Genomic DNA, 130,020 nt, shown 5'->3' with positions numbered 1-130,020 from the left:
GCGCTAGAATTACCTTCCGTGTCGTGAGCCAGTTCCGTGTCCAGAAACTTCCTCTTCCTCTCGTTGACGGGTCTCCCACGAGGCCCCTCCACCTGTGACTGCAGGGACGAGCACAGCGTTAGCCAACGGCTCGCAAAAGCGGGCCTGCACCCCACACGACGAAGAGCCCCGTCGGTCAGCCATGACTGAACCCCACTGACGGTTGCCTGGCATGGAGATGTCCACATCCCCGCATCGAAATCAAGCACACATGATAGTGACACAGGTTGTCCTAAAGGGGGCGCTCCAGAGCACGCCTAATGTTTGCTTCTATGCTAAAGCAAAGCTCCCTGCAGCATGCGAACCAAAATGCATCATTGGCCCTAAAGTGAATCGGACCACGGTGTCCCTGCCAGCAAAAGACTTACACTGCCAGGGACCATAAAGGGAACTTGCTGATCGTAGAATCCATCCATGGTTCTGCTGCGACAGGCTGCTGGGGTTCCCGGCTTGGGGCTGCTCGCGTACAGCGACCTGGAGAGAGCTTCTCGTCTTTCTTTTTCTCCTGAAGGGGGGAACAGAAGCTGCAGGTCAAAACACCATCCCGGCACGGCACGGCTTACAGCGCAGCCCTGCGTGTCCCTGGGCGCCAGCAAGGCCGAAACGAGCGCTCTGACTGACCGCAGAGACGCGACGCGAGCAGCGGCGGGCGGCCCGAGAGCTCTTCACGCTCTGCTTCAAGGACGGGGAAAATAAAGGCTTCCATCACGCGTGTTTAGACCTTCAACACGCCCCGAGCGCGACGGCGAAGGGACGGGCGCACCAAGGGCAACACGGAGCGGTGTTTGTAGCCGCGCACAGGACAGCAGGCCCCCCGCTCCCGTCGTGCTGCCACTACAGAGCGGCTCATGAGGGTGACACTCGAGTGGGTGCATGCGTGCGTGTTATTCCCTTTGTTCAAACTAATGTTGGCCGAGGTGGGGGGGGGGTGGCGTTCTGTAGATATACAAGAATGTCCTTTTACAGCCGTCGCGGAACACGCGCGACCGGGACCGAGTTCACGGCCAGGTGTCCGGCTACAGAGCACCCCCCGCGCGGCGCGTCACACCAGACCGCTCGGGGTGTCGAGACCCGTAGCGATCAGCCCGTGCTGTAGCGGGAGCGCGATGTGTCTTCCGACGCGAGTGTGATCGGGCCGCCTCGCCTCGGGGTCTTCACCGCAGCGCTGCGCATGAACCACCGCGGCGCAGGAGCACGGCCTTCTGCGAGCTGCACAGCACCGCTGTGATTAAAGATGGACATGTCCAACCGAACAGCCCGTTCGTCGCCGTGAAGAGACGAACGACTGGTTTCTAAGTCGGCACTGTAACGTCGTTTACTGCGAGCCGAGACGACAGGAGTTAAACGCTCAATAATTCCACAACCACATTAAACAGTTATTGCGTTAAAGAAAAGTGTAAAGAAGTTTCTATTTTGTTGTTTAGTTCACAAACACCCGGACTGACTGATCACCCCCCCCCCCCAAACTACCTGCTGTTTAATTTTAAGTGACCTCTGTGAAGAGGTATCGTTCAGAGCAAAGACGGGTTAGAGAAAAAATGAACTCTTAAAATGACGAGCCTTTTGTAAAACAAGTTACATCTCTATCGTTTCTTCTTCAAAGCGCTTTTTTCTGGAAGCGCGCGTGCACTGCACTACAGGAGAGCGCAGCTTCGTGAACGCGACCGAGCGCAGCGCTTCAGAGCGGAGACCCTTGTAGTGATTTCTTTGGAAACAGTTGGGAGTACAAGCTCCTCGGATCGTTTCCCCTCATGTTACCTCGGTTTTAGGGCATAATCATCATGCAAGAATAAGCAGATCCTACAACACCCGAGAATACAACATCGGTGCCCCCCAACATTGAAGTTATGAGTCCCACAGAACAGTGTAGGCGCTGTGTAATGCAATTCAGCTCAGCTTGTCAGACCTGCTATTTAAGAACTCCGAAACCAGCTGGACGATTCGGAAAGCGGACCGTAAACGGAGGAGACAGGTTAAACATCTAGAGTGGATCTTTCCAGAGTCTGTCTCCTGCTTAAGGTTACTGCCTAGCGCGCTGAATACAGTTACATTTTGCCCAGGGGACTATAGCTACTCGTCCGAGTATACACGAGGACTTCACAAAACCTATAGCTCAACAATTCGCAACACTTCCAAAATCCTGAACGCTACCTCAAGCGCAGAGTTAATTTTAGAAACACTTATGTGATTCTAGCCTTGTATCCGGCATTCCCCCTAGTAATCACAATGTCTAAGATCTCTTTAAAACGTATTCAACAATAAGTAACATCTTTTATGCAGGTTCAGTCCAAAACATTTTGAAATGATCATTTAAAGAGAACTTTCGAGGCTGTTCCAACCCACACAGATGTGGAAGAAAATAAAAACACAAATCCTATCCGAGAGAATGATAAAAATCTCCAGACTAAAAATTTAAGCTCGCGTAAATGCGAAAGAAGTAAACCTGTCAAAAAAAAAAGCTTTAACAAAGAATACCCCCTCCACGGCCTCTTGTTTTTCTCAATGAAGTGAAACTCGATCCGCGAGCGAGACCCCATTCACACTCAGAAGAAAAAAAACAGCCTCCATCCATTCATAAAATCCGACACCCAAAGCTCGCCCCGATACATGCAGTCCGTCTAAAGCAAAAGATTAGATACTAATCAAAGAACACTGATAAAGATAAAATCCCAAAACGGCAATAAATGGTTGTAAAACAGGCTAAAAAAGCATCGCGCAACTTCGTGCAAAGCAGCAGAAAATGGTTGCCAAAGTAAATGTTCACTTGGAGAAAATGGCGTTCGCTTTTCTTCCAAGCACTATTTGCAGTTGCGAGTAACTCGGCTGAACTTCGGCAAAACCACGCTTCTGCACCGCAGGCTGTAAAGAGCTCCGGTGTTGTGAAATATTATTTGCATATTATTAAACTCACCTTACGGTGTTGTATTGTTCCCTCTAAAGTACTGAAACAATGCTTTAAAAATCCCACACAAAACCGCAAAGATATCTGCCCACCGCTTAAGCAATGCACACTCTCCGACTGACAAAACTTGAATGAGCTTTTCTCAATGGACGCGCTAGGTTTTCCCTGGGGCTCGTGCACGTCGCTGCCCGAGCTCATTGGTCAAAAGTGGATGTCGATCTCAGCGAGGGAACCAATGAGCTCGCGAAAACTACTGAATAATTCATAAGGCACCCCGCTGTCCAATCGTAGCGTGGGACTGGCCTACTTTATGAATGACTGGGTTTCATTCACGAAAATATGTTTTTCAAGCGTCGCCACTGCGGTCCTTAAAGGGCCAGCCACGTACGCAAGCACAACAAACCACAAGAAACTTTTGATGAGGTCAAAGAACCAAGAAAGCTCGAAACTCTCCCTTCATCGCGTCTCTCGGTAACAGATTAGTATAAATTAACATGCTGACTACTTTGAATTGAACCTGACTGACAGGTAAACTGTTTAAAAAAATACTAATTAGCCCTGTAATCTCCAGCTCTTTAGGTTCCTGAGCTGGGGGGGGGGGGGGTTCAGAAAGCTGTGAAAGTGCAAATGCACCATAAAGATTAATGATTTGAACTTCACAGTGCTGATTATCACACTTATCACACCAAGAGGACATTTCTTTCAGGAACATTGGCCTGTGTGTTTCAAGTGTGTGTGTTGTGTGTGTTTCATGAACAGCGTTCCCTAAGTGAAGAGGCAAAGCTCTTAACCGCTGGTACTTTTCAAGGGCTCGTTTCCCTAGACTAGCATTCGACAGATTTCCTTACAGAGATCACTCCGAGTGTTTTTAGAACACTTTTACAACTGGCAGAACGGTAAGTAATGAACTACATGTGCTCACAAAAGACTCACAAATCCAGAGAATCCGCACAACCTCACACTGGATTCTCTGGTGTTAAGCGGACTAGAGAGCACGTGACTCTTCCCCTGGGTGGGACACCAGTCCTCACAGTGACCACCATCTCCATTCACACAGCTGGGGGGACTGGAGCAGCCGGGGGGAAGTGCCTTGATCAATAACAACAGCGGTGTCAGCAGCGGGGACCCACACCTACGTTCTGTCAAGTTAAAGTCGAGAGGCTCGCCCGCAGTGCTGTGCCACCAGCAGTGGAATAAAACTAGCAAATAGTTTTCACAAACAGATCTTGTTTAGATGGACGGAGGGGGTCCTCGCCTGCTGAGTCTCCCCCACCCAGCCCTGGAGGGGGTGCAACTGGGCGTGGTCCCAGCTCTATGCCCCCCGACCCCAGACCTCCAGAGGCTCCTTTCTGGGCTCTGGGGGATAGGGGCTTGAGGAAAGTGGGCACTGCGTGAACCGGTCACGTCCGAAAGAGTTCTGATCGCTGGACCCCAGGGGTTGCTTAAAGAACGGGAGATCCAGCAGTCTCCGACGTGCGCAACGCTACCGTTTCAGATTCCCCTGCGCCAGGCGGACTGTGTTCTGACTGCCGCCTCAAACGAAAGCAACAGCAAATGAAAATGACAGCTCCTCTGAGGCACATTGCTTCCCTGGTCATTCTGCAATCGATTTCCTCCAGAAATACTGAAAAACATTCATTGTACCAAAATGATTTTTAACAGTCTGTTTCTATTTGGCCATCCGTACGGACTTAGGTTGGTGGGGGTGGGGTGAGATGTGCTGCTTTTCCTTTCAGCTGCTTTCTCCCCAGAAATGCGACGCTGATGAGCTCGTAACTGAGGGGCCTTTAAACTCCGGCACCGTGCGTGCGTCTGTGCCAGAGAGCGAGAGTGTCCTTGAGCTTGCCGTGCGCCGCGGTGACAGTCACAGGTCTGTGGTGCAGTGCCTTGTGGGATGTGGGGACTGGGTCAGTGTGACATTTAGAGAAAGTGGGAGGCAGTTTTCGCAGGCTGTGTAAAGCCGTTTGAATATTCCCTGCTAGGTAAGTTTTCTAAAAATATCCCAGCCACCAGCAAAAGGCTTTTGAATGATAACATGCAACATTGCTTAAATAAGTCCCAGCATGTTGGGAAGTGCCTGGGGTTATTGGCACAGCTCAGGGAACATGTAGCCTGTGCTGTTCCTTTGGCTTGTTCAGATTCATGGAGGACTGGCTCTCTTCACTGACCCTCCCACTCTCGCTGCCCTCACGTCCCCTCGTTCCCACCCCGTGTGTCTCACCTGGTCACGCTTAGCTCTCCCCTAATTTCTGCGTAATTGCTTATTTTCTTGCAGACAGAATGCCTATTGCCCCTGTCTGAATGTTGCCAGACCTGTCTCAGAAAGTGCCTGCAGTGCGCAAGGCAATAGGTGCATTCCTAATGACAGGCGCGATCTGGCTTGCTGGCTATTAATAGCCCCTTGAAGGATCATTCCTGCCTCATTATATCAACACAGCGGCTGAGGCCTCCGCCACCGAGCCTTTCTCTTCCAACTCCTGCCTTCCTCAAGGAGTGGCTGTCACTCCGGCTGCGCTGACTGCAGCCCTGGCAGACATTTCCACAGCCAGCGTGCCCCTGCGGCAGAAAGACAGAAGAAAGATGGGAAAATGAGCAAGTGTTTCTGATGGGTGGAATGGCCGGCCAACAGAAAAGCAGTTTTAAATCTAGTGTTTCTTTACTTTTACACCTTCATTATTACACATCACCTTAGACCCTGCTCTTGGCCAAGCAAGGCTGGACCTGGTCAGTGCAGAGGATGGGAGACCTCTAAAAAAAAAAGGGTGCTCTTGTAAATGGTGTTGCTGGACCAGTAGGGGGCGATCTCCCACCTGGAACAATATTTCAGATTCCCCAGTATGAGGACTGGGAGTCCCCTTCTGTAAGAGGTGTCATCCTCAGGATAGGACTTTAAACAGAGGTCCTGACTAGTTGGTCATTACAGACCATACTGCACAGTTTGTACAGTATAGCACAGTGTTAACCCTGACATTCTGGCTAAAACTCCCTCTGAATCTGTGCAAACCTATCTAATAATATATCATACAAATTATGGAGCAGGCCAAAGAAAAATGTATTAAATATAATAATATTAATATTATATTAATCCTTTCACATTTCAATAGGTTAACTGGCTTCCAGGAACGTTAACCCTGGAGTGAATGTGTGTGTCTGTGTCCTTATTGTGCCCTAAGAGGGACTGGCGTCCCGTCCTGGGTGTACCCGGCCTTGTTGGGACAAGCAATGGCTCCCTTACAACCCTGCATTGGATGAAGCTGTTAGAAAATGAATGATTGAATTAATCTTATATTAAAATACAGTTCTGGATGTGTTTTATAAAAACATCTCCAAGTGGGTGCTGAACCTGCCCTGCGTGCCAGGGAAACACACTATGGGCTGGAGCCCAGTCACACTGGCCTGGGCTCCAGCATTGAAAACTTAGCTTTCCAACCACGAATGGTGCCACTCTAATAACAGGCCAGGTTAGAGGAACAGGTCGCTTTTATGTTGAGCCGTGTGCCTCTTCTGCAGGGGATCAATATAATGCCATTACATTAGATTAGTGCATTTTCTGTGGATCAGTGCACCAGTCACAGGAATTGTGAGACATGGGGTCCAGTTAGTTTGTCTAAGTGGTCTGGAGGCTTAATCTTAACATACAAGTAGCAGTTGGGGCTCCTGTCGCTGTCCTGCTGGAACCATTGTTTACTGCAAATGTCAAATCCTTGGCCTCATATTTTTCTTGTCAGGAGGGTCTTTGCATGTGACACTGATACATTAGATTAATGTTCATGCACTTGGGCTTCATCTGCAGAGGTGTGGGTTCTGGTTTAAAGGCTAGGGATAGTGTGCTAATGATAATGTTGTGGTTTCTTAAAACACGGCCTTCCCTGCTTATTCGAAGCCAATTCCCTGCTTATCATGGTGGACTAAATCTATAAACCCATTTGCAAGCGTGATAAACTCTCTTTTTCCTTTGACTATTTCTGTAATTTTCTAGAGACAGAAAAAAATGTACATTTACACACACTTGCATATATGTTCCGTACATAATACAATGACCCTAGGCACAAAGAAAAATGCAATACTCAAGTCTTATGGACGTGATCACATATTTTAAGGAGATATGATCAAAAATGCTGATCAAGTAATCACGATTATTACGAAAAAAGCTCATTTGGAAATGAAAGCTGGTATAAGCTAACTCCCCCCTGAGCACTAACACAACCCTGGTCCTGGGCAGACAGCAGGTGGGGGCAATTGGTCACTCCTCCTGAGCAGATGCAAACAGCTGGTGGGTGTTAATGGGCTGCTGTGTGCTGTAGGTGATGACAGTGGCAAGCTGGTCCCACAGATGTTCTGCTGGACTAAGAGCAGGAGAAAACTGCCTTTCCTTGAAGTCTTGCAGATGTTCTGCAGACATCTGAAATGTTGCCTGTCCCACAGCAAGCCTTACCACCTTCAGATCTCAGAAGCTTGACTAGACTGGGCCTGGTCAGTACTGAGGTGGGAGAGCTCTAGGGAAAACCAGGCTGCTGCTGTAGTTTGTGTTAGTGGAGCAGTAGGCGGCCCTCTGGTACACAATTTCCAAACCAAAACCCCAGAATCACGACTGGAGGCACTGTGCTGTAGGAGGTTTCCCATTTTAGATGAGAAGTTAAACCAAAGTCCTGACTTCATGGTTATTGAAAATCTTAGGGCTCGTACTCTTACTGTTTGCAAAGCTAGGGGTCCTAACCTCAGTGTCCTGGCTTAATTCCACTCTGGGCTTGTGCGGCCTCCATAATGTTTCCCCTTGATTCAGCTGGTCAGATAATCTCTCACAATTCCTCCTGACCCACAGAGCAGTGGGGCTGCACATGAGTGGGGGGAGAAGCAGGTCCTTTTCAGTGCACAAAGTGCTTTTGTTATCCCAAGAAGCAACACACGTCAAGAAGTCAGCACACCCTTTAAAGTGTGAAATATTTTATGCATGTGCCCCAAGAGCAGCTAATGAAAACTGTAGACTGTTCTGGCGAAGCAATATATAATGCCACACAAAGATATAGTTTGTAGAAATTAATTCACTAATTTACAAAGTAAACGTGAATTTACTTTGAAAAGTAAATGAAAATACAAGGCTTTTTTATGCAGTGAGGTGGAAGGCAGACTTTCGACATCTGCCTTTTTAAATATGAATTAATCCATGAATAAGTCATTATGAGCGCAGGATAAATCCCTTGGATTCTCCTGGAGCCTACAGCAGGGGAAGATCTTCCAGACACTGGGACAAACAGAGTTCCGTCGCTCTGCGACATCGTGAGTCAGTTCCTTTGTGTGAGAAGACAGGGTGGGGGGCAGGGAAGGGCACGTGTGTGGGTGTGTTGGAGCTTTTCGTGCAGGAGGGGGGCCAAGTGGATGTCAGCTTTCTTCGCCGCTGTCTGGGACGTCTACCGACCGGTGTGATGAGGGTAATGCTTCTTTTCTTTCTGAGTGTGCGTGTGTGTGTATTACACAGACACATTCTCTGTCTGTGGAGCTGCAAAGAACAAGTCAGCACTTGTGCTCCTCCCCACCATTGACCTGTATTGATCGCAGATTGAAACAAGCTCGGCAGAAAACCTGGCTTATTACCATGGGCGTTAATCTTCTCCGTGAAAGCCCACAACTCTGGAGTCAATGGTTTGGAATGAGAAAGAGATTCACATGATTGCAGGAATAGATCCACCAGTTGCCTGCGCGGTTCAGGCTTACAAGTGAACTGTTTTTAGAGTTACTTACTGGTCATCAGAGCGAAAGAGAAGGAACACTTGTATGCACCAATACCTTCAGAAATAAAGTCAGTGGAAAAACCCACAGTGCAGGGCACTAACACACAAACCAGGACAAGAAGCACATGAGCCTGAGGTGATGTTCATCCGTCTTTTTATTTTGTTCTAAAATGAAGTGGATGCCAACAGCTAACATTAGGAGAGGTGTACAGAGTTAAGCAGATCCTATGCATTGTTAAAACCCAATGAGGAAAACTGCCCTCTGTCCCTGTCCCTGACTGCAACACAGGCAAACAGCTATAAACCACACTACCTGAACGGTGGAGGCTGTTTTAACACACATGTACAATATTACATTCTACATTCGGGAATGATATGGACCCAGCTACTCCTCCTATCACTGAATTTGCTTCAAAGTCTCATTCGCCCCATGCTTGAAATTCTTCTGCACCACTGTGGGATAGTAAACCGCACTGCTTCTGCACATATGGAGCACTTACAGGAGCTGTTAGGAGCAAGTTACCCATCTTAGCAGTGTACAAACAACGCAAATTGAGAGTGAATGCCTTTGGGGTTCGCCAGACCTGTGATAAACAGCAAAGGGAGGTCATGCACGGTAGTATGCATAATTGAGCAGGAAGTGCTCCTGGCTTAAAATGCTCAAAACTAGAAGAAAGTATCAAGGGCTGGATTTCAAAGCACTGAACAAAGCGAAAGTCAGTGTTCGGGACCAGCTTTTGCTCTTCAAGGGTCCCTTAGTGTCGTTATCTAGAAACCAGAGCGGGTACAATTGAAAGGAGGCCATCGAGCCCACCTAGCCTGTTTGGTAGTTAGTGAATAATTGATCTGAGGATCCCCTCCAGCTGTTTCTTAAAGGAAGCCAGGGTATCAGGTTTAACAGCATGACTGAGTAGCTTGTTCCACACTCCCACCCCCTCTCTGTCAGAGCATGGGCAATCCAGAAGCAGCACAGTTTAGCACCACTCCAGGAGCTCTTTGTGCAGAGGCCAAGAACGTCCTCATCGGGCTGAACCGGGAAAACGGCGATGGGCTACAGTGGACAGCAGTGGACAGGGGACTCATGACAAGTCATTGAAGGCTACGGAGTGGCAGGACTGCGGTTAACGTCCTGTAGCCTCCTCTGCCCTGTGGATGCGCGGTGCAGGTGTCAGGGTCTGCACAGGAGGAACTGTGTGACGCAGACAGGACTCCACATGAACACCAGGTCCCTGCCTCCCCTGCTCCGACACCAGAGCAGGTAGCGGAACTGCCCAGGCAGCGGGGGTGTGGCTGGGGCGGGGCGGATCTGCCCCGGGCAGCTGGGCCTTATTGCGAAAGAAAAGGGGCAGGACCTCTCGGCAGTGCCACAGCCCTGACAGTGCGGCCCGACGTGACTCCGAGGACCGGCTTGTGCATCTGCTCTCGTGTTGTTTTTTGGTTGAACGTTCAGTGGATTGTATTGCACGTGTTCTGTTGTCTCCAGGCAAGGCTGGAGTATTAAGGCTATTGATAATTCACAACAACGACGGTGACGACCACAGCGTGAACAGTGACACTGACAGGAGCCGGGGGAACACACAGGCACGCGATGGCTGACCGGTCCCACATGGTGAGGGGGCTCAAAGGGGCGTGGAGCCCTTCCCTGTGCTGCGTCAGCCCCCCCCTCCCGTCTCACAACAGAGCCGGGCTCTGTTTTCAGTGCTGCTGTCTACAGTGGGCTGAACATGCACTGATCCGCATGCTGCTGGGAGTCAAATTGCAGGTCCTCAAATGTCAAGCTACAATCTAACATAAAAAGGGTTAAAGAGCAATAAATAAATCCATCAATAAATAAATCACAATGCAGGAGTTATAAGTTGCATAATTGTATACCCATCCAGGGGGGATCTACGTTTAAAACAGGAGTGGTATTAATGCCGCACTTGGGATGCAGTGACTAGGGTGGTCTGCAGATTCATCACGGCCCGTGCAGGGCAGGCATGCTGTGGTATGACTAGACGATGCTGATTATTGTTATGTTGTTAATTAGCAGTAAACTCAAGGCTTTGTAAACATGCACTCTACTCCGCGAGCCACGGCTCCGGCCCAGGTTGGTGTGTCCTCTCTGTTCAGTGCGGTGAAAGGGAATCAGGAGCGAGCTCCCGGCAGCGCGAGGCTGGGGGGCGGTGCCGAGAGGCAGCACGACGTCGGGCGAAGGTGCCCAGTGAGCTGACCGGTTCCCAGGGGCGGGGAGAGTGCTAGAGCAGAGAGAGAAAGAGAGGGCAGGGGCTGGCAGTGGAAACAGGAGGGGTTTGCAGAACCTCAGCAAGTGCTGCTCCCTCCTTTCTAAGGCTATAACTATCCATGCTTCCTCAGACCATGGTACCTTCTAATTGTACCTAATGCTACATGTACTCACAAACACAAGGCGTATACATTTGTACAGCATACATAGATCATCTTGAGCACTTTTTTTAACACTGATCATTATTTCAAACTGATATCATATCTCCTCACTGGTGGCTCTCGGCAGGTCAAAAGCTGCACAATGGCTAATTTTGTAGATTCCTGTGTGACCTTCCAGCTGCCTGTGCCTGCACCTGGTGACTGCATTCGCCACAGTGACAAATACTCTTTGCAACATTGTCTTATCCAGCGTGATCGAGCTACACTGGAGCCACATGGTATCTGAGGTTGCACGGCTTCTCTGAAAGGATTGATAATGCCTTCGGTACAGTTAGTGAATACCCGTTGATTCCAAAGTGTGGTAGTGAAGTAAGAAGAATGTCCCGGCTGCATCAACAATTGCATAACACGTGCACGCTTCATTCGTCATCGTTCTGCTCAGCTGAACACGAAGCTGGACCAGACGAACTCTGGATCACACAGTCCAAGCTGAGATCCTGTTGTAGTAATTGGCCACAGAAGGGGCCTCCTTCTGAAAGAAGTTGGACTGAGGTCCTGCCTATTTTGAGGTCATTTCGTAGGGCAGATTCCTGTTTACAAAAGAGCCAAGTTGTTACGCATGACCAAGCCCAGTGGTTTAGTCAGATATGTTGTACATTAACACCACCTTCAGCTCCCTGTCTCCTCAGCTGATCCTGACAAGCCCACCAAGGCTCGCTCTGTCCTGCCCCGATCTCCTCTTCATCTAGTTCTGGCAATGATCTGCAGTGGGATGTTCTCCCACTGTGCTCCGCTGCAGAGAGGTTCAGCTCAAGGGAAAGACTTTCATTTAACCCTGTGGCTGTTTTGAGTTTCTCTTCACCTGGGGGTGGGGTGGGGGTGGAAAGACCTGCTAACATCCTCTGTGTAAGTAGAACATGAGAAAATAGCAGGCTTATCCTTCGGAGACAGAACTACAGGCCAGTGCCTGTCTGGTTTCACATGCACTCAGTCGTCCTCCAGCAAAAGAACTTTAAAGTGAGAAAGAGATTTTCCAGTCCACTGATGGACTGTGAGTGTAGCTAGGGCTTTGGATAACTGTTTTAAAAGCTGGACTAGCAAAATCAAATGGCGGAAAATGGTAATTCTCTGACACTTTGAGATGTCAATACACTGGGATTAACAGTGCTCTCTATCCAGAGCACGTGAGCCACTAACCTTCCAGATGTTTGCTAGACCTAAGGAGAGGGGAATCTGAGAGCAGGAGTGAGTAACAGGTGTTACTTTAGACTTTTCTCAGCGTGACCCACAATGGGTTAACATCAGACAGGCAACTGATTATGTAAACAAATATTTTAATTAAACCTACTTGCATGCGGCTGTATGTCTCCCCCTCTCCCCCCCCCCCCTACATTAAATAATTGATGTTTGTTTTTCCTCCTGCTGTGTTTTGGTTCTGGAGTTTACAAGGGCTCTGGAGAGGAACGGGAATAAATACAAAGCATCTACTGATTCATTATTTATTGTTTCTTCAAAAAGGCAAGCTTGTTACCCTGTCTCGTTAGACTGGTCAGACCAGCCCTCCACTCACACCCCTCCCTGCGCAAGAATGGCAGATCTCTCCCTCACTTGCTCTTTCTCTCCCCTGTCTCTCCTCCTGATGCTCTGCCCAAACACCTCTGGTGCTCCAACTCCCCCCCACCCTGATGCTGTGCCCCATGGGATCTCCGGGTTCCAGTCCAACAGCGGATCAGACCAGGGCAAGATCGGTTGCGAGTCCAATCCGGACACATTCGCCCCAGCCGGACTGAAGGACGCATGCTCGAGGCGCCTTCCCGGGTTTCCGTTTAGCACAGAGGACGGGGAGAGAGCAAGCACGTGGCGTCACCCAGCTGATGGGGTTTGGCTGGGAGGTGAGGGGGCGGGTTTGAGTGCAAGCAGAGGTCTGGCAGACTGGGAGGGCCTGAGGGCCTGGGACACCGGGAATCCACCAGTGTCGTCTCCTTCATGTGTGTGGGGATCAGGGGTGGCTGGTGAGAGCAGTCTTCATCATGTGTCTGGCAACAGGGCAGCTCTGATAGTCTGGAGGTTGGGGAGGGGAGGGGGGCGCTCGTCTGTCCCCCCAGATGGCTCCGCCTCTGCTGCAACAATATCTTCCTTCCCCCAACCACCCCCTCCCCTCCTCCAGCCTCCACCTTGACCCCCTAGTGACGGGGTGGGGGGGCAGGCGCGGGCGATGTCCTCTTCTCTCCACTAGTCCCGGCTCCTGTTCCTCCTCTTGAAGAAGAAGAAGGGGGTTTTCTGGGGTGGTCCCAGCAACATCGGCACCTGGTTCTTGTGCGTGATCTTGATCTGAGGAGGAAAGCAGGGACTTAGAAATGGCTCCTGGCTCGGATGCAGAAGCCAGGGCTGTATCTAATGGAGCATTCAGATCTGTTTCGGTCCCTCTGTTCGTGGCCACTGCTGCGCTGCTCATAGCTTTGTGGCTCCACAGTGCTGAAATGAGGCACTTGCACAAGACAGAGATTTCTTTCAAAGGCAGAAATAATCATTTTCTTTCTGCCACAGACCAATATAACTGTTTTATAATAATAATAAACTTTATTTTATACAGCGCCTTTAAAGGTGGCATCTCAAAGCGCTTTACAGGATGACAACAACAATAAATAAGAAGACTACACAAGATACAACACAATTACAATATACAGAGGAGACCGTGGATGGTGGTACTAAGAAAAGCAGAGGGGTGAAGAATGGAGCCAGTTCAGTAAAGGCTTTTCTGAAGAAGAGGGTTTTGAGTCTGGATTTGAAGGAGTTTAGAGAAGGTGGCTCTCTGATATCCTTGGGGAGAGAGTTCCAGAGCTTGGGGGCATAACAGGAGAGAGTTTTCTAGGTGTTACGTGAACACGTATCATGTGTAGAGAGAAGGGGGGCGGGGGGGGCTCAGTCATCGCTCACCGTGCAGGGGGGCTGCATCCAGGGCTCTCCGTCGATCTGCATGGGCATCAGTCGGGACGTCCTGTCAGGGAACAGAAGGTCCAGGAGCTCAGAAGCATGCCGCCCTTTGACGAAACTCATAGATCACGAAAGACGCCATTTGAAATACCGATTATTATTAAGACCCGAGTAACAAACTTATTGTCAACTTATTTATTGCTGACCTCTTTTCCCCATTTCAAAATGAAAATTTACTGCATGCTTTTTTAAAGCATTTCACATTGGCTACATAAAATTGCAAAAAATGCACAGAAGTGCAGCAATTTTCCCCCCAATGTTTTGTATACAGTTAATAAAGACAGTGTCACTTGTAACACTGATACCTTCTGTTCTGAGCACTGTCCTACAGTACATACAGCCTGCATGTCCCGTATGCGGGCCTGTGTTTGTTAGGAGGGTATTCCTTAGTCCCTTCTATTACTGAACATGTATGTTTTCCTGTCTCTGTTTGAGTTGGCATCTTATTAATCTGCCAAAACGTTTAAGATTACACATCCGGCACTCTGTCGTCTGGGTACCTGTGTCTGTAAGGCCAGTGCAGATGGCACATGTTTCCCAGAACCCCAGAACAAAACAAGTTACACTCCTCAGCTTGTGGCTCTCGGAGGATATGAAATGATGTCTGGCTGGTCTCACTGCAGCTAAAATAAAGCTGGTGCTGTGCTGGGAATGTCTGCACTCCCTCTCCTGGCACCACTTGCTCCCGAAGTGTTGGGATCTGATTTATCTGCATCTCTCTACGGCTCGGACCCATGATGCCCAGGAACAGCCAGGTGGGGACACATAATCAGCCCCTTAATGTTCTTCTGCTGTAGCCATCTGATATTAGTTTAGTTCCTCGCTGGGGGGGGGAGGAGGGGGGCACGGCTGATAGGGAACGGGGTTTGAAATGGTTTGTTCTTCCCGGTTTCATAAAAAAACAACTTCAAATCACAGAAAGAAAAATTGGTTTCTTCAAACAGAGAACTTTTTGAGATTTTGAAATTTAATTTAGCAACAAAAATTCAAGATATTATAACTTTAAAATCAAACCACACGGGCACACACACACACAGACTTTTTGGAGTACGCCATCCAACCAGCGCATCCAACGAGGCCAAACAGCACAGAGGAAGTCAGACTTTTGTGTAACGAACAGGTCGAGCACAAAACCCCAGTGAAAAACATGACCCAGATTACAGCACCAACATCTGCGGCTGAACAGTGGGCGGGGTCCGGCTCTGAGGCTTCTCCCCAAACAAACCCTGACGTTTAGAGGAAATGAAGAGACTTGTGTCCACTCACTGGACGCCACTGTGGCTCCCACTGACTTCCAGAGAACATCTCGCCCCTGCTGAACACTGGTGGGACCAGGGAAGCTAGCAGCTTCATCACACACAAAACGGCCTTTTCACAATGTCATCTCAAGGCCATCCTAGGGTTGCAAATATTTCCCCACAGAGTATTGGGCTTAATTATAAAACCCATGGGAACACAGGCCACAGCCTGCTCACAGAGGCCCGTCCCAGTATTTGACTGGGGTTCCTAATATGTTGGCCACTGGGTGCACACATACACCTCTGATTATGTGTAGTGAATAGGATATAAAAAGAAATCTTAAAAAAAAATGTCTTTCAGCTGACTGGAGTTGCACTGAGTGAGTTCTTTCCCTGAACACAAATTGCTAACTTGTGTCCCAGTGCACTTCCAGAAGAGCTGTTCCCTCACCAGCGTGAGGAGTGTCAGGTGGGTGGCGACCACGCTGCTGACCTTATCGTGACGCTGGCACACTGGGCTAGCCGCCGGCCCGCGCTCTTCAGCCCCGTGTAGATCTGGCCCATCTCGATTGCGCCCTCCAGACCCACCACCTCCAGCAGCTGGTCGCTCAGGTCTGCAAAGGAAAACCCAAAACACGTTTCGGTTACGACTCTACCGACTGGGGCGATTTTCACTTTTGCAAGGAGCTGTACAGCTATGCGGAGAGAAGTGCAGGAACGGTGTGAGCGACAGAGCAGTACAGAGAAGTGTGAAAGAGGTACAGAGGGGTGCTGGGAAGAGGAGGGAGGACCCGTGAGAGACAGCATGGAAACAGTGAGACGGGAGGGCAGGGGAGAGGAGCAGGAGAGGAGTAGAGGAGGTACAGTAACAGCTGGAGGGAGAGAGAGGAGAGGAGGGGTTGGAGCACTTAGACAGAGAGAGAAGAGGGGCAGGGATGTCAACGGAGAAAGGTTGGAAGCTAGGAGATAGCTGCTAAGGTAACAGGTAAGAAGAAAGAGAAAGAGGGAGAAAGAGGCACACAGGGCACTGGAAAACTCTCTACCCAATCAGGCTTCGGGCAGTAATAATGATGATACAATGTCGTCGGTGAGCACTTTTCAAGAAACCCAGAGGACTGTACAATAGGAAAATAGACTTAGTGAAGTCATGAGAAAGACTAAATCCCACATTATAGGCTTTATTGAAAAAGAGAGGTCTTTCAGTGAGTTTCAAAAATGTCCACAGTCGCAGAGTGTCTATTGGATTTGGGCAGTGAGCTCCACAGACACGGTCCTGCACACAGCAAGACTCTGTCTCCCAGTGTGTGCAGCCTGGTCTACAGCAGACTAAGAACTGAGTCAGCACATCTCAGATTAAGCACTGGGCTATACTCATGTAATAAGCCCTTAAAGTAGTCAGATGTTAGACAGTTACTATGTCTCCTATGTGAGCAGGACAACTGTAAAGTCCACTCTCTAAAATTCATAGGCAGCCTGTACAATTTACAGAGGATGGGAGTTTGGTGCTGGTGCAGATTAATATCAGTCAGCATGAGGGCCACAGATCTCTGGACATACTGAAGAACCTATTTAGAAATGTACAGGTGATACCCCAGGAAGGAAGATGTTAAAGTGTCTAATGTTCATTAAATAAAGACATATAGCAATTTTTCAGCAACAGATAGACAGTGCCAGGGTCTTATCTGAGCCGTGCTACACAGGTAGGAGAAAGATATCCATGTGATGTTCTCTACACAAACCTCAAAAGACGACACATAGTCTAAAGAGGTTTAAAACTTCCAATCAAGGTTTTGACTTCACCTCCATCAACAGCAGCACTGAAGTCATCAGTGCTGCTGACGCTGGAAGCCTGTGAGCCTAACCTCAGTCACAGTTTATCTTAAGAAAGTTCTGTTGCTTCCATATCTGGATATCAGCCAGACACCTGTAAAGTGCAGAAACTGTAGCAGCAAATACATCTTTAGATGTCATCAGCACAGTAGTGACTGTGACCCAGGTCCTTGATGGTGAAAAATCTGACCAAGAGGCAACATCTACATATTAAATAGTTAAGGCCCCAGTATAGATCCCTGTGGAACCCCCTGAGAAAGTGGGACAATATCTGATTGAAAACAGCCAAGAAACTCAAAATCAACTCCTGGCAGCCATATAGGAGCCAAACCAACCAAAATAGATATCCCTAGGTATTTTTCCAAGTGATCGAGTAGTAAGTTGATACTGACAGTATCAAAAGCTGCACTTATATCCAGAAGTAGAAGAAAATTAATTGGCCCAGAGTCAGACACCATCATCAAATCATTAACTCCCTTCATAAGAGCTGTTTCAGTGCCACGTCTCTAACTATACCCTGGCAGAGAAGGTTTGGAGAGCTCATTAGATACATAACACCATTATCCCTCCAAATGCATTCCAGTACAATCTCTTACTTACACATTCACAGACACAATCAGTTCATGGCAGCGAAAACTAAAGCTGACTGCATAGTCAGCAACATTACCATCTCCATAAATAGGTATATTTTTAAAGTGTTTTCAAGTTGCAGGAGATTAAAATCCATCACATCCCAGCTATTAAAATGTGCTGTCACTTTTTGCACAACAAAGCTATTTATTTGAATGTATGACCCATATTCTGTATAATAGAGCACATTAAAATATGCATGTTCAATCAGCCAGCCCTGCCTGCAAGCTAGCTAGCAAGTTCTGCAGTAATCCACACTGTGCTACAGCAGCTGCACGCCTCCACAGCTCAGCTTGTCTTGTTGATTAAAAGTGTTTTTTCCTGTGATAATTAATCATAAAACATAGCTAATTATCACATTGATTTCCTGATAAAATGGCATTTCAACATTCCACTAGCAAAGTGCATGGGGCAAGACTGTTTCAATTTTAGACCTTTTGTCTCATTTTTTGACAATACTGCTTGCGATCTGTTCCTGAAAGAAAAGGGAGACTATAACAGGGAGTCTGGCTGTCTGTTTGTGGGTGTCAGGCTTTCGCCACACACCACATCCCAGTCCATCAGAATTCAAAATGGGTGTCTCACTGTAAACAGCCCATTAGGACTAGTGCCTCTTCACACGTTCTGTCAGCGCTGTTCAATCCGAAAGGCAGATTGGAAAACATTCTGGAATCGTGGAGCTGAACGTGGTTGCTTTAGGGCCAGTGTACACTGGGTATATGCCCTGCTAGTAAACATATACACACAATCATCCCACATAGAGCTGACTGTGAAATTGTGCACGCTCTCATCCGAGTCCGAGTTCATTTCTTCGTGTCTTGGGCTGAAAACTTCCCTGTTGGCCCTTGTGATTGGAACGAAGCCCCACTAGGATGATGTATGCAGGCGGGTAATGAGGGCTGTCTGCAGATCAGTGAGGTGCTCCCACAGTGCCTGACAGCAATGTGTGCAGCACTAATCTGCACCCCTATCCTACAGTGTACAAGCAGACAGGCTGACAGGCACCTCAAGTGGACTTCTTTAGAATCAAGCCAAGCTGAAGCCACAGGGCAGCTGATTAAAAGCTCCTGGGAGTGATCTTGGGCTGGCTTCACGAGCATCAGAGACTGAGATCCAGACCCAAGCTCCTAGCAGCGATGGGCCACCAAGCCCAAGTGTTTTAAAACCCATGAAGAGGAACAAAGGAACGAGCTGATGCTCAAGAAATACACAGGTATTTGTAAAAGGTGGATAAAAATAACACGATTGATGAAACGGACACATCACTGCAGATGAGCACATCTACACTGTCTCTAGAGCGCTCGTCTCAAGACTCAAGACTGCGTCTCAGCCTCAGTTCTTTGAGAGACCCCCCTTTCTCCCCCAGTGCTGTAGTATAAATAGCTGTAGTTTGTCTTTTCTCTTCCAGTGCTGCTGATACTCTGATGGCTGCCATGACTAAGACAGCTCTCACTTTTGGAAACACTCCCCGGTTCTCAATCAGTTCGCTGTGCCGCGCAGTTTGTCTCACTTAAGCAGGACTATTAATAGACTCTAAACCGTTTCTTACATAATCCTACCAGGACACTTTCTGGCACTGATCACAGAGCTTCGCAATGGCTGCTTTATCCCACTGTGCTTCAGGCAGTAAACCTGCTGAAACCAGAAAATGAGGCCGAGACCTGCTCTGTGGTGGTCCTATTCGTAAGGGTTTATTTGCCTGATCAGGGAGGGCGAGGGTCTGTAGCAGGAGATTGTATTGGGAAGTGGAGTGGGCACACTGACAGAGCACAGGGTACACTGGGCACTAGTGAGCGTGAGGTGATTTCTCTGTAGCACACCTGTGGACTGTACAACCTGATGCCTACCTGGTGTGCCTATTTCTATGTAAAGGCAAGTGTCTTTACATAGGGGGGTGGGGGGGGGGGCTGAGTGGGAGAAGTTGAGGAAGGCTAAGATGGGAGGAAGCCATTCCTTCCCAAGGGTAGAGCGCCCCCTTCGGGGGGGGGGGGCTATCAAGCAGCTCGCGGATTTTGAGAGCTCACTGGAGACTCATCCTACTTCTCCTATCTCTGGAGCACCAACGAGAACAGACCCTGTCCCAGTCATGAAAGATTAACCTGTAACATGCCCCCTCATGAAAGATTAGCCTTGTAAGTCTTCATGGTGCAGAGTCATTCTGCCCTGTCTATAGAAGGCAGCAATCTTCCTGTGCTCACAGTTCCTCACTGCCCGGAGGAATGGCAATATCACAATCTACCAGGGCAAATGTGGAAGCTCAGTGTCGCAGAACCCAAAACCTTCATTCCTATGGCTCATCATAGCCTTGTCATAGTTTAGGGAAATAAAGCTCAGTAAATTTGTAGGAGTAATTGTAGCAAGAATTGTATCAGAAACCCTTCATACATTACAGCTTCTTTTTCCATTTCTTGCATGTTTTTAAGAATCCAAAACACTGCGAAAAAGTAGACGCCTTTCTGAGATCAGCCTCCTTCACTTTCGTCCTGTGCCAGAGAGACAGGAGGCCGACACACCACCACGCTGGCACTAGTCCTGCTTCGAGAGTGCTTATACAACACTCTCCGCACCGTCACGCCTGACAGGCTCCGCGTCACCCTTGATACTCACTAACACGAGGCCTGTCCCTACAGTGGCAACACTGTAGTTTGACACAGGAACAGGGCAGATTGATGTCTAAATCAATTTGATCAAAACAGGGGGAGAACTGCGAGGTGTGGATAGGGTTGAATTAATAAAGCTTTCTGTGGGCAGAGGAATGCATTTCAGAGAAAGCATATCGGGGGTGTATGCTTTTCATATACAGTCTTACTGTGTACCTCTCTTCCTTTTGTGGGGTGCCATTTTGCCACTTTCTGCATTTTTCCCAGTTAGGTTTCTGCAGGGATTGAACAATAAAGATGTGATCTCTCACATAATCCACAGCCCCACACTCACAAGGCCCCCAGCCTGAAATAGAACCACAGTGTCTTTATGTGACGCAAATCTATTGTCAGAGGCCAGTTTAATTATTACCAAGGCTTTTCACAGAAAGGCAGATAGTTTGGGAGCTGGCCAAGCGGGCAGCCCTGCTGTCTGCTACTTTCTTAGAAGATGCGGGAGAGGAAGGAGAAGGCCAGGGAGGGCTGGGAGGAACTGTAGTGCCGACATCCTGCAATGATCTCGGAGCTAGAGCTCTTCGTTTTCGGCTGCTTTGAATTTTTGATGTAGATTCCCTGGCAAAACCAAACTCGCACTTTGGCTCCTTATGGGTTTTTTGGGGTAGAAAACCTGCATTAGGTAACAGAATGCACATTCTTACACTGCCAAACGATGTTCAAACGGATCGGACCCTGACAGAATCCTGCCATGACTTCCTCTCCACGATATCTGATATCCGATAGTGCTCTGGAGCCCATTCTGTAAGGTCACTCTTCAACCGGCTGATGAATGACTGTGAAAGTGACTGAAAGAACACTGCTTTTAAAAGGTACAGACAAGTAGTTTTCGTTATAAATGGTTTTTACACAGCTATCTATTTCAGCCCACTTACAATCAGCGAGCGAATGTAGGACGTAGAGCTCTGCGTTTGGTCCGTCTAACAATAGCAACTGGAACAAAGTGTTTGATCTTAATAACTGCAGCAGAAGATGTGCACGATCATGGTAACCATGACAGATAAAAACAACTCAGGCTCACAGCCATGCTCTTTAAAGGGCAAGCCCCAGGGTTTGTTTTTTTAAGGATTCCAGGAAAATAAAGGCATTTGTTTTTAATAAATGATCAGGATCCTGCTTTTTGAAGAAATGACTGTGCTTTGCCTAAGGTTTGCACAGTTTGCTGTGTGGACTGCATGATCTTAACCCTTCTCTCTGTCTCTCCCTTTCTCCCACCCCCCCCCCACCCAACAGTGAAATCAGAGATGCCCTTCCCAGCAATCTGGGTTTCCGAAAGGGATTACAGAGAAGAGCTAATGAAATAAACGCCTCCTCCCTCGGGAGAGAGGCCGCGTTAGACTAGAGCGGGCCTCACAGAGCTCCCTCAGCTCTTTAGATCGCCTCGCACACACACAGGCCGGATGGAGCACAGATCCACGTTGTGTGTGTGCTTTTCACTTATCATGTTCTACACACAAGCACAAGCACATAACGGCACCATTTGGAAGGCTTTGTTTTTTTTTCACAGGGTTCAGAATGTGTTACTGTTACTCTAGTAGGTCCTCAACGTCTATATTTGACATGGTGTTAGTTATGCCAATGCAGAATATTCAGACAGTAAGAACCTCCTTATACATAGACTATAGGTAGGTAAGTAATTGCGTTAGAGTCACACACAACAGATCATTGAGCCAGAGCTCATCCTGTCTTCTAGGTTGAAGTGATCTGTAAGCACATGACTCCACTCATGGCTTTGACAACAGTCCTTCACAGAGTCTTCCCCAGTAGTGCTGGTCCCCATTCAAACAGCTGGGAGGACTGGAGCAGCTGGGGTAAAGTCCACTGAACAAGATACAACAGCACTGTCTGTAGCAGGGACTCGAACCCACAACCTGTTACATATGACTATGATAATGATCAAAATTCGAATTCAGCATCTAGGTGCCATTGTTCCCATTGTTAACCCTGACAGTGGAATACGATCTCTGAATATTTCTGGTAGAGATTTATGGCAGAATTGTTGCTGATTTAAAAATGAAAATAAAGGCCAAACATGCAAGCAGCGCGCCCAAAGAATGGCATGGAGGAAGAGTGGCAACAGCAGAGATCTTGAAGATGAAAGATGACAATCCGAGCTTAGCTGATCACGAGAAAAGTGGACACTTGTGTTTTTTGGATCTGCTACTACTGAAACAGTTGGCTATGCTGAATCAGCGCTGAGTCAGCCTGCTCGTTCCAAGTGACATCATTGCAAAAATCTTACTCTGCAGAGGAACAGTGGCCCGGCTCTTACCTAGTTTAACGGATCAGGGGAGAACCGGGAGAAGAGACTAGAGACAAGAGACCTGAGTCCACAGCCCTGAGTGGATGGGTACCAGAGGGAGAGACAGCCCTGAGTGAATGGGTACCAGAGAGATTCCACAGCGCTGAGTGGATGGGTACCAGAGAGATTCCACAGCCCTGAGTGGATGGGTACCAGAGAGATTCCACAGCGCTGAGTGGATGGGTACCAGAGAGATTCCACAGCGCTGAGTGGATGGGTGGTGTAGTTGACCAAGCAGTGCAGTGAGTAGCGCAGGGAGGTGAACAGGTACAGCCGTGTGGAGTGTGGAGGGGGTTGACTCTCATTACAGTCCCCCAGGGGTGCTCGCCACTCTGCTCTTCAGTCATTCATACCCCTCTGCACTGAAGGAATGTTCTGTGGCAACACGACTCTTTTTGCCACTGTGGCCTAACGTCTCTATAAAACATCGACCGCATGCTTGTCCGACTGATTGATGTCTGGATCACACTGGAAACACGTGCACAGAAATGGGCATCTAGGCCCCCCGGCCTATTGCAGGTCAGTTCTGCAGCAATGCCCGAGGGGAGGGAAAGATTAGCGATATGAGTCAGAACTGGCAGCGGTCTGTCTCTCTCTCCCTCCCTCCCTAGTTCAGTAGGACCCTGGAGTCTCCATGGAAACAAACTCAGCTGAGTTTACGCCTGCAGTTTGAAGAGAAAGGAGAGAGGGACACGGGGGTGGGAGGAGGTGGGGGCTGTGCAGAGAAAGGTGTCAAGGTAAGGGACAGAAACAGGAGAAGGAGGAGAGAGAGAAAGATCGAGAGGAGACAGGAGCAGTTAACGGAAACAGGTCTGCGCGGCGGTCTCCGGTGAGGGGGAGGAGCAGGGGTGAGGGGAACTTGGGGTTCGGACGGGCCGCCTTCTAAAAACCCTCCTACCACTCTCTGCTCTATACTGTTCAGGCAGGAGCCCGGGAAGGAGGATCCGTTCAGCCAGAAAAGGAGCAGAGCACGCAGAGCAGGGGGCTGGTGTGTGTGTGCGCGTGTGTGTGTGTGTGTGTGTGCTGGGGTGACATTGGCTGTCCTGTCCTGTCCTGTGGGAACTGGTTAGAGCCCTACTGTCCCCAGATTTACCATCTCACATCCGTAAACCTTCCCCCCAGCACCATCCTTCCATTCTCTGCAATCCAGAATTCATAGAAGGCTTCAGCTCAGACCTGGCCCAGCTATTTGCGATTGACCTTGATAGCATTCCTGCTAAAGTGGAGCCGTTTATAAGGGAATGTTAGCGGCACGTGTCTTGGGGATTTACTCCCGGGGGGTCCCATCAGTAGTCAGCAGCTAGGGAGATACCGACTCATCGCAGGTAAAGCTCCCACTCCCAGCCACTCTTACTGCCAAACTGTCAGACCAGCACTTACAAATAAAGCAGAACTGCCGGCTGACATCAGGATCGAGCCTGAGTTGACATCACCATCACCACTCCTGCAAGCTGCTAATCGATCCCATCACAGCTAGGGGCTCGGGCTGTTTTGAAGAATCCTAATGAGTCATTAGCCTTGATGTGGTCTGATAACATGATACACATACCCTGCATCATCTCTCACTTACTTACTTCTCATTTTTTTAAACCCTTTACTTTTTTCCTTAATTTTGCCTGACAAGCAATTTCAAACATATTTTCCCGGAGACCATTTACTGTAGTAGTCTCAGCGAACAACCTTGCTGACACGCACAGATACAGTGTGAAATCACCTGGGATTTGAACCTACAGCACTTCGGAGCCCAGAGTTTGGAGCCCCTAACCACTCTTCCACATTGAGATTTAAGGAAATCCGTTCTTAAGCCTTCTTTTTCCGGATGCAGTTCTTCTAAACTTGATGAAGCTGTAGGCCTTTCCACAAGGCAGGACGGCTCCCCATTTACACTTCACACGTCAGCTACAGGAACGCATGCACATACTCACCCTGCACGCAGAATTTGAGCTCCTTGGCATCTGTGACAGTGCTCACTGGCGCCCTCTCTGGCACCTTCTTGCTCATGCGGTTGTAGTTCCGCCTCTTTTTGGTTTCGCCCCACAAGTTGGAGCCGCCGTGCATGCTGGGAATGTTGAGGACAGCGATGCCCTCCAGAGACGTGCTGCTGAGGTCCAGGATAATGCCGTCACACTGCGGACAGAGAGCAGGGGACGAGGGCAACGGGAGAGTGGAGAAAGAGAGGCCAGGGGAGAGAACAAGGGAAGGAAATTGACAGGAAAAAAGAGGGAGGAGAAAGGAAAAAGGGAGGGTCAAGAGAAGGTTAAAATAGAATAAAAAGACAATGTGGAAGTTTCAAAAACCTGAGCTTGACTCTCTTATAAACACCACCCTGACCACAGTATTTTCAACAGCTTATGTAGTCTCTCCTCAACTTGCTGATAACAAATTTGCTCCCTTATTTAATACTAAAACTCTTTTATCTGGCGGCCAGTTTATGATAAACAAACACTGATGGGGATGATAATGTGTCTGATGCTTTCACAGTGAGTGCTTTTCCTTCTGTTTATGTCCAACTGATCACATTGCAGCTCACAGACAGGAATGAGGGCCGTTCTGAAATTCACAATTTGGTACAGGGCTGGTAGCCATCACAGATACCGTTCAACCTTTTAAGAGAGGAAAGCTGAAATCATGTCGTCTGTGGTAAAGAGCTGGACTGGATCAAACACAAAGTCCCCAGGACCAGACTGAGATCCACTGTGCTAGTGTATGGTCTGTCCCCACCCAGAGGCTGTTTAGATCTGCAGAAATGTGTCAGATGCCCTTTCCTGGGCTTTGGCAGGTTAAATAACATTTGAGTGTAGAATGAGAGAGTAGAATAATTCGATTAACTTATTTTACTTCTTGTGTTAGGTTGCTGGTTTATTTCTTCATTCAGCTGGAATGCTATTGAGTGAATTACTCTAGAGATGCTGCCTACCGGGGATAGTTCAGCTCTGTAAAACAGAGGAAGAACAAACAAGAAAGAAAACATTTTTTTTTTGCAGATCCAGGGCTGTCTGACAAACACAGCTGGATGTCTAGTCGCACTGTGTGGGTACCAGGTGCTGTGTGTTAAAGCCTGTGTCAAAGACAGTGTCCCAGTAGCCTGCTACTGCCAGTGGCTGGTGGAAGGAGGCGCAGGGACAGGCGAACAGGAGACTCAGAGAGACACAGAGGCAGAGAGGCAGGGGAACCCGGCTGGCCTCACCTCCACCTCCAGGCTCTCGTTCAGCTTCTTGCAGGTGGCAGAGATGGTCTCCGTCGTGCCGAACTCGAAGTACCACAGCTTGTTCTTCATCCTACAAACACAGACAGCTCTCAGGTATGTGCGTGTGCTGGGGGGAGAGGCTGCACAGTCACAGACAGCAGTGGGTGGAGGGCTGGGCTCTGGCCTCTCATGTGTGGAGGGTTGTGAACTTAAATCCCAGGTGAGGAACTGCTGTACACTTGGGCAAGACTGCTTCAGTAAAATGGCTGGATGTTTAAATGGGTAGACAAAGGAAGCATCTTTGGATACAAGCGTCAGCCAATGAGTTTGATAGTAGAGGAGCTGAGGCAGCAGGTAACCCTCTGCTGTAAAAGGCCTCCGGGAATATTAGGGAAATGGCTAAGATTGTGGAAACACTGAGCTGAGTTTGTTTGAAGCCAACATGATTCCCCTGCAGACTCTAGGAATCTGTAATAAAAGGACAACATAACCCTGCCAATTTACATGGCTAAACCTTCCTAAGGTTGTCCTGTTGCCGATGGCCCCTCTGCAGACTCCTGGCTGTGTCCTGGCACAGCAGCCCCCTCCCCCAGCCTGGCTCGGCCCACAGCGCAGGGGGAGGGGGGGAGGTGAATGAGGCTCAGCTGCTCCCCAGCTCTCTGCTCATGCTATCACATTACAAGCACTTCAGACACATACAGACACTCTGCAGCACCCCAGCCCTCCCCGATGCTGTACTGTTCCCACCAAGCTCAGCCTCTTCAGGCAGGTGCAGGGTACCTTCATGATGATGGTGAACCTGAAAGTGGGTCAGTGACCCAGTTATCAGGGTGAGCATAATAAGAGGGTTGGGGGCTGACTGTCGCGTGATATTCCACAATTTTGGACTGTCTCTCTCCCCAGCTTCTATTGTTCCCATTCAGCTCACAAGCGTGAAGAGTTTTAGGGAACAGAATACAAGAGACAGAAGCAACCGCATGGCTGAAACGTGGCTCCCAGAGAGTGATGGCAACAAACACAACAGTAGCGGACACACAGGTTTTCAAAGAGACAGTGCGAGTCGAATCACTGTGCAGTGAAAACAGCAGTCAGGTACGGAGACAGTGGGTGAATCACGTCCCCAGACCTTTATGGGTCAGACTTCTGATAAAAACATTCAAAAGACATAGCTGTTGGTATGCGAGTGTGCTTCAGACCACCAATCCAGACGTTAGTTAAGATTAAATTTTTTAGAATGAGTTTGGAAACATTTGTGCAAAGCAACACGTCATCATGGACGACTTCAGCTTTCCTCACACAGCCTGGGAAAAACCAATAGGAACGTCAGTGTTCAAGGCTGAAACAGGCATGGCTAAAGACAGCCTCCACGCTCAGTCCGTCAGAGCACCCACAAGAGGCGGTGAGTGTATCGACCCCGTCTTCTCAACTCATCAGGATAGAGAGAGGAGACCCGAGGTGAGAGAGCACCCCCCTTTGCCCCCTTTGGGGTGATGGTGATCATGACTTGTCGCGCTTTGAAACTGTGCAGGTGAGTCCGAGACAAAGGAGCACAGTTTTTTAAAAAAAGGCAGACTGCAGGAACAAGACAGAGCTCAGGAGAAGTAGAATGTGGGACAAGTCAGGTCTGGAGTCGGCACAGGACAGAAGGAAAGAGTCTGAGGATATTTCACCTGAAGCACAGAACACACTTCCCCCAAGACTGAAATCAAAGGCTAGAAAAGCAGTGTCCCCAAGGTTTAATAAACCAATTCTGAAAACATACAAGCGTTCGAAACAGAACAGCATCCAGTTAAAGAAGAGAAATGTAATAAGTGTCAAGCACAGGGAATAAAGAAGGCTGAGAGACACATAGATAGGGATACTGAAACAGAGTCTAAAATAAATAATGAGTTTTTCTCAGTAGCACAACATCAAAAGAGCAGTAATGGATGAAGTAAGTAGTGTCTCAGAGATAATGGGAAAATGTTATATGATGAAAGCTGAAAAAGGCTGATGCACTAAATGCATATTTCACTCAGGTGCTCACTAAGGCAGAAATCAACAACATGCTGCAGGCTGAGGAGAAATAAACTACAGATGTAAGATGGGAAACACTGAGCTTGAGCTGCTTGTGAGAGACATGTAGGCATTCACTTTGACACATCCTTTATATCCTCCAGACAAAAGCAAGTTAAATGCCTAGAATGTGAACAAGAAAGCGCACTGTGCACTACAAAGACCCCGTTTAAAATATTGTGCACCATTTCAGTCACCCCTATACAAAAAAAACATTTTGCTGCTGTGGGTTTAAAGGAATGTCCTACTCTGGCAAGCTAACAGAACCAAAATGTGTTTAGTCATGAAACTTGATCCAAGTATTCGAGAATCCTCAAAGACACCGACAAAGTCATCCCAGATTTCAGCATCGATCCTGAAACTCACACCAGGGTTCACAAGTGGAAACTGTGCACAACTGAGCACAGTAGGCACTTTGTTGCACAAGTATTCAAGGGAGTCTGGGACTAGCTATCCAGCAATGCTGTTGAAGCCAGTTTCCTGGCATCTTTAAAACAAAGATGACATCCTTCACTGGCTCCTAACTACCAAATGGGTTAAATGAGTCAAAAGGACACCTGTCCCTTGAAAATGTGTGTTCTTACAAGAGCACTGTTTTCAGATTATGCCTTGCACCTGTGGCAGTGTGAAAGATGGCAGTGCTACACTGCATCAGCGAAGGCTGAATGTGTTTAAATGGGAGCTTGGTAACCCATGGTGATTGCATTCCTGATTAATAAAATGCATAATGAAAGCAAAGAGTTGAATCACATTTTTGGTGCATGTTTATTTGGACATGACGAACAAGCTGAAAAGAACACGCTGAACCCTCAGGTTTTGATACCTCTGCGCAGGAGACTGACTTTTTTTTCTGATTATCAGGCAGCGGAAAGTCACACTGCTGCAGCAAGAGGCACAGCAACTGAGCTGCTCTGTTTTTGTTTGTCCAGTTGTATCCAGGTGGAAGAGATCGAGGCACCAAGCAGATCAGAGAACAAGAGCTGCAGTGTCTCTTGTTCCCTTACAGCTCCAGTGTGGCACACTGGACTCCAGCCCTGTCCACACTAACAGCCTTATCCAATAGAGAGTCCAGGACCATCACATGAAATGCTTAGAAACTCGGGGCTCAGCTCCCTAAAGAAAGGTTTGGCCACCTATTTCAAGGAGCTAAATTGATCGGGGAGACTTTGCAAAACTTTGAGCAAAAGCCAGGGATCTAGACAGAGAGATTCAGTCTGCATAGAAGGAGTGTGGTGCAAATATTGCTCAGCATGTACTAAAAAAAGAAAGCATGCTTAATGGCAAAGCTGGGGATTGATTACAAAAGTCCCCTTTGGACTGTGTGAGCCAAGGCAGCTCCAGTGAGAGAAATAAAGTCCTTCTTTGACCACAGAGAAAGGAACTGAGCCAGCAGGCGCTGCTGCTCTCAATCGCCTATTGAGAACGGCACAGAGCGAGGACCCAAAGAGGCATCTATCACTAAGCAACTTAAAGTGCTCAGTTCTGAAATGTTAATTTGAATGTCAGTTGACACAGCACGTGAAAAGCAATCTGAGGATCTGAGAGCCAGAATATTCATTCTCTTCTTCAGCAGAAAACAAACTGAGGAAATGAAGAGTATTTTAGAAAACGCTGGAAAATCTCTACAACGCGAGTCAGAGAAGCCAGGAAGCTAAGTCCCACTAGCCTGTCTTATTCTTAATGATACGGAACTACCTGAAGATCCCCATGAAGATGAGATGCTGGTGGGGGCTACACTTCAGTGCTGGGTTCCCTCCAGGATGTGAAGAGCTTTTAGGGTCCTTTGGGAAGAAAGGTACTATTGAAATGCAAGGAATGAATAATAATCAATGTCATGTCAGCCACTGACAGCCTGGCGGAGAGCTATCCCAGAGCAAGTCATAGAGCTCCACCCTGCAGCCATGGTGTCAGTGCTGGGAGCTCTGGGAGCTGGCCTGTCCGTGTCCAGGAAGCTGCTCGCTGGAGTGCAGGGGGGAAACTGAAGGACGTGCAGCATCAGTGGGCTCAGGAACTGCACCCTACTGGGCGCTGTTCTGCTCAGCTGCCCCAGGACATGACTCTAGCCTTTGTTTTTTCCCAGCTGCCTTTATAGATAACAATCTGCCCATTAGGCTGGTTTAACAACTGTGGAGCAGCTCTGTGTTTGGAGTCCGGGGTGTGTTTTAATTGTCCTGCTGATTCTCCCCGAGATACCTGGCTCCAAGCAGAGGCATGTGTGAGGGAGGAGAGGTCTGTACTGACCCCACTCCGCTGACCACACCCAGCCAGTGTCCGCAGCTTGACACTGACTGAAGGAGGAGATCGTATCAGGTAGGCAAAACCGTGGTTTAGATGCTAATTCTTAACACTTTCATCCTTTGGGATGAAAGGTACTTTCTAAAGGCAAGGAATTATTAATTATTAATGTAATCTCAACCACTGACAGTCTGGTTGATAGCTATCCCAGAGCAGGTCAAAGAGCTCAACACTGCAGCCATGCTGGGAACATTGGGAGCCAGCCAGCAAAGGAGAATTTGCAGAGATGTTTAGGCTGGAATGTCTGCAAAGGGTATTACAGTTCTTCCCTGCATTTTGTCAGCTTTTGGTTTCCAAACCCTTTCAGTTAGTCACAGGGAATGCAGTGCTCAGTGTTCCAGCACTGTTACACAGCTATGGCACTGCCTGTCTACGGGCACACTGTCAACAGCAGGCACGGCAGCTCCGCTGCGCGGATCAGGCCTGACTTTCACAGACTGCAGAGATGCAGGCCATCCCGACTGGGATGAAGATGGCGCATTCCTACCTCTCCTGTCTTTGGAACATGATTCCGGAATCGAGCCCTTTCAGCCACTGACTAGTTGCAGGTAGGTTACAAGCTCCACACAGAGGAACAGTCTAACGAATGCATTGTGACGTGTCCTGGGTTGCGGACCGGGGGTGAGCAATACAAAAAATAAAGCTGGTCATCTTGTAATTTTCCATGTCTGCGATGAGTGTCTTTGATGTGCTCTGCAACAGGGAGATTCCATATTAAAATGTTCAGAGCATTTGCTGCACCAGCAATACGACTAGAAAACCAGGCGATTCGTTCCAGGCAATCGCCAGTATCTCAACGGGAGACGTGTTTTGCTGTGACGTGTCGTTGCGGCGGGGTGAGATGCTCTTGCTGATAAGCTTGTGGTATGCTTCATCTGAGAAATTTGTTTTGACAGGCTTATAACAGCGCCCGGAGGATGCAAGCACTAAACAAATCACTCAAGATGCAAATGCTTGTGGAGTTATTTAGCTATTTGTCAGGTAGGTATTGTACTTTAACAGTTGCCTAGATTCGATCAAGCTCATTTCCTAGCTTGCAGCTTCTTGCACTGGAGGGCAGTAACCTAATGGGTTATGAAACAGAACTCCACACAGGCTCAACTCAAATCGATCTTTACCATTCTGCTTCCAGATAGATGTTCTTGTCTAATCTACATAGTACCTTACCATGCGGTTTTTTAGAAAGTATTTAGAAGTTTAAATGCATGACAATAAGCTACATAGTGGCAGTACATGTATGTTTCTTTTATGTGTAGCAATTGTTAAATCCCAATTTAAATGTGTGTTTTTGTTTGAGTTCTTTCTTTCCAGAAAATAAGGAAACACCCTTCATGTTAATCATGAAAAAGAAAGAAACATGAATACTATATTCCAGTAGTATTGCAGGGGGAATCTCTTTCGAGTTGCAATAACATATATTTATTCATCTCTACATTTTCTAACCACTTTATCCAATACAGGGTGCAGGGGAGCCAGAGCCTAACCTGGCAAGCAATGGGAAGAAGGCAGGATACGCTCTGGATGGGACGCCAGTCCATCACAGAGCACACACACAGACACACCAACACAGATACACACACCAGGGCCAGTATTAACCCACTGTTATGTTTTCGGACTGTTGGGGGGATTCAGAGCACCCCGAGGAAACCCAGGCGAACACGGGGAGAACATAAAAACTCCATGCGAAATCAACCCCGGATTCGAACCCAGGGCTCCAGCGCTGCAAGGCACAATGCTCGCCACTGCATCACCATGCCGCCTTGATACACATGTATATCATGGATACAAAGACCCACTGGATTTGGGACAGTGCAAAAACATTCTTGTAAATGGTGTGTGTTTGTGCGCCAGTTCTAAACAAACTGAAAGGGCCACTGCCTAGCTCTAAAGTGCCGAGCTCTTTAGTGTCAATACAGGCTGGGCCCAGCTCTTGATCTCATCACAGCTGCTGCAGCACTGCACAACAAAGCACAAGTTCACTTCGCAACAGGTCTGTGACACACACATGGCTGTGATCCCCCTGGGTGCTCTCAAAGGCAGCACAGAGAATAGGGGCTGAAATTCAGAGAATGCCTTCTGCATTGTCTTACAGATTGCCGCTATTAGCAATGGGGCTGCTGGCTGGACTTGTCTGGCTGCTGGTATTTTCACAGAACTGAGTTATTAGCTGTTCTCCTCAGAGGTGTCAGCACTCACACATGCTCATTGTTCTGGTGTGTGAATAAGGGAGGTGGGAAGACAGGCTCAGACACACAATGGCCTGATCAGGATCAAAAGACCCACATCAAACTGCCTCCTCTGTCCTATCAGGCTAATACAGGAGGCTGGGGAACTGGGAGGAGGGGAATTTGTAAGGGTTTTAACACCTAAGTGTTATACCCACTCTGTTTCCCGAGCCGTTAATCCCACAGTGCTACAATTTGACAATCCTTGGATGACTAGCAGTCACTGAATTAGAATGACCAGAATCCTTTTCATTTTTTCAGACGAAGTGATTTGTGAGGATCTCCCCCCATCACATTACAGACATCATGGCCACATGTGGGGGAAAAAAAAGTACATTACCCAGTTAAAAGCAGGGGATTGGAGCTAGGGCATTAAAAGAACTACTGTACTTTATACTACAGACATGACAAGAAAATCAGTAGAGAGGGGTTAATCTTCTTTCTTGGTGGAGCAAGATTGAGTGAGTTATTTTAGTCTTTTTTGTTTATTTAAAGCTACTAATGGTCAGTTTTGTTGGTAAGATTCTCCTCTACCTCCCTTAACCTTGACGCAGATGGAAGTGTGTGGCTCTGTACTGGGTGGCTAGACATTGGTGTCAAGTGCTGCTCATAGATTTATCATCTAAAGGGCCAGACACGCAGGGCGTGCTGGGCAATCCCATCACTCCCAGCTGTCTAGCATCTGCGTCTGTTTAACAGGGACTACAGAAACACCATTAAGAGTCACAGCTGGCGCTGGAGAAGGCTGGGAAAGCCATGCCATATCCCAAAACCCATGTGAATAAAAACAAAGAAAAAAGCATGATAATCTGGTAAGTAAAGTCATTCTAGAAAGTAGTGCCTGTGCAAGCAAATATTTCCCACAGTTTTATACAGTTAACTGTAATTGTAAGAAGTCTAGTAAAATGTGTATCACAGACCGCAGCTTCACTCCTTCAGCTTCCTTCTTCCAAACAGGGAACAGTCACTGGAGTCGCTGGAGAGCTGTAACACTGCGCTGTTTCAGAGCTGGTTCACTCTATTAATGTTCCTAATCCCTGGGCGCACTGAGTGACTCCCACTCTGTTCTCCGTGGAACACTGCCCCAGCTAACACCTTCCCCCTTATTCCGAATTTCGTCCCAGATCCATCTGTGCCTGCGTCTATGGAGCCGTCAGCCTGGGTGGCTCACTGAGCCTGGAGGCCAATACACCTGATTCTGAATCACCTCATGCCTGACTCTTCCACGCTTTCCCTCCAGCTCCCCGCGCTCACAGGTAGCACTTCAGAGAGCGTCTCAGCAGGCACCGCCCAGAGCAGGCCTCAGACATGTGCTGAACGACAGGTACGGTCACCATTACACATACACATCCGCACTCTGCACTTTTTGCATAGTCTACCCTTTTTTTCTCTCAGTCTCACGACGACAAATGTATTTATTTTTTCCACAATATGTTTATTGTTCCTGTTGTCTACATTGTGTAGTGTTGTCTGTTGTACTGTGCATGTCCCGAGAGATCAGCACGATTAAGAATTCCAACGTACATGTTGCAATAAACTACTCTACTCTCTACATTAAATCATTACACTTCTAACAACTAAATAGGCATTATAGGGCAAAAGGCTTTGACTTGTAACGTTTCTTGCATTCTGAGCTTTTGAAGACCAGCACTGCTTCGACAAATGTCTGAAGTCACTGATGATTAATAGCTTGCAAAGCTAAACAAAACATTTTCCTATCAAATTCCACTGTATTGAACAATTAACGATTGTTTCATTCTAATAAAAGATTCGATCCATTGTGAGGCTTCTTCTGCGATGAATGATCTTTAAGCTGCTTGCGTCATTTCTGGAAATGTACCCTTGATAATATGACAGGAAGCCAATTACATAATACTGGTACTTAATGAGAATGTTTTATTCATCATGAGCTCTCTATCACCATCTGATGCCGAGCACAGAAAAAGAAAAATCTCGATGTAAATATAAAAGCAGGAGTTGTAAACAGAAGACAATGAGCTCCTTTGTGTTAGCTGTGGGAAGGCAGATTTCACTGGGTGTGTTTTATCAACACAGCAGCTATTCAGACCTGCACAGACCGAACCCTCAGTTTCACCAGGGTTACAGCAGTGTTGGTGAGATTTTACAACATTTTGAGAGTCACAACAAATCACCACCATGTAAATCCACAGGCCTCTATGGGGCCCATTTTGCTGAAGACACAACACAAGTCATCCAATCAGATTTTAAAAAGGAAACTAAAGTTTTGCCATAAGAAATGACCTTTATAGTATTATTTGCATCAGCAAAGACACAAGAAACAGGATGCAGTGAAAGTTCATTAATTTAAACTCCTGGCTGGCTTGCTGTTTAAAAGCTTTGTAGCAAGGTGAAATTCTACTTTGAGAGGACAGCTAAACTAAGACTGAGCGATGCACAACTTTACCCAGAAGCCAGTGATGCTAAACTCTCCTTTTCTCTTCGCTCTACCAAGAGTCTAGAAGTAATGGTCGACAACAATGACATATTATGAGACCTGCTGCTAGCTATAGTGTAGCTACAGGATCATGTGATGTAAATGAAGCGAAAAGCAATTCAATAAACAGCAGCTTCTCCGATTGCTGGAGTTGCATCTGGTTGCACCAGTCCTTTCGATAATGCAGCCGCTCCGAGGCACTTTCCCCGAAGAATGACATCAGACTGGTGTTTCAAGTTAGGCGTAGTCCAAGCACCTAGCCATGGGATCGCACACGGGATTGATCTGTGAGGTCATGGATCCCTGCTCTAGTGGATCACCCAGGGTAGAGAATGGTAGTGTAAGTAATTTCGCCACCTGTAAGTACCATAAGTACTTTTAACACTCTCCCAAGGGTAGTTCATGAGCACTGAATAGTTTTATCCCCTAGAGATCTGCTTTATATTCACCAAGGGAAAGGCAAACAAATTACATTTTTCAGAGTTGCTAGCCCTTTTTTCCATTTTCATTCTTTCTTGCCCAAAGTGTAAGAAATAAGGTAACAAATGTGATGTGCTATAGAAAAATAAAACAAACAGAATCTGTGATCACCTGCCTTTGCTGGACGAAAGCAACAGAGCCAGACCGTGATACACAGACCAGACAGCGCTGGTCATACATCATCAACAACCCTAACCCTGAAGCCAACAGCAACAGAGTCAGATCATGGTACACTGACTGGACAGCGCTTGTACACATCATCAACAACCCTAAACCTAAATCCCACAGTGACAGAGTCAGATCATGGTACACTGACCGGACAGCGCTTGTACACATTATCTACAACCCTAAACCTAAAGCCCACAGTGACAGAGTCAGATCATGGTACACTGACCAGACAGCGCTTGTACACATTATCTACAACCCTAAACCTAAATCCCACAGTGACAGAGTCAGATCATGGTACACTGACCGGACAGCGCTTGTACACATCATCAACAACCCTAACCCTGAAGCCAACAGCAACAGAGTCAGATCATGGTACACTGACTGGACAGCGCTTGTACACATCATCAACAACCCTAAACCTAAATCCCACAGTGACAGAGTCAGATCATGGTACACTGACCGGACAGCGCTTGTACACATCATCAACAACCCTAAACCTAAATCCCACAGTGACAGAGTCAGATCATGGTACACTGACCGGACAGCGCTTGTACACATCATCAACAACCCTAACCCTGAAGCCAACAGCAACAGAGTCAGATCATGGTACACTGACTGGACAGCGCTTGTACACATCATCAACAACCCTAAACCTAAATCCCACAGTGACAGAGTCAGATCATGGTACACTGACCGGACAGCGCTTGTACACATTATCTACAACCCTAAACCTAAAGCCCACAGTGACAGAGTCAGATCATGGTACACTGACCAGACAGCGCTTGTACACATTATCTACAACCCTAAACCTAAAGCCCACAGTGACAGAGTCAGATCATGGTACACTGACCGGACAGCGCTTGTACACATTATCTACAACCCTAACCCTAATGTCAACAGTGACAGAGTCAGATCATGGTACACTGACCGGACAGTGCTGGTCACACATCATCAACAACCCTAACCCTAAAGCCCACAGTGACAGAGTCAGATCATGGTACACTGACCGGACAGCGGACAGCGCTTGTACACATTATCTACAACCCTAACCCTAACGTCAACAGTGACAGAGTCAGATCATGGTACACTGACCGGACAGCGCTTGTACACATTATCTACAACCCTAACCCTAACGTCAACAGTGACAGAGTGAGACTGAGGCACACTGATTGCACAGCAATGGTTGAACAACATAAAAGAGCTCGTGACTAAAGCTGCTCTCTCTTGTTTTGGAGGACAACTACAGGCAGGAATGATTTTGTAACAGCACAGAGCCGAACAAAGTTTTGCCCTGTCAGAGAGACAGATAGAACACCGATATCCATGAAAACCAGCCCAGCTGCTGATGGTGCTGCGTGCTCACCCTGCCAGGGATGGCCGGGGTCGTACCTGCTGTTGAACTTCTCCGGGTGCTTCTCCCTCATCAGGTGGAAGCGGTGTGCGATGGAGGCGTCCTGCAGGAGACACAGAGACAGAGAGGCCTCTCAGTGGACAGGACTAAGACTGCGGTCGAAGTCTCACATTGGACTGCTGGGAGGTTAGCTGCTGTGAAGAACCTGTAGCACAGGGCTCTAGAGTAGCCAGGTGGAGAATTAGGGCCAAACACTGGGTAGTCAGTGTCTTGATCCATTCATTCACAGGAAGCAAAATTAAACAGGTCATCCAAGCTGTGGGACAACAGCCATATAAACACAAAAAAGTGAGGGGAACAAAGGAACAGTAGCTAAATAGTGCAATTTTTTAATTTATAGACTTCAAATGACTTTTATTCAAATGAAATGCTACCTAACACAGTATCATATTCCAATGCCATTGTCAGGCAACCCATTAGTATGTGCCACACTGCTTCGAGGCCTATAAAAATATTGGCTATGACGTCATCGTGGATTTCACTGTGGCTCCAGGGAAAGAAATCTCACATGACAAAAGGCGCAGAGGTTGTAGTTAATGAAGGCTTAAAACAAAGCTTTAAAAAACACAACCTCAGCTAATGAAGGGGATGAGGTCACCGTAACGGGCTCAGATGATCGGATCAGATAACGGGCTCAGAGAGAGGTGCATACTGGCCTGGGCCACGAGCAAGCAGCTACTCAGTCTTTGACACACAGACGCTTTTCAGGTCCAATGCTTGCCAACACTGCTGAGCAGGAGGACACACGGGGACTCAAGCCCGAAGGGACAATGTTTCTTTTTATTTTTGTTACTGTTCCCCAGACTGAAGGAACCAGCCAGTCCTTCCACACTCCCTGGCTGGGAAGGAGGGAGAGGAGGAGGGCCGGGGAGGTGTGGGGGCGTCAGGGCCCTGCCTGCTGTTACAAGAGGACAGAACAGACGAAACAGGACGGGCATGGAGGCAGAGGAGAAAGCTCGGGGAAAAAAACCTCACCGCTGTGCGACACAATAAAAAAAGCCAGGCGAGAAACAGCGGGGCACTGCTCCCGCACGTACTGAGCAACAGCGCGCGGTGTTGGGGATGTGGCCGTGCCCTGGCAGCCCCACGCGCGCCCCTCGCCCGGGGGGCAGGAGATGGGCCACCTGCAGCCCGCTTCCTGGAGGACCTGCAGGTGCTGCGCCTGTGTCGAAAAATCAGTTACTCTGGCAGTCGGGCCCTGATTCAGCGGCGCGTCGTCCCGCCCTCCTCCCATCCGCGTGATTCCCACATTATCTACCATCAGCCAACACGTCCTAAAATAGATCAACAGCCGAACTGACACATCTGTGCGCTCTCTGCCTCTCGTGTGGGAAACAACAGCAACTGTAACCGAAGTGAGAGGGTCTGGTGCCGACAGCGACAGATGTTCACTTTAAGCGCACACGGCTGTATAAGTAACGGGCTGCTCTCACAGTAATAGAGCAGGACTGACCACAGATTTCTTTTTTGGATTAAGGCTGGTTTTTTTTTGGGCCTGCCCCTGCTTGCTCTGTGGAGCTTTGTGGGCCGTGTCTCTGGGCGAGATCTGAACCGCGATGTGGTGGATCCTGACTGAGGGCAGGCCTGCTCCTGTCTCTGCTGGTGAAACCGGGCAGCTTGTAGGGGGAACATGAAGAGGGGACAAGTAGTAAACTACTACTTTAGCGCATTTCCAAACGGCAGTGAGAGGCACTTCTCTACCCAAAGGGTTGTGTGAGTCTGGAACTAACTACCTGGCCACGGTGTTGAAGCCTTACAAGAAATTGACTGGATGAGAGTGTGGGATCAAATAACTACGCACTATCAAACAGGCTGGATGGGCCCTTGCCTGTAACCCTCTACTCATGATACAGCAGTAGAGTGAAGAGTATGGCCTCAAGTGTTATACTACTGAGTGGACTCGATTAGCAGAATGGCCTCATCTCATCTCCAACCTTAAGAACATGAGACCACATGTGACATTTGCAATAAGCCCTCGCTGTTTCTCAGATCAAGGCCACTTTTGATCTTGTTATTCGAACTGTGGACGTGGAAAAAGTTGCCTGAAAATGTCACCTGCAGCCAGCTGCCTGGGCGAAAAAAAAACATCCATTCTGCTGGGTGGCCATTTGGTGCTGCTCAATTGTTTTAACATCAAAGCGTGCTGCCGTGGCACCGCTGTGACCGCACGGCTCTGGTGTCCACACTCTCCCAGAAACGAGGAGATTACGGGCAGAAACCACAAAGCCTGGAGGAGCGGCGGTACGAGAAACGCTTTACGGCGTCACAGCCCCGCTCGGCCCAGTCTCTCTGTGTGACACGTGTGATCACAGCCACTGTTTCAACACCTATGCACTGCCCAGCCGACTCTCCTCTGTCGTCTGGCTTTCTCTCCCCTTGATCCGCGATGACTTCATCATTCAATTATTGACTGAACGGTCTATTTTAACACTGTTCTGGGCCTCTAGGCCCTGTGGTTTTGGAGCTCCTTCTAAAGCCCGCAACCAGAGGTGAGCACCTCTAGCTCAGACAAACAACACGCTAATCTTTGGCAATTTTAAAATAGAAAAAATAGAGCACACATGGTGCAGAGTCATTGAGAAAGATTAGCTGCTGCACGAGGATCTCCGCTGCAGACTGACTGACAGTGCACTTGACAGTACTTGCCCAACATGGCTCTGGAGCTCCCTCTGTCCCAGGGAGTGAGGTCATGGCTAGTCACAGGGTGTGCATTTAGCAGGCTTGGATGGGGGGAGCTAGGCGAGGGTTTGGGTCGGGGGGGGGGATCTGTTTTTTCTCAGAGCCTATCTTTAAGATGGGCCAGGTGTCACTCAGCACGGTCGTTCATTACCAAGGTAAGCTAGTCCGAGTCTGGCAGCATGACACTTCCTGTCACTGATACTTCCCCTGACCTTCAGCCCGTGCCAGCAATAACGCACCTCCCCCCTTCAGCGCTGGAAGTGCCATAGCTGAAGCACTGCATGCTATCCCCTGAGCCAGCGCTGTAACACAAATACAAGGTTCAAATCCAAGCTGCTCTTGGAATTCTGTGCACAATTAATAAGTAATGAATATGAGAAAGCCTCTGGTAATGCACAGCATTGATGATTCCTGCTCTGGGGAATAATGGTGATACAGTACATAAAGAAGCCTAATGACTGCACAAAGCAATCACTTCATCTCTAGCCAACAGTCTGGGGTGATTGTGCTGGTAATGCATGGGCTGATGTAATCCTTTTAACAGTTCACACAGGTGGCATCCTACTTGGCCTTTAGGGCCTTTAGGGGAACCTCCTTATTTGGGGATAAACACTATAAGGATACATCATCCTCAGACAGGTTCTGTTGCACATCTGGACCCATATCTGAGAAAACCATAGTGCATCTGACTTAAGTGGCTGATATATGAATGTTCCTGCAGTCATTTTTAGGCTACTAATCTAACAACTGCATACAGAGAGACAGGCTCTCCTTTCAGGCAATTAGCTGAGTGATTCCTAGGGATTGCAGTTATTTGATTACGTGCAGACTTGATCGATTTCCCGTACGAAATATCAGTTACCATCAAAACAAATGTTCAGCATGCAGGGACAGCGATAACTTAGGAAGCTTTGGAAATTTGGTGACTGAAGGACAGGTTTCATGTTACTATGGGGACCTCAGGGACCTCATGATAATCAGTAGTTCTGTTTCTACAGACAATATTGCAATGTGGCTTTCATGGCAGGTGGGAAAATGACACAAGCCAGCGCATGATCCACATCTCATCAAAGCTCTGTTCCCTCCAGCGGATGAAGGCGAGGAGGGAGGGATGGGCAGAAATATAGGGACTACTGCAATTTCAGTCACCTTTTACTTTCCCAAACAGAGCCCTCGAGATCGGAGCCGACTGCTCAGGTGTGGCTCAAGCGGACAGGGCCAGCGAAAACTGCTCACGTGTGAGGGAACTTTGCACGAGCCACCAATGGGGCGGCAGTGCTGACCAGGGTTCTGGACTGCGAATGGGACGCCGGGGTGGGTCAGAATCCCAGGTGCGAGGCTGCAGTTGTGTCCCTGAGTCTTGCTCCACTAAAATCCCCAGCTGCGCTGGTGGCTGCTTTACTGGACTTGCTTTGGTTAGAAGCATCAGCAGACAACCTCGTTTGTGGGTTTTGCCCGGGGGACAGGCAGGCCCAGGGCACCTCTGTTCTCTGGCAGCCCTCGGGCGCGCCGAGCACCTGACACACTCCGGCTTGTGAGCCATGAAAACAATACCCCTCGGTGGAGCTCCTACAGACACATCTTTGTTTTGTTTTGCGATTGTCTTTCTGTCCTTCCCCGTAATGCGCTTCCGAGCTGAAGGCATGAGAACGAAGCTCTTTTAAAACAGGCAGTGGGAGCCATATCCAACCTGCCAGAGAGTAGCCACCAGGGATGTGTGTGTGGGAGGCGGCGTTATGTAATGTCTCTGCAGTGTTTCGCATTCCAACAAGTTAGTGCCACTTTATTGATAATCCTTCCTGCCTTTTTTTTGTCTTTTTCTGAACTCTAAAAATACTTCCTCCCCCCTCCCACTTAAAGACGGCAAACGCTGGCTTATTTTTACCACGTTGTATGCAATCGCTCGCAAAAAATAAATTGTTTTTTCATTAGTGGCTGAAAAAAATGACCAAAAAAGTACGGAGGCTTGAAGAAAGATCACTTGAAAGGCGTGTGAAAATGGGATCCTTGTTATGATCCCGTTGCCGATAATTAGTGAAGGAATGGTGCAGAACAATTTTCTCCTTACATCCCCGCCACTGGCAGAATGAAAGGGAAATTCAAGGTCCCAGGATGTAAATTCACTCAGAGATTAAATAAGGGTATGAACCTTGTTCATTACTAGTTTCACAGACATTAAAGAAGCTGATTTAAAATTGATAGAGTACAGACCAAAAAAAAAAGCTTCAGAGAAAGTAACATTAGATCTCAGCAATGGTACAGCACTCTCTGCACGTTTTTGCTGATACTCTGTTTGAGGATTAAGAGTGTCAGTCAGTTACAGCTCAGTAGAAGGAAGGAAAGGTCTCCAGCACATTGAGGAAACAGTCTTCCGAGCTGTAAACGAACACCTTCAGAGTATCCCCGCGCCCGCTCTCCTCTTGGGCCTACGCGGAGTTCTAGAATGCTGCAGCATTGCAGGTCATAGGTCATGAGGTCCACAACACCCTATCATCATCCCCAGCTGAGCTGATGCTAGGATTTCCGAATGTTCCTCTTCAGGCATGCGGAGAGCGACTGACGGCCAGGAGCTCTCCCACCGCGCCCCAGCTGTCCCTCATGCCAGGCCTGTTACCTGGCTCAGGTAGGCAGGGTGGGTCATCTCCACTACACAGCGGCTCATCAGGGCCAGAGCTCATCCTGGTGTCACTGAAGTTGAGCGAACAGAGAGCATGTGACTAGCCCCCCGGACAGGACGCTGGAGTCTACCCCCAGCAATGCAAGCCCCTTTTATACAGCTGTATAAAGTACTTTGATCAAGATACAACAGCACTGTCTGCAGCAGATGAACCCACAACCTGTCCGTCTTGAGTCCAGAAATTTACCCCCCTACGCTACACTGCCCCCATTAAGCTGCTTAGCCTGGAGCAAAAAGTCAAGCGATTAATAATCTTCTGCCATCACTTGGCCAGCAGGATTAGCTAACACTGAGCTAAAAAAATGGCGAAAAGGAGGGCTATCTACATTTTCTCCCAAGCCAAAAAAAAAAGAATTGACTTGGTGCTTATTAAAGAAGTGAATGTTATTTCACCAGTGATTCTGTGCAAGTTCACAAGTTGGATGCTTGTGAACTTGCTGTTGGATGGTCATCAGACTTGTGAAAAACTGTGAAACAGCTCATGAGCTTAACATTTCAGAAGAGATCCTGCTGTGTCACTCCTCAAAAAAGCAACCGTATTATAGCCTTCCTCAAACAGTGTAAGGATTGTAATTCACACTTTCCAGCGCAGACACGGCCTGTAATTACTCTTTTTGAAAACGTGTGCAAAACACAGAGAGAAAAAAAAGCTCAGTGAACACGTGAAAGCAGATCTGTTAGCTGCCCAGAGTGTAATCAGCTACTGCGTATCTAGAGAGCAGCTGACATATTCATTATCTGTGGTTACAGCAGAATCCTATGACTGCCTTACAAGAACGCAGCTGGGGCTATACTTTCTTATAAGACTAATGACTTTGATCTTCATCTTTGTGAACTTGTAAGTATACAGGTTCATAAAGGTTTGTTTTGTACTAACCATTTAACGGGCAGTGCTACAGTATGCAAAGGAACAAGTAATGGGTTTATTCCATGCTGAAAAAAAGAAGACAGGAAACACAACGTTTCATTGATCTACACAGGCAAAACACCCAAGGTGGAGAACAGAACAGCGGAACAAGAAGCTCTCGTTCTTCGTAGTCTTTAGCTAAACACTTTAAACAAGTGGTAGCAACCGTGACAAATTTTCTGTCCAAAAAAGAAATAAAGTGATTCATTATTTGGACACTGTTACATCTAATGCACTTAAATGAAACACTGGATTGGTTTCACTTTCTGAAGCTGGCATAACTGCTTGTTTATTTGATGGGGTTGTTTTTTCAATGTCAGGTGTCTTCATTACATTTACAATTCTTTTTTGTTATTTTCCTTTCTTTCGTATCTGATGTGATTATTTACATTGACAAGTCAACATTAACCAGTGATGAATGAAAACAGAGGGATGACAGCTGTGATGAAAGGTCGATCGATATTGACATGCACTTTAAAAACTGTCATGCAATCATGGATTCTAATGACCCCACTAATAAGGACCTACATCATTTTCCCCATGACTCTGCTCTCTGCAAGAATCGCTATTTCTCATTTATACACATGCAGTATAGATGAATATTTGGTCATTAGGAAGTTCACATCTAGAATCTATTATCACATTAAAACATGTGTGACTGCATTACAGAAAGGGCTGATTGGGTCGTCAGGTTCTTTTCTGGGTTGTGCTTACCTTGCCTGTTGCAATGATGTGCTGGTCTGTATTTTCTATATGGAGATGTACTGACATACCCTTGCCTTTTCTGTTCATTTGGGAACATTATTATCTGCAGAGGGGAGATTTAGGAAATGTAGACTAGAATACTGGAGCTCGCCTTTTGAACTGGGAAGCTTCCTTTATTTTCTGTCTTTCGTATTGAGAGAATTGCCCATGAAGGGATTTGGAATTCCTACAATGGACAACAGTCTTATCCAGGGTGTCCTGCTCTTCCAGGACAAGCTCTGAATTGTCACGGGATTGTCTATGGATAAGTAGATTCCTACTAAGGGAAGGATGGAGTTGATGCACTTAATTCTATTCAAAAACAGAATTTCGGATTGTGAAGCCTCTTATGAGCATGGTCCGTCTTTATTTATTGTTGTTTTGTCCTAGTGATCTACCCTGGTTTGTGCTGAACATATCCATCTGGGTTTCAGATGTTACCGGGACTGCTTGTTCATGGTGTAGTTAATGTAGCTGCGCTCCAAACTGTTTCAAAAATAGTATTTAGCTCTTTCTCCGGGGATTGAAGAGTTAACTTCAAAATACAGCAAAAACTCCCATTGAGAAACTTGTACTTGACCTCCCCCTGCCCTCCTCCAGTTAAATGTGTGTGTCCATTATAGTTATTGCATTACAAGGGAAGATAAAGGGTTGCCAGGCAACCACAAAGTGGCTATTCAGATGTTTTTCAGTTAAAGGAGAATTGCAATAATTAAATTGCCAGTCTGTAATAGCTGGCCTTGAATTTGCATCATGAATCTGCAAATTGTTTTACTCCAGCCTGAGCGAGCAGGGCAGGTGTCTGTCTGAATTACAGGGAGAGCTTTCAGAGTGTTATCAGCAAGTCAGCCGCCCGTAAATCAAATCCAGCTTCTGCTGCGGAGCGGGACTCTGCTCGGGACGGAGGAATCACCGCACGACAGTCATCTCGCGCTCAGAGTCCTGCTTCCTAATGAAACGGACGCCTTGCTCTGAAATATTCAGATGAAACACAATAATAATTTATGCTCCTTATCTTTATTTGACTGTGTTTTTGTCAAACTGCCAGACATGTGAGAGGCAGACAGAAATAGACCTGAAATCAATCCAAGGTTCGTTCCCTAACCGACTGGGTTTTGGGGGAGTATCAGCTGTCTGATAAAGAGCTTCCCGGATGGGCCGGACAGGGTGTCCCTGTCCCGGGAGGGGGACTGGCGAGGCGCGTGTGTGGACGGGCTCTTACCACGCCGATGGAGAAGTAGTTGTTGACAATGCTGTAGGGGACGGGGTCACCCTTCTCCTCCTTGTTGTTGGGGATGACGTCGATGCTCCAGCGGTCCAGGACCACCTCCGTGCTGTGCTCAATGTCCCGCAGGAACTTCATCAGGTTCCCTCCCTCGTAGCCTGGAGAGACGGCGAGACGCTGATTCACTGATTCACAGTGGTGTCTGTTTGTGCCTCTTCCCAGCGGACAGAGACACCTCAAGCCACTAACACCCCGCCCCCCCACGCACAGACGGCCCTTGTATCGCATTATCGCACTTACACACAGGACACAATGCAGTCAAGCCACATCCCCGGACACCACTCCAGCCCTCTGTGCACACACACTGTCACCCCCACCTTCGATATTACACTCCACCTCCTCATTGGCATCAATGCCTGGGCTTGCACACACAGAACTGCTCGGGCTAGGCATGCTGACGAGCCCTGTCCCACCCCGACCCCCGACCCCCGACCCCTGACCTCTCACCTCCGCCCCAGCGCAGGCAGCGTGCCAGGTCGTTGCCCGTACCCAGGGGCAGTACTGCCACAGGAGGATGCCTGGTGTAGTTGGCCTTGTCTGCACACAGAGGAGGAGGAGAGGTTAAGAACAGTTGAAGAACAGAGTCACAAGTGACCCATCGGGTCAATAAGCAGCCAGCAACCAAACATGCACCCAGAAGCTGAACATACTTCATCCATCGTGTCTCTTAAAGGCCAGTTTCCAAAAGCAGAAGAAAGCAGAGGCTACATTATGTTTACATGGTCCTGTTGTCCCCAGACTTTGTTTTACTGTATTGGCCAACATCTAAAGCTCAGAAAAGCAATTTTATTTCAGAAAATGATGCAGTGTCATATCCATGTGCCAGCTTCCATCGCACAAGAGGAGTGTGCAAGTACAATGCATCTCTTCTGTGTCTCAGCCCTTCCACCACCTGCCACTCCTGGTCAGCAAATTGCTCAACCATAAATCAGCGCAGGATAACAGGAGTGTGTGGACAAGTCCAAGGCTCATGGCTCATGGCTCATAAAGGCCAATTTCTGTCTATTTTAATGACCCTTCAGTTCAATCAATTAGACAAAAATCAAAATCAACAGTCTGTGTGAAGTATTAGCAGTCTTGAGATGTGTCATCGGGAAGAAGGAAGCAATTGCAATTATTCCGCAATATTGCTCCCCCTTCTCTTAATAAGGCTGCACTTCTTATGGATGCCCACCGATGCAGTCCAAGATCCAGCCCACTGTCCCGTCTCCTCCGCACGCCAGCACCCGGAAATCAGGGACATCGTGGAAGAAGTTCAGCCTGAGAAAGACAGAAGGAGAGGGAGAAAGTGTGAAACAGATTCCGCTGGCCTGTTGCTGATGCACAGAGGGCAGTGCGATCGCTGGGCCTGAGCGAACAGACACACCTCTACCTGTTGGCCTCTGTCTGCTCTGATGTGTGAAGGTTGTGCAATAAAGAGGCAGGCCGATGGCTGGAGAGATGATCTTTTTTGTATTTTTGCGTTTTGCTTTGATTGGAGGCCTAAATGTCACTTGTCTACTGCAGCACTTCCCTGAGCGCTGCTCTGTGTCCTGTGAGGGGCTGCAAGCCCTGTGATCTTCAAAGGGGCTTTAATCTGGCAGTGGAGCTGCCGGCCGCCTTTAATCTGCCCCTGTGGGTCACCCCACACGGGCTGCGCTGACCATGTGGCTGTGGTATTGCAGCAGCATACGCTGCCCCCTGCTGGACAAGGATCTGAAGAGCTCCATCAATCCAGCTGAGGAATTTCTTCAGACCCAGAAAGAAGACGGGCAACAGTGAGGATGTCTCTCAGTGCTCACAGGAGAAATCAACATGGACTACCTTCCCTCTGGGCACATGTTGGATAGGCAGAGCACATGCAGGGAGGGCTCTGTCTGTGTTTACACAGGGGAATCAACGAATTAGCTTCTCTCTAGCTGCAGAGCAGGTACAGCACAGGAAGCATAAAACAGTACGCAGCCTTTGGCACAGAACCGCCGGAGCTTTGTGGCTGTACAGAGCAGAAAGCACAGATGTGACGACCTGTCAGGCTCAGCTGGGAACATGTAAAACAACAGGCCTGGTTTGCTGCCTTGCTCAGGCAAGGGAGCGACTGAAGCTCTGTGTGTTTTTCCATATTCAGTGATATCAAAGGGAACGGGCGCTTTGCTGCTGTCCGCCCAATTGTAGGCTTTTCCTCTCGGCTCTCAATAAAGGTAGAGCCAGAGAGAAAGAGGAGGAGGGGGGGGCGGAGGGAGAGAGGCAGACAGGCAGGCTTCTCCTTATATGGCCATGGAGAGGGTCTCGGCACTGCCCCGGCTCTCTGAAGTACCTCTCTCTCTCGGAGGCAGGGATCATGCTCAACGAGCTCTTGACGGTGAGTCCTGCTCCTGTCGTGACTGCAGGGGGCGGGGGGGGGGGGGGGGGGGCACTCACCTCTTGTGCCCCCATAAGAGCAGAATGCCAAAGGCCTGTTGTTCGGGAATATATGGAGGCTCAGCGTCTTCCTTTCTTGTTTTACAAACTAAATGCTCCACTTCCTGCCTTTCAGCTGGTTCCCCTGCAGTGCGAGAAGGGTGTATGCCCAGCTCTGCTCTGCACAACAGCTTAAAATGCATTTGAATTCCTTAGTGATTCACAGGCTCAGTGTTTTGCATATCAGTGAAGAGGAGCTGCGCTGTAAAACTGCTGTTGCCTTTGAATGCTGGAGCTGAAATTGCACAAATTGACCAGCCAGGAGATGGTCAGCAAGCGGGGCTGACTGCGGACAGCCAGAACAGATCGCTTCTCAGGACTGGACCCTGTCATTCGTGTCCCACTGCGCACGAGCTGCGCTCTCTCAAGCAATTTACCGACAGTACATCACCTAATCCATGAATAAGTAAAAACCTGATAAAAAAAAATCTTACCCTGGAAACAAATGGTCTTTAACTCTTTCATTTTTGAAAACCAAAATGATCATTACATTATCAACATCATTTTATTATTATTTATTAGGACACTGTCAAAGAGGTATGCCTATCCAACACAGACAGACAGAAATGTGGCATGTCTTTCATTATGCATATTCTGCACTTTGTAATAATCCCCCCATTTTTTAACATTTGCAGCGTTGCAAGCAGCTGGAGCCGTTTCTGCTGTGTTTGTATGTCCCGGGACGACAGGAAGGTGGATTTGAATGCTGTGTCCCAGGGCAGTACAGAGCAGAGGAGCGTGGGAAGACTCACCCGGCCACGGGTCCTCCTCGGTCCAGACTGTACACCTGCCTGGGGTTCAGCAGGTACTGGAACTTCCTGAGCACCCTGCCGACACACACACACACACCCATCACTTACACTCACCGGACCAGCACGACAACCAGGGGGCATTTCCCCTGCAGGCCTCTATTTAAACTGTTTCTACACTCTTCGTCCAATCAGACAGCTGGCTTTCATTTTGTAGAAGCCCAGTAGATGTGTATTGTACTGCCCAGTAGACTTGCTTTTGTACTGCTATTTGAGTTTCTTGAAAAGCTCTATTAAATAAAACTGTGTTTCTGTAGTTAGGGGCATGTGTGGCTAAGTGGGTGGGTCTCTGGATTCACGACTGTAGAGTTGCAGGTTTGAGTCCTTGATGCAGACACTGCTCTTGTAACTGGAGTGAGAGACTTTAACTCAGCTTCTGTAGTTGTCCCAGCCATATGGGACCAGTATTGTGTGGACTGCTTCCCCATCCAGTGAGGGAAACCTGTGCTCTCCAGTCCACTTGACTCTACAGACACTAGGAAGAGCTTGGGCCCGATGGGACAGTCAGATATGAGCTTGCTTTTTCTTATATCTTCCACCTGATCTAATGAACATGAGGAATATGATGTGAGAGTAAGGGACTTCAAGATTATTAACTAAAAAGACAGCAGGACCCTTTGTGTCAGAAACTGATGTGGTAGGCCTGGTGTGGTACAGTACGTGACAGTCCCACAACCCTTTGCGTCAAGAAGTGGTTCTCAGGTTTGAATGCGCTTCCCTGTAGTTTCAGCCCGAGGCCCCGGGTTCGAGTTTTACTGAGAGACAGGAAGAGCAGGAGCCTCACCTCTCGCCCTGCCGCCCGCCACTCTTGGGGTTCACGAGGACCAGAAGGGGGTGTGTTCCCGGCAGAGGGGTGATCTGGACAGGAAGAAAGTGTTACCTGGACACATCACGCACTCTTTCAAGCACACCTAGGCAAACCAGCACATGTACACAGACACACTGACACAGACCCCTGACACAGACCCCTCACACAGACCCCTCACACAGACAGACTGAGACAGACCCCTCACACAGACAGACTGACACTGACCCCTGACACAGACACACTGACACAGACCCCTGACATAGACCCCTCACACAGACAGACTGAGACAGACACACTGACACAGACCCCTCACACAGACAGACTGACACAGACCCCTGACACTGACCCCTGACACTGACTCCTGACACAGACCCCTCACACAGACCCCTGACACTGACCCCTCACACAGACACACTGACACAGACCCCTGACACAGACACACTGACACAGAGAGACTGACACAGACACACTGACACAGACCCCTGACACAGACCCCTGACACAGAGAGACTGACACAGACCCCTCACACAGACCCCTGACACAGACCCCTCACACAGACACACTGACACAGTCCCCCAGGTAGAGAGACACACAGAAGCAGGGAGACACGGAGGCTCACTGGGCCGGGCCTGCCCTGCCCTTGTTACCTGCAGCCCCTGGCCATCTCCGGTGAACTTGAAGCTCTGGGTGTTGTCATCTGGGCTGGTGCTGGAGGGAGACTCGCCCTCACTGCGCTTTGCATTAGACTGCCGTTCCTGGGAGAGAGCGCGAGAGGAGGAGGAGAGGGTTATCGGGCTGCTGCAGGGTTGGATCAGGGAGATCCTGCTTTTAGAAAGGCAGGCTGGGGTGAGGGGTGAGGGGTGAGCACTCTTACCAGCACGACAGGACAGATGCAGGAGGGGAGCAGGGTGTGGTCCTTCAGCTGCCCCCCGTCACACTCTGGCTTCACATGGGACGCACACTTATTGTGGAGCTGTGAGGAGGACAGAGAACAAGGGAGGCTGAGAGCTTCACTTCACTGTGCTCTACCATTTTCAAAGACAACCACTGCATTCTTTTCATGACGGCCTGAGGTCAGGAGATGTGTTTTCTTGATTGCCAAATGCAAACTAATAATCAGCACAAATAATACAGAAACAGACTGGACTTGACAAGTAAAGAAGGCTTCTGTTTTGTGTTTCCTTGATACAGGACAATGCAATACCCTGGCCTGACTGGAGGTGAGCTGTGAGCACTGGCGATGACGGGGCTCCCCCTGGTGGAGACTTTCAGAATTACAGCACATTCCTTCAGAGGGCGCTATCAATTCTGTTTCCTGCTGGGTCTGTTCCAGTTGTTACAAATAGTATCATTAAATTAAAATTAGCTACAGCACGGGTAGCTGGTCCTGGTCCTGGGGAGCACAGCCTAGCATGTCACCCTTCCATAATTGACTTTTGAAGACCTGGAGAGCAGGCGAGCTTTGATCGATTCGGTCAACGAACTGTTTCAATGAAGCCCAGTGAGTGGCCCCCTTGGTCTTCGAACCTGCAGCTACAGAGGTGCTATTGTCTTTTCAGATCACGTCTGAGCTGCTTGACTGGTCTGAGTGAAACTGCTCCAAGGCTGTATAAAGTGCTGTTTAAGGGTGACCTGAGCTCTAAAACCTGCTGGACTGCCTTGGTCACCCCTGAACTGCAGTAACACTGGACATTTAAATCCAGTCGATCACCTGATCACCTGATCTTTAACTGCCTGTAATCTCTGTCCGCATAATAGTTGGAAGTGGCAGGCTTTTGGCCTCAAAAACTTCTGATCATAGAAAACAGACCAATTGTCTGGATGGTGCTTAGAGCATCTACAGCCGATGGCTCAGTACAGAGTGTGCATACAAGCACAGACACGAGGCTGTGAACTTAATTACACACAGTAAGAATATACTTCTGTTCTCATCTGTGTGACACTAAACCTGATGGTCAGCTGCTCTGCTGAACGTGATGTGCACAACCCCCACAAACAAGTTTACCTCCAAGGGATATGCACTGTAAACATGTGGAAGTTGGGATTACAGTAACACATTTTTTTAAAAAAAAGAACAATTCCTAATGGATCTCACAACACCAATGAAGAGCTGCCCCACCCGGGTGACACACGGCTGCTCTTCTGCACCGGCAGCCCTGCCGCACTGGAGGTCAGGGGCAGGAGAGAGAAACTGCTGCACCAGGTAGATCACAGGGGAGCTTCGGAGCCCAGAGTTTAGCCAGGATTATGCCCTGCTCTTGCGAACAGAGCCTCGGGACCGAGATCTCATATGAAGGACGATGGACAATAGTCAAATAGTGCCAGCAGCTATATCACCCTGCAGCTCACAGCTCACAGTTGGCAGCCCCACTAAAGCTCAGCAGGTGTGAGCCTGGCCAGTACCAGGATGGGAGACCTCCTGGGAAAGCTGAGGCTGCTGTTGGAAGAGATTTTAGTGAGACCAGCAGGGGGCGCTCACCCCGCGGTCTGTGTGAGTCCTAATATCCCAGTATAGTAATGGGGGCACTATACTGTAAAAAGGCGCAGTCCTTCAGATGAGATGTAAAACTGAGGTCCTGACTCTCTGTGATCATTAAAATTCCCAGGGTGTTTCATGAAAAGAGTAGGGGTGTTACCCTGGTGACCAGGACAAATCATCATCATCCAGGTGGGGCTGCACACTGGTGGGGGTGGAGGGGATCCCCATTACCTGTAAAGTGCTTTGAGTGAGGTGTCCAGAAAAACGCTATATAAGTGTAAGGAGTTATGATTATGATTATGATTAGGATTATTATTGATGTGCACCAGCGGAGTACTCACTGTGATCTGGCACCACACGCAGTGCAGGCCGGTCAGGCCCTGGTAGCACTTGATGCTCTTGTGGCAGCGGTCGCACTTGGTGGGCGAGTTGCCCTCCACCCACACGTGCTGCATCACCTGCCAAGCCAGGGAGGGCAGAGAACAGCACGGTCAGAGCGAGGCGGCGCAGGCGCCAGTCCCAGATCACACAGCCTCTTCAGCAAGCCCGCAGCGATGGCGAGATCCCCGAGGGGCACTGACCTACTGCTGCCCGGGCCAGGCGGGTGCGGTGGGCTGGTACTCACATTGGTGTGCCTGCGGGACTTGGTGTAGGTGCTGATGCAGGCAGCGATGTCTTTAGACACACACCTCTCGTGGACAGTGTACTTGCAGACTGAAACACACAGCAGGGAGGGGGGGAGACACTGGTTCAGTCACGTCAAGGGGTGAGGCGTGGGGGGGTCTCTGTACGCTCTACAGGAGTGACAGACAGACAGTGCGTTTCCGCTCCTGACTCAGGAGCAGGCGCAGAGCGACTCACAGGAGCAGCACAGGCCCTGCTTGCGCACGCCCAGCAGCATGTTGAGGCAGTAGTTGCAGTAGGCCGGCTTGTTGAAGTGCTTCAGTCTCCAGACGTGCTGCCCGTCCTCGCGCACATTCTGGGGAGAGATAGAAGACACATGGAGGGCCAAAGATGGAGAAGAGGAGACACTTCTTTACACAAAGAGCTGTGGGACATGCTGTTGAGGATGATGCACTGGCTTCCTTCAAGAAACAGCTGGATAACCTCCTTGGATTCATTTGGCAGTTTACTGCCAGAGAGATGAGATGGGCCAACTGGCCTCTCCTCCTTTGTAAAGGTCTTACACTCGATCTGAATGTATGTGTAGAGATGTTGGTGCACCCAAGGTGCCATCAATGTCCAAAGGAGGTTTTCTTTTTTGTCAAAATGACCAGCCCTGGCACCCGTGGCACCATGCTCGGAGTTTCTCGTATGCCGGGGCTGCGAGCAGGCCTGAGCAGCAGCTGCTCTCTGGGATGCCGGCTTGCGTACCATCTCCATGCCCAGCAGCACCAGTAAGGGGATGGTCGTCATGCCCCCCCGGATCCACTCCTCCAGGGTCACAGTGCCGTCTCGGTCGTAGTCGATCTCCTCCATCATCTCCTTCAGGATCTAGGGCAGAGACAGAGAGCCCAGAGCATGGGTGAGGGGCAGGCCAGAGCGCAGGGGCTCATCCTGCTCAGAGTGACTGACCGCAGGGGACCCCCTGCCTGGATGGGTCGGGGGGTCCCCACTGACAAGGGACCGGAGCTCCTGGGGCAAAGCCCCTCTCTCAAAGTCCAGCAGACAGGGACTCGAACCCGTAACCAGCCAGTTCTGAGTTCAGAGGTCCAACAAGCCTCTTGTCCCACCCCTCCCAGAACTCTTCTGTCTCAGTGGAGGTGTCCCGTTGAGTTGCAGTTTACATGAAGCATTGAGAAAAGCACAGTTTGAAAATAAGCAATGCAAACCCACCGCTGATAAATGCAACGGTCTCTCTCCTGAGGAGCTGGTCTAGCACCGCTGTCTAGCACCTAGCAAACTCAGGCGCGGTGCTGGTGAGGCTCTGAATGCTCTCCTCCCTGCACCCTAGCAGAGCGGAGACTCGCAGGGGCCCTGTCTGAGCTGCCCAGACACCGTGGCCTGCCCTGAGGCCTCGCGGTTGAACTCACGCCCTCACGCATGGAGCCATCACTCTTTTCAGCAAAGTCCCGGGCCTCAGCTGTCCAGCAGCTGACATGGCTCTGCGGCTCGTGCCCTCCCCGGCGCCGGCGGGTCTGGGCGCGGGCGGAACCGGACGGCACCTTACCGGCCGCAGCTCGGTGGAGTCCCACTCCAGATACTCCGCCACGTGGACCATCTGAGTGATGATTCGATCCAGCTCCTGGGGGACACAGGCACACACACAGGCATAGACCCCATGCATTAGTCACCCAATCTGTCCTACAAAAGCCAGCAGATCCCGCAGGAACAAGCACAGTAAACCTGTAAGCAAACCTACTGACTTACTACACAGTAAACAGACAAGCAGGAAACCCTGAAACCGCATCAGAAATGCGTTTCAAAATGACGATTGGAAAGGCTGTGGTTTCTTTGTGAAGTTCCCAAGTCCATTTACAACGGGAACAGCGGATTCCCACTGCAAATCTAAAATCTAACTCTTGATTAGAAAAAAAAACTGCTACCAGTCTGGATGCCCATCGACCCCATATCTGAGAGGGAACCCCAGAGCCGTCGCAGCCCAGTCGGACCTCCAGAACGCGGTCGTGGATCACCGATGGGTACTGGTGGACTCACCGAGCTGTCCAGGAGGCCGTTCCCGTCTGTGTCGTAGAGCCGGAACATGACTGCAGGGACAGGGGGTGAAGACGGTCAGACAGATCAATGAACACCTTCCTCTGCCCTTCGGGCAAGTTAACACTGATGACGACTTCAGAGAGACTGGAGTCAGAGATCGGGCTGTCCTGTGCCTTGTCGAGCTCGCCGGCTCTCCCAGCCCGTGCACACCCACTGCGCGCCGTGCTCAGGGTCCGAGGGAAGGAGCTCATCTGTAAAGCTTTCTAGTGAATGTGCTGCAGCAGGTGACAAGCTCTCACCCGTCAGTATACCTGATCTCTCCTTTAATACTGGGGGTGCGAGCAGCAGGCAAATATCAAATGAGGAAAATGATTGGTTTCCTAGCCAAAACAGAACATTACAGGCAGTGTCTTTTTAAAATAGAAAAGCAGGGAAATTAGCAAAAGTCAGAGACAGCTGTACTGGAGAAGCCATCATTGCTGCCCAGACCTTGATCATGACTGTTTGTTCTTTACCATCCCATGTTGGTTAATTAGCAAATCCTCTCAGGCTAATGAACCATGTGAGTGCTCGGCTTGCAGATTTCCATGGACTTTCCTCCACAGGCTCTCCGGCCTTCCAAACCCAGGCAATGAAGCCATCAGCAGGGACACCTATCGGATCCCACAGTACCAGTACCATCGCAGCTCTGTCTGTGACCGGCCCACAGTGACCAGATGAACTCAGACAGGACAGGACAGGCCCTCCTCCTGCCTCCAACTGAGCAGGACTCCTTTAATAACCCGATGAGGTTTCTCACTTAACAGCAATGAGCTTATACCTTCAATAGTCATGAAAACATTAAAAATGTATTATATTACTGTATTACAGCTGATCATGTGGTCAGATGTTGGATTTAGTGCCATGATTTGAATGTGTGGGATCCTGTACGGTATTCAAGGTTTTCCCGAGGCAGGGTCTGAGTGTACAGATGGTCCAGGCATTCTGGGAGCGAATATTCCACAAAATACGGAGACGGACACTGGACACAGTCAGCCTGTCCCTCTCCCGCGATCTCTCCCTCCACCCCCCCACCCCCCCCAAAACTCACACTCCAGTTTGTCCTGGGGGGTGCCCCGCTCCAGCAGGGACAGGTAGCACACGATGTCCTTCAGGAAGACCACCTGGGGGGCCGGCTTCTGCGGGGCCTGGGTCCTCCGCACGGACACGCGCTTCTCCGAGCTGCTGCGCTCTGCCGACGGGAGCAGAACGAAAGGCCTGGTTCAGCGCTGAGGCGCGACATTCCCAGAGCGCGGGCGCTGGCGGTGCTCGGCCGCGCGCGGAAGTTCTCAAGGATCCCAAACCGAGGATTCGGTGAGCGTGCCCGAGTGGCACAGAGGAGCTCAGCTGTCCAGCTGCCCCTCCAGCACTGAGACACACCATGCAGGCTCAGCGTGGAGAGGTGACTGCGCTGTGAGCTTTACACTGAGGAAGTACATGACGATTTGATTTATAAAGTCTCTCAATTAATAGGAGAGGTTATAGACAGCGAAACTAAATTGTTGATATGATAATGCCTAATGTGCAGAATAACTGTCCAAGCAGGTAGTTGCGTCAGCATGCGTAGGCTGCAAAGGAACAGGTAAAGGTTTATTCCATGCTGAAAGGAGAAGAAAGGAAACACAACGTTTCGGCTCTTTTTTTTTCTCTTTCCAGCGTGGAATACACCTTTACTTCCTTTCCTTCCTTTGCAGAATAATTGGCTTCTTATATGTGGTAAATCCCTCAGCCTCTTAAAAAGCAGTGCACACTCCTAGACACAGCAGAGTGCAGGAAATCTGAGAGCAGTCTCTGCAGAAATAACAATAGCCCCCCAACCACAAGTTTCCCCCACCACCCCCCCCCCGGTTTGCAGGGCTGTGCATGCATGATCGATTCAGGGGCGACACCTGACCTGGGGACTGTGGTGCGAGGAGGGGAGCGGAGGGGTTCTTGGCGGGGGCCAGGGCACTGAGAGCGGCCCCCAGGCCCCCCCCCACTGGCTTCTGCTGGGCGCAGGGCGACCTCTGCTGGCCACCGGGGGTACTGCCGCCTGCCCCCGAGCGCTGGGACGAGGAGCGGGAAGAGGAGGGGGAGGTCGTCGCCCCCGAAGCAGATGCCATTACCGCGCCCTGGTCAGGGGTGTGGCGTCCCATGGCGCTGAGGATGCTCTTCCCGTTCATACCTGCAGGGAGCGGGCGACAGAGGAGGGGGGAGGGGCGGGAGAAAGGAAGAGTCAGCGGGCAGCGTGAGCGGAGCCGGAGAGACAGACACACTGCCCACACGGACACAGACAGGCGGGGGGCAGGCCACCGCAGGAGGGCCGGAGCGGGAGACGGGGTGGGGAGGGAGAGCTGGAGTGTCAGCGCAGTGCCACTGGCAGGACAACTCCCGTCTCTGCGGTTTCCGAGACCACTGGCGACGGGACTGCGGCGCGCGTGCTGACGTGGCAAACTACGTCACCCACGAGCACAGAGACGGGAGACAAAGCTTGCAACACTGTGTCTACATGTGGGAGTGGTTGCTATCCTGGATGACCCAAGGCTTCTGGTTTTCATTGCTCTTAATTGGTTAGACTAACTGATCTATACTTGGCAAGTAGAGGTCATCTTTTTCAAGGGGTTCTAAGCCAGATGGAGCCAGGCAGTTAAGCAAATGAGGCTTGTGGGATATACTGTATGTATTGCTGATCTGCTGATCATGAACGGGTCAACAAGCAGGAACCTTTTGAACGGGCAACTTCATAAGCAAGTTGAGAAAAGAAGGGCCAGAGTCCTGCAGGCAGTTCTTTACAACGACATTCATGCTGTTGAATAATTGTGGAACCAAAGTTCCCGAGTGCAGAAATGTTAAAAAGGTCTTAATCAAGAAAGAAGTCTAATTAATGAGATCAATCAGCCTGACTGATTAAGAGCTTCGCTGGAGTGGAGTGCAGAAGACACAAGGGCTCTCCCGGATCGGGGTGGAGACCCTGTGCAGGATATGTGTGCTGCACACTCACGGAGGCAAGCCCACAACACGAGCACTCAGCAGCACTGCGACGGATAGCGCATTCGCGGCTCTGATGACCTCTGGGGGGAAAGAGCTGCTTCACATCCCACAGCACAGCCCAGACACTGAACACACACGTATCTCAGCACAGCCACGGAGCACAGACCACAGCGCCGAGCAGCGCCACTGGGCCACCAGTCCCTGGCACAGCGGGTACCTGTTATGGGGGCGCAAGCAACCTCGGTCTGAATGGAGATGCCGGCATCGATGGACCGGGGCTCTGCAGGAAGAGAGAGAGAAGGGGCGGGGGCGAGGAGGATCGTGCAGAAGCAGACAGAGGGGCAGGGGGAAGGGGGCCATGGAGACAGACTGTCAGTGTCACTCTGAGGGGTGAGTGCGCAGAGCTCACAGAAGAACACGAGACGACCGTAAGAACGGTCACAATCGAGAGCTGACCGTTTGGCCCGTCTCGGCGTCTGGTAGTTAGGAGCTCACTGACCTGAAGATCTCAGCCAGCAGTTTTTGGAAGAAGCCAATATCATGGCTGGGTAGCCTGTTCCATAACCCCACAACCCGGTGAGTGAAAGGGTCTTTTGATGCTATATTACTGAGAAGAGCATAAGAACAGCCATTCATTCCTTTCTCTTTTATGTTGATTGAGCTTTATCTTGCATTGATCTCACCTTCCCTATCGACATTTCTTCTCGATTTTGGTTTCTTGGTGTGCCTTGATGCGTGATAATTGCATGCCGCACTCACACAACTGCATTAAGTGAAGATTAATGTAAGCCTTGTGGCCAGAGACAGGAACTGCAACTCAGCCCTCTGAAGGTAAATAGTACTTGGGGAGTAGTGAGAGACAACAAGGAGAAACAGACCCTGACGAAACACAAGCTCAAAGACCACAGCCTGACCATAGACACTGGACACAGGCAGACCTGACTGTCCAGAGAGGACAGGCTCAGTGACCACAGCCTGACCATAGACACTGGACACAGGCAGACCTGACTGTCCAGAGAGGACAGACTCAGTGACCACAGCCTGACCATAGACACTGGACACAGGCAGACCTGACTGTCCAGAGAGGACAGGCTCAGTGACCACAGCCTGACCATAGACACTGGACACAGACAGACCTGACTGTCCAGAGAGGACAGACTCAGTGACCACAGCCTGACCATAGACACTGGACACAGACAGACCTGACTGTCCAGAGAGGACAGACTCAGTGACCACAGCCTGACCATAGACACTGGACACAGGCAGACCTGACTGTCCAGAGAGGACAGGCTCAGTGACCACAGCCTGACCATAGACACTGGACACAGGCAGACCTGACTGTCCAGATAGGACAGGCTCAGTGACCACAGCCTGACCATAGACACTGGACACAGGCAGACCTGACTGTCCAGATAGGACAGGCTCAGTGACCACAGCCTGACCATAGACACTGAACAACACAGGCAGACTTGGCAACCCAGAAAGAACAGGCTCAGTGACCATGGCCTCAGGGACTAGAAAAGTATTCTGTCCTAAAATAGTAATTCTAACCCCAAAATTCCCATTCCTGCCAGAATTTGAACATCTTCCATTCCCAACGGAGGACAGAAACACATAAGCACAAATTCTGCCTCTCACGGTTTGAGAGGCTGTAACTGTTTATGGACTGCCCTTCCACAGACTCTACGAGAGACAAATTCTTTGACTCTCTTCAAATCCAGAGTCAAAACTCACCTTTTTACCTGAGCCTATGTCTGATTGCTCTACATTCTAACTGCATAAACCCATATGTTTTTGTTACATTTTTTTCCATTACTTCTTATTGTACTTCTTTGTCATTGTACAGCATCCTTGGGTTTGGATGCAGTATGATGTGGAAATTTAGATCAGCCAGGGTTTCTTGACAGTTTTTATTTCAGGCCCTTAAAAATCATGAATATTTAAAGTCTGTATCTAGAAATCAAAGGCAAATTGATGTCTCAAATCTCTTAAGTTATAGATCAAATTATAACTTACAGTACATCTTGTGCTTTTAATTTAGTTGCAATTCACATATCGAACACTAGATGTAGACACAGACCATACTGAAGATCACCTGACACTATTGGGTCATGTACTAATGAACAGAACTAACTGTTCTTACCAAGGAACAAGTAAAGGTTTATTCCATGCTGAAGAGAGAAGAAAAGCAACACAACATTTCGGCTGTGGAGCCTTCTTCTGGTGTGTTCTTACAGCAGTAGTAACTGTTACTGTAAGAACTGTAGTTACTGTAAGAACTTACAGCAGTAGACTCGATCAGGATGCAGTCAAGTGTCTCGAGGATAATAACGGGAATCACATTTGGTGATGAAAGAGAAATGGCTGAGGTATTAAATTTATATTTCAGCCAGGTGATCTCCAGTGAATGAGACCATGCCCCAGCCTGAGGAGAATACAGTTGTCTTTTGAGCACAGGAAAGTTACGGGCAGCAAAAGGGCCAGAGGGTTCTCTACAGCTGCACATAAGGAAACAGGAGATGTTAATCATTGCAGAACTCTAACAGCAGTCACTCAAGACTGGGCAGCACCCCAGGGATGAAGAATCTCTAATGCTGCACCCATCCATTCAGACAACAAAGAGACAAATCAGTCTAGACCAATACATCATATTTGAGCTGTGTAGGACTGGATAGGAAACGATAATTAGAACTGAGACAATTAAACTAGAGGATCATCCTAATGATGATCTAGGGGACCAGCAGCATGGATTTAGAACAGGTTGGTTTTGCTAACTAACTTGTTAGAGTTCATTGAACAAGTAACAGCAGTAAGGGATACCAACATAACACAAGAGACAATTTAATAAGACATTTCAAGACTTTTGAGAAAGTTTCACATAACAAAATAATTCTCAAATTGAAGGAGATAGGCATTCTGGAAAATATCTGTATTTAGAGTGATAGCTGCTTAATGAACAGAAATGAGGGTAAAGATAAGGGCTGCATATGCAAACTGGGGTGCTGTAATTAGTGGAGTACCTCTGGGATCTGTACTAGGACCCCTGCTCTTCTTCACTAGCAGTCTGGATTCTGGTATAATTAGTAAGGTCAAATTTGCGAGTGATACCGAAAAAGGAGGATTAGCAAACTCTGTAGAAAAAGCAAAGGAAACGCAAGTGCAGGGGACGCATGTAGAAATATAAAACCATAAATACAACATGGGAAACACTGTGCTTGGGGAAGCAACTCATGAAAAAGACATTGGTGTTCATGCGGACCACATCCCATACACAATGCAGGGAAGCAATAAAAAAGCAGACTGTTTACCAGAACTCAGTTAAAAGCGTTGAATTTAATCAAGCAGTGTTCTGGTGCAACTGGACAATGAACTAATAAGACCTCACTTAGACCAGAATTTTGGTCACCAGGCCATAAAACACATTACAACTCTGGGATCAGCACAGAGAAGAGTGACCAGGTGCGTTCTTTCGTTCTGTGAGCCAGAGGACACAGCGGCGCCTTTTCACACACAGGGTGGTGGGAGTAGATACCCTGGTTTATTGAAGAAATAGCTGGATGGGATCCTTAGATCGATTTAAACAAACCGGTTAAATGGTCCAAGTGGCCTCCTCTTGTTTGCACTGCTCTTTAGTTTTTACATTATTTTATCAGTGCTGGTGTGGATCCTTTTTACTGAAGAGCCAGCTATGGACACACATGTGCTCAGACACTCAGGTTAACCCCTGTATTGAGTGATACATGTTGCTGTAACAGTTGTTTCAATGTCCTCTTCTAGCTGCTGTGTGTTTTTAGTTGGTTTTGTGAAAGAGCTCTGCCTCCGTGCAGCTGCCTGCCCCCGCCAGCAGGGGGCAGCAGTGAGGCAGTGTGAGGTCGGCAGAGGGGACGGGGGTGTTCTTACCCAGTAAGCCGCCCCCAGTCCTCGGTGGCTCGGGAGAGTTCTCTGCGGTCTTGCGCTTGAAGGAGGTAAAGAGGTGCTGGCACAGCTCCTGGGGAATGTCATTCTCCAGGTATGTCTTCATGAAGAGCTGGAACCCCTCATAGTCAATGGGCTGGAGGAGAAGAGGAGACAGGCAGACAGGCAGAGGAGTGAGGTGCTCAGGTCTGCTCAGCGGAGTGCGCAGTGCGCTTGTCTGGTGCCAGTGAGGGGCTCCAGCACATGTTGGCTGAGCTGCAGCCGCACTAAGACAGAGGCGGAGGGTGGAGAACTGGGACTGCCGATCTCGTAGCACAGAACTCGGTTGCCGAGGCTGTTAGATACTGGTGCAGTTCCCTGTACAAAAGATCTGCATGGCTCAGCGGGAGGTGGGAATGCTGCCTGTATTGTAGCAACTGGACAAGCCTGCACTGTACAACCTGGAGGTGTTGTTTAAGACACCACAGGGACACACGCCCTCCTGCTTGCACAGCAGGGTCACAGGAACGACTACGGAGATCGTCTTCATTCAGCTAAAGCCAGACGGATGGGTAAGAGCTGTGCTGCACCTGGCCTTTGTCTCTGACTGACGGCAGGCTGCAGCTCAGTTGGATCAGCACAGCACAGGGCTTCATCCAGAAGATCTGAACTCGTACAGGGTTCCAAAACATTTGTTTCTTTTCAGGTCTCTGAACCGATCACGTTCAATATGTCAAAATGTCTTACGAGCAAAAGCCAGAAGAACAAAAAGAAAAGTCAAATAGAAACTTTCAGTTGCTGCCAAACTAAAACTGCGGACAGTTGCTGGCATACCCCTCTGACCTTTCAATGCAGAGCGCTTTAAATAGCCTTGATATTATTACCACATAGAGAACTGGCTACACATGTACCTAAATGGAAACACCTGGTTTCGACTGCTATGAAATCTTTTCTGTAACATACCTGAATTATTTCATTCAGAATGCCAGAAATGCAATGCTATTTCAACACTTTGTGGATAAATTATCATAGCCTTCAACTCCTGTCTTAATTTAACCCGCAAAACTATTAATATCTCAGTTTAAAAAAAACTGTGAGAAAATGTGTGGAGCGTATCGACTTCTCCATTTGGTGTTGCTTTTTGAATTTCTAATCCAGATACTTTTCACCATCGTGTGCTGAAAAAAGCTGTAAAATACAGGAGAATTCATTTTTACGCAGGTGATTTCCTTACCAATGATACCACTGTAATTTAAAGCATTCTGCATTAAAATATAGGAAGTTGTGCAACATTTTGTCCGAGACTGTAAATAAAAGCACACAGACACACGCCCACATACACTACCAAAGTACATATGTGCATAGATAAAGTACGTACACACGGAAGACATCAAGAGCCACTTGTGATCCACACCAACCACACAGAAAGACAGAAAAGGAGACGGTTTGTCAGACAGTGCAACTGTGAAATGTGTTATAAATTTGTTCACAGAGGTTAGAACAAGCCTGGCCCAGCCTTTGTGTGGGCAGCCGGTGAAGAACGGAGATGTCTTTTGCTCTGCAGTGCACTGCCTGCACCGAGTTCCCAACACAGAGCTTCTTTTACGTCTGGGGAGTTAACTTGTCTGCATGCTGGCAGCTGTGTGCATGGTACAATTTCCCATAAGACTGGACCAATATAAAGCCCCCTTTCTCTTTAAACGATACAGGCTGCCTGTTGAGCCCACCACAACACGTATTCCAACAAACAGGCAGAACACAGCTCAGCTCAAGGTGGACCTTTGAGTGACTAGGCCAAGAGTGGTTCTGTCTTCTTAAGAAAAAGTGCTATTTAAACATCCACAAAACATGGTCACATGGTCGGAGGATGAGTGGGTTTTGCCCGTTTCCCAGAATGCTGTGCGGACGCATTGTTAGGACTGCCAGGGCAGGCCTGCTGAACAGAGACAACTTGGTAAAGTCAAGAGGTCTGACCTTGGCAATGTCCAGCACATCCCAGAGCATCATAGGAAACCCTGCACATGTGGGTAAAGGACGCTATTTCACCCCTTTGGAACACAACGTGCTGCAGTGGCAATGCCACCCCAGGGCAACCTGCTTGGCAAAAACCGGGAGACAGGGCAGAATGCCAGGGTCCTGCATAACAGGAGTGGCAGGTAGGGGACAAACCATGGTGAGTGAAGTTTTCACTGATCCTTCCTGCTGGGCAGCAACGCACAGACACACAGAGAGCACACGAGACCCAGCAGACACTCAATGACCAGAGACAGAGAGTCTGAGGACAAGGCGGGTGGCATGAATTGCTTTATTTTTTTTCCCATTTTCCTGCTTTCTTTTTGTTTTCCCAAACCAGGGCATGCAGTCTGCAGACACACAAGCAGAGGGCATGCAGTCTCACACATCTAGAGGAGAAGCTTACTTGGTTGAGAACATCTTGCTTCTGCCAAGCATTGAGGGCGGAGAGGGAGAGGGAGAGGGAGAGGGAGAGAGGAAGTTAAGCTGCAGCTGCCGACAGCGGCTGGAGAGCGAACCTCAGCTTCCCCTCAAGTCTTCACAGCTTCTGTGAGACCCCACAGGGTCCCTGTTGACACTGTGCTTGCTGTGTAATTACAGTGCATTCTCATGCACCTTTACAGAGTCACTGCGTCATCTGACTGCAGAGAAACAGTTACAGCAAGAATAACTGCTGTACGGAGTAAAACTCCTCTTTTAAGCCGTATGCCTTGTGGCTGATGCACTTATGGAGATTAATTCACTGATAGCCTATAAGGACTGTTCCTAGGACCAGGAGATAATGTTTTTTTTTTACACAAAGCTGACTAAGTGTCACAGGGCTCAGTGCGCTGAGCAGGTTACAGAAGTGACATCACCCACCTCTGAAGCCTGGACAGTGGTTTATCTGGTGTGGGCTGTAGGGAGCGGCGTTGTGCCCGTGCTCTGAGCCCGTGAGTGACCCGGGGAGCTGCCCTCGTCACATCGGTCTCAAGTGAAGGTGTTCCACTGCAGCCTGGGCGAGCCACCTCTGATCTGAGCTCGATCCGAAATGTCTTCATCTCCCGCACTCCAGAACCTAACTGCTTTGTGGGTGCTTCCCCAGCAGAGGGAACTCTGGCCGGGTTATAGTATGTGTGTCCAAACTGAGTGCAGCAGTTGGAGGCACCCTGGGCCCCCCAGCAGAGTGCAGGGGTGCAGGCCTCAGAGGACGGTGGACAGGCATCTTAACGCGGGCCCAATTACTGTATGTCGAGTGACAGTCAGGTCAGACAAATGCTGCAGTACCCACACAGAGGGCGCTCTGCTCGTCCCCTTTCTCCCTGTAGGCAGGAGGGGAAACTAGTCCCTTATAGAGAGGTTTTCCTTGTTTAAACTGCAGCTCATTTCATTTCCGGTTTCTTTCATTCTTGCGTTCCTGCGTTCGCTCATGGGGTAGATCTTTGTAAGGCCGACACACAGATATGACCAGAGCCCCCCACAGACACACCGAGGGCACACAGCAGCCAAGGCGCGAGCCCGTTCCCCTGCAACACTGGTGCAGTCTGAGACTTTGATGACAGCGCGTGTATGATGTGTCGCAAACTAGTAGGTTTGTCGGCTGTCGTGCCCTTGCTAACAAAGAGATCTAATCATTTCTCTGTTCCTTTAAGCGTGTTCCCCCACCCACACAAAGGGGACATTTGATATTTATGGCTTAATAGGAGAGTTACTTTCCATGCACACATTTCATAATGTTGAAAAGAAAAATCACTCACCCTTGTGTAGCTGTGAGGCATGGGTAAGATAATATTTATGGGGGTTCTGATCACATTCCAAAACCCAGAGATTTATGAAGTCTGACTAAAAGAAGCATGGAGTATATTGTATCTCACAGTAATCTGTAACACGTAACAGACTCTCAGTCTGAGATAGGGAGTGACAGTCATTCTTCACATGATGTACTACTGGTCTGAGCCCAGAGTTGTGGCAAGATGTGATGTCATAATTTATATCTGTGATCTCAGGTGGCAGCTGTGCTCACTAATGACGGCATACATCGTGCTCACTGGACAGCACATAGGACACCTACTACCAATATGGTACTATTTGTAAGGTGATTGCAAGTTTCATGCTAGTTATCTTTGCACAAAAAGTGATTTTCTGTTCTAAGTGTCATGACAGAGTGAGTGAGGGTATAGATGCTGTCGGAGTGCAGGGTCAGAGAGCAGTGCTCTCAGCATGATGGCCATGAGTCAAGCAGCCACAAGAGTACCTGCTCTGGGTTGTATTTGGACAGAACTCCATCGTCGTGGAACTCCTCCAGAACATCTTTCAACTTCTTCGTGGAATCTGTGAAAAAAAACACAAACAGGTGGATTCTGTAAGAGATTGATTCTCATGGTCTACTGCCTCTGCTCCATCCGGAGCTCGAATTTGCTCCGCCCCAGTCTGGCGTCCGCGTGTCCTCGCATCCTGCTGCGTTTTGGGGAACCCCGCGCCCCCAGCCTCCCCGTGCTCTGCAGTGTGCCAGGCTGAGACTCTTTCTCCCACTTCATTTTGCATCTCTGCCACAGGTTATGGCACCCTCTTCCCCCGTCTGCGAGCTGAGCCCTCCTCCTGGGACGAGCTGGTGCTCTGCTGCCTCGTGGGGCTCCTCCGTGTGCGGTTTCCAAACTATATGTGCAGGTCCTTCGTGTTCAGAACACAATGCCAGTGTGATTTAACCGACAGTTAAAAAAACACTGTCAAATGCAACTTATTAGCGCTAGCTAGCACTGGCTCTGAAGCTCATATATGGTCTAGTTGGAATGCAAGGTTGCAGTCAGCCTGTTTTGTCTTTGTTAAGCACCCCTCTGCATTGGGACACAGAAAGAGGTGTCCTCACATGGGCAGCTCATCTTGGCAGAGCAGTGCTTTCATGCTTTTTATCTACATGCAGTTCCCGGAGGCCTCTGTGACCAGTATGGGACCATTATTTCCCAGAATCACAGGTTTAGCTGTGACAAGGGCAGCTGGGCCTTCACATCTCACATCTCACAGCACGCTCCCTGGACAGCAGATAGCTTCACCACACTGACGGAGCGTGGGAGAGTTCTGCATGATACCCACTGTCTCTGCCCCGGCCAGCATTTCATTATGGTTGCTGATGACCCGGAGCCTCACAGATCCGCTGTCCACAGAGAGACAATTTCCAGGGTGTCACAACACCAGGTCCTCTTCTGCGACAGTATCCTTCACTGAGCATGGAGCACTTCCTTCTCCTCTGCAGTAGGCTCAGTGACTCATAGATCTTCTTCAGCCTGAGACCCAGATCCAGCACCGATGTGACGAGCGCAGCTCTGCTCAGCCCCTGCAGGGAGTTTTTACACGGACAGCTTCACACTGTCTAGATGTCAGGGGGGCGTGATGTCACGCCTGTACCTTGCTCAGTGCGTTGAGCCCCGTTGCATAACTCTGCACTGAATGAGAGCAGAGGGGAGGGGGATTCAGACAACCTGAAAGTCAGAGCCAAGGATAAGACCCAGTGTCTCCTGGGGAACAGAACAGAGAGACAAGCTGGATGTCTAGCTCAGAGGGCAGGGTCAAACCCAGACCAGTTCTCAGATCTTTTGGCCAGGGAGGCCGGATGGCGTTGAAGCTGAAAAAAGAATTGAAACTTACTCTGTTAAGCACTCCCACCTGTGAAAAAGGGGTCAGAAAGCAGTGCTTGATATTTATGGCCCCACCAAGGAGATACCTTCCATGCATTCATTATGTATTGTAAAAAATCCTAAAATAAAAATCACTGAACCTTGGGCAGCTAAGAGCCATGAGCCAAATAATATTGATGGGGTCCCACTTTTGGTTATAATGAAAACATGAAGAAAATCTCTTAAGTTTCAAAAAGTAAGAGATTTATGGAGCCTGACGAATAATAGCAGACGGTCTCTCACAGTAATCTCAGCACACCATCAACCTGAGGCAGTGAGTCATGGTGCCTTACAGGAACCTGCTGAGATTTAGGACAAGAAGGCAGTGCAGCTACAGGCCAGGAGTCACAGGGGCATCTGACTCACTGGATTTAGGAGCCAGACCAACTCCAGGAGAGAAAATGACTTGATGTTCCAAGATAGTTATAACCTAAATTACACTTGAATGATGAAGACCTGATTCATGAGTCATCTTAGGGCCAACAGTGTCTGTCAGCCAGTGCCCTGCTAGTGTACGTGTGAGGATAACAGACAATAATATCCAGAGTCTTGCTGAAAGATAGGACAGCGACGTGACTGAGCAGAACACAGAGAGGATCATGGGAGGCTGCGGTAAGGCTATTTGTCCTGGGAGGGCAGAGGTCCCTGGGTGTGGCCTAAGTGTAGCCCTGCCCCTTCCCGTTCCTGCTTCCAGCCCCACAGTTCAGATAGGCAGCAGAGATCTCCAGGCAGTTTTCCGGGACATTTATTTGACTGTCAGCCTGAAGAGTCCATTAGCAAGTAATCAGAAAGATCTGCCTAATTCTGTTTTTAATAATTAGCCACGGCTTCTCAGAAGTGAAATGTGCCATAGGCTTCAGGGAATCACCAGCGTGTCCCACACACTCACCTAGCAAGGTGAAAAGTATAAAATCATAGTGAATTAAAAAAAGATTTTATTCCAACTATGAAATCCTATTTCAGATTTCAGATGCAACAATTTATTGACTGAAGGTCCTCACCTACTCATGTGTGGAAATGTTCTGCATAAGTAATTTACAATTCAGGCCTTTTAAGTGGTTTACTGAGTTTTAAACAAAAGTTCAGGAGGAGGTCAAACCCTCATCTCTCCTTCTTCCTCCTCCCTGCCTATCAAAATCACGTTTCTTGCTGACTCACCTGATTGTTTCATTCTCACATCCCTCCCTCCACCCCATCTTCACCCTTGCAGCAGCTCCCTGGCTCATTCCTCTTAAAGAGTGGTTTAAACAGTCCTCTTGGCCATATTCATTCAAATCACACATCTACTATGCTTTTAACTGGCTGAACTACTGGAATGAAAGAACAGTATGTTGCTAGCAGCTTTGCCAGTTGTTTGGCAATACGTGGCTGAGAGTATATGGCACTGAGTGGTGAAAAAACATTGCCAACAGCCCACGAGGTTTGAAAATCCTGTAAGGAACAGCTGTTTCGTTCTCAGGACAGCTAGTGCTGTGATAAATCAGCATTCCTGCATCATCCCAGTACTCATCAGAAAGCAGGACTGTTTTTATTAGCTGCAGTTATTTAAGGCTCCAAAAAAATTTTTTTTAGCATGCTTTCACAAGAACGTCAACGTTTCAATCTACTAGAGATCTTCAGACTGGGACAAAGAATGCAGATGTCTATTGCATTTAGGCTTTTATAAGGACTACTAATTGATACAAAGTAAAGTGAACCCGGATTTGTAAAGTGAAAAGAGGTCTTTTGGAAGAGACCAATAGTTAAGGGTTCATTCTGCACACTGTCCCCTGCTCTATACGTAGAAGAATTTCACAGCTAGGGTTCGGCAAGCATTGCCCTGGTCGCAGGGCCAGCAGAGCTCTACTTACACTCGGTGTACTGCTGGAGCTGGGCGAACTCGGCTGGGCTCAGGCACACCCAGCTCCGGTCGCCCATCTCGGCGGCTGCGGAGAGGAGGGCGGTTATCCCCGCGGAGGAGTGAGCCTGGCTGTGCCGGGCAGGGCCCTCAGCATCCTGTCTCCGCGGCGCCCACGGACCGGAGGGGCTTGGGGAGCAGGGAAGGGTCTGGGAGGAGGAGGAGGAGGGGAACTGGTGGATGACGGGCTGGAAGCAGGGCCTGCTGGGAACCTCAGTCTCCTCTCATCAAAGTGGTGTCAGGTAGAGGGCGCTGCAGTATCTCCAGACACGGCTGTCCTCAGGGTAGTGGGGCCCGGCCCTGTCACAGAAACACACAGACAAAGGCGCCGTCAGGTGCGCAGGCCCTTCGCTGAAACCGTCACATCGAGAGAGCGCTTCGGTTGTCGGGACAGGATATGGACAGTCCTGTTCTATAAGGGTAGGAACCCCAATCTGTGCTCAGGTCCGAGGTGAGGCAAGCTGGCGTACCCTTGAGCAAGCTACTTCACCCAAAGAGCTCCAGGAAAAACCCACAGCTGTGTAAATGGCTGAAAATGCAAGTTACTCTGGATAAAGGCATCACTCAGAGAAGTACATATATTCTTTTGGATTATAAATCGGTACGGAAGGTTGGTATTTATTGGTAAGCTCGTCCATGATGTTAAGACCGAGGTGCAATCAGTTTTTAAATTTCAGTTCGTCTCTCCCTTTCATGTGAAAATAAAGTGTTTACAACCGGCAAGACATAATAAAACACAAATACATACTAAACCAGCATCCTCTCTTGGCTAAAGCTAACGGCTTTTGTAAACCCCAGGCAAAGTGTTGAAGTTTGCCAGCAGCTTGATCTGGACATAACACCTCGTTCCCTTTGATCAACGACCAGTTGTGCTCTGAAAGGCCTTGTTGTTACCACCATGCACTGATGCCGTCACCCAGGAACACTGGAGGTCACAGCGCCCTGTCTCCTAGCTGAGACCGCTGTTGAGATGTGACCAGTGAGGTAGCTGCTCAGTAATGGGTTTGTTTACCAGCCTGTATTAACTCAAGAGTCTCAAGCCCCTGCAGTACTCTGTTCTCACCTGGAATGCCCTGTTTTCTAGTCCCTGCTGACCCAGGCCTGCCCTCCAGGCCACAGTCTGTGGATATCCCATCCTGTCTCTTTCTTGCGCTATGTTATCCAGATGCATTCAGGGGCTCTGTCCTTGTCTCTTGGTACCAGACACATTAAGGGTCAGTGTGCTGCTACAACAGGAAGAACTCATTTTGTGTGTATTTGTGTATCTAGCAATCAAAACTCACTTATCTAGTAATCACAACTCACTGAAAATCCATTGGTCCACTTCGAGGACAGACACAAATTATAATGTGATGGTGTGTTCACTACTGTGTCCCCTCAAGTGCTGGGTTGGAGTTAAAAACAAGTTTGGCCATGTCTGTTTCACAACCCTAAGAGAAAGTGCAGGTTTCTTTGTTTCTCTGAGAAAGAAGATGCAACATTTAACACTCTGGCTGTTATTTCTTATTCTGGCACCGCCTGCGCGTTTCACAATAGTGAGCGCGAGCATGTCAGTTAATAATTCATCGGTGCAGAAAGTGTCTTTGAAATTTCTTTAAAAAAAACAAAGATCAAAAATATGCGTGCCTGACTCTCAAAGTCACAATTCAGGTGTTTCACCTGTCAGTTCCTGACACGGTGCCTTTTCACAGTGAGTGCACACAGGACTGAAGCGCCAGGCGATCTACTGACACGTTGCACTGCGGCCTCGAGGAGCTCCAGTCCGGAGAGGAGCGGGAATCTCTTCACTTTTGTACAGAGGAGATTACGAGGACACCGGCTACATATTCCAATATTCAAAATCCTTAAAGAGACCGACAAAGTCAACCCAGAGGTTTTCTTCAGAACGATCAGTAAAACACAAACCAGAGGGCACAAGTGGAAACGTTGTGGAAGTGCACTGAAAACCAGTATCAGGGGCCACTTCTTTACACAGAGGGTGGTGGGAGTATGGAGTAAGTTACCCAACCATGTGGTTGAAGTCCATGCCCTGACTTCTTTGAAGAAACAGTTGGATGAGATCCTTGGATCAATTTAGCTACTTACTTTCTAACAGGCAGTGTAGGGCCAGATGACCTTGGAGATTGGGGTCAGTGCGCTGGCTGATCTGATCCCACTCTACTCTCCCAGGGGAGCCCCTCTTGGCTCTATTACTTCCTGGGGAGCAATGTTTAGCAGCCAAAACCGATATCAATGTACACACATAGAGGTTAGCCGTAGGAGTCCCATGACTAGCATACACCTCTGTGTTGTGTGAGACGGCCGTTTGGCCAAACAGCAAAGTGATGCTGTTATTTCTTAATGGGGAAAATTCAAGACACTTAGAATAGTGAGTGCATCTTTCCTTTCTCTGGAGGGTCATCCATTGTGTGGGAATCAAGAGAAAAGAAGCTTAACTGAGAACAAAACCTCACCTGCCGGGACTTCCCAAGAAGGAACCCTTAAGACGACCAGTCTCTCGATTGTCACCTCGTGTGTCATGTTGTTAAACACTGAGCAGGTCGAAGCCTTGCGAGTTCTGGTAAGGCAGGGAGAAAGACAAGGAGGAAGCAACGATCTTCCGTCACACGCCCAATCCCTGGAGATCAGAACTGATTTCAATTCGGTTTTCTGAATTGTTGAATTGTGATTCGAGTCAGGCTGTCGCAGGCTGTCAGAAGTTGAAAACCAACAGAAAATCGCACAATGTTTCTACCAAAAGATTTTTAAAAACTCAGATACTTAAAAATTGCTTATTTTAACAAGAAAATCAAACTGTGCTCAGAAACTTTGGTTTACGACACTAAAGAATTTCTGTTTGCTTTTGCAGGTAACAGCTTTAAGTCATACTTTCATGCAAAAGCCTTGCTCAGTCCTTTAAAAATGGCCATGCTTGGAATAGCCAGACAGACCTCTAGCTTGGCCCCACGGATTCGGCATTCTGGGAATTCTCAGGGTCAAAGTCACAGGCTCGTTTAAATGGATTTCTGTCCAAGTGTGGCTTGACGAAGCAGCTCAGAAACCTTCCACCCCTCACGCTCTGTGACTTGAAAGAAGAAAGCCGCCCTAGAGAGTCAGACTCGTGGGCTTGACCCAGAACCATGACCTCTACCGGCTCAGTCAGTCCAGTCATGAAAAAAAACAGACTGTTTGATCTCGGCTTGCCCGAGACTGCACTTACTGAAAGGGGACCTTTAGAGTCACACTGTCAAGAACAAAACAGAACTAAAAGAGCAGAAACGAAGGAAAACCCAAAACACTCAGGTGGCCAGCCAAGGAGGACGGCGTGCAATTCCCTCCCAAGCACCCCCACTCTGCTGGGATATCCTGGCAATCCTGGAGGGGAGGCAGGCAGTGGGAGGCAGCAGATGGCCGCAGCAGAGACGACATGCTATACGTCTGTATCGTTTTGGCACTTTCTTGGAAAGGGCTGAAATTTACCAAGGGTGTCACTAACAGAGAGGATGTGATGATAAACAATTCGCGCTCCCCTTTTTAGTTTATTTCAAGGTGCTTGGCAGGAGGAGGCTGTTGTGTCACGATGTAATCAAAGCAGTGTGTGCGTGTGCGGGGTTTTTTATTTTTTGTGGGCGGCCAAACGACGTGTTCAGCCCGTCCCGGTGGTGTCGGTTCAGCAGCTCGGCCCGTGCCGTCGCAGACGCGAGTGTAGGATAAACCACTCTCCTGGCGGCCGAACACCGCCTCCTGGCACGCCCCTTCTTGGAGAGGCTCTGACAAAAACCACATGGCCGCCGTGCTCCTGCGCGGGGCTCCCTCTTGAAACCACTGGGCCACCACGTCCCCCTGCGCTCTCTCATTTGGGCTCGCTCCCACCCTCCCTAACCCAGCGCTCCACCTCTGCCCCGCTCTCTAATCTCAGGCCGCCAGATCACACCCTGATCCCACACGCCTTGACGATTCCCCGCCAAACTGCCTTCTCCTGCAGCCTCTCATCTCCATCCAGCAGAGCCGGCCGGTCTCCATCGGAGTCTCCCCGGGGGTCCGGCTGCAGTGGCTCAATCAGAATCACCCCAGGGGTACCTGCACCTCCCTGTGCACCGGAGCCACTCGGACGTATCACACTCCCCCCGCAGTGAAGAGAGAAACAATACACGCTGCCCCCTGTCATCAGCTCAGCTCTTAACGAGCTCCATCAGCTCCTTACTGGCTTAATGGGGCCACTGTAACCACTCATCTCTGAGCTCCAGGTGCTGGTGCAGCGAAGAGCTCCAGAAAACCCACACCTGCGCCTGCCCTCCAGGCTCAGCACTGCCCACTGCTGCCCCATGCCCTCAGAATGGGGCTACGTTCTTACGGATCCTCCGATCACCAGAACCAGACCATCCTATATCGGACCCAGACCGACCTATATCAAAATCAGCATTCCTTTCACCGGTCCCTGTTCCCCTCTCTCAGCGTGCTCCTCTAGCCCTCTGTCATTTACACCACTGCGTTTAGGGGTACTTTTACAGAGTTCCAACCACTCTGGTAAACATGTCGATTTCTGAAATCCTGAAAAACAGCTGCGCTACGAAAGGCCAAACGTGTTGCACGGGGCTGAACGGCTTTGTCCCGGGAGACACAGAGAGGAGGCTGGTCTTGACGGCGCGGAGTGGCGAAGTGCCCACGACGTCTCGGCTTGCAACAGTCAAGGCCCTTCTCCCCCGGAGTCCAGCGTGCCTTTCGCATCAGTGTACATGCCACCCTACAGGGACAGGCTCCGGAGAGACCCTGTATTGTTCACTCATCTAAAATGCGAGGTCAAGAGAAGACTACACAGCCGTCTTATCCCCTGGCTTCGATCTGCTTTCCTTCTTCCCTGATAGTTAATCATCTAACCAAGCTAACCGAGAGGAAAGGGAATACCATGACAGGGCAAAAGACAGAAATAATAAGAGCATGCAAGATGGGACTTCACAATGCCAGAGGAAGCACGGGGCATCATGGCGAGTGCTTCTGTGCGGAGCCCTGCACTGCGCAGTATCTCGGAGGCGGCTGCTGACAGAGGTGAGCGGGGGTGAGAGGTGCTGTCAGCTCGGGAGACACGAGCAGTAGGTCAGGCCAGGGTGTCCCCGCTCTGTAGCGAGGGATTCTGTTTGCTCAAGCGGTTGCCTAGCAACCTGACATCACCGCAGTCTGCTGTCCGAAGGGGCGGAGCTTTGGAGGGGGGGCACTGAGGGGGGGTCTGGTCTGCACTCTGAGCCCGTGCGTCTGCATGAAACTGGGATTCGGGGCAATGAATCACACTTGTTTGCAATGAGCTCAAACAATACGTCCTTTCCCTCCCCTCTGCTTCACCAAGGCCAAAGAAGCACAAACCATCTTGCTGTCTTACAGAACTGTCACCCCTTTGCCAAGGATGGTGCCCTTCGTAACAGGTTCCTAACTCATTTACTGTATTTCTTTCCAAAGACTTCTTTTTGATTCTAAAGGACATCCAGGTATCTCTCTGATCACATTTTCTTTCTGAAGAAAAACAAACAACCCTGCTTTCCATAAAAAGAATCTTGTGAAAACATTTTATTCAGAGGAATAAATAGATGATTAGAAAACAGAATCAGTTTAGTTCCTCATTAGTTAAAGAAATGGATAACGCCCACAGGTACTTTGTATCTTTGTGACAGAAGTCAAGACTGAAGTATTTCTTTTCTTTGCAATATATTTAGTAGATACTTGAAACAACACAGTCATCAGCCTGGAAAGGAGCTGAATTATAAAGGAATCATGAGAATGACAGGACGCACCAGTTCTGCGGTCCACAGCATGAGTTGTGTGCAATTCCTCCTACAGCCTGTACCTTAATACACATACCTCAACACGAAGGGAGTCATTTCCCTGCATAGGAAAGCGTGTGAGCACATTCTTTGGGCTGAGACTCACAAAGGCGCTGGACTGGCGTGTATAATCCTGAATCCAGAGGAATTGCTTAAAGAAAGGAGCTGTACAAAAGAATTAGCCTAATTTCAATTCAGCTGCTAACCTGCTAATGGTACTTGGAATGCAAATTTGCAGCATGTTTTATTTTCACATTGCCCATACCCGCCACCCTTGACACATACAGCATCTTGCTATGGAAAAACAAAATTTGTAAAAAGAAATGGATACATTTCCTTTTCTTGCCGATGCAAATGATGGAATATCATCAACCAGGCTAATAGATACTGTATACTCAGAGCACTGTGCTCTCGGAGTCATGAGCACTGTGCTCTCGGAGTCACGAGCACAGTGCTCTCACAGTGACAAACACTATACTCTCAGAGTTACAAATACAGTGCTCTCAGAGTCACAAACACTGTGCTCTCAGAGTCATGAACACTGTACTCTCACAGTCACAAACACTGTGCTCTCAGAGTCATGAACACTGTTCTCTTACAGTCACAAACACTGTGCTCTCAGAGTCATGAACACTGTGCTCTCACAGTCACAAACACTGTGCTCTCAGAGTCATGAACACTGTTCTCTTACAGTCACAAACACTGTGCTCTCAGAGTCATGAACACTGTTCTCTTACAGTCACAAACACTGTGCTCTCAGGGTCACGAACACTGTTCTCTCACAGTCACAAACACTGTGCTCTCAGAGTCATGAACACTGTACTCTCACAGTCACAAACACTGTGCTCTCAGAGTCATGAACACTGTTCTCTTACAGTCACAAACACTGTGCTCTCAGAGTCACGAACACTGTACTCTCACAGTCACAAACACTGTGCTCTCAGAGTCATGAACACTGTACTCTCACAGTCACAAACACTGTGCTCTCAGAGTCATGAACACTGTTCTCTTACAGTCACAAACACTGTGCTCTCAGAGTCACGAACACTGTACTCTCACAGTCACAAACACTGTGCTCTCAGAGTCATGAACACTGTGCTCTCACAGTCACAAACACTGTGCTCTCAGAGTCATGAACACTGTTCTCTTACAGTCACAAACACTGTGCTCTCAGAGTCATGAACACTGTTCTCTTACAGTCACAAACACTGTGCTCTCAGAGTCATGAACACTCTGCTCTCAGAGTTATGAACACTGTACTCTCACAGTCACACTGTACTCTCAGAGTCACAAGCACTGTTAACTTAGAGCCATGAAAACTGGTCATGCAGAGTCACGGGCACTGTGAGCTCAGAGCCGTGAACACTGTACTCTCAGAATCAAAAACACTGTTCACTCAGAGTCATGAGTCATGAACACAGTATGGGCCACGTCTGTCAGGCCACACATGGTCGCAAACGAGGCTAAAGCTTTTAAAATAACTGTATAAAAACAGTAATAATAAGAAGTCACTTCAGCAACAGCAACCCCAAATCAAAAAGTGAGAATGCTTTCTTGAACCGGGAACGCCCGGATCTTCCAGTATCTGTGCAGAGTCCCGGGACAGAGCCTGCCTGTGCCCTGCACTCCCACTGCTCCGTTAGAGCGTGTTCCCAGGGCCCCGACAAACAGCTGCTCGCCCCTCTGGGGTGTTCTCCTGAAGGAGACTCTCTGGGGATTCAGAGGCAGGAATTTCTAATTAAACTGTTCAGCTCCTTGTAATTGCTTGAAAGACGCCAGCTGATATCAGCGGCTGATATGATGCTGCAGTGAAGAACAGGGGCACTGAAACAAGCCGAAGACATCATGTTCCATTTGTAATGACAGTTCAGTCATAATTCAGCTGCTCAGACCAGGTTTCCAGATTCACAAAGAGAAGCCTTTTTTTTCTGATTACAAAGAATGACAACTGACCAGGTGCTGCATATGCTCAGCCAATTTGTTTTGTAGAAGGTTTCTGCCTCTCTTTGGGACAGCTGTCAGAATATACCCTACTAATACATAACCAAACTGCGTATATCTGCAAATTTGCCTTGATGATACCCGACTGAATGTGTGACAGCACATAGCATCCTTGGCAAAGATAAATGAATGTTACAATGACGGGATAATGTGTGATAAATCAAAATAGTCCTCTCAGACATAATTGTCTTTCAAGATCTCAGCAGACTGCACAGGGCTCAGATGTACCTCCTAAGGTCCAGACATGCACAGGAGCTCCCTGTTCTGCTGTCCTGCTCAGAACAGGGCTGCCCCAGTCTCGGAGACGATCTGCTTTGCTGGGACTGGAGCCTGTGCTCAGACTGTCACTGGTCTTTCCACCCCCTGTAGCTTATTTATGGAAGTTCTAATAGAGTGCAGGCTGCCAGAGAGAGACAGCTATTGATCAGGATGCCATTTAGACAGATTGATAGCCCTACTATGCTCTGGCTAAACAAGGCCATGATTTCTGGAGACTTTGTCAGGAACTGTTTCATCACACGCACACATATCCTCTATAGCAAAGTTGGAGTGCACTTCTAAAAGGCCAGTATAAAGTATAATAAGAAGGGTTGAGTAACGCCTGCAGAAAATGTAAAACCAATCATGTTCTTATCCCCCGAGTCTGAAATGAGAAAAAGTGGGATAGCTTGTTGGGAAAATATGTGTATTTGTGCTGGTTTGTGTAATGTGCACCATGTGTGATGACAGACACACCCCTGCACTGATTTGAGCTGTTTAAAAACATTGTCTCCCCTGAATTGAAACATATCAATTAACTGAAAGAGCTTAAGGGAAACTGCTCAGGTGCATCTCGGGTGGGCACACCCCTGAGAGTGAGTCCGCAGGAGGGGTGAGCAATGGGGAGTCATGGGGGTTCAGGTGGTCCAGTGAGCGAGCAACACCTTAACTGACTCAAGCTCGACCCAAGCCCAGAAACACCTGGCACTGGGGGAATCCCAGCCCAAAGTGGGCTCCCGAGGTTCTCCAGGCTGGCATGAGCAGTGCCCGGACTCGACTGGTCGCTTGAGAGCCCGGGTCTGCCAGCTGTAGTCACTCAGGGGCACTGAAGGGGTGTAAAAGGATTCAAGTGCCTTCTTGCCACACCACAGGCCTCCTGCAGCCGAAATGGAGAGAAAATCGCTCTCTGATGATTATCTTGAATACATCTGGTATTTCTAAAGCACCAAGTGACACCGTCTGACGGCGAGTTTCAGGAATAAAGGCATTTATTTTCATTTTAAAGGCAAAAGCCCGGCACTTTCATCAGCCCTGTGACAAACAGCAGGACGCGCAGGGGTCACCGCAGGACTTGACGCACTCCCTTATGAAATTGGACGCAGAGCTTAAGAAAACTTGTTGAAGATGGAAAGAGAGGGTTTAACAGTCTCTATGAACGTACCGGCGTCCAATTAAGAGACTGTGAAATGAAAAAAAAAAACCGACGACGGATGAACTCTTGCCTGTGTCTTGTTTCTCTCTGCTAGCTCCAGCAACAGAAAAAAGCCTCTCTGCCTAAATGCCTCCACCATGATGCTGTCAAGAGCCTCGTTTCATTGACAGCTGCTTCCCTTTTAAAGCCAGCGGCCGGGAGAGCGGGGGAGGGGGGCTCTCTCGGGGAGGGAACAGCCGCCGTTCTCCACCTCCGTCGGCTCCCCCTTGCTCTGACCCTGACCGCCGGAGCTGCCCCCGGCCGAGCTGCGGTCCCGTCTCCTCCAGGGGCTCGAGCCCCCAATTCTGAGGTCCTCCCCTCTCTCTGCCTCCACGTAATTCCCTGCCCGTGTCTCAGCTGCTGTTCCCTCTGGCCACAGGCGAGCTCTCTCAGCCCTCTGCCTCTCTCCCCCTCCCTGGTGCGAAAAGTTTTCTATCCTGTTCTCGCCCTCCGCAGATCAAACCCCACCTCCCCATCCTTCTCTCTATATTTAGAAGTAGTGCACTTTTTTCACATTCCTTCTTTTCTTGACAGAGCAATAAATAGCTAATTCACGGCTCCCTCCCTCCAGCATTAAACTCCCTCTTCTCCTACTGCTGTATCCATTAATACCCCATCTCTCACTTCCTGCCTCCTCTCGAACACTCCATCCTCCACTCGGCCCAACACCGTCACAAATGCTCCTCGATGATCAGTGTCTTGAATGCTTTTTTCTCAGCAATTTCATGCCAAATTAGTCTGTCTGTTTTCCTCAATGTCGGATGAAAGCATGGCAGAATTCATTACCCCTGTGCTGAACAAATGTCTTCAATTTCCAGCAGTAAGTGCTGCTCTGCCTTGTGTGTCCCTGACTCTACAGGGAGCCTGTGATTGGATTAATAACGAGCAGGAGCCTTGTTCTGTTACTGTAGTTCCTGATTTCATTACATCGCACTAATGCGCCTCTCGAAAGAAGTTTCTCACTCACAACACGACGCTCAAAGCTGTGCTCCCCGGCGCTAAACCTGCACCCAATGTTTGTCTCAAGGTTAGTTTCCAAAATCAGGTTGCAGAAAACGTTACTCTTATTTGTTTCTCTCATTTCCACGCCTGCATTGTCGCTGCGTTGTCTGTAGACCCGAAGCGTTTGCCATTACTTGGAGAGCAATACCAGTAAGAAGTTCTTGGCTGACTGGTCAGACTCGCAACGAGACACAGGGTCCAGAAAGCTCTGCAGGGCTCTTTGACTTTCCAGTCATCTGCGGCACAGGCCAGGCACAGAAAGGATCCACAGTGCTTCTCCAGTCGCATCAGGCAGCGCAGAGGGAAGGACAGCAATCAGATAGATTACTGTGTCCAGCACAGTCCAGAGTCATGCCAGACTTCCACCTGACTCACCTGGTCCCGGTAGACCCTCACCAGGCACACAGGCAGAAATGTGTCATTGAGGAGACAACACACTTATGTACAGCTTCATATCACTCCCAGGACTGGGCCAAAGAGAAAAATTGCACTAAGGAAGCAGAAGCTCATTAAAACAAATAGATATATCTGTGCCGTTTTTTTTTACATAGCAGACTTTTTTATCTCTGATGCTGCAGTCGTTCGCCAGACAGGAACTCAGATTTTTGCCTACTTAGGTCTGCAAGGTACCGCCCTGCCTTTTACATGCACTTGATTCACAGATTTGAAATTAGCAACAGCCGGGACTGCTCACACAGTGTTTCTGAAGGCATGACGAGCTTGCCCCGGGGGTCTAATCAATTAGAGGCCTTCCCCTGCTCCACTGATCGCACTAATCACAGCTGTGTTATTAAAGACCCCTCGTCTCACCTGAGCCTGTGGCTCATTGTTCAGTCAGCCCTTGGGAATGAGACTCAGCAGATATATAGGATGAAAATCGTCTTTCAGCCTGACTCATGCTCAACAGCAGAGAATTCCGGCACCCAGTATTGTAACACTGTACTTTAAAAATAGGAGCTGTGCAACCTGTGATATCGCTTTGTCGTGTGTCTGACCCATCTGAACAGCCCAGGGGAGGCCAGCTGCCCTCACCGATCTCCTGTTGGGGTTACAAAGTCAACCCACAAACCCATGGTGTCCAGTGTCCCCCTTAGTGTCGTCACCCTTGACACCCACAGACAAGAGACTGGACCTTAACGCGACCTACTGGGCATCATGTGGGTTGCACACCACAGGACAGAGAATACTGACCAGCGGTCATTTTGCCACTCCATTTGCAGTGAAAAAAAGAACTTACTGTATTTCCATTGTTTTCAACAGTCTGGAACTCTAAATTAAGCCTGAAGTCACCGCGACGCGTAGAGGACCTGGAGACAGTGGTAATTCCACCTCATGAAGCCAGTAACGGATGTAATTAAGACGCTCAGGGGTCAGATGGGATTGAGAAAAACAGCTGAACCAGTAAGCCTGCAGGGCTGGGAACGTGTACAGGGGCCCTTTACCCCAGGTCTGATGGCGCGCAGAGTTCCAGCCCCAGAGGACGTCAGAGAGTGTGCCGACTGCAGGAGCCGCAGGGATCCGGGTACTCCCACAGGGCAAGATGAGGCGCTCCTTCTGGGCCAGCCCAGGGCACACAGGGCCGAGCAGCCCCGCGGGCAGTCAGCTGACAGGAAGTGTGTGACGGACGCCGGGGACCGAGCCTGGGTTCAACGAGACGCCGGTGAGGCAGGATGCCCGAGATCTTGCGCGCTGCCGAATGGTCGGGGTTCAGCAGGGGAGGGGTGTCTCCTGTGTTCCCACGACCCAGATTCAATCAGAGAGGCAATCATACAGCTGCCTCTCGGGGGAAAGCCTCTTGTCTCTGCCTGATGGAGCACTGGCGTCAGGGAGAGCATCGGGGAACTCCTTCCTGAAGCACACACACCTTTCCCCCTGAGTAATCCCTTTCCATCCAAATCTGCTGGATGCTGACGCCAGGCTTTTCTTTCTGAAGTGCCTTAGCATCAGGCACTGAATTGCTGTGGCTGTGACCCCCCTCCTTCACCCAGAATGGGGACTGGTCCCGTTCATCAAGAAGACTGTAACATAGCACACTTGCAGTATATCTTATCATACGAACGATGGTTTGCTCCCAGGAAAAGGAAAAAAAAAATTATAATCTGAGAACAATAACAAACGAGAGCGCTATGGGGACGCCATATCTCCTCCTTCCTTGGCTGGTGATCCGCAGGGCCCCTGCTCTCTTGCACAGAGGGCCGCGTGCTGCTGGACTGGAGCGCGAGGCCGCGCGGAGAGACGCGAGCACAGACACTATCCATCACAGGCCGGGGAAGACCACCGCGGTAGCCTGGCAGGGCAGCGCCCGCAGCGATCGCAAGCGAGGCCCTGCAGCAGGAGCTGGAGCTAGCTCAAGTCCTCAGCGTCATGGAAAAATCACATCTGACACATCTGAGCCATTCTCCTTCGCAGGGCTCAGGGAAATGGGTGAACCCAGCAGCGCGCTAGCGAGGGATGAAGCGCGCGATCGCTTCACCGGTGCCTGTGACTGCCTCTCGCTTCTCTGCACGCGGTGACAGAAAAGTCAGAACGCCAAAACTCCTGCGTCTGAAAAATGACTCCGAAACAGGCCAGGATTTGCAGAATCTCATGCGAGGTGTGTAGGCCACACAAGACATGAAGCACAACAAAATCAGCTACAATTCAAGCACTGTTGTTGTGCAACAAAATATTTAACCTTCTGTAATTATTTGGTGAATAAGAAAACAGAAATCAGATCGTAGAAGAGCTATTGGTAAAGCAAAATAACCATTTTAATTAATATTTTTATGCTATATGTTTGGGTGAATCCTTGACATTTTTTGTAGGAATGAAATTAGACATCTGTCCTAAAGAATGACGAGTTTGGGAATTGAAACACTGCGTTTAAACTGCTTTTCAATGTCAAACTGTCTCCAGGCTGGGCTGCCTGATGATTCGCAGGCTGGAGAATGGATGTGCGCAGTGGTTTCTCAGTTAGCGGAAGAGCTTCAGCCCTGCATGGCGAGTATGAATCCATCTTCCACCCCAGAGGGGGAGAATCAGGCCCCAGGCTGACACCCTGCCGGAGAGGGATCGCGGCTGTCGCCCGCAGAGCTCTGAACCCCTCGAGGGACAGCAGGAACCCCCTTCCTCCTGCTGGTCGGCCAAACCTCACTACTCACTCACACAGAGCTCACATGCCACAGTCATTTGAGCAGAGGAAAACTAGATACCGTTCGGATTAATTTCAGAAGGTCTATGCAGTATGTGACAAAAGCTTCAAGCCTACAGCCACATTAGTCACCCAGCTGAGCCCTCGCTCAATTACAAACTCATTACACACTCCTACCTGACTGACTCAATGGGAACAATGCAGTGTGAGACCCCCGAAACTCCCCTCCTCCCCACTCCCGATGCTCAGTTTCACTGTGTCTGAAGGATGCGCTCTAACCTACTGTATGTAACCCTTGGTAAAGGTACACAAAGATATAATACTGTACACAGTCATTTGGCACTTCTTTTTCCAAATGACATACATGTTCACACAGTGAACCAACTCACCATAAACTGATGGAAATTTTACACAGCAATCTGAGGCCACAAACAAACTCACTACACAAGCCTCTCTGACTTCACTAACACTCCTCATTCCCTGTATCACTCCCTGTCTCCTCACTCCTGATCTCTGTCACTCTCTGTCTCCTCACTCTTGATTCCCTGTGTCACTCCTTGTCTCCTCACTCCTGATCTCTGTCACTCCGTCTCCTCACTCCTGATTCCCTGTGTCACTCCTTGTCTCCTCACTCCTGATCTCTCACTCCCTGTCTCCTCACTCCTGATTCCCTGTGTCACTCCTTGTCTTCTCACTCCTGATCTGTCACTCCCTGTCTCCTCACTCATGATTCCGTGTCACTCCTTGTCTCCTCACTCCTGATTCCCTGTGCCACTCCCTGTCTCCTCTCTCCTGATTCCGTGTCACTCCGTCTCCTCACTCCTGATTCCCTGTCTCACTCCCTGTCTCCTCACCCCTGCTGTCACTCCCTGTCTCCTCACTCCTAATTTCCTGTGTCACTCTCTGTCTCCTCACTCTTGATTCCCTGTCTCACTCCCTGTCTCCTCAATTCTGATTCCCCGTCTCCTCACTCCTGATTCCCTGTATCACTCCCTGCCTCCTCACTCCTGATCTGTCACTCCCTGTCTCCTCACTCTTGATTCCCTGTCTCACTCCCTGTCTCCTCACTCCTGATCTGTCACTCCCTATCTCCTCACTCCTGATTCCCTGTCTCACTCCCTGTCTCCTCACTCCTGATCTGTCACTCCCTGTCTCCTTACTCCTGATTCCCTGTCTCACTCCCTGTCTCCTCACTCCTGATTCCCTGTGTCACTCCCTGTCTCCTCAATCCTGATTCCCTGTCTCCTCACTCCTGATTCCCTGTGTCACTCCTTGTCTCCTCAGTCCTGATTCCCTGTCTCACTCCCTGTCTCCTCAGTCCTGATTCCCTGTGTCACTCCCTGTCTCCTCAGTCCTGATTCCCTGTCTCACTCCCTGTCACCCTGGCTCACCACACCTCACAGGCCCTATAGTCACAGAGATATCCTGCAGTTCTCTCAATGACGTAGCATGCTCCTTACGGAATGAGTGTGGACATCAGCGCTCCTGTGAGGCCACTGCAAATCCATTCAACACATTTTAACCTAGAAGGCCCATGTAGTCACACGAAACATGCCTTCAATTTACTACAGTTTGGGAAACTGGGTTAACGTTATTAAGAGCAATAAAGAGAGCTGTCCACTGATGTAGTCAGTGTGGAGTTTCCCAGTACCACATCACGTGTTTACAACAGGCAGCAGTGAGGAGTCAGACACAACAGTCTTTACTTGCCTAAACGGACCTTAACTTTCAAGCCCCATGGCAAACATGGGAAATAACCTCAGTATTAAATCGCTCAGCAATAGTGGACGGGCAGGGGTGTCTTGTGCAGTGTTGCTATCTGGTGAGCTCTGGACTGTTGTCACTACAGCCACGGCACACAGAGAGACACAGCTCTCGGGAGCCCTCCTGGGACTGTGGAGCTGTGAAACATCCATCTGCACTGGTGCAACAGGGGGCTGAGTCGAAGTGAAAACCTAATGAGAAGACCTCGGAGAGAAATAGAGATGTTTTTCTTCTTTCTGTTTTAACACGCTTTGTTTACCACCATGGCAGGGTGACGCAGTTCAGCTGAGAAAACAGAGCTGTGACCAGCAGTACAGTTTCAGCTCCCCTGGGGACACGTGGTCGAAAATACTGAAGGTATTTATAGATGTCCGATGTCATGGCAACTCCTTTTTGTTTAAAATCTCAGCACAGCGACTAGGCAAAATCTGCGGACGATGATCAACAACTGGTGTCAAGCCGAGTTCATTTTCCACTTCTTCATCTTCAGTTCCTGACGTGAAAGAAAATTGCTTTAAATGGGCTTGGAGATTAAAAGAGTGTAATGGCCAGCGCCAGAGCTCGTTTAATTTGATTAACCAGACTTTATTTCATGCACAACTATGGGCTGTATGCAGCTGCAATGAGTTACAGCGCTGGTATACCCAGCCACGACAGCTAGGAATTCACTCTATAAAATACTCTACCATGACGCACACACATGCTCTGGGGAAAACACAGTGAAGTCCAGCAGTGCAGTCAAGTGACTGTGCGCAATAGGGGCCACACAAATGAAACTCTGCTAAAGGAGGTTATATTGAAGAAGCCAGCGTATCAGCTTTGACAACATGCTCCAGACCCCATGTGTCTCCGTGGGTCTGAGTAATTGCTCCAGACTCCTACAGCCCTTTGTACCGGTCTGCCGGGAATGTAGCAGAAGAACGGGCAGGTACTGGACTGGGAAAGAAGTGCCTCCTGTACTTTTAAAAGCCCCCTTTGTTTCAGGGTGTGGCCTCTAGTTCAGAATTGAGCCCTAAGATTCTGAAGAAGTGCATTAGGTTCACTCGGTCAATTCTGAATAGTGGAATCAGGTTCCTCATTGTCTTGTCTGTTCAAGACTAAAAAGCTTCAGTTCCTTTAGCCTGTCAACGAAGGACGTTCCTTTAAGCTCTGAAATTGCAACAGTGTTAATAACACTTATGTTAAATTTATTGTATATAATATGTTAAACAACGTATTACTACTACATTGTACAGTTTTAATACAGCATTTACGGTATATCCTGACCCTATTTCTTTCCCACTGTGTGTAGAAGATGTTAATGATGTGTCCACATAAACACCGAAGTGTCATCATTTTCAGGCTCTGCGTTTCCCATCTTACATTTATAGTTTATGTTTCCGTTAAGCCTATGCACTTGTCCACATTAAAAGCCATCTGCCAGGTGTTTGCCCAGTCTTGAATTCTGTCTAAATCTTTTCCTTTGCTTCCCCCTCGATACTTGCTAATCCTCGTATTTAGGTACCATCTGTGAGCTCGACTAATTTGCCAGCAGTCTATTGGTATGAATCAAGAAGAGCAGTGGTCCCCACACAGACCCCTGTGGAACTCCCTTGAGTGCTCACACCTCGCCTCTAACCTGTTTCTCTATCCACTGAGCAGTTCTCTGGCCAAATACACACATTACCTTGCATGTCTACAGCCTTAAATTGAATAATTATTCTTTTACGCAGAATTGTATCAAAAGACTTCCGAAAATACCACCACACCTTTGGAAACGTTTAGCTGCAGATCAGCTGCAGGCAGGAAAAGTGTACACAATTTGCAAGTCTTTTGGTAAAGGCTCTTTGATGTAAAGAGAAACTGAAATGCAGGCACAAACTGGTGCTAGCCTTCTTTCAAATGATCCTCTGGGTGGAGATCAGGAGGGGACCCATATACGGAACAGTGCAGGGAGTCTTTGAGCTGGTTCAGGTGTTCTTCACTCTATGCAGTTATGTAGGAAATCCTATGTTCCAGACTGTAGCAGACGAATAGGCAGGTATGGGTCTGGAATGGGGGGATATTATCTTTCAGTGAATCAATGCGTGTGTTTCTATACAGAGCATCCTTTCACGATGAGCACCATGTCACAGCACTTCAAAATGAGCTGTGACAGTGTGTTACAAGTAAGATAAAATATCTTAATCTGATCAGTCGTGTGGGACTGAAGTACGCTGGGTGCTATTTTTAAACCTTCAGTAAGAATCGAGGTTAATTTACATATCACTCTCCTATTCATGTTTCTCAAGAGAGGAAATCAGGGGATGTGAGATGACATCTTCAGCAATTCAGAGTCCCGAACAAAGAAGACAATGACGAGGCCGGGCTCCGTCATCCAAAATGACAAATGAGACACAAGAGGGAACTCCAGTTAAGTGCATTAAAACTGAGAACAGGAGGCACTTCTTTACACAAGGGGATGTGGGAGTGTGGATCAAGCTACGACGCCATACCCTGGCTTCTTTTCAAAAAGGTCTGAAGGAGAACCTCAGATCAATTAGCTACTGGAAGCCAGTCAGATAGATAGATGAACCGCATCCTGTTTGTGAAAAAATACTGAATGCCCATTTTTCAAACCAATGTGAATTCTTAAGCGATTGACTCTTTTGCTGTTTTACTTATTTCTCTCAATGCATTTTTCAGATGATTAGGGAGTATTCAATACATTCTCGTGAATTATATGAAGGTTTCTGGCACATACGTATGTACTGTATGTCCATCACAAGAGCTGACACCCAGGGTTGACCCCTGAGGTTCAGAAGGACAGAATAAAACATTCTCCCCTGCCAGAGCGTTATGTTCTACAGATTGGTATCGCCCCAATGGAAAATGAATATATAGTGTTATGTTGTGTGTACATATAGCCCATAATATTTATATTTTAACAGCATTTGTTTAAATCCATTCATCATCCTATTATTTCACCAGTAATTAGGGATTTGATTATTTCTCAATATACAAAGCAGGTTTTCGCCAGCATTTCGACCTTCCACATTTATTTGATATTTTATTATTTTGTATCAGATAAATAATGACCCACTCTAGTTCAGGGCTGGTGTGTCACACACAAAACAACAATTATTTTCTCTTTATGCTTTTCTGCTGGATTAAGCACTTTGGGTCTTTTTGTGGACTAACTCTTGAGATACATCTGTCGATCTGATTTAGGCTCAGCAGGTGCACAATTTGAATGGATGCGCATTAAAGGAACTCTCCTGTTGCTTCATGGTCAGAAAACACCTCGCTCACAATCAATGGAAAAAGAAGCTATGTTAACATGACACATTTGAACAGGATGCTGACTCTAAAAACTCATGAGATAGCTGCCACTCTTGAGATCGCTGCTTGTAACGTCCTACGGTAAACTCAACAAAAGTTGAGAACCGCACCAAAACTAGAGAGAGAGAAAAACACAGACTGGGGAAACTGGGATTCTGCCTAATGTACAGAAGGGGCGACTGTTACCTGATCTATGCAGATCTGTGGAGTGGGAATGGCCAGTCTGAACGCCCAGCCAGGCTCATGGGTAAAGAGGAGATACACACCCTGTGGTCAGACCTCCAAAGCACCAGTTCCAGGATGTCTGTGTGACCTCCTTACTGTCCACAGTGCTGATCTCAAGACAGCACCTGTTTCATCCTCACAGTGTCTTGTCTCCAGAACCAGATCTCCCAGCTGCGATGCCCTTCCTCTCTTTCCCCCTGCCCACACTACTGCCAGAGCCCTGCGTGTCCTCCTTGTCCACTGGACGGGGGGCTGTTTCTGCCAAACACTCTGCTCGCACCCCGACCGGCAGACCTGAGCTGCTTCCACTCAGCTAAAAACTGGGCATGCTGTTCAAGAAGAAGTTTCATTTCTCTGTGATACCGCAGTTGGCAATTTAACTTCCTCACAAAAAGCACCTTCCCTACAATAGGAAATGCAAAAAGAAAAACAAAATGCGCTCAACACACAAAACAATCCCTGTGAGAAATGATTTTGCAATCATCGTTGTTTCTCTTAGCTCGGAATCAACCACACACAGCTTTGTGGGGACCGCAATGAACTGCGATGAGTTCTGGGAAAGCGGCGATACGGTTCAGAGTAAGAGAGGTGCTACAGAGTGGTCAGCTTGCCCTTAGGGCTCACTGCTGCCTCTGTCTGAGGAGGGGAGACCGACTGTCCCTCAATCAGTCAGGTTCTTTTTTTTAAAGTCTGTATTTGCGCTGTCTGGAGGAGTAGTGCTCACGCTGCTGTAAAAACCGCTTTTAACTCCGGTTAACTCCGGGAGCGTGACCTGCAGTATCTCCGGCAGCTGAACCCTCTTCCGAGCACGAAGGCAGAAGCCGAGCGGCTTTTGAGAATCACATTCTACCATGTTTTCATTCAGTCAGAATTTCACACAAAGATTTACCGGATCGGGGCGCGTTTCTTTCCCACGAAGCGCATCGTGCGCGACGGGTTGCTCATCAGCTTCTCCTGTAACTCGGGTTTGAGGGACGACGCCTTGTAGGACTGGGGCTGACTTCTGGGTAAACAGACCGCGGGACGGGCCAGTGCACTTAACTACAGGATCCAGATGTGCCCGTCACGGTCAGACCAAAGGGGCTTTTCAAAAACCAAGTCTCTAATTTGTTATTTTGTGTGCAACATAAATACGAGCAGCCCGCAAAGACAGATGGGCATCTGTGTTTATTTTAGAACAAGCCGGATCATCGCCCATTGACTCTAAATCAATGCCACTCCACCGTCCCGTTTGTTGCCATCATAACCGTATACCCGTACAGCGTATACTCAATTAGCTTTGTTTGCAAGGAGGGGGCCCAAACATTAAAGTTAATTCAGCTGAGCCGCGCGTGCCTTTGAGGGGAGACAGCAGAGTTTGGGGCTCTTGATGGGTGTGTGCGCAAGCAGAGAAAATGCCATTTTCGGTAACATGACGGATTAAAGGTTTTGCAAACGTTCTCTTTATAACCGTTTTGCAAAGGAATGTATCAATACCATATTGACAGAGTGCATTAGTCGTGATAACAACCGACCTCTTCCACGGACTATCAGCAACAAACCCCTCATCCTGAACGATACCCTTCACCTTAGAGTTAGGAGCGTGTTATTATATTATAACCCCTGTATGCAACATCATCAATAACATACGAGCAGACGATTCACAGACAGTCCTAACAATGTTGTGTGACACCTGAACGAAAGCGGGACCCCATCTTCTTCCCCGCGCGTCGAACTGCGAGTGTTTTCTCCGACACACCAGCGATAAGAACGAGAGAAACACAGGCGGGACTTGACAGAAGGAGCCGCGCACAGCGCACGACAGCCCTCCGGGGATCGGGGAACCCGGCTCGCCGTGCCTGTGTGTGTGTGTGCTGGACGGGGAGGGGTGGGGGGGATGATGCTGAGGGAGCAGCCGGGCTGATCAATGGGGAGAGCGGTCCACGCGCCTTACCTCCGCCCGCCGGTGTGCCGCGCGCTGCAGCTACAGCCCCCCGTCCGGCCGGACCAGCGTCAGGGAGCTCGCGCCGCCTGGGCGCATCGCCGGGCACAGTCAGCCGGTAACGGGGAGACGTCCTGCTTACGGAGCGGGCTTCATTGAGGAGGAGGAGGATGAAAACGGGTAGCAGCAGGAGTGCCGGCAGCTGAAACAGACTCGGCAGACCCGGTCCTGTTGGCGGCGGTAATATCTCCCCTCAGGCACCACTTAACAGAGGCATTTCTAGGTTCCCTTTACGCCTCCTCCCTCCTGAATATTCCTCTCCAGATTCCTCGTTCTCTTCCCCCTTTTCGTCGTCGCTCTCTCTGCAAGGCTAGATGCCCGTGCACTCCTGCTGACAGCCTGATCGCACAGACCTCGCTCACACACTCTTTCTCTCCCCCCCTCCCCGCGCGTCTCTCTCTCTCATCGGCGCTGCTATGTCACACAGCACTGTTCTTACGGCCGGCCCTCCCCTCACTAACCGCCAGCGCTCTTGTCTTTTTCTCACCCCCGCCCCCCCGTACGAGCTCTCTCTGCATCCTGTGCGCTTCTGCAGCAGCTCTCTCACTCCGCGCTCTCAGAGCGGTATCGCCGCCGTCGTCACTGAGGAAAACGGCTCCACTCACGCGTTGCTCCTCCGATCTCTTGAGAAGCGGCTGGATAGAGAAGAAACGAAGACAAAAATGCCCCCCACATCGGGATGTGTGCCACTGTTCAGCGCAAGTCCCCCGCCCACCCCCCCTCCTCTCCTCCTCACACACCTGCTTGACCCAGTTATTGGGCAGTTGCTCCAGGCCCGGACGAGCCCTGTACGGCGGGTCGCAGGCTGGAGTCCCGGCGCAGCTCAGTCCGGACTGACGTCACGCAGCAGTACGGCGCGTTCCGAGCCGGAGAGAGGCCACGAGGTGTCCACGTTCTCCCAGTTGTGCGATATTGTTCTCACCTTAGCTGTTGTGTGATATCGTGTCCTGTGATTATCACCCTCATACTTCCTTCCTTCCTGAAGGACGAAGTGGGGTGAGGTGGGGCAGTTAGAGAACGGGGACGTCCCGCAATATGGAAACGGCTGAAGCGACTCCGTTATTGCGTATAAAAGCGTGCGCAGCCACGCCACTCAAGCCGACAAATGCAACGCCCTTAAAAAGACGGAGACGAAACAATGCCAGAAGCGGCAAACCTGCACTTGAAACAGCTGAAGGTGACGGAATTTCACCCGGGGTTGGATTTCACACTCGTTGGATTCAAATGAACAGTTAAGCCACTGCAAGGAAAGTTGAGCGTGAAATATTATTTGAAACCCAATGATCTTGCAAAGTAGTTACGCGATGGTTAGGCTGCCTGACAATTTGTGTTAAAACGAAAAACAAACGCAGAAATGTGTCGAAGTTCTATCTTTTGGTTCAACTGGTTTATTACCCATAAAAATGAAAAAAAAAAACCAAATGCAAGCAATTTCCCACTTTTTTTCTTTGACCAAAAAAACACAATGAGACTAAATATACAGTATATAGTTTCCGACTGAAATGCCTACTGCCCTGGCGAATCTCCTCAGAGAAAACGCCAGTATTTCAGAAGAAGACCTCGGGCGTACTGTATATCCGAGGTGCCTGGTGCGTGTGGTTGCTGGTCTCCTTATCTTTGAAATCCAGCTAGCGCGCTGTCACTCACGAACCACAATTACATCGCAAACTCGGTGCGCTCGCACCGCACCGCCAGCAGAATGGAAGCTCTTGGCTGGGGCTCACACAGGGCTCTTTTGTTATGATTATATCACCGTGCAGGAAAGACTCATTCTCCCCTGTTTACACTGCCTCGGTGCGCCTTCAAAGCCCTCTGCAGTGCGAGCTATTTTTACGGCTGGTCGGCGTGGGCGCGCAGCTGAGGGCGGCGGCAGGTTCCAACCGTCCCAGCGCTCGTGGCCGTTTGTTCTCAGAATAGAATGCTGTGAAATGTCAAAGGTCACAGGTGAGGCCCCCGGGGTGTGCCTCCAGCGCTGCCTGATCGCAGGACAGCAGCCCCCTCTGGCTGGCTGTGGCTGAGGCACCTGCGAGCTGTGCTTGCTGTCTCTCCATGCTGGGAGCTGACCCGTCTTCCTCTAGTGGGCAACCTGTGGAACAAGGGTCACACGGACCCATTGACCCTGCCCGGTTACTTTGACCCGATGATCAGACCAAGTTCGGGGCAAGAATTGATGCCAGCCTAAGTCTGTGTCTCACTCCCAAACACTCCTGCCAGTTTCCACAGGGGTCAGAGGTCTCTGTTCCCCCACTCTGCCGCACCCCTCCCCTGCTCTCTTCCCCTCTGCGATTCTCAGACTCACTCCCTCTCCGCCTCTCTCTCTTTCCATTCTCTCCACGCTTCCTTCGCTTCGTCTCTCCCTCTTTTGCCCCCTCCCGTTGTGTCTCTGCGGCAGGGGTGCCCCTGGGCGATAGCCCACACTCTGCCCTCTCCCTTGCCTGATCAAAATAGATGCTGCAGGAAATGACATAGTCATTTTTAAAAACGCCTGGACTGTTACTGCACTGCATGAGGAAATGAAGTGGAAAAGAGGAAGCGCTGAGGAAAAGCAGCCTGTCAAACTGATGTGGGGAGCAGAGAGACAGGGTGTATTTTTAAACCCTGGACTGAAACAAGTGTCTTTGCTGATCTCCTGCAGGGCTGTCCCAGCGCTGACTGCTCACTGCTCACTGGTCTGCCCTGTTCGTACTGTTCATAAACACCTGCGCAAATATCACCCCTCACTCCCTCAGCGAAAAAGCTTTCCTCTGCAATTGAAAACATGCATGCACCACAAGTGTCTTACAGCTTTCTACACAGAAGCATCTTACACCTCACATTGTAGCCCGTTCCAATAGCAGCTGCTGAAAACATTGCAAACATGATCATCGACTGGCCAGATCATGCACAGAAAGGCATTTTGTGCTGAGCTTCCCTGACACAAATGTTTCTATCACGGACCCCTGCCTTTCACAATTAACAAAAGCCTGAGCAATCGCTGTACCTGTGTGATTTCCTTTAGTGCCTCTGCTGCAAAACCGCAGGTTCTGGTGACATTAGACAAGGAGAAAGGGGGGCTCTCAAGGGCAGGGGTGAGCAGCTCGCCTGCAGAGCCTCTCTCTGGTGATGCTGCCCATTAATAGAAAGTCTTAATCACGGGGACACATGGCCTGGCGGCAGGGATCCCTGCAGTCTGCCACACTGACAGAGCTGCCCAGGCTCGCATGGAGAACGTCTCAATGAGACAGCTAAGGTCACTCCTCTGTTGATAGACGGCGCTGGTCCTGAGCCCAGGCACGCCCACCCTGGACACCTCCTTCCAGCTGTCCGCCCAGCTACTGCCTCAGACTGCCCTGACGTTCACCCCGGCAGAGTCACCTGCACCGCGGTGTGATGAGAGGGTACCGGCGGCAGTGGAAAAGCCGGGAGGTTTGTCTCTGAGTTTGAGTTGCACCTGTGGTCCAGTTGCATTGGCGATGTTTAGTATTAGGACAGGCCTGACAGAAAGGCGCAGCTGGGGATCAGGGTGAGGACATCAAGCAAGCTGCTCTGAGCAGGCTGGGTTAGCGAGGCACTAGAAAATGAGAAAGGCAGTTTTGTGCATGTTCGGCTGCCGCCTCTGGATTGTCCTCTGTCGTCTTTGTTGGTCTCTTGGTGAGCTGCAGAGCGCAGGGCACAGGGGCCAAGACAGGACAGGGAAATTGCACGCACCCAAGATATAAACGTCTTTCTGCTGAGTGATGGACACATCGACATGCTGCCCAACCCCTTCCCCTCACCCCCCAGTGTGTGTGTTGGGGGAGATTCAAGTGTGGGGTACGTCACAATGTCCTAATATCCCTGGGCAAACACAGCTGTGGTGTATGAATGCTTGGATCAGCTCTGCTCTAAAGAGTCAGCTCTTTAAAGCTTTCAGCAATTAACTTTCCTTTTAGCCCAGGAATCTCTTCTCTCTCCTGATTCCAGGCAAGCAATATGTTCTTTATGTAATATTGTGACCAAATTTATGTCGCACATGTTGGTATCACTCTAACAGATTGACAGGCTCTTAACATGCCAGGAGGGATGCTATTGTCAATGTGTCCTGTATCATATTTCCTGACGAAAAGAAAAGACATACCCAATGTCAAACAATATTTCCCCTACTGACAGGTGCTATTACTTTTACAGGGTCAGCACCGCTAACATTACACCTTGTGGCTCATGGACACATTCAGGTGAACATGTTCATTTTGCACCCAGCGACCCACCAGGGGGCGCACAAGAGAAACCACTTCAGAGACAAAGTACACATAAGACTGTCACCTGCGACCGAATCTGACCGACAGCGGCAAGGGAATAATGAAAAGACAGAGACAAAATCATGGAGTGGACACTTGGGAAATGAAAGTCATCACTGATACTGTAGGTCCAAAGTAGGAGGAACACTGGTAGCAGAAACATATATATGTCAGTGTTACACATCACATGGGTGCTCGTGAGATTCCCCAGGACCTTACACAGGAAAGGGAGCGGGTTGTTCACGTAGACAAGACAAAGTGGGGAAGAAATGAAAAAGCTAACAGAAAGGTTGGATACATAGCAAAAAGTGTGGAAATCACAGTATACTATATGCATTTTTTGAAGGCCTCATCTAAAGTACTGTGTTCATTTCTGGTCACCGTACCACATAAAGGATGCCTTTAGTAGTGTTCAAGGGAGAGCAATAGGAATGATTCCTGGCCTCAGGGGACAGTTGCAGTGTACTGACAGGTTGAGGGAGTCGAGTCACAGGAGACTGTGAGGGCACTTGGTGCCAGCGTACAGAATCATAAGGGGCAGAGTCCGGTTCAGTCTTGAGGACTGATTCGGGCTCAATAATACAAGGACCCAGGGTCACAACTTATCGTAATGGACTTATGGAACTTGTGGACCTTAATGGGAGAGCTAGACCAAATTCTAGATTCACTTGACAAAAGAGCAAGATAGCCCATCCTGTTTCTGCACATTTCTTATATTCTTATACTATAAACATGGGTTCACGTGCAGATCCATATTGTACACGGCACCTGGAGGACAATTCCTAACTGATATAGTGGCAGCCAACGGCTTTGAAAAGGTGCTTTGTGTGGTGAAGCCTGCTGGGAGCGTGCAATCGTTTTGCTTCAAATCCAAGCTCTCTGGCCTTTCTTCATCTCCCGATCTGTACACCCCTCCTCCTGACGAGGGAGGCTGCCCAGGGAGTGTTTCCTCTGCAGCTGCACACCTCGGTTTATCGCTCCGGCTGTTTCTGCTTCTGATAAATCGAACCCAAACTGTCTGTCTGATGCAGGTCAGCAACGTCTTTGTCCCCCAGATTCTTCATTAAAAGTGTGCTTGCCTTTTCTCTTTCTCAAGCAGCGACCTCAATGGACGGAAAAAAACATCTTGAGATAAGTCAAGTGCTTGTTTTGAAAAAAACAAACTTTGTTTTCTCAGCATGCAATTGACATTGTGCATATAGAGCCCAGATCTCATTTTGTATGTCTTTGTGTGCATGCCCATTGTCTGGGGAAACGCATGTGTCTCCTTTTGCAAAGGCAGAAACATTATGAATACAGCCAATAATTAGATCCATATCCGGCTCATTGAAATAGCACAGACAGTAGTCCTCCTGCAAATGATTCAGAGTGCAGCTCTGAGAAGTCAGGGCCTGTAATTACTGCTGTAGAGGGTGAGCTGGCAGACAACGCACCCACACAGAGGCCTGCTCTCTGCCACATGAAAGGAGTCAGGCTCACGGCACCCATGAGTCTCTCTGGAAGAGGTGAGCAAGACGTCTGAATTCCAGGCTCCAGGCTACATTACACTGAGCGGCTCAATGTGCCCTGAGATGGGAGCCTTCACCTTTCTTATAGGCACCCACGTCATCTATCACCTCCTTTCGAGACAGACAGAGGGATAACTTAGACCACTAACTCGCACACTTTTCCCAGAATCCTGCTGGACCTTTGAAGTCTGAGCTTGTCGTTTGACCAGTTTTTGGACAGACTCCTTCCCTTTGTGTTGCTTTTCTGCCACTCTCCAGCCTTTGCCCATGTACTGTACTCATCCCACCTGTGCACAGTCTCCTCCATGTAGCCCTGGGCTCTGCACACAGCCACAGCACTCTACAGATTTCTGAAATTTTCCACACACTTTGACATTCAGACATAATTATAGTTAACTACGGCTCAATTAAACAGGAGCCTCGCCTTGCACTGAGTGCTTCTTGTGCACATCTGCTCTGTGTACAACAGCTCCTCCATTCAGGAGAAGGACTGTGTGACCGCGCTGGCTGTCCCATCAGGCACTGCAGGAGCCTGACTCCGGCTCTGACAGAGGGCACCATCTCTTTGTGCCGTTACACGAGCCGCAGGCGGTAGAGCTGAGCCTAATGCAAACGGGAGAATTGTGCACAGACGATCAGCGAACACGACGACTCTGCACCTGAACTTGCAGAAAGTATGACGAAAACCTTAAGCAAAGCTAGTGTTACCAGCAAAAATAACATTTACTTATGAGAGCTTTTCAGGAAGATCAAAGCGCTGTACAATAGCTCACACATGATACACAAAACAGGAGTGAAGAGAAAGAGAAAAAAAGCACAACAAATAAATCCATTTAAGCCCACAGCAAAACAAATTATACGATAGATAGAATCAATGTGTTTGCAAGTCTCAGGAGTCGCTACAGCCTGCAATTACATAGCTATGACACTTGCAATTACTGTACATACAGTACATATTACATACAGATACATAACACAACAGAGGAATGACAGCATAAAATACAAAACAAAATGCCTTAGATAAACCCATAGTCTTTTTTCAGCCTAGCATGACTTTTAATGCTCGCCTCATTGCAATGCTATTAATGACATTGGAGCTGTGCAGAGATCCTTTCAGTGGTTTACAACACCTTACACACAACCCTCTGTTATACCGGCACAGCCGCTCCTGCTGAGTCTACCCCTGAGGAGTTTATTAAGTATGTGTCATGAACAGATAATTACTCCAAGGTGCAGAATAATTAGATTTCAGCTCAAAAGGAAATTGCACCAGTGCAGGCATAATTCTATCTAAATTTCCAACAAAAAAATGTTATGTCCAAATCCATGTAGGGGAGCTGAAAGAGCAACACACACACATACTGACAGTATAGAAATAGAAATAATATATGCTGATTATTGTATTCTCATACAAAACTGCCTTTTCCAATCTAAAAGGTTATAAAAGAATGAGATAAGATTTAATGCTATTTAGATGTCTGAAGTCTGGAGCTCATTGAACATTGAAGAGATTTTGTGATTTCAATACAGCCACAAGCCCCCGGCTATATTGTTCAAATCCTGCAGCTCTTAGACCTTAAATGAGCTGTTTTCAGTCTGATTAATACACAGCTTGTCTGCCTCCCCCTTGTTCTGGGACTGGGAAACAGTCGCTCGCTCAGGGCGCAGTTCAGACTCCGCACCACTTGGTGTCGCTGTTTGGAGCCCAATGTTCCCCGAAAGGATACTGTCGGGCAGGACAGGTGTCACTCAGCCAGCGGTCACTCTTGGCGGCTCTTCTACACAGCAGGAGGACAGAGCTGGCTATCCCATCATGCCCTGCAGGTGGGCATCACCTCCTTTTGACATTACACAAGCTGTAATAATAATAATAATAATCCCTTACACTTATATAGCGCTTTTCTGGACACTCCACTCAAAGCGCTTTACAGGTAATGGGGATCCCCTCTATCACCACCAATGTGCAGCCCCACCTGGATGATGCAACAGCAGCCAGAGTGCACCAGAATGCTCACCGCACATCAGCTATCAGTAGGGATGAAGCCAATTCATAGATGGGGATTATTAGGAGGCCATGATTGGTGAGAGCCAATGGGAAATTTGGCCAGGACGCCGGGGTTACACCCCTACTCTTTTTGAGAAACGCCCTGGGATTTTTAATGACCAGAGAGTCAGGACCTCGCTCTTCCATCTCATCCAAAGGACAGCGCCTGTTTACAGTATAGTGTCCCCGTCACTATACTGGGGCATTAGGACCCACATGGACTGCAGGGTGAACACTCCCTGCTGGCCCCACTAACACCTCTTCCAGCAGCAACCTTAGTTTTTCCCAGGAGGTCTCCCATCCAGGTACTGGCCAGGATCACACCTACGTAGCTTCAGTGGGCTGCCAGTTGTGAGTTGCAGAGTGTTATGGCTGCTGGCTGTAGGTGGAAGAGCTTACAGAATCAGAGAATCCAAACAGGGCTGGGGTTATCAAATGAAAAAAAAAAAAGAAAATTGTGTCATAATATTAAATTTTAAGACGAGTGAGAGATTAATGTGCTAGGAAGATACTTTGAGCAAGTGTAAATGTGTGTTCAAATTAGCACACCTCCTCCCCTTTCCAGTCACTGTAAGTCGAGCAACAGGGGGCTGTTAATAAGGAGTGGGGTGTCTGTGCTGTGTTCAGGGAGCTGCTGCACCATTCCTTAGCTGAAACTGGATGTCCAGGGGAGTGCAGGCTCTGAGGGCTGGCCTGTCTCCCAGCACTGCAGAGTCAACATCCTGTCACATCTCGCGCTGTTTGTTTTGAGGGCTGCCCGCGCTCAGGGTCATTATTTCTCCTCACTCGGTGTGTTTGTATAAAGCCATTGACGGCTTATTGAAAGGTCCCGCTCGGGCGGTGGAAAGTTAAACAGCGCGAAGCACGTCCGAGCCGGAGAGGAGGGGGGAGGGGGAGAGATTAGGGGCAGCGGTGAGTGCGAGGCGAAAACGAGCCGCTGGCCGTGCCTGGAGAGGGGCTCGGCTCCTCGGAGAAGAAACAGCCCCGGCCGACACAGTGGGAAAGCAGGGCCCGCCAGCGCAGAGACTGGAGAAGCGTCGGAAAGGAGCTGAAAACTGCTAATTAAACTGTTGCGCAGACCTCTTGTGTTAAGCTTAAAAGAACAGAAAGGCAGTTCGAGACGCAGGTTTTTAATTACAAGCCTTGCAGGAAAACAGGCAGGCTGGGGAGCTGCAATTTAGAGTGTGATTATACATGTATCAGGCACTGCGGAGAAGCTCTTTTTAGGAACCTAGAGCACCATTTAACATTATATTGTTGCTACAGCTAACATAGACGATGAAGACTCAGACTGTTGCTAAAACTATCTATTAAAATGTATATATAGCAGCCTTTTCTATAATCAGAGGTTTTTCGCAGTAGATACAGTACGTTATTTATGCTGAGGTACCTCGGTTCAAATTTTATTTCTGCTTGATCTTTTGCAGATTCCAGAGCCTGACTGTGCAGTAGGTAATGGGAGGCTTCTGGACATTTTGCCCAACATGACAGTATTTGTGTGTTACGAAATACAAAAGTTTGCAGCTCAGGTTGTTTTGTGTATATTATATCTTTTTTAAGTAGGTACCCACATTTTAAAATCAGTGTTTGTCTTCTGTTAATTGACAATGTATCACTGTAATTTGAATCGACTCTTGAAGATTAAGTCATTAATGCTGCTCAACTGTTCTCTGGCTTGATCAGTGGAAAAGAAGTGTTATTCATTCGCAGTGCACGGTAATTAAGCAGCAATGTCAATTTAGAAAATGTGTAACATGTAATTTATACATCTATATTGTTTAATTGAACAGCTGTTTGAAAATGCCAACCTCTCCAAGCCTCCTGAGGTCTATGGGACCAGATGAGTACTCTACTTCTCATGAAACTGCACATGAATAGGTGGAAGCAATTAATTCCAAAAGATACATATATATATTGACAAAGTACTATTTCATATACTCAGATTCTAAAATGTCTTTAAAAGGATATTACAGTGCGTGTTTACCGTCTTAATTTCTTTTTCCTTTTCTGTATTGGTTAATTCTATCTCTTGTTCATTCAATATTTCTGTTAATCGGAACTCTATACTTAAAATTAAAATTTTCTACTACTGTACATTGTGGAAATCCATTATTAATGACATATTACTATGATTTGTGGGTGGGCCAATTGTTTACTTTATCCAGGCAGAAGTGCATATAGTCTGTATTGACTCATGCTCCATGCATAAACCCGTATTTGCAGATGTTGTCTTGAGGAGAAACCAATTTATGCATTGCTATAAGAACACATGCGCCACATGATCTTCGTGAGAATAATGTTTTCAGGCCTTTCTGGAGGCAAACTGACACATCTGACAGTTCTGTAACCTGATACATGAAGGACAATTTGTCATAGTGAATATTCACATGGCACATAAATCGTGCTCTGCAGTAGCATCTGGAAACAGGGACTGTGAGTGCATTTTACATTCGGTGAGCACGTGTGTTAGAAGGCAATACCACTACTACTAGTCTAAAACTGTCAAATAAACGGAATGTTTGAAGTAACTTCATAGATACCTTATATACTGCATACTATATAGAGACACTATATAGAGACAGAATGGAAGAAATAAAAGGAAAGAATGACATTTAAATGACGTAATTTGAAGCAGCTCAAAACACCACAGTACGTTAATTAACATAAACGTAGAAGTCTTTCAGAACAATTGTTCTCACTATTTATTTATGTAGAAATACACAATTCATTTTTATAACAATAAGATGAATGCATTCACCTTCTAATACAAATAATTATATAAAGCATTATAAAAATAGCGCACATAAACACTTCAGAATTACTGGTCTGTTTTGGCAGGCTCTATATGTATAATATACAGTAGAAATGATGCCAAACAGTTTGGTTCTGCAGTTCTTTTCAAGCAAATATGCTTTAAATATGATTACCTTAGTTCCAGAGGGTTCATAATGGGGATTTAATTACTAATTAGAAGAAAAAATGAAGGGGAAATCCAACCTGCAGCAATTTATATTTTAATCTTTCTTATGTCTATAATTTACAATTTCGTAAATCAATGGAGAAAGACAACAGAACCAGACAGGCATGCAGTAATCATCTCCACACAACACCACCTCTCTGATCTTCTTTGTGTTTGTGGAGAAGAGTGGGGGAAGCAACAGAGCACTGCCTCTGCCCAACCTGAGAGTGAGGAGCGATGACATCAGCACCTCCACGTATCCATGGAAACGCTAATCCCACAGGGAGGAAGGAGTGGTAATAAGAAATGCGCCACCTCGCTCACACACTCGCGTACACACTCGTGTGGCTCTGCGCGTTGCCCCCCCCCTCCCCCCAGGTCGGGTGAGGGGTCTTTACCAGTGCTGTAGAACGGGAGGAGATTTTTAGCTTGGCAGCAAGAGTCTTCTTTGGGTTGATGGTACAGCTCTCTGGCTCATTTCCTCCACACCAGTAAGAGTTCAAGGGCCCTCTTTTTTCCAGGGCCCTACATTTGCAAGGGAAGGAGGTGACCCTTCCCTTGCACCTGTAGAAGCCCTTGAAAACTGATCACTAGAGGTGTTTCCATCTGTGGGACCTGGGCATGACACTTCGTGCACGTGTGTGTGCGATATGTGGAAATCAGTGAACGTGCATAATATTTCATTGCACACGCAAATACCCAGTACTTTACAGCCACGACCCGTCCTCCTCTGTGGACAGAGGTCTGTAAGATAGAGAGGGATCTGTCGCTTCATCAGAGAGGTTACTTGTTGTACTTTTTCATCAGTCTGTCCCAGCAGGATTAGCCACTGCCTCTGAGCACAGCAATGGGATCCTCACTGAACTGTAGGGCAGTGAACTGGTTGAAATCAGCAACAAGGAAAATAATGATTTGCAACTGAAATGATGTGCTTGCAGTGTTCCAGTTAGAAGTGCAGTCCAGTTAGAGATGCTCGTTTGGTGTATTGCAAGATGCCATTTCGTCTTGTCGCAGTGCCGCAAGAATTTTTGTAGTTGATATTTCTATCTCACCCAGGTTCCTATTAAACTTGAATCAAATGTTGGTTGATGTTGTTCCTTTTCCAAATGATGCACAGGACTGTGGGACATTTCAGGATGGACATCTTGAAGACAGACGGCTGTTCCTTTTCCTGTAACATCTCAATTCTTTTTTGTCTGAATTGTACCCAGTCACATCATGCCTCCATGCACATCAGTCAGGACCTCACACTGCAAGGCCCTTTAGACAGTGTCACCTAGTGGATGAAAAAATATTAACACTAATATCTCCGTAAAGTCATCAATATTAACTTTACATATCTTCCAAGTATATTGTGGTTTTTCAGTACAGCACAAATATAGTAAAACAGGCAGTAAACGGCAGTACTTTTGTTCATAGACTAATTGCCCACCCTGCAGGTTCTCCTGATGTAACTGATACTGCCAGGGGTTTACTTGAGTACTTGACAAAGGAAAAGATTATCCATCCATCCGTTTTCCAATCTGCTATATCCAATACAGGATCACCGGGGAGATGAATACTCCCCCAGCAAGCACATGGCAGGATGCACCCTGGACAGGAGGGCACACACAGACACAGACACAGACAGGTACACACTCGCACCAGGGCCAATTTTACGAAAGCCCACTTATCTCCCAGTTTGCGTTTGGGCTGTGGGAGGAAAATGGGAGCAGCCTGCGGCAACCCACATGAACGTGGGGAGAATAAGGATCTGCGCCTGTGGATGGAAGGTTGCCGGTTCACATCCCGCGGCCGGCAGAGGAATCCTACTCCGTGGGGCCCCTGAGCAAGGCTCTTCACCCCAGCTGCTCCAGGGGTGCTGTACAATGGCTGACCCTGCGCTCTGACCCCCAGCTTCTCTCCCTGTCTGTGTGTCTCATGGAGAGCAAGCTGGGGTATGCAAAAAGACAAATTCCTAATACAAAAAATTGTATATGGCCAATAAAGTGATCTTATCTTATCTTATACAAAGTCCATGCAGATAGCACCCCAGGAATTAAACCCCTGGGGCCCCAGCGCTGTAAGGCAGCAATACTAACCATGGCGACACCCAAAGTTTATACATAGATACCAAGATCAGAGCTACATTGCTCAACTGATAGCATACAGTATGACTTTACAAGCGGTATATCACTGACAAATTAGAAAACATTCTTTAATTCACTCTTCTGTGAATCATTGAACCTCTTGACTACAATTCGTGTGCCAGGTTCTCTGGAAGATCTCGATGACTCCGGATTGCCGTGATGGAAGCTGGAAGGTAAATGGATGTCTTGCTCATCACAGGCCTATTTGCCATTTCATATGGCCCACTCAATAAATGGCTTCATTAGAAGCTGTAGATCCTTGAAGTGTGCCAAGTACAGAAGCCCGTCTCTGTTGCCATTGTCAGGTAATGGCAGTGCTGCCTTTATGCAAAGGAGAATCAGCAGAGCCTGTAGAGCAGTTCAGGAATAACATGTCCCCAGGTGTTAGTGCCTGCAGTGCCTGGTGTTTGAGAACTTCAGGGCACATGAGCTCTGTCTTTCCTTGCTGCAGGCAGAGTGAGGGGGTGGGCGGTGGGGACTCCCAGCCCTGCTCCTGCTGACAGCACAGCCCTCAATGGGAGTCTGCGAGTCAGACAAGCACCAGGCTGAGCAGATCCTGTCCAGTGCACCGTGTTTGTGTCTGGGATAATCCCCCCACTGCCGAGCCCTTAATAGATTTTCCAGGCTTTTAAAGAACGAGGCTTCCTTCAAAACATCGGGCGGGTGAGCCTGCCCAGACATGTCACCTCTGACAGGGGGAGGAGGAGGAGGAGGTCAGGTGAATAAAACAGCCCTTGGGAGAAAAAGGGCAAAGGCAAAAACAAGCTTTTATACACACACTATTTACTGCGCGGCCCTGGTTCTGAACTTCAACGCTCAAGGGTTCCACGCTAGTCAGTCAGGGACCCTACTGTGCCATGCTGCTGGCTTGGCTTGGCAGAGGTAGGCACAGACTTCTGGGAGCGCCAGCTCAGTAGGGCCGTCGAGAAGTTCCTCGTGGGCTCCCTGTGTCGGAAGCATGTTCCCCTCTGTCTCCTTCCAGCTCCTCTTTCACCACAGGAAGAAGCGCTCGGCAGGCATGAGGGCTACCAGTACAAGGCGTTGTCACGGAGACAAGACCTCATCAAAGTCAGACACGGAGAGCAGCGTGTCTGAATGCGTGCGCGTCGGTCTGTCGGTCTGTCTGTCTGTCTGTCTGTCTGTGTGTGTGTGTGAGAATGTATGTCTGGCGGCTGAAAGGTTAACTAGAAATCAAGTGTTTCGAATGGAAATCAGATTCACATTCCACAAACAAATGCTCAGTCCAAACACAGCGAAGCTTTTGAAAAATTGCTCCAATATACCACAGCGTGGAATAGACAGTTTCTTTCCTTTTGATCTGCAGTCTTCATCTTTGAAGTCTTTTTTTCCTGTGGGGTTGTTCTGTCAAATTAGCACCAGTGAAACTGTGGCACGAGAAGATCTTAACTGAAACTAATGCTTAATTAAAGACATAAAAAAACAGGGAGAATCAATAGCCAAATAATGATGATGGAGCTCAATGACAAATCCTTTCCTGAATCCCCATCGTTTGCATTAATTACTGGCATGGAGCTGACGAAGGAAGGCTGGCACTGCTGATCTTTTTGCTGAGTGGATAGACAGGGATTAGCACGGACCTGGGAGGAGAGCCTTTCACTCTGAGGTAGATTTAATTAGGAGCCCCTGGGGCTGTGGATCGTCCTCCTGAACACGGAAGTGTGATTTTCCCTGCCCAGTGCTGTGTGGGCGAACAGCTGTCCCGTTATTGTCCGAGGCTGGGGATAGATCCGGTCTGTAAATCTTCCCGCCTCGGCGTGCTGGTCTTACCCGATCTTCTGGCTGCACTGGGAGAAGAGCTAAAGAAGGAGTCATCTGGCCTCCACAGGCGCTGCGCATTGACATTCAAACCCATCTGCGACCGATGGCTCCCCTCCAGAGTTTATCACAGGAGATGCTCATAAGCACAAGGCCGAAGCCACTCCTGGCTAAAGTTATCCTGCCGAAAGCGTTATTAATCAATCTTGACTTGCAGGATTTAATCTTTATGTCAAGAAGGAAACCCCTCTTGTATTAGTCCCCTGACAAATGTTGCTACCACATGTTATAGGGAAATGCTTTCCATTTTTTTCGCCATCCACTAATCAGGTCTTCCCTGTGCTCATCCTGGCTCCCAAGAACACAGTTTCCATGCAATGATTGAGCATATGGGTCCACCTTGTTCCCTGTGCCTTCTAGGTGAGCTCTGGACACAACTTGACCCCCACCGTTAAAATGGTCACTGGGAAATGGAAGGATAGATTTAGCATGAGCATCTTCACCAGCCTAAAACAAGGCACGCAGCTCAAATCCCATTTTCACTTCTTGTCTTCATGTCAGTTTGCATTGGACTGTCTTCCTCTTTACTGACAGAGAGGCTGTTTTTTTCTCAGAGTCTTCTGTGAGGGAATCAGTCATTTTAATGCAACAAGAGCTCTCTGACATATGTGCCTCTTGTGGAGCAAGGGAACGACGTAGCGTTTTTCTGTGGTAGTGCTCACTGCAAAGCTTCGATTCATAATATCACTGTTTTAGAAGAGGGCTTAGAGCAGTCTGGTTGTTTTCAACAGTAAACATGAGGAACTACATGGAATGAAGATAAAGGTCTAGGAGTAGATCCATAAAGGATAAAAAACCAAAAGGAGTGCTCTGATTTTAAAATGTTGTGATGAACAGTGAGATCATATCCTCCTGTGACATTTACCTAGCTTTTTTTCTAAATACACCTCAGGTACAGACTCTCCTGTGGAGTCAGAACGCTTGTTATATTGCTTTCTTAGCATTTACCCTGCTGTGTATCTGCATGAATGCCTTATTCTAGAGCACTATGATGCTCCAATTCCATCTTCTGAGCATTCCTTTTCATCACTGCCTCTACAGCCCTTCACTGACAGATTGACCCTCCCCCTCCTTTCTCTCCCTCTCTGTCCCATGCATCAAAATGACCAAAACAGAAAATAACTTGCTTCTTTTTCAGCTGCTAAGAAATTTAAACCCATTGGGATCTCTGCCTCACAGCCACAATTCCATTCTCATCTTTGTCTCTCAAGCTAAAATATTCCATTTTCACCTCCTTGTCTCCCTCTGCCTCCCTGTCCTTGTGTCTCCGCTCTCGTCTGCTGAGGTGCACTCCTGCTCCCCCATCAGGGGTCAGTACAGCACTGGGAGGGCATTTCTCCACAGGGTGAAGAGCAGGCAGGAGCACTGCAAGGACACAGGCGCCAGCAGGGCAAGGATATCAGGACATTTTTCTACATGTTCCTTCCTCTCTCTGCCACTCTGTTGTCCTGTTGCCTGACAGGGGAGGTACAGAGCCCAATCTGCATTATTGTCAAACAGCGTACCTACGGTAGAACAGCATGTAACAGTGTATACAGCACTAGACTACGACTGGATGATTTTTTAATAGCAGGTAGAGTGGGCTCTTCACCAGAGAGTCAAACAAGCCTGGTGAAGAGACACTCAGCCCTTGGTGTTGGCACACAGCTATGATTCCTCAATGAAGCCTACTCCACACAGCCCCAGTCACTCCAGCTGTTTTAAATCAGCCAGCCCCTCTGCCACTTAAATGATATTCAAAGAGCACTCTGGCAGGCAGGTGCACAGATCAATTTCCCACCCCATCCTCAGCCAGATAGAGTGTTGTGAAACACTGCTGTGCTACCTGGGCATGACTGTTGCCATCCCTGTCCAGCTCCAGCCTGGACCAAAAGAAAAGCTCTGTGCGGTCTGCGGCAGTTCCTTTCTGAAATAAGGTACCTTTGCTTGCAATGTGCAGCACATATGAGATCACTTTATTAGCCATGTACAATTTCTTCCATTAGGAATTTGTCTTCTCGCGTACCCCAGCTTACTCTCCATGAGACACACAGATGGGGAGAGAGGAGCTGGGGGACAGAGCACAGGGTCAACTGGAGCAGCTGGGGTTAAGGACCTTGCTCAGGGGCCCCACAGAGTAGGATTCCTCTGCCAGCCACAGGATTTGAACCAGTAACCTTCCAACCACAGGTGCAGATCCTTAGTCACAGTGCCACCACTCTGCCCGTGGGCATCAAATTACTTGATCAATCTATTTACTTATTACTAACTTATCACTGGTCAGTCTATTCACTTATTATTAACACTAAATGATCAGAAGGCCCTCCATGCATTAATATTAAAAATTAAATTAAATAACTTAAAATCTGATTTTACTTGTGTGTGAATTGTTCTCTCAGTTCAGTGCTCCACAGACTTTGTCATGGGTTATCCATTGGGACACTGTATTGGTGGGACAAATCACCCCTTTCCTCAAACATACTGTGCTTTCTCATTCCCAGACCATTGCGCACTCCCCAGTACCGCTTTCCCTGAGGGATGAGCTGGTGGTTCCTTCGGGATGCTGTGCCTTTAAGACTATCGCTGAAACTCTGAAAAAAAATACAACCGCTTCTCATTGGCCCTGCCACTGCTAGCTCAATACCGCTAACGATGCTGTTCTATATTTATCAGCAGGTTTCACACTGCTGGTCTCATTGTCTGTACCTGGAGTGAGACACAGTCATTATCTCCCATTGTAAAAGGTCACCATTTACTTGCATTTTCATGCTATTTTCTACAGAGACAAAGACAGCCACCAGAGTGGACCCCCCCCCCACCCCCCCCAGAACGTATAATTAGAGGGGATGGGTGACAGTCCTAAGTGGGATTCAGCATCATGTTTCACATAGTTGCTCTCCAATGTGTTTTGTTAGGGACCTTATCACTGCAGAAGCTAAATTGCCCTCCTCGCTCTAGAGCTCAGTAGCAATTATATAACATTACTGAACCAAAAGCTCTCAGCTCAAATAAACAGAAGTTCATGAACCATGCTGGGCTTTGACTGACAGATGGCTAACATTAGCTTGCAGGCAGGTGGTTGTCTTGTGCTTTTGATTACTGTGACTGACCAATATAAACCAAATTCTCCTTTCAGGAACTCAGGTTTCCCCAAACTGTGTCTGTTTGACAACATCCAGTGAGTTCGGGCTAGAGGACTTACCTCTGGAAGACCACTTTGGCCAAACAGAACTATAGATCTGCACGTGGCAAGACAGAACTGTCCAGTAACACTTCTAACGAGGAACAAAGGTTCTATTCAAAGCCTTGATAGGCCAAAATGACAGATAAAACGTGCATCCTAAATAAAAGAATACAACTCAGCACTAAATCTCCAATCTTACAATATAGATGTCCAAAAGTCAATAGGAAGCTATCGCCATATTCTAACGATGTATTGTCAACAATGAGAGAACGTTTTTCATCCAGGGATTCCACCATAAAGGAAATCAGAATTTCCTTAAATAAATAGGACAGCAAGCTCTCTGAAACTAGGATTGAATCACTTCGCTAGAATCTGGTATCTCTGCAAGACTGATCAGAACAAGTTCTGCTGGCACATACTTTGAAGAAATGGAGAGTGATCTTCTCTCTGTCTTTCAAATTTATATTTACCATTCACTGTATTCACTAAGTCACTTTACACAGGGTGGTGGCAATGGCACAGAAAATGATAAGGTCTGACTTAGCATCAACTGGTGAGATCCACACCATCGGCTGTAGCTATAAAGCCCATTTCATGATTCAGCATCCCGGCCACAAACTCTCTGGCAAGCAGTATTGCACCATTAAAACACAGACCACTAGGCTTTAAGAACAGCTTCTACCTGATGGCAGTGCATATCATAATTCAGAATTCATTGCACCTTAGAACTCTGCAGTTTTTGCTTGGCTTCCACATATGTATTGTCCTGTGTGCTTATTATCCTGTACTACCCATTGTATTTTATTGTGTTTTGTTGTACTGTCATGATTTATTATTTACTGTTTTGTACTGTACTATGGTCACCGAGCCTGTACTTTGTCAGGGTTTGTTTCTCTTTGCTGTCTCTTACCTGCTGAGATACCCAGCTAGTGTGTATTGTCTTTTTAGGGTCGTGTATCACGCAGGTTTGTGTATGTGTGTCCCAGCTGGTGAGGTAGTGTTGTTCAGCTTACACTGTGATTTGGTTGATTTTGATCCATGTTGTTTTAGCTGTTGTTGTTTAGGTCTCTTCTCTGGGCTCAGTTCTTGGTTCAGCAGGGCCTTGTGGTGGTAAGTATTCTGGTCACTGTTTCTTAGGTGTAACCAATATTTTATTGCTTTCTATTGTATATTGATCAGTAATAGGTATTGGCCTAATTTGGCCTTGCATGCACGCTTGGTGAATTGGTGAGGGATGCTGTTTTGGCTGCTAAGCTCACTGCACAAGGCTAGCCCTCTGACAGGCCTGAGCAGGGCTGCAGAGACTCTGACAGATCTGGCAAGCACAGGCAGTGACAGCACAGCACATTTCTTTCTGTGCACACAGTTAAGGTAGCAGGAGTCTTCCATCCCTAGGCCTTGATGTCTACAATCTTTTGCGTGCTTAGATATCATGTGCAATTATCCACTGCGCACTACCTGGAAGCAATGGCTTGAGCGACTGAGAACAGGGAAAGTTCAGAGCCCCAGTGGGCTCTCCAGCCCCTCCCCATGGTCTCCTCCTGAAGGTGTACTTCTTGCGCCCCAGGAGCATGGTTAAGACCTGGGGCCTGGTGGCAGGCCTCTTCCTGTTGCGTGGGCTGGTCTCTGCTCTGCGGCTGTGGTGACAATGGAGGGTGAGGGGAGGAAGTCTGCAGTGTGTGGGCGCACAGCTACCTCCAGCTCGGGCTGCAGAGTGCACGGGGGGAGGGGATGAGAGGGTGACACAGAATTGTTCCGTCAGCCAGGCTGGCCCTTGAACCTCTTACCAGAGGTGACAACCACTGTGGAAGGAGCTTCCTAATCTGATGCCTAGTTTCCACAAATGCAGAAAATCACTCCAGGTGTCCAACGTGCAAAACTCAATAACTCAAACATTGAAAGCAAGTAAAGATCTGCAGATGCCCAATTGTAGTCTGTGTTTTGTCAGTGGAATACTTTACGAATAGAAAATAAATGAAAGATTTATAAATGAGAAACTTTATTCTGGATTCTGATTAAACACAATAGGTATTGTTACAAGCCGGGGTGGGGGGCTGGTGGGGTGGGGGGGATGGAGTCTTTTGCTATTTACACTTGAAAGTTCAGTTTGCTGTTCACATCTATTTGCACTACAGAGAGTCCGGAAACAACAGGTAAAGTCTGAAGTGTTTGTCTAACTCTTGGGGGAGCCAAGAGCAGGTAAGAACAAATGATCAAAGGGGATTTGTGGTGAATTAATCTGGTTAATCATAATAAAGGATAAGCATTCAACACACAGACACACCCAGAACAGGAGCCTGGCACTGCTGGAGCAGTACTGTCAGACCTGGGCACTGACAGCCCATTTGGACCCAGAACAGGGGCTGCAGCAGAGCCTGGCACTGCTGGACCAGTACTGTCAGATCTGGGCACTGACAGTCCATGGTTTTCCAGAAGGCCAGATCTCAGGGAAACAGGTGCCTTTTCGCAATGAACAGCAGCACATTGGAGCACAAGTGCTTTGGACTGACAATCAGTTTAACTGGGAGTTTTGACCTGGTGGTGAAAAAACTGAAGGAAAAGGTGTACAGGGCTCTGCAGGCTCTAAAATTGGGTTGAGAATATTTGAAAGTGTAATTCAACCCATTGCCCTGTATGGCAGTCAAGCGTGAGGTCCAATCACAGACGAGGACTACGCTAAAAGGGACAAGCACCCCCTAGAAGCCCTGCACACATAGTCAGGCTTGATTCCAGGACTCGCACTGCTGCTGCGGCACTCTGTTTGGGGCGTGCCCAGGCTCGCTATCTTCTCCGGCAGGAAGTCGACAAAGAGGGAGAGAGAAACACAGTTGAATCCTAGAATGGGTTTGTTACGCTGTGCTGTTTTCGCTTTCAGGAACAGGTTCCTGCATTGCACTCCAGGCATGCTCTATTTGGGACAATCATGGAAAATCGCAGACAAATTGAAGATGGAATGCAGCTCTTCTCTTCACGTGTGGGTCTTCAGGGGAGGTTTTCTCATTTTCCTTTGTGTGTGATGCAATTTCACAATCCCAGGCGTTCGGCTGGGAAACGCTTCTGCAGAGCAAAGTCAAACCTCACAAAGGAAAGGATTTGGAATAGTAGAGTCAGACACTGGCCTTTGCATTAAAACTGCTACAAAGATCAAGGGCTCCTTGATAGACACCATGCTGAAGATAAGGAACCGAGACACACCAAGTCACACACCAGGAGACACGCAGCAACGATAACAGCACCTGATTAGTTTATCTGCCCGAGAAGCTCATTTGTGTAAGAGATAATAAGTAAACACGCTGCAAACGCATGAAAATGATTTTGAACGTGTGCCCTTCATTCATTGCAGGCTTCTCACAGCACAGATTTCTTCCCTGTGAAGTGAATTCTTACACAGAAAGGAAAGGAGGCAATACCTTTTCTTTCGAAGGCAAGTGTAGGCCAATTTAAATCTTTTTTTGCCCATTAACATATTAAGTGCAAATAAGGAGCAAATGAAGAGCAAGTACCATTGTTTTCATGTGATGCTTCTGACTGGAGGCAACACAATGGTTGAAGGAGCCAGGGCTGTGGTGCAAAGTGGACAGGCCGTAGTGTGGAGTGAAAGCAGACAGAGACCGCATGCATGGCTGAAGAAGAAATTGAGCCGTCCGTGCATGGCCTTGCCTGATTGGCCAGTCACAAAGGAAGGAGCTTTGTTGCCGTGGAGACAGGTGTTTGTGTTTGCGGGATTATTTTATGATGTTTGGGAGGAGTGGAACTTGTCCTGGGATCAAAGGCCGACAGAGCTGAAAGCCAGCATGTCCTGTGCTGTGGTAATGTGCGGATACAACAATGAGCGCCTGTCAGCTCAGAGCAGAAGAGCACATCTCTCAGGGGTGCCTCTTCCGAAAGGGACGCCCTTTTATGGCTTGACAGGGCAACATTTGCTTCTCTTTGTGCTCCACTCACAGGCCAGTCCCAAGGGACAGATCACCAGCTACTCTCAGGGCTGAACTTCTGTCTGGCAGGGAGGTCACTGAGTATTTGCAGCTAAGCCCTGAAGACGGGAAACATACAGAAGGCCTATGTTGCCTGTCTGCAAAGACAGTACTTTTTATACACATACATTCCTTTGCTATGCTACAATTTCTACAAAAACCTATTAACATAACTCCAGCGGGGCTTAAAAACTTTCTTTTCAGGACTGTGGCTGATTCATCAGCACAGCAGTTGTGGACAGACCTGGGGATATTGCTACATTGTGACCAGCCGTGTTACAGCTGAAATTAATGACTGTTGCCAAAGGACAGCAGAAGAACAGAATTCACCCCTGCAGGACATCTCACTGAAGCTCTCCGTCTTTTGATTTCTTTCATGCTTGCCTTCATTGCTGATAGTCTGGCCCTCTTTCCCAGAGGTCTCGTGACAGTAGAGCTTGAAAGAAGTACAGTTAATTAAAAAGTGTGATAGGTCATTTCTCTGTCATTGGTATAGAGGGATCACCAATAAATATGCACAAAACAGGCTGTCTGTCATCCATGGGATAGAAGTCAGCAGAATTAGCTGGGTTCTGCCCCGGTCTCTGAAGTGAGAACTTCATTTATGGAGCAAGCCATACCCATTATAAATATTTACAGGATAACATCACATAAGAACATATCTGTAAGGGCCAAACAAGAGGTTGGTCATTTGGCCAATCTAACTGATTTGGTTATTAGTTGATCCCTTTTGAGATAAAGGCCTCTTGCCTCACTTCCTCTCTACTAGTGCCTGCGGCACCCACAGTGACCTTTGACCTCCATCCTGTTGAGAGCACACTGCCTGTCCTCCAGGGCTGCTGTTATCTAACCTTGATCCTTCCCAATCCTGGGGCTATACCAGTGCGCGCCCAGGCTCCCAGTCCAGACCTGTCCCCATGGCTCCTTTCCCAGCCTGTACTGGTGCAGTTGTCAAATTTTACAGCACTTGCACGAAGGCTTTGTACCATGAAATTAATCCTGAGTTACTGACGAGCTTCCTCGTTGAGCAGGTTTTTCTTCTTCTGTTTGACACGCTCATTACTTCAGCTTCGACTAGCTATGCGCCCGAATCGCTACAGTGTTTGAGACAGTAGTGCTGTAGCAGCACTGTGTATCTCCAGGGTCCAGGCATCGGCTCTGCCCAGCAGGCATAGGATCTCCAGGCTCTTATGTTCATGGCACATCAGCCCCTGGAACCTGGGGAGTACTGAATTTTGGGCAGGTCTGCGTTGTCTGGGGAGCAGAGGGGCTGTCCATTAGGACGTGACTGAATCCATGCAGGGGCTGAGCTGTACCTATCAGATGTGTGTGGTAGTACTTTAGTATTCATGAAACACAAGTGCATTATAAAGGTGAATTTCAGAGACCCTTATCACATAGTGAGCACCATTTTTTAATTCTGTGCTGTTTTCCCCAAGAGGGTGAAGAGACAGAGAGCAGAAGTGAAGAGCTGCAGGTCCCAAGTTTGGCTTCATTGCTTCTAAATTGTATCCATTCATCATGGTACTTTCAATGACACAGCAACACAAACAGCCTCCTCGCAGGTAGACACTGTGCTCACATAAACCCGGTGACCTCTTCCGGAAGAGTGGAACAGCTGCAGAGAAGTCACTCCAAACAGGTGGGACGGGGGACTGGCTTGCTGCTCTCGTCCATTTCTCCTCAGAACCACTTGACCTCTGGGAAGCTCAAGGGCTCTTTTAAGTGCTTTTATATAAAGTCATCAGTAAGGCAGGAAAGAAGGCAGATTAGACTGAAGTTAAAGGTCTTAAACTTTAGACAAGAACGCCAATCCTTCGTTTTTGACCCTACTGTTACTGTCCCTGACCGCACTGCCTGAGCTGTGTAAACAGCAGAAAGTGGTATGTGCTTTGGCTATGTTCGCTAAAGTGGTGCAGAATCCTTTAAAATTCATCTTTGCTCCTGAGATTTTGGAGGAGCTCATCAGGTTGAGCTGGGTAGTACGCCTGCCTAAGCAGTCAATGCTGGGCTAAGGCTTTCCTTTCTTAGTTTGGTCGGCTGATTGTGGGAATCCACAACAGTGGTGAGTAACTATCACGCAGGCCCTGCAACTGAATCTCAATTCAATTAGTCTAATTAGTCCCGAATGTAGGAGATTGCAGACTTGATGTAAATTTCACAATGCATTCACCATGTCAACCCAATGGCTTCACTTCCACTTGTTTTGGAAACTTCCCAATTTTTCGCCTACAATTTCTGCTGACTTTGCTGTCCTGTACGAGTGCAGAGGGAGGAGATAGCGGTACAATTCATTACACTTTCCAACAGGATTGCGCGGTCTTGACAGGTCTCCATTTGATTTGTGAAGTGAACATGATGCGTTTCTTCAGGCTTGCCTGATTTTTCACATACTTGACACTGAAAACAAAAGCTGCTAAAATAAAGAAGGCAGAGCAGGAAGGTCTGATCCTCGAGCAGCCTGTGGTGCAAGAGTTCAGGACACCGTTGTTCTGAGGTTTGGGGTGACCTGGTACTGACTGAAGGGGGCTCCACAGGGCAGCAAGTAAGTTGCTTCAGTTTTGCTGAAGAGTAGCCAAAGTTAAATCAAGGAGGCAATCAAAAAAAATCTTAAAATGAAGCTCCTTTCTTGTGACCTAGCTTTAGACAGAACAGCTTCTTGCCTTGTAGCATTTTCACAGCTCCGCGTCTACCCAAGCCTCCCAGGCAGCACGACAGGGGGTAGCAGGACATGCGAAAGGGCTGCGAAGGGACTCTTGAGCAGTCGTTCGTGCTGCGTTCAGCCTGAGAGGCAGGAGAGCGCAGTGAGAGCGACCTCTGCTGGGCGGGGAGAGGAACTTCTGGATGATGTCAGAGAAACCCAAGTGTGGCAGTGGTGACCTGAGCAGCAGCTGTGCACAAGGCCCGGGCTCAGGTCCTAGTGTAATCGTGCACTGGGCACAACCCCGAGAGCAGGACTCAGCTCTGAAAGTCTGCACTCACAGTGAATCCAGCGGGAGCAAAGGGAGCAATCATACCAGTAGAGCAGGGCAGCAGGCCCAGGGGAGAGACCACAGGACTGGGGAGGGCCTGGAGCTTGAGGAGTCATGATGGCTTGTGTTCAGACCTCTGGGCTGGGGGGACCTGTCGCTCTTACCGCCAGCACCACACAAGCCATCAGAGCCCTGGAAGTCAGTCTCAGCCTGCGGGGCACACGGCCTGGCTGTCTCCTGCCCCTCTGCCCCAGCAGCCTCTGTCCTGGAGCTCAGCTGGCGGGGATGTGGAACAGTGCTACAGCGCTATGGCGCCGCGCCCTTCGCCCAGACACTGCAGAGCTGTTGATGGCGCGTGCACCAAAGGCGTTCGGGCTTTTACACGAGCTTCTCCACAAGAAGCAGAGCGTGAGGGCTCAGCCCGTCTGCAGAAACACAGGTGTGCGTGGTACTACACAGTGGGTTAGTGCCTCACTGTTTGCTCAATTCTTTTTTCCCCTGTCACTCTGTAGGATTACAGCCCAGATCTATTGCAAAAGGTGCGGGAAGACAGTCCCATTACTCTGGTGCAGCAGCGATCATTCAAACAAATCAAAAATAAAAAATGCATGTCTGTGCGGAGAAGGGTTCACTGAATAATTAATATCAGGGCCGAGGGAAATGAGCAGAAAATGTGTATTTCCATGCCTTCAGCCACCTATACCATCACATAAGGGTAATATCCATAAAAGATAAGAGTTGACAGTGCAGATTCTAGAGCAGCAGGTCCGGTGTGTCAATGACTGTGGCAGCTATGTGCCTCTGTGGCCCCTGCACGGTGCCTTCCTGCCTTACGCAGAGCTCTGGGGCTGGGGCTGGGGCTGGGGAGGGTGGCGGAGCGGGCCAGAAGGAGAGCGGTTTCCACGGCAACGGTTATTTCCACTCTGTCGTCACGACAACCACTCCAGCTCACCCTGCGAGCGCGAGAGAAAACCGCTTCTCAGAACAGGGAACGGGGCGTCCAGGAGGCCGAGTCGGGCTGGCGGCCGGCGCTGCACTCCCGCCGATATCGGCAGAGAGGCGAGACGCTGCGTGGGCCTGGTTTACTCAGGGCTGCTCCAAACGAAAAAGCTGCAGCAAAACACCGAAAACCAAAACAAATAAAAGCACTCAGCATCACGTCTCCAGTTTCTCCCCCCCCCCCCCCGACTGCCTGGGGATTTAGGCACAAGCCCCGGCGGTATTTTGCAACGCTCCACGCTCATTAGTGGGTGCCCAATTTTTTTCTTTCTGAGGGGTAGTCAAGGAAAGTCCTTTGGTGTCGTTGTGGTTCTTTCCGGGAGATGTGACAAATCTGCGCTCGCGCTGTTGTCCTCGTTCTGCCCCGGCCTGCGCTGACCCAGCCTCGCCGAGCGGCTGGCCTCTTCTGCCAGCAGGGGCGAGACTTCGGCGTGCACGGCTTGTACAAGCTTCTCCTGGCAGGGAGGTCGGAGACCACACTCGGCCACATTTCTTTTCACAACGACAACAACCTTTAATTCTTTTTTTAGATTTCGATTTTTGTTTTCATTTGATTTTCCTGTGAGATATTTTTGTACCACCAGGTTTACTTGTGGCCAAGCCATTGTGTCAAGACCTCAGTGAGATTTCTGGTAAAACACCACATCTAAATATCTCAACAGCTGAACGCAAGTCGAAGCGCCTCACCAGTTTTAAAACATACCGTAGTAAACACAGTCATTTTAGAAATATAAAACCAGACAACGTACACACCGCGTTTTCTCTGTTGGAAAACTGGGGCGTTGGCCGTATAACTCCTAGAGAAAAACTATGCTGCTTTGAAAACAAGCAGAGGGATGTTAGCAGAGATAATCTACAGTATATATTGTCAGCTTTGTTTATTTGTAAAATCCGTGGCCGATGGGATAAGAAAAACTGAGTCACAGAGCTTGTGGAACTTGTAATAAATTTCTAGACACACTGTGACTATGTTTTATAAGCTTCAAATGGAATTAAAAAAAGAATATTGAAGTGCAGCCCTGACATGCTGTCTAGGTTTATGGCTGTAAGTCAGTGCAATGGAGTACTCTTACCTTATTTGCTCAAGAGCTCCCGGAGCTGTGTATGAGCAGGGTGAGCTCTGGGAGCAGTCATGCACAAACTCTATGAGCAATACTGACCTCTAGTGGGAGGTAAGAGAACGAAGTCTTTCTTCTGTTCCAATTGAAAAGGGCCAATACAGAAAACTTACGATCTCTGAAATCAGCACTGGCAGCTTTTCTGGTCGGTGACAAGGGAAAGCTGTCATAATCTTGTCAAGTTGAGCTTGGGGTGGAGTCTGTACAGGAAACACCTCTGTTTTTATCTCTTGTTTCTTTAACGGTTAGAGCGCGGCTCCTTTAAATGTGGCTAAGGGGTGGGGCGTGTCTCGGAGTGATTCAAGAGGCGCCCCAGAGGGCAGCAGATTCCACTCGACAGCGGGAAGCTGTCTCAGGGCAGGGAGGGGGTCTAATTAAAATCCTGGCAGGGCGGCCCGTGTCAGGTGTGTGAGGGGGAATCACCGCCGCCGTGAATGTCACTGCCAACTGGGAGACCAACGGGCGGACCGCTCCAGTCGCAGCTTCCACTGGCACACTGGCACACGGGTTGTCACGGACGGATTAACCCTGCAGCGGGGCGGGACTCTGCATCAATACCGTGATTGACGTCAGGGGAGCGAAGTCGGCCCACGTCATGGAGGTTCACCTAGACCCTCTCTACTCCTCGTGAATTAGAATATACAGGCCCAGTGCTCAGTCCACTGTATGCACGGCGTGACCACACTACAGCCTGTGCAATAAAACTACTGCCCAAGGGACACCCACGGCATCTCGTCTAGAAAACAGGCGCCTCTCATAAAGGTAGCAGGGCCATAGCTACAGGGCAGGAACGCGGATGTGTACCCATACAGCAGGCCAGCACCCCGGCACATCATCCATTAACAATCAACACTGCAGTCGCCAAGCACAGTCCTTTCACTCCACATTTATGCGGCAGGGGCATAGCAGAACGGAGAAATTCATATGAACTCAGCTCAAATGCTCAATCTTTTGCCATCTTCTTTTTCCCCCTGTTTCTGTTGCTTAACTAATGGGAACCTGCTTGCGACGTTGGCCCAGATCACTTCAGATCCTCAACCCTTGCCGTTTTATTGCAAAATATTGCCCCATCTTCCCGCACTGGCCCTCCTGTGCTCTCCAGCCAGCTCCTGTGTCCACGCAGAAGAAAAGTCCTGGGTTGGGTCTGCTGTCGGAAGATTATGGGTTGAGGTTTTGATCCTGGCCTTTGCTCCCCTGCCTCTGTTGGACTCTACTGCCCCCTTCTGATCAACCACTCCCTGTGCTCTACAGAATTTGAAGGCACGTCTATGGACCCACACCGTGCCATTGACTCTCTGCGGCTCACCTCTATTGCGGGGTTTTTTACGACTCGCTGTCTCGGGAAGGTTGGAAGTATCGCTAAGGAACACAATCATCTTGGTTTCTCACTTTTCTCCCCCCTTCCCTCTGGTCAGCGTAATCTCATAATGACCTTGGAACGTTTGAAAAGCATTGGCGTTTTGGAAATGTTCTGTGTAGGACTGTAAATAATGAAAGATTATTATTCCAATTATGATTTTATTTTCTTAATTCTTAAAATGGGGTTTTAAGACTCAAGATTAATACTTTGTTTTTTTTTTCTGTCAATAAAGTTTGATTGAACTCTCTCCTCTGGTCAGCGTTATAGGAGCATAAAGGCACGAATGTCCAGACCATTTCTTCCCACAAGCTTTCAGATTACTGAACTCCACCCCTAGCACACACTGATGGTTTCTTTTCTCACACTGCTTGCCTAACTTTTTTGAAGCTGTGTGTTATGTAACTTGTTGTCGTTGCTGCTGCCGTTCTGTGTGTATGTTTTTGGTGACTCCTTTAATGTCTTAGTATTGGAGCACACACTGCACTTGCACACATGACAAAGAAACTGAAGTGAACTGGCTCTGTGCTGTCGATAACAGGATACTCAGTGAAGGTAGTTTTAGGCTTGTTATTTCAGTGTTCTGATTTGCATTGTATTATTATGGGGGAATCACGATAGTAATAGGCCATTTCAAATTGTTCATTTCCAATCCAGAAAGTTGTTTCTGGAATTTTGCCATCTGCCATTCTCAGAAAAGAATGTGAAGTTGCTAAAATTAGCGTATTATTTTATTTGTGATGTCTGCTAGATACAGTATCTTGCATGATATCCCTGTCTGAATTAACGTTGTGCATGGGTTCTCTAAGCATCCTGAAAGCCACAGTCCTGCCAAGAAGATACATGTCCTCAAAAAAAAGTCAGGGTATCGATGTTAAAATGTTTAAATTAAAAATATTGCTTCACCTATTTGCATTTAAAAGCACAATCAGACGTAGTGTGCCGGCCATTTTGTTTTGTGATTTGCCCTTTCTCGGTCTGTGTTAGCACTGAAGACGAAGGCAGGCGATTTTTGAAAGAGTCCGACAAAGCGAAGCCACGCGTGTCTGTGCCCAGTGACACGCTGCGTCTGTGTGTGTGCGCTGCTGGAGCTCAGCTGTGTGCATGTGTGTTGTTGGCGTGTCGCTCTCCTGGGCTGCCCCGGCAAGGGGAACAGGCCGCACAGAGTTAAACAGACGAGAAGCCAGAGCTCTCCCCGGCACAGCCTTGCACGGCATCTGTCCCTGAGTTTATTTTTGCATTCTTTCCTGGGGATTAGAGTAATTCCTCTCAGCTGTGGAACCTATCTGCGATAAAAATAGCCCAGCGAGGGCACGTACAGGAGACATAGCGAGAGAGTGGCGCAAAGACACGGGGTGGGGGGGCAGAGGGGCTGTGCCAGCGCTGGCTGGCGGGCAAGCTCCAAGGGGCAGCTGACGTCAAGACGGACTCAGACATGTGTGTTTGATTTCCTCCGAGCCGCAATCACGGGCTCATGACGCAGGCAGAAGGAGCGCGGGACATTCCTCTGTAATTATCCCCATGGCTGAAGACCTGAAGGCCCGGGAGAGCAGGGCGGGCTCCTTATCTGGAGAGCGGAGCACAAGCCGGAAGACGTTCGGCGCGAGATAAACAGTGCTCCCCATTCCCACTTTGAACTGTTGCGCTGCTAGTGTGAAGGGAAAATGTGCCGTCTCTGAGACAGCCCTCCCTGTAGCCACGAGTCCTCAATCCATTTTGACTAAGCGTGACCACCAGGCCACATACAGTATAACACGCTTTCATTTTAACACATTGCTCAGGTTTAATATGGGTTAATTGTGACTGGATAGAACAGGACATAGCTTAGCTGTCTGTTCGAACACCTGAGGTTATTTGCTGTCGAGCGGCTGCCAGCAGTGAAAGAAGACGTCAGAGAAATGTTTCAAGTGCTCAAAGCTGGTTTAATTAGCTTTGCTTGCAGCATCAATGACACATCAGTTGAGTCCAGCTGGAATTTAGAAATCCGTGACCCTCCTGAAGGAGCCAATAGTAGCACAGCTGGCACCCCAGTCGCTGAACCGCCTGTACTCTCCGGGCCTCATGAAGTACTGCCTGCCTCTGTAGTTGGGATGCTCGTAGAAGGTCCAGTAGCCGTCCATCACGTTGCAGGAGTGGATGTCACGGTAATGGAAGCGGTCGTAGACATTGGGACAGTCGTCCATGAACTCCATCATCTGGCCTCCGAAGCCTTCTCTCTCGTAGATCCTCATCCTGTAGGAAGAGCTCTGGTACTGCAATAAATAGGAAAAAAATCCTGTTGTTTACAAGGTTCATAAAGCATTCTTTTGACCATAAAAGTCAGGACTGGTCAGTGGCTCTTAGCGTGCACAAGCTAGTTCAAATGCACATTGCAGGCCTTTGAATCTAAGGTCTTGAATCTACAAATTCAATGCCCTGGTTTTGGAGATCCCTAGTGCATCTGTGGGATCCCCCTCCTCTGGCCTGTGCCAGTCACCCCTTCAGACAACATCTGACCAGAGACAGCGAGCCTCAAGTCAGGATGGCCAGAGGCAGGAAGTTAGAAGTCCAGAATCTTTAACATGAAGCGACACCCTACAACAAGTCCAAATTCTAGTTAATGTAATAGTTAACTGTAGTTTGCATTGAGTCATTGACATTAACACTGTACAGCGATGTGTGAAAAATCAAAAGTAGCTGTAATTATTTTGGATCTGTGTTTTGCATTTTTTTCTAATTCTTCTAATGATTTGTTTCCATAGTTAATTCATGCAATATGACTTTGCAACTGCGGTTGCTCCTTAATGTCTGTGAAAGCAAAAACAGACCTTATGTGACAGTGTGGGGAAACAGAGCAGCAGCCATTACAAAGACAAAAGCCAGGAAAATAAGCTGGCACACCAGGGCGACGATGATGGCCAACAACTAACGACCTCTAACAGTAGGCAAGCCATTCCTATTTTTAGGAACACAATTAAGCAGCAGAATTTTATAGTCAAGCCTTAAGAGCACTGAAACAGTCACAAGAGGTGATAGCACTTACATCTGGAAACATGCGGCAGGACCTGATGCAGTCGTTGAAGCCCATCCAGCGCTGGTAGTCAGGATACTCCCCCCGGGTCAGGACGTACTGGTAGCCCATGTAGTTGGGGCGCTCGTACAGAACCCAGCAGCCGCTCTCCACTCGGATGGAGTTGCAGCGGCTGAAGTAGGAGTGCATGTCAGCGCAGTCGCTGCTGCACTCATAGGAGCGCCCCCCGAAGTTCCTGTCCTCGTAGAAGATGATCTGAGATCGAAGAAGAGATTTATGATTCAACAGAGCTGCGTTTTCTGTAATGAGGTGTTGTAGTTGCTGAAAACTGGATAAACAACATACAAATGTCGTACGTAAAGTCCCATGTTTATGAAGTTCATTTTTTCTGTGCAAAAACTGTTTTACACAGTTATTCTGGCACAGACAGAATGGGAATGTTGTTGATCTGTATTGTGATTTCACAAGACTTATGAGCAACACAATCTAGCCGTGCAAATTCAAACATTCAACAGGAATATCAGACTGGAAAAATCCCAGTCTGGTGACCAAAGACTGACAAATAATGCTGTTCACGTGTCTCATGAGTAGGATACATAAGCAAGAGACAATCAGATGAGATTTGAAGCAGGTGGAAAAATGGTTGACTAAAGGCCAGATAATGCAAAGCTACAGCAGAGCCACAGCTCACATGTCTCACATAAGGCCAGTGATGTCAAGAGTCTAATTTCTTGTTTGAACCATTTAAAATTGTAAACAGCATAATGCAGATCAGGATTTGCACCAGAGTAAAACCTCAGTACGTGTGCACTTTGCCCCTGTCACTCCCCCTTGTGCAATGCACAGGGGCAAGGTGCTTTTCCCACAGACTCCCATATTTCCCCCCGAGACAGCTCTCCATCCCCCTGCCCTGCCAAGCCCAGGTCCCGCACTCCGATAGGCCCTCACCGCCATGCGCTTACCTTCCCCATGTTGAGTCCGGTGCCAAAGAGGGTTGGGTCAACACACTGCAGTCAGGACGCCTGCCACGAAAGTGCTTATATAGGTCCTTTATCATAAAGAGCATTGTTATTGTAGTGGCCTCTGCCCACAGGGGCCCTCCAGCCCCGTCAGCAGAACTCCCATTGCCGTGTGCTTGGGCCTAAATGCCCAAACCCCCGAGTCATCAGCCCGGCTTTGAGACCTTTGTTGGGAGGGATAGTGCTCTCTATTCCTCACAGGCTCACGGGGGCAGCTCTGCCCCCTCCTCCCCCCTGCTGCTGAATTGATGTTTGGAATCATCAAACCTGCTGCACAAAGCCGCACACAAAGCGACTGTCCGGCTGCCCACCCTTGCGCCCTGATTGTTCAGATGGCCAGGTCAAAAAGCCACCGGGATCCTCGGCTCATGTGTGTCAGTTCTCACCGAATGGACCCGCTCGGCGGTCACTTGCACAAAACCGCACAAAGCGCAGGTGCCCTGTGAGGATCGAACAAGCAAATACCATGCTTCTTCTTCCAGATGAAAACACATTTCTCCACCAACCAGGAGGCTGTGGAGTTAACAAACAGAAAAATGAAACTCTCAGGGGGTTCTACTCCACACTGCTCTGACAGCAGCAGACCGTTATTTGTACCAGTCAGAGAGACCCTCTTGGATTCCTCCCCAGATCGACTTCATCCAGTTCAGAACGTCTTCACATAAATATTTGGACAGCAAGCACATTTTAAATAAATCACGGAGACTTTATTACATCTTCAGCAGGACCTTCCCTTATTTATCAGATGAAAGCTTGCGCAAGTCTTCAGTAACACATTTATATTTTTGCTAACGCTGCTGGATAAAAATCAAGCTTATTACTTTGTACAAATACCCTCACACGTGTCCAGAATAGGAACCTGTGGTGAAATGGTCTGAACGTGCTGAGAAGAAGAAGAGGAAGAAAAGGGGGAGATTAACATGCTTTGAAGTGCTAAGAAGATTCATATATGATGTTTTTAGGGAGATCATTTTGGACTAAACTTTTGATTGGTTTCTGTTTTTGTCACGCCCTCTGCAGCCAGAGGGCGCTCCTTCTCTCTCCTGTCTCTCATTTCCGGTTCTTTGTTGTCCTTCCGGTGTTTCTCTCTCTCTCTGGGACTATATATTTCCGGGTCTTTCACTCTGCCTTGGCTCAGCATTGACGTTCGGATGTCCTGAAACCCGCCTAGCACCAGGTCGCCCCACGTCCGCTACCTGAGGGCATAGGTTTCTATACGGCACTCCCCGAACAGCTGAGCCCGGGCTAACCCCCGTCTCGCCGCTGCGCACAGGGTCTTTTCGCTCTCCTGCCTCTCCACGGTTCGTCCTCTCCGACATCCGTGACAGTTTTTCCTTTACCTGTGTCATGATCCTTCCAGCAAGGTCCCCCGGAATGGGTGGCACGGATGAATTAAATAAATCCATGACCTCCACATCCTTTCCCTTTCACTGAACCCCCGTGGGCCTTAAGAACGGATTCAGCACAGCGCTGTGTGAGCATTGCTGTCCACCAGCATTGCACCCTAATCAGGAAAAGCTAGACACACGTGGGAAGCATTAAAAAGACGAAGGGGATGCTAAGACATAGAGTTAAAAGTGCAGAATATAAATCAAGGCATGTTATGGTACAATTGTATAACACACCCATAAGACCCCATTAAGAATATTGTGTACAATTTCATCACTATATTACAGAAAATATATTGGTGCTCTGGAATCAGTCCAGAGAGTAGCTAGATATACATTCTGGGGCTGGAGGGAGCAATGTCCTCCTCTGACATGAACCTTTTCAGTCTTGAACAAAGAAGACTATGAGGGGACCTTTCAGAGTTCTCACAGGCATTCACCACGCCAGCCTTCCACTTCTGAAGCACTCCTTCAAAATCGACAGTGAAACTCGAAGCAGAGGCCACAGGTGGAAACTACTGCCAGCGATGGAATCCAGACTACGTCTGAGCACAGGCTTGGCTGACAGGTGTCAGGATGGGATGGGCTGGGCTGGGCTGGACTCGCAGTATCCTTGGCTCCCTGCACATCACTGCCCCCTGCTGGCAAGGTGTAGCCAGTGCAGTCTTGTCAGCGAGAACTGCGTCTGACCTCCCTCTGACGTTGAACCTGTGGGGCATGAGGTGTGTATAGGGATGGAATGAAAGTGCGTGTTTCCGGGGAAATTAGATGACGTAAAGTAATTAAGATTCTTGATTAAGAACTGGCTGTTCCAAATTGCTTGGGACACGAAAAATGATTGCAGATTTAAACAAAAGAAAAGGAAGCAATACACAGCCAGCTTGTTATGCAATGCCCTTTCCCATGAACCCTCTGGCCAGGGCCATAATGCAGCTCTCCAAATACAGCACAGGAGGTGCTGGTTTACCAGTAGAAGTGTCTTAGAGTTTAAGGGGAGCGAGAGTGCTTCTATTAAACAGTATCTCTTTGCCCTTCCCCTCTCTTTCTCTCCACCACAGACCAAGAAGTCTGTCTTGCTGCCTATCACAAACATGTATCAATCGAATAAGAACTCGCTCAAGAGAGAGGATGGCAAGAATCAACAGAAAATTCATTTCATTTGCGTAAAACAAATTTGGCGTCATCTTCTAGGCACTGTGGAGAGCAGTAAGAATCACAAAGTTAAAATCTATAGTTAGGGTTGGAGGACTTAAATCAAGGAATGTTATGCTAACATTGCACAATGCAGCAGTAATACCTTATTTGGAGTCATTTTGGCTGCTGCGCTACGAAATTAGTTCTGCTGTTCTTGTTTCAGGCCAGAGAAGAGTGACCAGAACTGAGCCTTTTTTAGTCTTGAACAGAGAGCACTGAGAGGGGACCTGATTCAACTCGTCAAAACATCCCTGAAGACACTGAGAAAGTCAACCAAGCAGATTTCTGAAACAGGACCCAGAGGACGCACGTGGAAATTATATGGAAGCACAAAGAACAGTGAACAGGGGGCTCTTCATTACACAAAGGGTTTTGGGAGTATGGAACAGGCTGATAACCTGCCATCTTTCAAGAAATCCCTAGTTTGGATCTCAGATCAAAATCCAAAAGGGTTTCATTCTAGAAGAGCTGCAACCACATTATCGCTTGTGTTAGGAAGTCTGCTGTAGAAGAAATGCTGGTTATCTCAGTTTCAGTAGTCTCGTTGAAGGGATGTTCTTGTTTTCTGTTCTAAAAAAGGATCTGTAACTCCCACAGGGGCTATGGTAGCCTCCTGTGATATATACTCATGTCAGTGTGCTTACACTGGCAAACCCTGGAAAGTACGCTTTGTAATTTCAAAACAGACAACACAGCTCATGTGCGGTTTCAGCAGAGTACTTCTGCGTAATGTAGTTTAATACTGTATTAGCCTATGAGTGAATACTGACCTTGAGATGAGTTACCCAGTCGTTACATTTAATTGATCTTGTGAGCACTTTCAGCTCCTTGTTCCTGTTTCTTGTTTTTTTTCCGACAAGACATCTTACGTTTTTTGTTCTTAAAAGAAGATGTTAAGGCTGGCCAACCAGAGATTTACAGTATCTGAAAAATATTAAGATAGCCAAGTCAAAACTGTAATATTTAACTTTATAGTCAAGCAATTTGTATTTGTGATCAGGAGATGAATATGAATGACAAGTACAATATAAAGTATTATACATTTAAGTTTATTCCATGGGTACATTTGATCATTTTAGAACAAAATATGCGTAAAGTTCAACCCTAGTGATTTCTTCTGACTGTAAGGAGTGGGGCACTTTCACTTCCAGGATATTTTACAGTATGCAGATATTTAAGTAACAGGTAAAGGTTTATTCCATGCTGAAAGGAAGAGAAAAGAGAAACAAGGAGTCACATTGTGTTTCAACATGGAATAAACCTGTACCTCTTCCTTTGCAGCCTTTACATGTTGATGTAGCTACCTACTCATACAAGTATTTAGCGGCATATCCCTTTGAGGCAATAACTGCTCTGTGACCCACTGAGCTTTCCAACATCAGTGTGCATTCATTTCAAGTGCTCTGTGAAGGGTTTGCTGCACCTATTGGAGCTCTTGCCTATGCTTGGGCAACAACTCCAATTCAATTGAATTTGAGTTCTTCATTTTTTAGGTCTGCTTGACTTAAATCTGGAGATTGATTTGACCCTTTTCGGCTTTTGAAATGTATACATTTTTTAAAAAGTACATAATATTCTTTTTTGATTTGCTTGTTTTACCGACTACTGAATGTTAATGTATTCTGCCCTGTCCTGTTTGCCTCTCTCATAGACACTATGTAATAGTCAACAAACCCTTAATTCAGCTTCACTACCAAATCAACTTGTATCCTCCTGAGCTTCCTAGCACAAATAATCAGTATATTTATGCAAATCTACAATAATCATAGCACTAAGGAATTAATTAATGGTTTATGTAATTGAAAATGGACAGCAGATAGGATGGTGTGAATCTGATATGGCAAAGAGGTTTGTTTGGAGAGAACAAATGAGATGGAACAGTGAAAGCCTTCCCTCCCTGCTGTGGCCTGACAATCACTGAATAAGAAGCCAGTGTGAGAAAGCATGTCTGCATGTCTTACTTACTCCTGCAGCTCAGAACATCCCAGGGCAGTGCCAGAACAGCCCTGTCTCCTGGTATGTCACAGATTCATCTTCATTAGTGGCAACCTTGGAGGAGCAGGGCTGTCAAGCCCAGTGTTCTGGCTAGGTTCCACTGTACTGGGCTCATACAATCTGGCCTCCCTGAAGTTCACCCTGAATCCATCTGTTCAGCCAATTTCTCATTCCTCCCCTTGATGTGCTGTGCAGTGTGGCTGCTGGGCACAGAGCAGCCAGGTGGGGGAAGCACTTCAGTGGAGGAGGACCTGGGTCCTTGGAGATGGGAAGCATCATCAATGCAATGTGTCTGTTTATTGATGTTTACTAAATTGGAAGTTGAAAATGCAGTTCATGCCAGACAACCATGTGGAGTCAGTCCAGAAGGCAGAGGTGGAGGTGGCGGTTTGGCCATTTTTCCTGACATTTATAGATTATTGATGTGGTAGAACATAGTCTCCATTACAGCCATTAACTGATTACTGTTAATCTGTAATCTTATTATTGATACTTTATGTAGAAAGCCACATTATTATTAATTTATGTAGAAAGCTGACACTTTTACCCAAAGAAACTCTCACACTTGTGGCCATCGTACTGGAGCAATCCAAGTGAACTACCTTGCTGATGGTTACAACAGCATATCACCACCCAAGATTTGAGCCCACAACCTTCCACTTACAAGTCCAGTGCCTTGATCACACTGCTTTCACATGGTTCTTATGTCAAAAACTAAATTAATTGATAAAGTGCCTCACCTGCTGAGTGCCCACAATTGCTGGAAAATAATAATTGCCACACCGTAGAGAGAAAGGCCTGTTATTGTATGGAGTGACTGAAGCTGTTGAGTCCTCACTGAATCTACTCGTGTATCACAGTAACACTCTGAACTGTGGATGACCACTGGCACATAATGACTTAGCGGACTGAAACATGAGACATATCTAGAGTTTGGTACCATATTAGAGTAATTGACCAGTGACTGCAATAGAAAATTAGAAGCAAAGTGTTCTGGTGAAATAAGGAGTTTCTTTCTTATTATGAAGTATCTGGACTGGATACAACAAACAAAACATTTCTCAAACAGATTGTCCCTCGTGTCTGGGACAGTCCTGCTGAAAATGTTTTTCGTTGATTTTAGTGAGCCATGTTTGCTATTTTGTTTTAAACCGCAATAATGACAAAGGACACTGACCTCCACCCTTTCCCCTCAACCTTTAACCCCCACCCATAGACAGCACTGCCAGCTTCTCCAGCACCCATACTGATACATAGCAAAGCGAGAGGCGAAGATGAATCAGGATCAACAGAGATGAAACCGTCTTTTAGGCTGGTTTATTGAGCATGGGATTGTACCACAGTTCTGGCCCTTTAGAAATTCATGATGCGCCTAAAAGATCCAACCAATGGGGAACTTGCCCCCCAGTCGCTGAACCTCCTGTACTCTCCGGGCCTCAGGAAGTACTGCCTGCCTCTGTAGTTGGGCTGCTCGTAGAAGATCCAGTAGCCGTCCATGATGTGACACGAGTTGATCTCCCTGTACCGGTAACGGTCGTGAACAGACTCGCAGTCATCCATGCACTCGGACATCTGGCCTTCAAACCCAGGACATTCATAAATCCTTATGCGGTAAGGGCCTCCATGCATCTGGAAGAACAGGAAAAGTAGATGTAGAGAGACGGAGACACAGGAGAGAAATCACTGTGATCACTGATATTTTCCACACTGGCATTTTGATGACCCTAGTAAGAAGCCATGAAAGCAACTCAGAAACCTGCTATGGGAATATCATACACTGGTGCCTTTCCTCAACGCTGGCATGTACTTCACCTAACCATTTCCTGAGGCCTCAATCACTTCGCTTACCCCACAAATGGTGTTTATTACAGGTAGGGGGAGAAGGTCAGATCATAATCTCACCCCACTTCCACTCCCCTACATACTGTATATACATCTCCTGGTCTTCTCTTTGCACATAGCTGTCATACTCCTTCGGCCATCCCATCTACACCCTTGTAGCAGCTCCCTGGCTCATTCCTCATGAAAGTGAGGGGAGTTTGGTCAGCCTTGTCCATAAAGTCAGACTGTCGTTCTTTCAGCTACAAGAGTTACACCAAGTAACCTGCAATATATTCATCCCTCCATCGCCCGCATCAGGATCTGTCTGAACTACTGGTTGGAAAGGCTGAGGTCAGTATCTCATATCGTATTCTTTGTGTAATAAATCCCTATGGATTTTTACGTGATCTGTGTTAATGAAGTCTCCAATTAGTCAACTTGTTTTGATTTGTATATAAAACTCATACTTCATATCATAGTATTTCATATCATGCTTAAGTACTGAAGTGAATCCACACGGTAGCTGCCATTGGCTTTGTGGTTAATGCTGCTTACTTTAACTTCAACAAAAAATATTTATTTTCATTTTAAGACGAACCAGATGAACAGGAACCCAAGCTGGGTTTTGTAAAATGTAAAAAGTTTGATAAATAATTTTCAGCCTGTGGCATACAATATCAGAGATCAACCATGATACCGCTGTCGCATAAAATGAACCGTTTAGCTCAACACTTACATAGGTGAAGGTGCGACAGGACCGGATGGAGTCGTTGAAGCCCATCCAGCGCTGGTAGTCGGGATACTCGCCCCGGGTCAGGACGTACTGGTAGCCCATGTAGTTGGGGCGCTCGTACAGAGCCCAGCAGCCGCTCTCCACTTGGATGGAGTTGCAGCGGCTGAAGTAGGAGTGCAGGTCGGCGCAGTCGCTGCTGCACTCATAGGAGCGCCCCCCGAAGTTCCTGTCTTCGTAGAAGATGATCTGGAAGGGAAGGAGAAATGTCAGCATGGAATAAAGTGTTGGAAAATGATGAGAATAATAATATACTCTTGATAAACGAAGAAGAACTTTTGCAATTACTACCTTCCCCATGTTGGATGTTCTGAGATCTGTAGTGATGCCTGTTTCAGTAAGTTTGGGAGGTTTTATATGTTAGAGGGACAAATATCCCATGGTGAAAGCATTGTTATTGTAATTTATTTTAAAAGGAAAAACTTAAAGAGTGCCAAATCAGCCCAGTGGAATCGAGCGAGTAGACATTTACCATTGTGTACCTTTCTGCCATACATTAGCCCTAAACAAAACATACAGCTGTGCATCACAGCACGTGACTGCAGCTTCACACAGAAGAGGGTTAATGTATAGGCATGCCTCCTGAACAGCCAGGGTGTACTCCCATAGTGAAGAATGGAAAACCCCTTCTCTAGCTATATCCCCCATGGTGGGACGCTGGCTCCCACTTGCTCATCCTCTGCACTGATTGCTGCTTGATTTCAAGGTGCCTGTAAACTTTTGGATGTTTTTTTCAATGAACTAGTTGCTGATTGAGGAAAGATTCTTTGGCAGGTAAGTTTAGAGAAATTATAGAAGGAGGAGAGCAAAACTGAAAATGAAAAGGATAGACATTGCGATGCTACAGTTGGGGTTCACTGTACCATGTGGTATCTGCAAAGAGTCCCCTGAACATGCAAACGCTGTGCCAGAAGAGGAG

The 130,020-nt window shown here is 48.2% G+C and overlaps 4 protein-coding genes and 1 long non-coding RNA gene across 11 annotated transcripts in view; 1 reads left to right on the top strand and 4 right to left on the bottom strand.

Moving 5' to 3' along the window:
- The window catches only part of etv5a (ETS variant transcription factor 5a), a 16,564-nt gene extending 13,425 nt beyond the window's left edge, over nt 1-3,139 (bottom strand). Inside the window, exons 1-3 of one of the 2 annotated variants that reach the window (XM_088930161.1) lie at nt 2,947-3,139; nt 408-541; nt 14-98 (exon numbers count right to left, since the gene is read on the bottom strand). In XM_088930161.1, coding sequence (XP_088786287.1) covers nt 14-98; nt 408-541; nt 2,947-3,139 — 412 coding nt within the window. Of the gene's footprint in view, nt 1-13; nt 99-407; nt 545-2,946 lie in introns of both variants that reach the window. The other variant, XM_088930160.1, reaches the window with a different exon arrangement.
- Nucleotides 3,140-8,810: 5,671 nt separating this feature from the next.
- On the bottom strand, nt 8,811-89,916 carry dgkg (diacylglycerol kinase, gamma). 2 transcript variants are annotated; one of them, XM_088930664.1, is made up of 26 exons: nt 89,522-89,916; nt 68,878-69,224; nt 65,611-65,687; nt 61,371-61,521; nt 57,688-57,750; nt 56,395-56,664; nt 55,552-55,692; nt 54,462-54,511; nt 53,974-54,048; nt 53,178-53,297; nt 52,665-52,782; nt 52,429-52,517; nt 52,145-52,261; nt 50,199-50,297; nt 49,972-50,079; nt 49,301-49,374; nt 48,460-48,534; nt 46,446-46,531; nt 45,719-45,808; nt 45,209-45,369; nt 36,958-37,022; nt 25,891-25,981; nt 24,629-24,830; nt 15,781-15,901; nt 13,993-14,053; nt 8,811-13,386 (listed from the first exon to the last, which is right to left on the bottom strand). In XM_088930664.1, exons 2-26 carry the CDS (start codon nt 68,942-68,944, stop codon nt 13,288-13,290), a joined length of 2,670 nt encoding a protein of 889 aa, XP_088786790.1. In that variant the 5' UTR covers nt 68,945-69,224; nt 89,522-89,916; the 3' UTR covers nt 8,811-13,287. The 2 variants fall into 2 exon arrangements, with proteins under 2 accessions (XP_088786790.1, XP_088786792.1); XM_088930666.1 differs by lacking the exon at nt 57,688-57,750.
- LOC148822355 (uncharacterized) lies at nt 48,403-50,695 on the top strand. The gene is made up of 2 exons (XR_016093905.1): nt 48,403-48,512; nt 50,516-50,695. It is a non-coding gene; the product is annotated as an uncharacterized LOC148822355 (long non-coding RNA).
- A 29,869-nt stretch (nt 89,917-119,785) lies between the features above and the next one.
- LOC148822353 (gamma-crystallin M2-like) lies at nt 119,786-121,865 on the bottom strand. 3 transcript variants are annotated; one of them, XM_088930439.1, is made up of 4 exons: nt 121,857-121,865; nt 120,917-121,149; nt 120,446-120,458; nt 119,786-120,130 (listed from the first exon to the last, which is right to left on the bottom strand). In XM_088930439.1, exons 1-4 carry the CDS (start codon nt 121,863-121,865, stop codon nt 119,861-119,863), a joined length of 525 nt encoding a protein of 174 aa, XP_088786565.1. In that variant the 3' UTR covers nt 119,786-119,860. The 3 variants fall into 3 exon arrangements, with proteins under 3 accessions (XP_088786565.1, XP_088786564.1, XP_088786563.1); XM_088930438.1 differs by lacking the exon at nt 120,446-120,458 and having other exon boundaries at nt 120,901-121,149; XM_088930437.1 differs by lacking the exon at nt 120,446-120,458 and having other exon boundaries at nt 119,786-120,136; nt 120,907-121,149.
- A 5,978-nt stretch (nt 121,866-127,843) lies between these two features.
- Nucleotides 127,844-129,401, bottom strand: LOC148822352 (gamma-crystallin M2-like). 3 transcript variants are annotated; one of them, XM_088930435.1, is made up of 3 exons: nt 129,393-129,401; nt 129,042-129,290; nt 127,844-128,119 (listed from the first exon to the last, which is right to left on the bottom strand). In XM_088930435.1, the coding sequence occupies exons 1-3, from the start codon at nt 129,399-129,401 to the stop codon at nt 127,844-127,846; spliced, it is 534 nt and encodes a 177-aa protein (XP_088786561.1). The 3 variants fall into 3 exon arrangements, with proteins under 3 accessions (XP_088786561.1, XP_088786562.1, XP_088786560.1); XM_088930436.1 differs by having other exon boundaries at nt 129,048-129,290; XM_088930434.1 differs by lacking the exon at nt 129,393-129,401 and having other exon boundaries at nt 129,048-129,317.
- Nucleotides 129,402-130,020: the final 619 nt, after the last annotated feature.

This window comes from Atractosteus spatula, chromosome 13 (genome assembly GCF_055471065.1).
Source record: "Atractosteus spatula isolate fAtrSpa1 chromosome 13, fAtrSpa1.hap1, whole genome shotgun sequence".
In the NCBI taxonomy this organism is placed as follows: Eukaryota; Metazoa; Chordata; class Actinopteri; order Semionotiformes; family Lepisosteidae; genus Atractosteus; species Atractosteus spatula.
Note: the sequence above shows the minus strand (reverse complement) of the source record. Positions and strands in the feature narration are given on the sequence as shown.

Bases quoted from the DNA above. Each gene is read 5' to 3' on its own strand.
- LOC148822353 (XM_088930438.1), bottom strand. The intron at 120,131-120,900 runs GCTATCACCTCT...TTGCAGTACCAG, and splicing joins GCATGTTTCCAGATGTAAGT to AGCTCTTCCTACAGGATGAG.
- LOC148822352 (XM_088930434.1), bottom strand. From the start codon at position 129,317: ATGCTGACATTTCTCCTTCCCTTCCAGATCATCTTCTACGAAGACAGG. The intron at 128,120-129,047 runs GTAAGTGTTGAG...CTGTTCTTCCAG, and splicing joins CCTGTCGCACCTTCACCTAT to ATGCATGGAGGCCCTTACCG.
- dgkg (XM_088930664.1), bottom strand. From the start codon at position 68,944: ATGGGCGACCGGAGCTGGGTGTGCCTGAGCCCAGCCGAGTTCGCCCAG. The intron at 54,512-55,551 runs GTGAGTTTTGGG...CTGTCCCTGCAG, and splicing joins CCCCCAGGACAAACTGGAGT to TCATGTTCCGGCTCTACGAC. The intron at 54,049-54,461 runs GTGAGTCCACCA...TGTGTCCCCCAG, and splicing joins ACGGCCTCCTGGACAGCTCG to GAGCTGGATCGAATCATCAC.